The 144,179-nt window shown below is 36.5% G+C and overlaps 1 long non-coding RNA gene across 12 annotated transcripts; it reads left to right on the top strand.

The window, feature by feature from the left end:
* The first annotated feature begins 43,975 nt into the window (after positions 1 to 43,975).
* On the top strand, positions 43,976 to 142,408 carry LOC106498726 (uncharacterized). 12 transcript variants are annotated; one of them, XR_010884460.1, is made up of 10 exons: positions 43,976 to 44,205; positions 45,496 to 45,605; positions 50,970 to 51,094; positions 53,708 to 53,766; positions 57,451 to 57,519; positions 68,618 to 68,677; positions 68,861 to 69,109; positions 69,410 to 69,525; positions 137,760 to 137,814; positions 142,025 to 142,408. It is a non-coding gene; the product is annotated as an uncharacterized lncRNA (long non-coding RNA). The 12 variants fall into 12 exon arrangements; XR_010884461.1 differs by lacking the exons at positions 137,760 to 137,814; positions 142,025 to 142,408 and adding exons at positions 88,865 to 88,936; positions 91,156 to 91,334; XR_010884462.1 differs by lacking the exons at positions 137,760 to 137,814; positions 142,025 to 142,408 and adding an exon at positions 87,040 to 87,960.
* Positions 142,409 to 144,179: the final 1,771 nt, after the last annotated feature.

Below are 144,179 nucleotides of genomic sequence, written 5' to 3'. Positions count from 1 at the left end.
ACATTGTTTTATCCATTTCTGATCCCTTCACAACCTTCTCTTCAGACTTCTGCCACTTTTTTTTTTGCAACCATGACTTTTACATCAGTGCTAGAATTTGACTTTAAAGTTTGTCTTACTGTAGGTTAAGGTTGATCCTCCAGCAAGCTGACATATTTAAAAAAACCTTTATGCCACTTCCAACAGTAAGCTGACAAAGAAGAGAAAAGATCCATATCTATTTAAAATTTGTGTAAAAGGTCTTGATGGCAATGGCTTATTCCTTCAAATTTTCTGTAGCTTTTATATGTTCCCAGATAAAAGCAGGAGAGCTGGAGCATAAACAAGGATGAGTTCTATGCATAATTCTGAGCTACACAGTGATCAGACATGCCTTAGGATCTGGGCTGGTATGTTAACAAATATTTCTCCAGGGTGTTGTTTCATAGTCTATGGAAGCCTGAAATAATATGACTGTTATTAATTAGTTATTTTCCTAATAAAATGAGAATAAGATCTGATGAATTATTATAAAGATTTGCAAACATTGATATTTTCACTATCAATGGATGCATTTTTTTGTGCAGAAGACTTTTGTAACTGCTGAAATCTTTAGAGTATCTTTCAACTTCTGTAAATGATTTTCCAAATATAGTGTTTTGTTAAATCACATCATGTGAGAAAAGCTTTGACTGAATACTATAGAATAGTATAGAATACTATATGCTTGTAGTTTTGCCAAACATGCTATGGGACAGTTTTATTTTGAATACTAAATATTTGTTACATGTTAGAAGTGTAACTTTTTCCCTTCTTTCATCTACAGTTACAGCAATAAGTTAATATTGAAAATAAAATCATTTTAAACATTAGAGAAAAAAAACCTCTTCTGTTTGTAGTTATTCTAATACTTTTGCTTTTGATCTCTAATTTTGCAGTAGCATTTCAAAAACGTGGTTACTGATTTTATGAGCGTGGTATAGCTAGTTAGCTTTTGAAGGCCAGTAGATTCTTAATGATAAATCTTTTCTTCCGTAGACTTACTTGTTTTTATGTCTGTAAACTGCTGACATCTTTTTTGTTTCATTTTGCTGGTGTTGGTGAATTGACTATCACTGAAAAGCTAATGTGACATAAATGTAGTATATGCTAATATAATCCATTGGCTAATATTACTGTCTATGGACATTTTCCACGATTGTTGAATAATAAAGAAGCTCTTTGCAAGCAGGACAAGAGCTAAACAGCTGTGGTTGTATAAGTGATTCCAAAAATGATCACAGTGCATGGTGCACTGTTTTTTCATTTGTGTTTAAAGTTGTGTTAGACCTCTAATACTTGGTATGTCAAATTTGTCATGAAACAATTTGGAACTTAAAGGACTGTGTGTCTCAGGGTTAGGTGTTAGAGAAATGGGAATCTTATTAACATTGGAAAATAGCCACACTGGTTAAAGAAAGCTGTATTGTCTTTCTCAATTTGAAATGACATGAAATATTTTGCTAGAATTTCACTTCAAAGCGATCAGAATGTAGAATGTCAGACTGGCATGCAATCATTGCAAGTGTGAGCAGAAGCAGATAAGTTTATGTGTCTGGCTCCAAAGATTATAGTCTTGCTGTTATGAGTGCATTTTCTTGCTGCTCTGTCACTTGTGAAAAAGTTGGTTTTCTGTGAAAAAGCATCCAGCAAGTGACATTATGTGTAAGGAATTTTAGAGATAGAATGCACCATAGTGTAAAGTAGAGTAAATTCTTTTATTTTTCCAAATTCAAAATACTTTTCATATCTGGAATGAAAGGAGAAACAGAACCATGAATGAAATAACTTACTGCAGAAAGTGATACTTAAAATTGGCAACACAGTATATTTAACAATGTATATATTATTTATGGGCCCATTCCTACATTGCATATAGCAATTCAATGAATTTTGCTTAAGTGGGCAACTTAAATTATACCCTGGGGAAGGAATTCTTTAGAGTCAAGAGAAGATTGCAAAAGGACATTTTAAAGAGCACTTAGTGTTTGTCCAGTGCTTTATATGTGTAAAAGCTTATATAAATTATTATTAGCAATAATACTATTGTTATTGCAGGATCCACAGGATGCATCCCGAGGTGCTTTATTTTTCTGTGTGTGCAGAGAAGTTATTATGAGCTCCAGAACACTAAAAATTAATTTAACCAAATAAATCTTTTTTTTATTATAAAGATACAAAGATACATGCAGAATAGAAAGGTTTAATGAATGCTTACTGTAAATTGATATACATGAGGTAAGAAATACAGCCTCCTGACATGACATGTAATGGAAAGTCAAAACATACTTCCATTAGTGCAGATTTAAATGAGAAATTTGTGTAAATACAAGTGGGATTATTGATTTGGAAAAGCCTTTCTATTCAGCCTTTATGTATCTCTAAGCAACTGTTCAAATATTTTTCTGATTTACTACTATTGAGAGATTTTATTTAGGATACTTTTCTAGTTAGTTATTTGTGGATAGCTGTGTATACTCCTGGAGTACTAATTGCACAGCTGTCCAGACTGGGAAACCTGTTCAGCTGTGCTCTGGCTCCTTTCTGCCTTTCCTGCTCAGGTCTCACCCTGACATAGGGATGGGATGTGGCTGGGTGTGCATCTTGGCTGAGAGTTTGGGAACAAGCTTGGATGGTGTAGGACTGATATTGCCTAACATGCTACAGTTTTGACCACTGGGATTTTAAAATGTATTCTAAAGAGCAACTTGAAATTATGTTTTTATTCAAGCATTGCTCAGAATTGCTCCAGGCTAAAGTAGTTTAATCTTCCAATAAGATACAAGCAAATAATGTTAACACAATAATAAAAACTGTTTTTAAACCTAAAAGTCAGAACCTTCTCTTGAGCTTGGAACTTAATACCGCTCAAGTGCAGTTTGCTCTCATCCATAATGGCTAGTTAAACACTGTTATACTCATTTTATTCTGAAGATACCTCTTGTAAACATGTTTTAATATAAGAGTATTTGGCTTACAGTATCTGGTCAGAAAGCAACTACTGTTGGCAGTTATTTCATTTCTAATGTGCAATAACACAGTAGAAGCAATTCAGTGAATCACAGAAGTAGCTTCAGGGAGCCCACAGGCCATAGAACTAATTTCAGCCTGTGAGTAAATAAAAGATGTGAAAATACAGTTCCCACTTTCTCAGTGGAATCAGAATGACAAGGTCAATAGACATGGATTACTGAACTGTACACATTTATAATATTGGTACTTGTACCACACAGAGTATAAATATACAGATCTTTCCCACCCTGTCAGTCTAATGAGAATTATGTTGTTTACAAAATAGTGATACAATACTTCAGAGAAGAACAACATCATTCCCTTTTGTTTTAATATGCAAATAATTTTCATGATTCAGGTGAAGTAATTTTGGAATATGTCTTGGTAATGGCCATAGAGACTGCTTTTCATTTTCTAATTCAGTCTTGGAAAAATATGTGGATTTGTAGTAGAATTGCCAGTATGAAAATAAGAAATAAAAAATTCCACCCATTTTCCCATTTTTTTGCCTGTGTTTCAGTGCTAGTTTATTTATGAAAATATATCGTAGACAAAGTTAAGAACAAAGTTAATCAATGATTCAGTGAACAAACTCAGCTCTGTGAAGTTTTGGTGTCAGTTGCTGTTATGAAGTTAACTGGAATGTGTAGCAATATATGCTTTGGTGGCCATTTTCCAGGTATATGAGATTAGAATATCTTCCCTGTCTTTCTTACAGCCTAACAATTTGAATATTCTGAGCATGCATTTCATAACAGTGCATCCAATCCAATCCAACATAGCTGAAGCCACTGGATTTGAATTTGGTGTGAATTTTGTCCTGGGTTATCTGTTTGTTCTGTTCGTACACCAATGAGTCTTTTTTCTTTCATGAGAACACACTTTCATTTCCTCCCTATTCCCTATCACAAACAAATAAATTCATTAAAAAAGAGAAAAACTTGCTGCCCAGCAAGAAGAACAAACAAAAACCATTCAGACCAATTAATTCATATAATGACCCACATTTATTGGCAGTAATTTCTGTTTCTTGTCACATACATTTCTATTAATTTATCTAGGCAATTAATAGACACAACCCTTCTGTTTGCTCCCCTTCCTCAACTATCTTGCTATGTATTTAGGCAATGGAGCCCATACAAAGTCAGAAAATAAAATCAAAAGATTAGACTGTAATAAGTTACAACTTTCACACTTGCCCTCTTTTGCCTAAGTGCTTGATAACATCATTTAATTGCCTTTCTCTCATGAAATCTTGTGAAAGGACTTATACTTATTAGCATTGATTACCTTGGAAATCCATTTTTAGTACTTATGAGAAACCTTTCGATGGTTTTGAAATCTCTGCCATTACGGTATGTATTTCATAGAAAACCCCTCCAGCCGGGGGAGCTTTTACATATATCATATACTTTGTATCATCATTGTTAATTAACTTACTAATTCTTATTTTTCTTCTGCTTCACTGGATGAACATCCTCTGGAGCATACTGCAGCTCATGAAGTGAGAGGAGCTCTTGTCTATATACTGTCTGCCTTATTTACTGCAGATTGGGAAGACTTTGACTGAAGGAGTACTTTATTGAAATGGAAAGGAAGGCTTCACAGTTGAAGCAAATGAATATGCTTTCCTGAAAGCTAAATTCTACCTACGTCTCTGTGTTTTTGTGATGACAGGTGAGCCACTAACCACAAAGTTCTCACATATTAATTTTCATCCTCTTTTTCTAGAACCAGTAATTTTTAAATTGTGAAAGTGCTATCTTGTACTCTAAGCCATAGCTGAATCCAAGGCACTTGTAGTCTAAACATATGGTGCTATGTAATGTTCAATACTTAGCAAAAATCAAATATAAGCATTAGAATAGGCATGTGAAATAATGGGTACCTTGCCTTACATTTTCTCACTTCCCTACCTGTTAAATGGAGAGTATAATCCTCTTTTCTCACAGGATTTTGTGAAAATACATTAATTAAGATTTAGAAAGTACTCAGATTCTACAGTACTGAGACCCACTGAAAAGCTCCTGAGTAAAGTAAGAAACAGAAACATTATTAATGGAGCTGTTAAACCTAACAAGGCAGAATCAAACTGGAATGTGGTCAGTGTCAGACTATGAATTAAAAAAAAAAAAAGCTCCGAATTCATCTTAGCAGATCACAAATAACAAAGGAAATATATTCTCTTGGCGTCACTCTAATGAAGTTGTTAAGCAATTACTTAAGTTTAAGTATGCGAGTGGTCTGGAAGACTTCAGTAGAATTGTGTACGTGCTTAAAGTTAAACGTATGTATGGTGTTTTAGTGTTGTCTTGCAGATGGCATCCCCACAAACCTAAATGTTCAGATGAAGAATGATTTAAGCTAATTTGATGTTCTGCAAATTTGCGTGCGTTTCCTCATATGATCTTTATGGAAGAAAAGAACCTATAGTTGTGTTTCTAGAAGCTGCTCCACATAGGCAGACAAAAACAGTGCTCATGCAGAATTGATTTGCTCAGGCAATGCCATTGCTTATAATGCCATTGCAGTCCAAGGAGGAGTCATCTGAATTTCATACAAAAATAGAATTGCTATAACTTTGTGTGACAAGTGTCATTCTTTTAATCATTAGGTTTAATATGTGATCGACAAGTTATCAGGTGTACATTTTGAACTAACATCTATCTTCTGAGAATGCTGCATAGGTATTTTATCACGTTAAGTGCGTTATTTTTTAAATATACTGGACTTGATTCTAATGTCATTGACTTTGATATCAAAACTTCCAAAGATTATAAAGATTACAGAAACAGGTTCTTGAAACAGATTACTTGAAACAAGTTCTCTACAGCTTTGCACATACAGATAGGATAGCATTAAATTCAGTTCTGGTGTATATGGTTCAGCTGCATTTAGTTCAGTCATTGAATAGCTACTCTAGGTGAGTGGTAGGAACTTTGTTATTATTATTGATTATTTACAAATATTTGAAAGATGATAGAATATTGGGCTTGTAAGGAAAAGGTACAAGGTGACAATTCCCTAACAAGTCATTTAATTAATTCAGTAAGCGTAACCTCTACATTTAAATAAGTCACATTAGAAATCATGACTGGTAAGCCGAGCATGAGCCTTATATTGTTATTCACCTAGGGTGTACACCACTCAGAAAAAAGACACAGCATTGTTATCACACAGAGAGAAAATTAAGAGCAGTAGTAGTTCTTAAAGTCTAAGATAGAATTGTGGTGTCAATACAGTCACTGGACTTAAAGGATGAATTCTTAATACACCATACTTAAAAAAGAAAAAACAAATAAATCTATTGATGAAGATACATTCAAAGTTCTAAAAAGCTACCCCAAGTTAACAGAATCAAGGAAATGTCACAATTAGAACAGGTAGTCCTCTGCCCTTAAGCATAAACTGGGTGGAGATGTCAACTCACATTCTACCTTCTCTATGACTCTAGACATTGAACAACAGCGCTGTGGCTAGGCTTTCAACCTACGTTATTATAAAAGTGTCAAGTTTTGTTTCAAATGCACCAGTTCTGATTTTTGCTTTGCCATTCACCCATCATCGGTCAGTTTCAGAAAACCGTTTCAGTTGCCATTCAAAAGTCAGTTTCAGAAAAAGAGTTTTCAGACTTCAAGCCTTGGTGGTATGAACATCTGAGCTCCCTTGTGTGTTTCAGGGCAGTAGCTAACTAGTGAAGACGGGTGATCTGTAGTGTAGATAATACACAGTTGGGTACCCCAGACGTGTCTTTTCCTTTGTCAAAGATGTTAAGAAAAGGCAAGTATGCTGAGTAGTCAACTCATGACACAATATGTTGGTCAGATGAATAGGTTTATAGGAAAGAAATATTATTTTATACTCTTCTAATGTACTATTAAAATTAACAGATAAATAAAAATCATAGCTGACTGGCACCTGTCCAGTAAAATTTAATAAATTGTGGCTTTTTAATTGAAAATGGAAGGCCTGATCTTCCATTCACATTAAGTCATGTTTAGCTTTCTCTGGCAATGTCTGTGGACCTAAATTGGCCAAAGATATTTTTATGTTTTTATTGTAAGTGAGACTTAAGCCCTGAATTCTGGACATAAGTGGATTTACATGGGGTAAATGAAAAATGTTTTTTTTCCAAAGTATCTTTATTGACAGGTAACCCTTTAATGTGGGGACCATATCTCAGTTATAGCACAAGAAAAGGGTGAATATAATAATGCAATTGACTTGTAAACATTTGCAGCAGAAGTATATTATGTTAAAAATGATAAAGGTACAATTCCAAATTACTTCTGCTCAAGCTTTTCTCTGTTTCAAATTCTAAGAAGTGCTGTATAGTGAAATAATATATGACACAAAGGCAGTGTCTTCTCAGTTGTTACAGAGTAAAAGAGCAAAGGGAAATTCAGGAGTGATTGTAAATATACAACGGCTCTAAGAAGAGCAAAAGCCCATAAATACCCAGAACACTGGCAGCACCATGCATAGTCCAGAAGTAGTGGTGCTCAAAGAGCAATCCAAAAGATACAAAACTCATCCCTGTTCCAAATCCTGGTATTCAGAAGGGATATTTAGAAAATGTGTGTTCAAACTGAATTATTTTTGGTATTGTTTCCATCTCTTTATCATTTAGTCATAATTTGTTACTTTGCATTTCTAAAAAAACACACAAATCCAGGAACACCAGAAATGTCACTGAGTCAGATTAAAAACTGTTGAATAAAAGAGGTAGTTCCTTTCATAAGGTAAGAATCAGGAGTGAATTATGCACAGCTGAAGTGCCAGGAAGGCTCTATACTCTTAGCAATTAATCCACTAGGATTTTGCTTATTTCTAATATTTGGGATAGCCTTTTTCTTCTAGTTTTAAATAGAATAAAAAAGATTGTTTAACATAGCATATGAAGCAGTACTCTTTCGAAGTTCTTTTCCAATGTTGTATACTAATTGGAATCACTATGTGATGTGGGTGAATAGCTTGTTAGGCTCTCAGAGTGAGGGTAGAGGAAAGAAAACACTGTGTGTTATAAGAAACAATTTAGAAGGCTGATTGGCCTAGCTCTCTAGGTATGAATTATTTTCCTCTCAATGCACAGTTGAGACCCATATTGCACTAAATGTTTTTGAGTGATGAGTGTTAATACTAAGCATAGCAAGATTATCATTAAGGAAGGGACACCAGGAAGAAAAAGGCTGACAATTCCGTATCAAGTTTTAGTGTATCTATCACCACTGTTTCATTTATACTGTTTGTTTATGACTCAGGAAAAAGTACATTATACGAAGTGGAAAAGGAAAGACTTTATTACAAATGTTCCAAAAGCCAGACTCTGCAGTGCTTTGAAGTGCTAACTACATTTAGCTAAAACAACAGTAGACCACTTAGGAAAACATTTGTGATATTCACATATGCCACTATTAGATGAATGTGTTATCCCAAAATATAGCTATGGTAATGAATTCCTAGTGAGAGGTTGATTAAAATAAGATATTGCTCACATTAAAAATGGCTTGAGTCTGAAGAATTGTGCCATAAGTGTAAGATAAGGAAGCATTAGCAAATAAAGCATTCTCATTAGGTGAAGCTGATTGCCTTCTGTTATGCTATGGTACTCTGTGCTAACCTAGCTGCTATAATGTGTTATATCAGGAACTTACTATAAGATATTTCTAAGAAATGTAGCAAGTTTTTAAAGATGGCATTTGTGCTGGGTACTGGGTACTGGGTCTTCCTTGACTAATCTTTTCACTTTCAACTATACCTCTTCAAGGCTTTGTATTTGCTGCTGCTTGGGTACCTTCTAGTCCTAAGGTTTCCAGACAGCTTGGTAGAACTCATAAAAGAAACAAAGAGGTATTGTTTTCCCATCTAGGCTGCCCTCTGTGGTATCATTCATTACAGATGGTCACCTAAACATTCTGAAGACCATAGGAAAAGAAGAAAGATGAATTTCTTCTTGCTCCAATTAATACCAAAAGATTGAGGGGTTCTGAATGTTGACTCAGGAATCATGAACATTTCGTAGTGATGAACTTTCATATACACCACCAGGGTTTGCTATTCTTCCAAGCTACTCTGTTCAGGAAGTGTCATTAAAATTGGCCTCTGTGAAATTATGCTGAAAATTGTCTGGGCCACAAACCTTTTCAAGCTGTATTATTGTAATATTTTACTCCTAGCAAGCCAGATTTCATCTGAAACAACAATAATATGAAATACCAACAGGCAGTTCGCTTTTGGGGAACTTCTCTTATGCCAATACTGTCCAAATGCTGTCCCTTTAGTAGGAAGCAAATCTCTCGAACTGCTGTCTGGTTATGACTCTGCTGGATTTATTCTGTTCCTTGCTGTTCCTTGGACTCCAAATTTCTCTTGGCATAACATCTGATTGCAAAGCTGATTATCTAAAATAAACCTTCCAAAATTCATCTTCTGTGTGGCAGCATTGTGATATGAAGGATACTGTCAAAGTAGTCATGTCTCATCAGAGAATACAGTCCTCTTAACAGTGTTACGGATAGTGAAAATGTGTTGCAGATAGTAAAAAATGAAGATTATGGATTATTATAGACAATTTGACTTATGAATATATAAATAAGAAACATTTAGAATATTAAATTCCAAAATATCATATACTGCACTGACTCAGTATCAGTATACATATTTGAAGTGTTTGTATGGTAAACAGCTGCTGATTTCAATATCTCGTTTGGAGTGCTAAGTTTTGATTTTGAAAGGTGTAAGACTTACAAGGTTAAATTCATAACATATATTGCTTTTTTAAAGTATGTCAGTACATTGAAAAACAGAGGGGAAATAATTGTGGAGTTGCATTATTTTTAAACAGCACTATACAGAACAACTGATAGAAGTTCACAAGTGAAAAGATGGTGTTAACCTTCACTTGAAGGGTTAACAAGTTAGTTGGCAATGCTGAAGTGAACCAAAGAATCACTTTTCTTAAATACTAGTTAATTCAGAATGTTGCAGCATTGAAGGGAGGAGGGAGAAAAGAGAAATGAATGAGATACTGCAAAAGAAAAATTAAAAATGTCTTTTGAATTTCTTGGTCTAGGGAAAAGGTATTCTTAGTGAAAAGTACCACTGTGATTTCACATTAATAGCATTTAAAGTTGAGCACTTACAGATATATAATTTAAGAAAGTAAAAATCATGATAAAAATAAACACATTGGTCATAATGACATTTTTTCAAATATGTGATGAACAGAGGTGACCATGAATAAAAACAAATGTCTTCTACATGCCTGTGTATTTTGACTTTATGAAAAATATCAAAACCAAATTTTTATTTCATTTTTCTCTTTTGTTAGTTAGTAACTCTGAGCCATGATTCTGCTAGTTATGACACTATAGATTCAGAGCATTTCATCAGAAGCTTGTGAAATAGACAGTTAGATGGCTAGACTGTATATTTGTGTCACAGCTCCATGTATAAGATGCACAAATGCACATGTGATATGTGTACATCTGTGAAAAGGATGTGTGAGTATACGTTGTTTAAAACGGAGTAAAATGTAAATTTTAACGCTGTTTAATTTGTTCTCAGTTTCTGTAATTCCACTCTGTTCTCACTGATGTTGAAGATGATCCGGTGATCAGACCTGGGGTTGCTAGGCACACCTGCAGATTTAATTTCTAAAAGTAGCACTTTAATGTGAGAAGTCTACTGCAAGGGACTATAAGATTTTTACCTGTTTCCTGAATACTGCCAGTTTGGGTTGACATTAAAAACCTCTCATACCAGCACCTGGAGACTGACAATTGATAGGTCTAGGTCAATATTCAGGGAGGAGGGGACATCACTTGTCTTAGTTATTGTGCTATTTACTTCATGGCACCTTTCAAAATGGTCCTTCCCTATTACATTTTCTTGTCTTGTATTATAGGACATCAGAACGTTATAGAAGAATTACCATGTAATTTCATCTTTGATATAGTTTTACGTTTTTGACTTTATTCTCCAGCCATGCATTTAATTAATTCTTTTTGTGCTCTATTTGGCACTGGGTTTATTTACTTCACCTTTACCATCTAGATACCTGTCTGTTTCCTGCAAATGTTCACTAATATGAACTATAGCTTTCCTGATACTAACACTACCCTTGCATGAAGCAAAAAGGTTAATAAGATGCACCATCACCACCTTCTTTACTCAATTTTATCTTTATTTTGCTGTTCTAGATACCCACAATTTCTTTGCAAAAAAATAAGGGTACGGGGTGTTTCGAATTTTCTAGATCTCCTTTCAATAATGTGACTGCTTCATCAACAATTCAAAAGAGTTCCTAAACCAGACATTCTACAGTGGTTGCTTTTTTCTGTACTTTCTCTTTAGCTCTGTATCTGAGAAAAATCAATATTGCTTTTTTTGCTATGTCATTCTCTATAGATCTATAACATGTGTGAAGTATGGATTCTATCAATATCTTGGCTCTTCAGTGCATGTTCATGTCCGTTAATGAGTGATCATATAACTGTACATTGCTCACTGCTCAGAGTCCAAAATGTGCACACTGTAATAAAGTCTTCTAGCTTTGTGAAATACTGATCTTTTTTTTTTTTTTTTTCCTGCTGTCTGTACATATTAAAAGAATGGATCAACTTTAATTCCCAGGAAAATTCAGTAACTTTAGAAAAGTTAGCACCAGAGTGATTTGGCTTATACTATACATACTAAACATTCAAGAATTGCTTAAAGCATATTTCTTCAGTTTATCAAGTAGTTGTACAACATTCTGCTTTTCTGCATCAGATAATATAAGATGCTCATATGAGTCCTTCCAGTTAATAAATGTAAATGAGAAATTCTAACCTTAGGATAGTTCATCTGTAGTTCAGATTTATACTTCCCCCAATGATTTCCAATGTCCAGGTACCATTATTTTCCTTGTCTTTTCTGAGAAACTTCATTTTAAGTTTGAATTCTTCTCTTCAATTTCAAACTAGTGTCTATTGCTTTGAACACTGTCACATCTATGTATCTGTATCTCTATGCAGTGAACAAATTACATCTCAACCTTCTCTTTGCTCTGGTGACTTCATAAATGCCATTATGCTTGCCAAAAACACCATTGTTTTCTACTCATCATTCTGGTCTCTACTCCTCATTGATCTCTCACTGGTATTTTCCACAACCTTCTTCAAGTGTGGCCTGCAGAACTCAACATGAAGGTAGTTCCACTACTAAATTGTATCAGAGGTAAAACTGTCCCTACTTCTAGTTGATGTTCTTCAGGTTATGCGCTTCTGTGTTACGTTAGCTTTCTTTGCTGCAGGTTGCTCTAACAGCTATGCTGATACAATTATCTACAGTGACAAATATGTCCTCCTTTGAATCACTGCTTTCAATGACAGTTTTAACCACTATTGAGGTAAAACTTGCATTCTTGATTTCCAGATGGAGTACCTTGAATTTGGCTTCTTTAAAATTTCTTTAACCAAGTAATTCAGCTCATTATTTATGACCCACTGCACAGTCAAATTTCTGCCATATGTCCAGCCTTCCTTTGGCTTCATTTACTTTAGGCTTGAAAATGATGAACAATTTCACACATTTACATTAACCAGCATTTCATTTTTGACACAAAGTTTTAATAATTCTGTTCAGTAGCATAATTTGTTATCCTTTGGTCAAGGTAGAATAACAACAGGGCCATGTGCATTGTCCACTAGGTAACTTCCGCTCTGGGGCCTGAATACTGATAATCTTGTGTGATACTGTGATAATAATAGCTTTTCACTAGCTATGTTCTTGCACCAAATCCACAATTTGTGTATGAATAATTAACTGGAAAACACAGACATTGATTTTGGTGAAGTTTCACCAAGATAACAATCAAGAATAAATGTTAGCAATATGATTCTTGTAAAATTAGTAGATGGAAAGAATTCAATGTGTACAATATGTTTAATGTCTTATGTATATTATCGCTGGAGCAGCTACTCCAAATTGGCTTGGATAGGAATGCTGTCATATGAACAGGAAACAAAAAAATTCCAAGATTTGGCAACAGGACTGATTTTAATTATTCTCATTGCTCTGGAAAAGATTACTGAAAAAAAGAACTTTACACATGAATCAGACAGCAGCAGGAACAGAAGTAAGATCAGAAAAAAACAGAAGAATAGAAAAAAGTAGCAAAATGAGATTAAGATTGGAGAAATGAAATTCTGTAGAAGACAATCCAAAAAATGTGCAATAATCTCACTTAAGGATTTCCTATGTTTGTAATGTGAGAAATACACCGAGTCAGTATTATTATTTATTCCCTGCCCCATGATCCAGACTAAGTAGTCTGCATATGTTAACTTGGAGGAGAGATAGTGGCAGGAGCAAAACAGACTGACAGAGATTTATAAACTAGTTAGCATATCCAGACTTCCTTTGTACAGTATTCCTTTGTACAGAGAGTCACAAACCATGAGTATATACACAGTCAGGTACCTCATTTAGATGCTTAGGGAGTTCTCAGGGACGTGCCTAGTGACTTCTGATTTTTCCTCAGACTGGTGATTGCTGAAACAGACTTCCTGGGTCATTTTTTAGGCTTAGTTAAATAACATCCAGTTAAGTCTGGAATTCACACAAAGTTCCCGTATGTAAAGATACAAAGCAATTAGAGGCAGCAGATACTTTATGTCTAAGTTAGTTCTACTATCTTGTACATATTATTTCCTGTAAGAGAAGAGAAACTCCATCTTTTCTTGAGATTTGTCAGCTTATCTTTATCAGGTTTTGTGCTAAAAAGTGTTTCAGATGAAGCCTAGAATGATTGTTTACTATTCTAATGGACAAGGGGGTCATTGCTCTGCAGTTCTGCACGCATTTTTGAGAACTTTTCCCTTCCTTTCTCTTTTTCACCCAGCTACTTTTATCCTTTGTTAATTGTATCCTTTGCTAATTGTACAAGTCTCGTTATTCTCTTTAAACCCTCCTACCTTCTACAGTTCTCCTTTTGTTATGTTATATATAATGGGTCAAAATGATCTGTGGCACAAAGCTACAGAATTAAACCAGGAATTAATATAGACCAGTATTTGTAGACTGAAGAATACTTACAGTCATTTTAACACCAAAGATAATGGATAGAGGCATATTTCTAAAATCATTGCAAATGAAGGAGACAGGACTGCTGTTTAAGGGAATTTCAGCTCAGCAAGGAGACAGACTGAATGCAGTCAATCAAAAAAGATTTATTCAAAAATGTCATAGGCACTATCTTGGATTCCTTCCGTCTCCCTTTCTTATATTTCATCTCTTGTCCTGACGTTCAGTCTGAAGTATTTCCTCCATCCAGTACAAAAAGATTTTCCAAACTCAAGAGTCCAATTAGGAAAAATGTTCCCCTGCCTTTCAGCATTGCATTATCTGAACCAGTTCCCTCCAGAGCACCCTCTACAATGGAGGCATTTATCACTGAAAGTATCTCAGTAGGAAAGGGTACTCACTTATTGTATCAAAAATTGAAAACTACAGACTGAAAACAGGGACAGCTTGAGTGTTGCAGTATAACTGCTTTGTGTCTGTTTTATGACTGAGGCAGTATTCAACAACTGTGGGGAAAGAACAGGCTAAAGATGGTCTGAAAAGTTTGACAAAAAGTAAGGAAAGTGGTTCCAGTCCAGCTACTATGAGAAGGGTCCACAGTTACAAGTGCTCATTCCAAATTTCATTAAGGAATTACTTCAGCAGCTTTTCTTTTAAAGACTCCCTTTGCTTTTGAAAGTGCCTCCTTCACTGGCACTTCCAGTTCCTGCAACAGCTCCTGTTCTGCCAATTAGCTGGCATCTCCTGTTCTATAATGGAAAGATTTTAAAAATAACAAACTTTAGCCTCTTTTCCCCCATTGTCGAGGTTTTGTCAACAATCACAAGAGGTAGAAACATTCTCAATTGCTTGTTCATCATACTGTGGTGAATGGGTCTCAGCTGTGCTGACATAAATGTCTATGCAGCCACACTGTCGATATTCAGGGAACTGATTTGGCTTCAGAAACATTTCTCTCTCTTTTCCTCCCCCTTCCTTTCCCCCCAGTAAAGTGCCAGAGCAATTGCCCAGTTTTGTTCTCAGAACAGGCATAGAAATGGTTCTACTGGAAGAACTGAGTGAATATGGTACACAGACAGGAGTGGGTAACAGGGGAGAAGCCAATATTGCCTTCCAGAACCACAGCCTCAGACTCCAAGAATTGGTGCTCTATAAATGATGCCAAATATTTTGAGACCCAGGTTCAGATCAAAAGGTTGGAAACACAGACCCCATATACTACACCTTTAATTGCATGATGTATAGCTTATCTCTCTGACAGAGATTGTGAGTTTATACTGGAGAAATATCACTGTATGTTTGCTCTGTTTTCAGAGATAGGTTTCTAGGCTAGATAGACATACACCGTAGGCGTTGCAGGCTGTATTATATACCCTTCTTTAAATCTGGTGTTTCCATCCAATCATCAGTTAAAATAAACAGGCACAATCTGACTCTCTTATATCCTTCCACTTTATCTCTATGCTATTGGAATTCTCCACCATTCTCATCACTGTAAGTTCATTTGTTTTTCTTGTGACAGCCAATGTCAAGCTTATCTGTATTTATCATCTCATCTTCAATATTTGCTGGGATGTGCCACAATTAGAATAGCTGACATTTTGCTGTAGGCAGAACTAGAATTATATTGTGTGCATTCTCTGTGGGTTACTTGTCTTGCTACCCTTTACAAACACATAGTCATTTAAATTCATTACTAGGCAATTCTGTATTCTGTGTTGACATAGTACACCACTCATTTTGGGTCCTGGGTTTGGTTCCTGATCCTGTGCCTGGGACTGTGGTAAGGTAACAGTGATGGAAATTAAAAGGGACATGATAGAAATCTAAATCAGAAGCTGAGCAATGACTGAGACAATTTCTCATTGGTCAAATATGACTCTGAATAACTGAGAGGTCAGTGGATGGAGCAGTGCCTGAACAATGCATCTCTGATCCAGGCAGACCTTAGAGTAGCTGGGCAGAACACAAAACACAGTATCTGGCTGAGGTAATAGAGCTGAGGAGGAATATATCTGCAAAGTGGGGTTCAGGGAAGAAAACAAATGGCTTAGAAAGGATAGAGAGCAGGTGAGGGTAAAAATCCAGTTTCCTTTCACAGAAATTGGTTACAAATGACCACGCAGCTTCAGCAAGATCATAATTTGACTCTTTTGGAGACTAATTTAAAATAAATATTGCTGAAGCTTTGGATCTGGTGAAGGAACATGAAACTAAAATTGTGTTTTTATAGCTTTCAAGTAGTTTTGGATAAGCGTTTGAACTTAAAGTTCACCTAAACTTTCAATGTTCACCCCTCACTAGTGTAAACATGTCATCACTATGTTTGTCACATTGCTCTATCCTCTGTCTAGTCCTGTTGTGTCACATGGAGTTTTGTGGCATCAAATAGATAGAATGGGCTGTGATGTGGCACAGCCTGATGGAAGCTGACAGAATGAAGTATAATAACGTGAAGAAAAATGCTCAGCATGTTAGCATGTTCATGAACAAAGTGAAAAAAAGGATACAAATATCTACGTTTCTTAGATGAAATATTTTTCCTGAATGAAATATCTCTGGTCTTGGGGGCAGATGTCTCTTCATGTCTCATTTCTTTACAGTATATTTGGAAGCACCTCTGCTTTGTTCTAACTGCTACACAGATTATCTAATGATGATTTAATGAGGTGGTATTGGATCAATTGGCCTAGTGGCTGCTAACAAAATGGCTCTCGGCAAAGTCTCCTGCTCATCAGGTTAGTGGATGGAGTCCACAACCTCAACTATCAAAAACTAGTTAACATAATAAACAAATGGTCTCTCCAGGCTTCTGGGTGCAGTGCTACCTTAACCTCTGGACATCCTGTCCACCTTTGTAGTTGTTGCCTGTATTCACTCTGAGAGCTTGGCTAAGAATTTAGTCACAATTCCTTTCTCAGTTTCTCCAGAGCACCTGCAAGATCTCAACTTCCTTGAAAACATACAAGGACTCTATATGTTGCTTCAGGCTGCTTTCAGGAACAGTTGTGTTGCCTATATGAAATGCATCAGTTCAAGACCTTAATTTGTGTATACACTGTGCTGGGAAGGATAAGAGTTACACATGAAGATCAATTTATGTTCATGGGCAACACCTGTCAGAAAGCAGTTCAGCATCTTGAGCTCTAAGCTAGACATAAATATTTAATGTCCAAAATTATATTTCTAGCTTTGGTTTGCTTTGAAACAAGGAAATTTAGGTGTTGAACAAAACCACTGTAAGCTATGGCTAGCCGTAGCTGGGGAGTGGGGGACAGATAACAATGAGAATATGTAATGGTTATACATAACTGATCATTTGCATTTGCATCATATCTCCTAACACGTAAAACTCTATGCAAGTTTTGGAGGTTTTTTTTTTCCTTTTTTTTTTTAAGCAAGCAAAAGTTTATAGTGAGAAAAAAATGTTTTCTGTTGGAACAATTGGTAGAATTATGCACACAAGTACTTCATGTCTACCGCAGAAGCAGCAAATTTCAGGTTGAGTACAGGTTCAGAACAATTGCTCCAAATTTAACTTGATTATGATAATTTGCTGTTTTGTTTGTGTTTAGTGCTTAAGATGACATTTGAAAGCTTGTTTAGTGGCAAACAAACACAGGTGAACCTGAAGGTATATTGTTTTGTAGGGAAGCAGAACAAATTAAGAATAATGCATCCTTAAAGTACCTCACAAAAAAGTTAGATAAACTAGTGCAGCTGGGTTATTTCATTTAAATACATTCTCACTGCACACAGACTGAGTGGTAACCACAGCATCTTACTTTATTGACACTAGAAGGGCAGGCAGATTTCAGTGGGTTCAAGTTTTTAACAAATGTAACAGCAGAGTTTCAGACTCAAACCTACGATTTGGATACAGGTTTAACATTAAGGGTAAACATTATACATAAAGTCCTGCCATGATACTTAACCTCACCTAAGAATATGATTCTTAGCTTTCATTTCCTAGGTCACATTATTTATAGACTTCTAATGAATCAGCACACAGCTCCTTGAATCTTTCTGCCTGTCTTTTTGGATGGCTGTGCTAGTTGTCTTGTTCATTGTCTGCTTCAAAGATCAACAAAGATCAGGTTTGTTTGCTGACTACTTCAGACATATCGGTAGGCTGTCAGAAAATGAGAATTCCGTCCTGGACCTGAGTTTGAACCCAGAAAACAATCATTTTGTTGAAATAATTTTTTTCCAAGCAATATTTTGATTTAGGGGGTCAGCATTTTTAACAACAAAAATATCAGTACAGAGACTTGTGTCAAAGAAATTCAAGTGTAAATGTATGTGTTAATTTCTATAAGAGCAGATTAAATCAGACCTGTAAGGCTGCAATCTTTTCTCTTTAGGAAATGCTGAAGAGGAGTAGTGGGTCTCTGCCCAGGCACAGCTATGCATTTTCTTCTGTGGTATTTAATGAAGTTTCTTATCAGGCCTAGTCTTTGTGGGCACAAACTAATTAAGAGCTCAGATTAACACCCATTTATACAGTGAACAACTTCCAGCACTGGCAAAATAAATTTGTTGAGTTCATTAGATGAAGAATACAGGATATTTAAGATTAATAATGGTCATCTTTCAAAAGTGGTTTGGGTATTCTTATCTGGGAGCTCTGTGTTACTTTCCCACTGCTCTATCCAATAGCATGTGATAAACAGGAGCAATACTTTAAAAGGAGGAAGTCTAATAACTCATTCTATATGAGCTGATGGAGAAAAAAAGTTTCTGTATGTTCATTTTAAGTAATCATCTAGTTTCATTTAATTTTCGTTTAGCAGTCTTAGCTCATTCTGTAGCACGCTGCTTGTGCCATGCTTTGACTTGTGCCTCATAGACTTCACTACCCTTTAATTCGTTGCCTGGGCAGTTTAAGATGTTGGACAATAATACTTTAAATCTTTGGGCCATGTTTATCTTAGATTTCATTTTCCTTCTTACAGTCCAGACATGGGAAGGTCTGGGATATACTTAAGCTGACAGTAATTTAGAACTGCCTCCAGGGTAGACATTATGACGCGATACTCAAAAAATGCCATGCAATTCATCATGGTTGAGTATGCATATTACATGCAAAACTCTATTAAAATGAATTATCTTAGTTTCAAATAATATGAGTCAAAAATAGTGATAAAAGAGATGAACCACTCCCTATTTTTTTTTTCCCCCCCACTGATTGCATTGACCAGCTGACAGTTCCTGGATTAATTTTATTCAAGAAATCTGCTAAAACGGTGAAAGGCTAATATCAGACATCCACTCTTCATTCCAGCTTAAACAGGTTACATGTTCAATGCTGATACAGTACTTTAACAATGAAAAGTGACACTAGTTAGGTTTAATACGACTGCATGCACACATTTTTTGTCATACATCTTCCCACCTTTGTCATTCTGTAGTGAGATGTGGCATACAGGATAGAAGAGATGATTTGAAGAGGGCTGCTGAGACTCTGAAAGCACCATAAAGACTCTGTTAAAGGTTTGGTTTTAGAGTTCCAATACACATCTGTGTTGCCATTTGTATTGTAATCTTAGGTCTATTGGCATATTTAGATACCCAAAGTACTGGGAATTTAGATGAGGAAAGGAACAAGAAATGTATTAACCTCAGAGTAGCCTGATGCTTCAAAGGAACCAGAGAAGTCTGTCATGATAACTTTGGAAGGAGACTTTCTTTTCTTTTTGAGAAGGCTTGAGATGTATGGCATATTGGTGGTACATCCTAGCACAAGAGAGGTGTGAGGTAAGTATTCCGAGAAGATGTACACTTCTATCCTGAGCAGAAGAATTAAATGTTTCTTTTCATTGGCACATAAATTACTGTGTCTGACAGCATTTTTTTAGAGTTTGGCAAATATCTAGGTAACAATAAGACTAGGTAGCAAGGAGGCTAAGGGTGATCTAAGAGCTTACAACTACCTGAAAGGCTACAAAGATGACAGAGCCAAAATCTCAGTAGTGCTAGATGATATAATAATGGAAAGTAGCCACTGATTGCATCTTGGGACATTTAGGTCAGGCATTAGGAAAAGGTTTTTAACTAGGAAGGTAGTGTAGCACTCAAACAAGTTGCCCAGAGAAGTGAAATGTCAATCCTTGAGTGTTTTCCAGGCTCAGTTACCCGAAGCCATTGCAGACTTGATCTAGTGTTGTTGTTGGCCTTGCTCTGAGCAAGAGGACCTCTGCAGGTCTCTTCTATTCAATATTTATATGCTTCTAGGAAAAGAAATGCAATATAGCAAATTAATTATTCTTGTTCTTTTTTTATGTTATCAGATATTAAATGTATTAAATGGCTGAGCTTTAACCTACTAATGACAAGTTTCCTGTCTTTCCAGTATTTGTTTTTAATAACATAGTAATCTCATGACATAAAACCAAAACTTTTCGATGGTTTTCAAATACAGCTCTACAACTGGGAAGAAGAAAATAATTTAGATTCAGAGATTCAAAGACTGTGAAACTGCAAAGGAGAACTGTCATCATCTAATCTGACCTCCCGACTGCAGGGCTATTTCAAATTATTACCTGTGTGAACTAGACATATCATTTAGCAAACCTTCCAAATTTGATATGGCATTTCCAATGAACTTATAAGACTGATAATTGCTCTGTAACAGTGACCACTTCTCTTGGCTCTTTGCATTTCCCCAGTCTTTAAATTTTGCAGACATTAGTAGCAGTCATGTTATGTTTACTTTTATTGTTCATTGATAAAAATACCAATTAACATAAGACTGAGAAGCTATTCCATAAATTCCTCATTAGAAGCATAATACTTTGATAATGATTCCCTGTTCACAGTTGTATACAAATCTATCTATTAACCTTTTCAAATAATGTTTTTTTTTTTTTTTTAACCTAGTTAAGTGCTTCATTTTCAAGTTTAATCTTATTTTAAAAAATTGTCAGGTAAGTTTGACAGCATCTATTTTCCATAAATGCACATGACTGATACCAAGGATATCTCACTCCTTTAACTGTTTATCAGTTAAGTCCTATATTAATTTTACATTATTTTACTTCAGATCCAGGTTCGGATAACAGTTGGATAATTGAAATAATTAAACACCTACACTTTTAAAATACTCATATATAAATACTACCTGACTTCTAATCCTCTGAAACCTCTTCAGTGCTCTAGAAATGCAGGTACACACACACATACACACACACACATACGCACTGGCAAAACTAAATATTTCTTGTTTGAACTACCAAGCTTTGTGCCTGTACAAAATGAGACCTCACATCTTCCCACTATTATTTTTTCCATTCCTTTTTTTCCCCTTTTCTTTTTTTCTGATGAGGTTTCCCACAAACTTTACCTGTAGTGATTTCATTTTGATCTGCTCAAAAAAGTGGGGATATTAATTCATGGCCATTAGCTCATTCTCCCCTCTCTTCCCAAGCTGATGAACATAGTTAAATCTGAAATCCTTTGAACACCCATAAAGTTTCATACTGATTTCGTCTGAAGGTTTTGTCAAGATGTCTTGCTTTATCTGAATTACTGCATTCACATTCTTTTTTTACAAATAAAAAATACATAAAAAAATGGAATATAACTTTGAAAGCTATCCAGAAGATTGAAAGGAACATAAGGAAATAAAGGCACATTTTAGTTGCATCAATCAAATGAAGGTACATTTAGCTATGGACAAAATTAATGAAGAACTAGCTTAACAAACTAGTTTTGGATAATTGTGCAAATTGGATTCTTCTGCCTTCTTTTAATTAATATTTGATTTTCTCCCAAATCACTGCTGCTAATTTCAGTTTGCCATTTGTAATCTGAGTCTCCTATTCTCTTTTCTCACCTGTAGTGAAAGTTCCAATTATCTGTTGCTTCATCTTCTGAAGTATGACCAAATGATGGGTTATGAATTTTCAAAAAATGGCACTGATGTCTGGACTACATTGTCTTTAAGTTGTGGAGCTTCTGCTTAAAGACATTGCAGGATATTTGCTGGTAGCAATTTTGGTTGAGATTTTTAATATGGACTTTGTTTCTATAGGAAATAATTTTTACGGGAATGTTTTCACTTTTTCTTAATTATATTTGCACACTGTTCCAATCTATTTCTGCTAGAAATAAGAAGGAAAAAGTCCAAATAGTGGTTGCAACAGTACTGTGTAAAGCACATAAATTAATGCAATACGTAGAATCTTATGAACGGAATAAGCGGAGTAAGTGCATTTATATTGTTCAGCTAAGAACAGGGGTTACAGTTCTTACTGGCTAGTAACTCTTCAAATGGTGCCCAACTGTTTATTTTACGTTATCTTTTTCTTGAAGTTGGAAGTCTCCAATGCAGTAATTTGGAAAAGACTGTACTAGAGAAGCCTCATGTGCTTATTCTTTATTGCCGAATTGTATAATACCAGGCCAGTAATCATCAGTAGAAAAAGTAAAGGTCCCAATTTAGTGCCCTGGGGAGACATCTCCATTAATCGCTTGCCAGTTGGAGGGGACACAATTGACTTTAACCTGCTGGCAATGGTCCATAGGAAAAGCTCTGACCCATTTAATCAGCCTGGAATGTGTTCCATAACCTTTCAAGTTGGATCGTTGAATGTCAAGTTCTGTTGAAGGCTTTATTTAGTCAGCCATGACTGGTAACCTCCTTATCTTCTGCTTTTTGTGTCAGAGGTACAATAGTTTTATCAACACATGTGTGGTTGTATATATATATATTTTTAAGCTGCCAAACTGTGTTTTTTCCAAATGGTTTTGAAAGATTTACCATAACTGTGCTGGTATCATATTTTATATACACTGTGAATGAAAGAGAAATTTGCAGCTGCTTTGTTTTCTGTCATTTAGTCTGCGCTGTGAATAGTAAGCACATCTAGTGTGCTTCAATCCATAGTAACTTCCTCAGAGACTTGGGAAATATTAAAGGCCCCCAGTTTCTGGTACCTGGTGTATGCTTTTCTTTAGTGATCATGATGCAGGTTAGCATAGTACCATTATAACTGCACTTTATGTCATTGTTAACAAGCATAAATTAATTCAGAACTTCTCATAACAATGAATGACACAATGAATCAAGATGGTACAGTTGTTAGGTGAGTTTATTTCTGTTATATATTTGCACTTGCTTCATGAGCTCAATGAGAAGATTACCTAAACCATTTTGTGATGGAATATAAAAAATATTCAGTAATATCTGCAGTTCTAGAAGTATAAATTGGAGTCCATTCTGAGACTGTGAAATACTGACTTTGTGTATTCGCTTATTCAGAAGAAGCAAACCAAATGCAACTGCAGAAAAACAGCAGTCCCAACAATAAAACCTCTGTGATTATTCTGCCTGATGAAACAGCTGTCTGACATCTACAGCTTCACCTTATGAAATGGGACCAGATTGATGAGCTTAAGTTATTGAGTGATACTTGGTTCTGAGAGCATTTCATTACTTACAGCAGTGTAAGCAGTTTTCTTTCTTTTTCTGTTTCACTGTTCTCCATTTCTGGTGAGAAGGAATGCTTTGTTTTCAACCTTTTCATTTTATAAATTGGTTTTTAAAATGCCGTGCTGTCTGGATGATAACAACAGTGAAATAATTTCTGTCCAACTGCAGGTGCATTCATGAGTGAGACATAGTCAGTGCAGGGAGCAAACTGTACATTTAATTAGAGACATTTCATCTGATTTTCTAAAATTAAGATCAGCATCAACCTGTCATTAGGTCCAAAAGGATGTATTTAAGAAATAGTATTGCATTTCCTTAAAAATATCCCACTAGATTTGAATAATAACAGCCTACAAACATATTAATGATAACAAGTATGCAAAATGCTCTGTATAAAAAAAGATCTGACAAGCATGAATGGTGACAGATGATGACCAGAATTTTCAAAATTTATGATCATTACAATGTGAAAAAGTAATTATGAATAATAAAAATCTGTTATAATAATTAGCTGTAATGAATGCTCATAGCAAGGTAAATGAACTGGAACAATTTAAGGCAATAACACACAATTTGCATTTTATACTATGTCAGAACATTTTATCATTAGACAAGTCTGCAATATACTCTTGTATTACCACAATTCTCAACTTTTTAACTATGCAAGTCACGTTCAAGTCTGTTCCTTAGCTGTTATTTGTACATAAAGGGAAAGTGATAAAAAGAATTAATTACTTTAATAAGGCAAGCTTCATTACATTTAAAATAAATATTTTCATGCGAATGCTGGTTTTATACATATGCTAATAAATCTGTTCATAATATAGGACTGCTCTATATAGTAAACCATTTACAGTGTGGAAAAGTGTCTGTCTAAGGTGTTAGTGTGTATTTTGTCCAAACTAGAACACCCTTGTGATGGTCTTGTGGAATTTTCTATATATATTCATTCATACAGTACATTCCAAAACCAGGACCTGTTTAAAATGGTCAGGTTCCATTTCTCTGAACCTGTGTTCTGGCATGTGAGAATATGCAAGTGCTCAGGGAACTCAGCAGCCAGGGCATAGCTTTGGAACTGCTCTAAAGTTTTCAGCTCTGTTTCTTCCAAATTCTTTCCAGCAGCGACCCATGAATTTCAAGATAAGGTTGCAACAGACTGGCTCTCACTGTTGGATCAGAGTAGTCACTCCTGGGTGGACTGTCATCACTAGCATTCAAGGTCACTCTTTTCATTACAGTGGATCTTTCCAAAGGGCAGTAATTCATCATTCCTTAGACATGTGATGTATCAGAACCAGGGGCATCTCTATGATTTACTTCAGTCCTAAGTCGTCTTCGTTTGTACCATCATTCTGGCAAAACACAAGATAGGAGACCCTGTTGAAGCTCACAAGGCAAGTGGGCTCTCCTTTTTCTGTTCTGCTGTTTTAAGAAAACAACTCTGAGATCTCTGAACTGGTAATATTTCTTAACCTTGGCCAGCTGTTCTTTTACTAGGAATGTTGTTTGCTCTTGGATAGGCAAACAACTTTTTGAAAGTTTAATGCTATTTCCCTGCTGTGAATCTGGCCACCATTGTTTTTACTCTTAGGTCATTATATTTCACTACACCTTGCTGTACTACTCATGTTCTTTCATTCCTAAAGAACTTTATGGCAGAATAGGTGTTCAGAAAGTGACATTTCCAAATAAAGTTGTGACCTAAAATTCTCTAAAGGTGAGTGGAGAAATTCAGAGCTTGCATTTTGTAAGGTGTCCCTGGAAAGTTTGAATAATCAAAAGCTTAAGAGTAATTTAAAATCAGACTTTTTTTTGCTTTTGAATACAAATAGAAACTCTTACTATTATTCTGATATCAATTAAATAATATTAAATAATATTAAGGATTTTGGTAGGTGATGATACCATCATTACATTGGATGCAGCCTCTTTCTACTCAGAGTCAAGCATTAATGGCTATATTTTAATATGGAAGTATAAGCTGATTCTGCCCTTATACTAGTTTTCCCCTCCATTAAACATCAGCTGAAGGCCTCCAGGTATATTGTCACCTAATAAGCTTGTGTCATATGAATGAACCCATAGTTAGACCTGAAGAAACCCATTCAAGACATCTGGGAGCTGGAGTCAGAAATGTGTGGATAGACATATGGGACCAATGGGACACATTTTAATTACTTGTTAGTGTTTCTTTTTAATCTACTTCAATCAGAGAGTGCGGTGTAATACTGAGCATATCATAGTTCTTGTTCTGTGTGTGTGCTTTTTTTCCTCCCTGTTAACTCTGAACAATTTGTTATTTCTGGGTCAAACGAATTTCTAGATAGACCAAATACTTTCATGTGTGACAAGGACAGTAGGACATCAAAACATATATACCCCAGGGAATGGCTTTAAACTTCTCCTTTTGATAACACTCTTCCTGACATGTTCAATGCATCCATCACATCAAAGCATTATACTGTATTTTTTTTTAAGAAACAGCTTAAGTCTGTTTTTCTTAGAGAATACATGGAGGTTGTTTAAATAAAAAAGTGAATTATATACTTTCAGAACAGTAATTGCAATATGCTTGAGCAGAGACATCTGCTATTTTTATTTTCAGTTTCCCAGAAATAGAAATACCTTGTAGAAGATGGTAATTTAATGCAAAAGTCTACAGAATACTGAAGTTTGAAACCAGTGAGTGTAGATATAATAAAAACATTAAGTTGGTCTGAGCCTGTAGCTCCATTCTGGATTAGAGCATGCAAGAATCTGGAACAAGTTGACTCAGAACTAAGCTTTGAACTGGCTGGACCACCTGGGCCTCACGTCTAGTCTACACGTTACACTAAACATACTTCTACCTTCTCACTGCTATCTTCTGAACTAGGAAGAAATCCTTGTTTGTAATTGAAAAGAGGTTACATATCCACTGCTCAAAGAGGGACTTTTTTACAGAGAAGGTAGTCATTATTTGGTAAAGAACCCTATAACTTTTTCCTGACTGCCACTTTTCACATTCAGCCTGAATTGCCACATACCTGTTTTTCCAAGCTTGGGGATAATCAAAGAAATCCCTGCTGAGGGCTACTGTGAAGGTGCAGTAACTAATGTGTTTAAGCATTGGTAAAAGAAAATAGCTATGGAAACTTGTTACATGTAATAATGAGCATTTTTTCTGGTTTTGAATATGTAAGAACTAAATATTCTCATCTTCTTGGTTTATTTTGATAATGAATAACCTACATTGCTTCTTATTTTGTTCTCTTAGACCTCTGTTGCATTATACTGCTACTGCATGTTATTGTTAAGAGAGAACAACAAAGAAAGATTTTAGTGAGGTTTATGAAGTTCTAGTGGGGAAATGCAACTCCCATGGTGAGAGTTGGCCCTGCCTACAGGAAATTAATTCAAGAGCCATTTGTTCTGCTGAGTCCTGCAGGCATTTCAAATAGAGCAAACTGGCACTGGCCCCAGTGCCTATCCCAGCAAGACACCAGTACTCAGCTGTTCAGTGCTGCTGCCCGCTGGGAGGAGTCGCAGGACCCACATCACAGCTCCTGGTGAGCTCCAGCCTCAGCAGGAGGGCAGAAACCTATCCATTCAGGGATACGAGACTTCCTTTCTGTGAATATAGGGATCTCTTAGATTCTGCTGCATTGAAAACCCAGTGGGAGCAAAGAAGTAGGTTGCTTTGCCTCTCACCGGAGGGATCGCATGACTTTTGTGAGAAGCAGCTGCTGCTGCTGGATCCCTGTTCCTGCCAAGTTTAGCAGTCGTGCCTGAACTCAGAGCTGAGAATCGTACTCCCACACTTTCCCATGCTCCCATGCTGAACACGGTCTAGAGCACATGGCTCAGTAGAAAGGAGGCAAAGCAATGCTGCAAGTAGTAGTCTTCTATGCAGGTTTTTCATAGTACTGTTTACAAGTGATCACTGACTGTAACAAAATTAGGGAAACTAAGTTGCTCAGTGTTACACATAAATTCTCCAGTAATTTGTGTTGAGACTTCTTGTTACAGGAACACTAATAAAATTCTCCATAGAATACGTGGTGCTGTATTTCCAGATGCTATTTCAATAATTGGTGACAATAAGATTTTAATAGTTTTGTCCTGATTCAGAAATGCAAACTATTTTGTCCACTTCAGCCTGACATATTTAAGTTGCTGTCTACAGAACAGTGGGGTTTTGACCAGTTCTTTTTACACCATGGCCTTATCTTCTGTTGCTCATATTGTGTCATGTTTTGTGCAGTTGGAAGATTTATTATTGCATAAAGCCAATGATATTTAAAATAATAGATATACTTACAGATTTCTTATTCTTTAGGGCAGAAAAGCAGTTTTAATAGACAAGAGTTCTGCTACATTTCTCTTTGTGTTATTTGCACATAATCATGTCTTTTTTTCTTTATTGCAGCTTTGTGCCTGGGCTGAAGAAAAGACATACAAACTTCATGAGATACTTTAAATACAAAACACTGATTTAGAAATAGTCCTAACTGCAGGTGATAACTCTGTGGTTTCTGTGATCATTTGTGCTTCTGTCACCTCTTCTCTTCAGTAACCTTTTATGGAATATATTGTGAGGGCATCTGGTGTTACACATTATACAACTGCTTTACAAGCATTAACAAATTAAGACTCAAACTCTTAATTAAATCTTATCTAGTTGATAGATATGATATTATTGACCTTATTTATATTTCCTAACCTAGATGCCTATTGTTTAAAACCTTGATTAAACATTTAAGTGAAGTAGCCTGGGATGGCAGGAAGGAGAGAAGGAGAACTGACTCAGCACCAGCAGTCCAGTCAGGACAGTAAAAGAAGCTTCTTCCTGACACTCTTTAAAATGAACAGCATTCTGATTCCTGTGAGGTTTATGGGATTCCTGGTCTCCTGCAGAGGAAGGGAGAATCATCTGCTTCTTGCAAGGTGGTGATTCCTGCCGAATGTTTGTAGCTTTGATGGGGATAACTGAAAGGCAATACTTTGCCTCTCTGTAAGGCAGGAATATCCAGCTTCCTCTTTTTGGCCTCCACTTCAAGCAGTGTTCATCACTTTTATAAATCAGGACACTTTGGATGCCTTACCATTATTCCTAGAGGCCATTTACATGACTCAAATATCTTTTCTTGATGAAGATAAGCTCATAGCTCACAGATGTTATAATATCTATTTTGTTCCCCTGGCTGGGCCAAATCACGGGATGCAGTGAGAAAGAAGAACATCAATGTTTTGGCCACTATCTAATGCCTCTTAGCACTGCCAGAGATAAGCAAATTTGTAGAAAAATAGTGTGAATTTTTTTTTTGGTGAATGAAATTCATCTAAATGTAAAGCAGCAGAAGTCTTGCTTCCATAGATTAGCACATTTCACCATGTGCCTTTTACAAGATATATGATTGAGGAAAACAGTCTGGGCATAAGTAAATTCTGCAAGACTTTTAGGTGTTGACTTAGCTCTTCAAAATGTCTAACAGGCCTTTCTCTATGTCTACCTTCAACAGATATAGACATGTAAGAAATGGGTATAACTGCACTTTTCCAAGCACAACAGATGCAAATACCTGAGGGGGGGAAGGGAGATGCATACTCTTAATATTGTACTTCATGAAGCACTGATGATATATGTGGCACACAGCCTTACTCCAATAAGCTTGCAAGCTAAATCCCTATTCCTGGAGTCCATGAGCTCTATGAGAGCCCATGGGTCTGACCGCATGCAATAGCTTTGCAAGGGACTTTCTGTTCCCTTTATGCTATTCACTGCTAAGTCTGTGGAAAGCCAAAGAGATCCAGAATCCCATTGGCACAGAAGTACTGTATTTGCTAGTTTAACCTGTGCATTTAATCCACATAACTCCTCGTTGCTCAGGCTTTATGGGTGTAATCCAGAGCCCATTGATCTCAATGGAAAATTGCCCGCTGATTCCACTGGGCTTTGGATCATGGCCCATATGTGTGGTGTTAATTTCACCTTTTAATCTTGCGCAAACCTACGAGGTTTGTGACCGGCCTCATTTTTCACAGTTACGCATAACTATGTTCTAAGGGAAAAACTTGCTTCCCCTTGTGTACCTGACATAAATTCTTGCCAAGTGTGACACGAAGGAGGAAGAAGAGCAGGAATTTTTGGATGAAATTTCTGTAGAATCTTTCCCCTACCCCTCCCCAGTTTTGAGTCTGGAGGAGCCCTGTGCCATCGAAGTTCGCACATTTGGCTTCAGCACCTGGCCATGCTGTCCAGCTCCAAACTTGGCCTGGCCTCAGAAGTGCTTTTTTTCCCTCAGAACCATGGGTGCCTCCCACAGAGAGCTGAAGGGGATGGAAAGTGTAAACAGCCCCACAGGGAACTTAAATCCTAAATCAGGAGTACCAAAAATTGATTCTTTGCAGCTGTGGAACAATTTTTTATTTCCTGAATTGAGGGAAGAAAAGCTCAAGGAGCTCCAATATATTTCTAGGAGCCAAATTTTTATTGTACTTGGAAATTTTTGTTTGATCAGCGGCCTTGAGATTTGAAGAGGATTATTCACCTCCCTTCCTTGTTTCGAGAACTAGCATAAATAATCTATTTAGTGATAATGCTGTGCCTCCCAGTGTGCTTGTGTATCATTAGAGTTCTCTAGCTTTCAGTGGACTAGTGCACTCTGATTCCTTGCTGAATTTATGATGCAAATGTCAGGCAGGAACTCTGTCCTTTTGTTTTCAAGCCAAGGCTCTTTATTTTTACATTGGATTTGAATTATATATTCATGGAACCATTGAGAAATATGTGAAAATATTAAAATTCTCTTCACATTTAAAACTAGGTAGGAGGCTGATGAGAAATAGAAAGTTAACTATAGGTCCATAGGAACGACCTGTGATTCATGCATTGTTACTTTCACTAACCTTTCTCTAAGGGACAGCATGTGGTTTTCTGCATGTATATTAAACACATGGCCACCTTTTCCTCAGTCTATAATGTTTTTATACTTTTTTTATCTGTATACTGAATTTTTTCTAGGAGAATTTGAGAATTTTTATGGGTTCTTTGTAGGTAACAAGGCCCTGTTACAGGAATATTGCTGTATTTTCTAGTTCATAATTACAGTGGAAGTTTGAATATCCCTGGGAAAGGCTATTCATATGATATTTCAAGCCTGAGAGAAAGTAGGAGGCTGCAAAACTTCTCAAAAAAGATGGAATGAATAATATTTCCTATCAAATTATGCAAATTTTATCAGTTTGGAAAAGGTTTAGGTATGTGTCCGAAGTCAAATTGCTATAATCATGTGCACCTAAATCCATGCCCAGTTGCCACAATGAAATCTGTAATCAAAATTATATAAGCAAATGACCACACAGAATCCTAATGAGTCCTTTCTGTGAGTAATAACAAAAATGTTCCCAAATAGTTCTGAAAATGAAAAACTGCAGTCTTCATTTTATTTCAGTCCTTATCTTCCAACCTTTTGATTTTTAAGCATCATCAAAAAAGAAAAGATAGAATATGTACGTGACATTAAATGCATGCTTAGACAGGCAGTGTTAAGAATAGGTACAATCTTTGTAAGTAAGACCTGGGGACAGATAATCAGTAGTTATATCGGTTTTACTGTTGCAGATTTTTAGTCACTGACATTAGTCAGAGCTTTATAAGGAAATAAACACTGCTGTATCAACAGATTTTGCAGATTTTTACAGAAAAGTTTAATTTCAGAATAGAGTGTTAGACTGTGTTGTGCTGCTATGTTTCTTGTGTGAAATCATTACATATGTTGGTTATTTTAGCACTGAGACAAATGACAAATGCCCTTTTAAGCACAGGATCACACTTCTGTTTTTCTTCCAAGTACCGACTGAAAGTTTGTGAACAGCTTGGATAAAGGTTTTGTCTCTATAGAGCTCCATTTATTATTCTGATATTGAAGATCCAAATTCTGTGGCATTTATAGCACCCCCACTGAGGTGCTGAGAGCTCTTGGCCATGGACATACATATAGCTACAGTTAGTGCTTACTTCCTTGAAAAAGACACTGGGAATGGCTCTCGGAAGCGCTTCTCCAGTGACCTCATCTGAGCTGTATTGGAGCCTGTGAAGAACGTTTGGGTTGTTCTGTCCTGTGTGGCTCTCCATGGCTGAGAGCAGTCTGAATAAAGTCAGTAGCTGCTTTCTGGAATGAGATTTGAACTTGTGTCTCCTTTGTGGGGAGTTCACTGCTGGAGAACAATACAGTGCTATAAAAATTTATTAGTTATTAGGTGACACTACAGCCATACTTTTGAGTACAGGAAACTGCATTCATTCCACATAGGGGATAGGACTCAAACTGAAAAGGTGAAGAGCTATGAAATGTCCTTGTCCTGAAACAGATTAGCAGTTTCATCAACAAACTTCCTTTCCTTCCAGGCTCCTGTTCCACTTGTCTGTGTTGGACCCTTAAGACAGACAGAGGAGGTGAGTCTAGGATCTCTCGGAGCTGGCTGCTCTCTCCTTTTGTGTGCTGAGCTGAGCTTCACTGAACAGTGCGTACTTGAAAAGCCTTGTTAAGAAAAGGCCTCTTCTCAAGTAACCTCTCCTGGATGGATTGCATTCCTATGAACAATTTAAACAAAACTAACCCACCTTAATGCCCCTGGCAGTCAACAAGAATTTGAGGCGACTGCCTAAAAGCTTTTTTACTGACAGCTTGTGTTTACTCTTTTTTTTGGTTGTTTGGTAGGGTTTTTTTTTTTCATTGACATTTTTTACCCCAGATTTGCAGATGTTTATTTTTGATGGCTATACTTCTGGGACTTTGTAATCCAGTCTTTACATCTTTTTTTTTTTCTTGATGAGGCAGATGAGTTTGCATTGAAGTTGAAAATATTTGACCTTCCTCAAAATCCATAGCACTTACAGCATTATTACTCCATCTCAATTAATTTTACTGAAGTACTAAAAGATGTCTGGTTTTGGAGGACAAGTTTCAGTCCTTCCTCAATACAAGCTGTATTTCAGACACAGCTTGTATGCAAATTTAAATCCATGTACAGTCAATGCTTGTCAATGCAAAATAAGAAGGCACAGGTACCAAGTTAAAGACATTGGAATGGCATTGTCTCTTTTTGTATCATGTCAGTCAAAAAGACAGTGAAACCTGAAACCAGTAAACATGAAAAATGTTTTTAAGTCTGAAATCAATTTTCTAAAATTTTGTTTTCAAAGATACAAAATTAATTATAATTATATGAAGCTGAAATGCTGAACTAAAGATGAATGACCATACAACTGGCCTCTCCAATATATTGTTTGTTGGGAAAGGCAAGAGGTTCCACAGCTGCAGTAGTTTGTCACTTCTGTTGACAGATGAAGAGCAATAAATTCTGATCTGATCTGAGACACTTTCAGCTTCACATCATCCAGCAAATGTCTGTAATGCTTCTTCTACATGGCCTTTTCAGTGACCTGAAATATAGATTGTTGCATGATCACTACCTCTTCACTAGAAGTCTTCATGCTGTTGATCTTGTTTAGCGTGGAGATGCAAATAGATATTGGGGAGGCAGTAAGGAAATGGTTGGAAGTATTAACTTCCAAAACTGTTATTAAAATGGTGTTGAAATGCTATGATAGAGATCGTGGGAGAAATGCTTGCCTTTGATTAAGGCAGAATATTGGAAGACTAGAGGACTTAAGGCATAAGTATTGTGGATGTTTAATTTTTTTTCCATCCTAATCTAACTCTTCTTCATTGATCTAAGATTTAAAGTATGTTGTAGTGTCATATATCTCATCTAGATGTAGGGAATTTGTGAGCTTTTTGTACTTTTATGTGGACCAGCATTCCAATTCTGCAGTAACATGAACGGATGAGGTAGGGTATATTGTGAAGGAATATTTTGACTTACTGCAAAATTTTTGTCATATCACACAAACTGACATACCTTTCAGGCCCCAAAAGAGATAGTGGGTGAGCTGAAGTATTGCAGGTGAGCGATAATATCAAGTAATACAATGCTAAGTGAAAGTACTTAGAAGAAAATTTAATGTGTGGAGGACATATATTTGTTATAATTTCCAAAATTTGTCTGTTTCTTCATAGCTTTCTGCCAGTGTTATTAGTTTACTCTCTGTATACCTAAGCTTCAAATTCCCAAGAAAGTAAAGGACACAGGGAAATAGATTTTATGACCAACAAATGCATATTTTTATACATTTATCAGAATATATGCTGAAGAGAGACATATGGTCAGTGATATAAACATGGCTGTAAAAGTGACAAGGAAATGCATGTATTTACTGTGGAAGAGAACTTTCTGAACATATTCATTTTTACCACATCCGTCAGTGCATCAGTTTAAATTAGGAGTTCGAGTGATGTCTATTTTTGACGTGCAGTTTGATCCATAGCACAGAATTTCTTAGCCAATGACATTTGCAGAGATAATTTCTGAACAGATGAATATTTTCAGTGAGAATAGCATGCAGACAGAAAAGCAGTGAAATGGGTAATCTCCTAATTCAGTTGAAGAATTCTTCTGTTTCAAGTAGGGGTCCCAAAGTAGTGGGAGCTGAAGAACACTAGCCAGAAAGAAAAGACAGCATGATTGCATAGTACTGCATAGCTTTCCTTTCCAGAGGGAGACAAAATAAGAGTTGTAGTGATAAGGTGGGGGGAAGAAAGTTGCACACTGCAATTCTGTGTAGGCTGAGATTAAACAAACAGGTCATAAATTAAAAAAATCAAGATTAGCCATGGGAAATACCCCTTTACAACTCATATTAAACACATGGCCAGATTGTCAAGTGTTATTTGCATATCTTGTAACTGCCTTGCAGGAAAGGATGGACTGTGTGGATTAAGAAATCTTTTATTACTTCTGTGAAAATAAAAAATTAAAAGGGAAATATATGCTTTCTCCAGAAACATCCAAGATCTCCACATTAGAAAAATTTCTTATGCAGAATGCCAGTCATGGGCAGTGTTAGCACAGTCATGAATAAAAATTTATTTCACTGACAACTGGGGTTGATTTCTACTTTCCCCTGCAGCGTTTATCACGGTAGCCTCCAGCTGTTTTCCCTGGGATACAGCTCTATTGCTCTGGAGCGTCCAACCTCTGGGGTACAAAGAGTTGTAATTTTTAATTTCAATCTCCAACACCTGCATGAGGGAGGGAGCTCTGGTTATTGATACCATTTAGTCACTGACTTCCCTGAAAATAGGATTGAGCCATAATATGTCCCTGGACAGCCGGGAGTCATTAGGGGCTAATAAGTCTTATGATATATGCACACTATTGATTTACCATTCTAGCTTTTTTAATCTGAATACCAATGGCATTTACCCAAGGATTCATATTAAGCAGGTCCATATGGAAATATTTTCCATGCATCAAAACCATGTACTTAGAGTTTTTGCACTGCGTAGTTTGTCATAATCACTCAGATTGTTCTCAGATACAGATATATAAATGAATAGAGATGAAGATATATTGGACTAAAAAGCTTTAAATGAAAGCCAAGTGTTCATCACTCTTCTCCTTTGTTAAATTCTCAAAGTGAAATTTCACTATGTCCTTGAAATATAGGTTTAGCAAATAAGGGAACTGAAGCCCTGATTTAGTGACAAGACAAATGCCCCCTTGTGCTGCACTTGAAAAGACTGGCCTCTAACCATGCAGAAATTTAACCTTGTGAGGAACGATTTGTAGGAACATGAAATCTAGAACTTTCTGTTGAGTTTGCATGCATTATGCTATCCCAATAGAGCTGTTTTATCAACTGTTACAGCCAAGGCATGCAGCTTACTAGTTCCTAATGTGGATTTTAATTTCCGTTGAAAAGACTTGCACTTTAGGATTTGGCTCTGCTGTCATATCCTTTTGACTGTACACATTTTACTCATTTAAAAGCTTTGCTTTAATTTCCAAACCTGTTTTACAACAGTGGAAAACTACATTAAGGTCCTATCCTTGGGAACATTAAAGTCAGGAAGGCATCAGTAGAAAGTCTGAAGATAATACCTTTCAGAGAGAAAGCTCTCCAACTCCTGGGCACAGTTCCAGCTAAATAAAGGACACCCTCCATTGCATGTCAGTTTGCTCTTACTGGTATTAAGGACTTTTCTTGAACTATAAAAGATATATCCTAGCAGAGAATGCATAGCTAACTGTCTGACTTTAGAAGAGAGAGTGTTTTGTATGATGAGATTAGTTAAACAGATATTCTGCAAGGCAAAGAACTCTTAAAATATGTATTTTTTATGACTGACAATCAGAAGAATGAATGTTTCATATAAAATCTATTTTCCTTTTGGGACACAATTTGCTCCTGATATTTCTCCCTAGCAGATCATTTTGCAAGGAGAGTAAAAATAAATAGGCTCCTTTAAAAACAAAATGGTGACTGAATTAGTATGCTCCTGTGAAACAGCAATTATTTCTGACAGATGAAAAGGCCATTAGACATGAATTGATTTTCAGAGGTACTGTGAACTCTTAGTGTACTCGACAGGAGCTGTGTGTGCTCAGCACCTCCGAAAATCAGGGTCAGGCTTGCAAGGTGCTGAATGACCTCAACCCACAGAAAGTTTTCCACACGTTTCAGGAACTGGCCTTTAGAAATGAGACAAGAAATCTGTAAGCCCAGACATGTTCTGTGAAAATTCTGAAGTACAGTCCCTGAGCTGTCATGTTGTCTGGTTTAAAAGGCAATGAATTTGGCACCATGAGGTCCTGTGCAAGTCACTTTACTCCCTGTACCGTTTCCACTTTTAATCTCTGTGTGTCTTGTCCTTCTAACTTTTAACGGGAGGTGGACTGTCTTCTCCTCATGAATACAGTGCCTAACACTATTGGGCTCTAATATCAGCTGGAGCACTTATTACTATGATATACCTGTTCAGAAATATTAAAATGATGAAATATATAACTGTTCAGAGAAGGAGTTGTGACTTTGCTAAAGCAATGCAGTAGTTCAGTAGAAAGCTATGAATAAGAATGCAGGATTTTTGGAAACTTAGCCCTTTCCATATTCTTCTAGACTAAAAATAAATTCTGAAATTATGGTCTACTCAAAACATATTCATGTTTATGTACCAAAAAGTCAAGACAAAGCAAGAAAAGAGCAATCTGAATGAGTGAAAACAATTAAGTACTAACGTGGGTGACATGTCAGGAGTTATGCACAGGAGACTGTAGAAATAATGTTTTTTTCTGGTATCTTGTTTTTCTTTTATTCTTCTGATGAATCAGGTTAGATCTGCCTCTCAAAGATTTGCAAACACTTGAATCCAAACACATCTGAATTTTGGGGAAGCCCAAACTCAGATGTGACTCCAGAACTCTGTGATGTGAGCTGCTCTCATCATGTTATGATTACTGTTTTTTTCATCCTTTCTGTATATCATGAAGTAGGTCATATGTGCTGTGGCCAGTTAATTTTCTTGTAGCAAAAAAAGTGTGCAAACAATATCAATATAAACATGCTGGCCATATTTATGGGTCAAGTTTTTTACCTAATAAAAACTTTGAAAACTCATTCTGTTCTGATTGCTGCCAAAAATTCTCTAATCAAGTCCTTCATTTGTGCTACAGTTTCTGACCATATAAAAGAACATTTACAGCATTTGCTTTTCCAAAAGGATATGTTGGGGACTAAGTTAATGTTTGTGGACAACTTTGGTATTCTCAGGCAGCAGGTGGTTTAAACAGTGACATGTACTATTTATATATCTGTCTACATCTTAAGGAATTTTGCTGATTTTTATGTGCAGTTGTCCAGTGTTGTTCATTGACCTTTTTAGTATTCTGGTACCATAAGTGTAGCTGGAAAACAGCAATGCTTAGGATTATGATTGTAACAGCATAGACATGGTTTGGTACAGAGTATTAGAATATACTCCTTTTTCCATCAGGTGGGTAAATGGAGTATGTATGTTTCTGGTTAAGGAATGAATAAAACAGTGACCAGAACTGTATGGCTAAAGTGATGAAATTTTCCTAGATTTATGTTTCCTTGATTGTAAGGGAAAAAGTTGGTGCTATGCTTTTGTCTTGGCTTTTACTACATTCCTCTGTAGTCTAGACGAGAAATATGTCTTCTTCCAAGTACCAATATTTGGAAATTGGCCTAAAATGAAACTCCTTTATCAAATCCTTTGCACCACAACTCCCAGACAGGAAATACCAACATGGAAAACCTTGATCTGAAAACTTTGAAAGGCTTGACTAAATTCATACTTTGACTCTTTGGAAAGGACCCTTGAGGGCTGAAATGTATGTTCTGAGCATTTAAGACCAATAGCTCACAAAATGAAATTTGATTCCAGACAGGCTTCATTAATTGAGAGGAGTTATGATGATAAGCATTGGTTTACTTTTCTTTTTCCTAAGAATAAATTTTGCTAAAATTACAGTGTGCTCTATCTTAACTCTCTCAGTAAAGAGACTTCACATGACTGAAATTTTGGCTGTGTATAGTGATAATGAAACTGTAGTAAATAATTTCTCTGAATGCATGGAGCATTCTCATGACCTTCACACATCAGTCAGATCACATGAAAAAGGCAAGGCCCCAGATCAGAACAACTACTTGTATGCCTTCACTCAAGTTCCTGTGCAGCTTTGCAAGGTAGGCTTTTTTCAGCGAAATAAGACCTCCATTCATGGAAGCAAAGACCGCAGAGGAGGTTTTATTATTGTCGTCTACTATGCTCATGTTTCATCCACAGGCTTTCTTTGTAGGGAATTGCATTTTGAAATAAGTAAACCTTATACTTTACAGATTCAGAACAAAAATACTTTATGGTAATGATGTGCATTATTTCTCATATTTATTATTATTTTAGTTCATTATTCTGTATATTATTTGCATTTTGCATTACTACATTTTGCATTAAAGCATGACTATATTTTTGAAAAGCAGAAAAGAGCTTCTAATTTTTTTAAAAAATCTGTTTATTGTGAGCCAATTTTTTCTTCTGTAATTTGTCTCATCTGGTTTTCTGTTTCCATTTTCTTAGACTCTGCAATATCAAATTCTGAGAAACTGGTTATTTTTTTAATCAATTGCTCAAGGGATTATATATATGTTTGATGGATGTGACTTGTAGGAACCCAGAGGCGTCAACACTATTTGCAAGCAAGGATTAAAGAGAGAAACCAATTCAGATACATAGCTCTATCCTTTGGTATAAGACACTAGACAAATATTTCTATATTACCATTTGCTTCCTTAAACTTTTTTGTCATTCTGCTTGTGGATGGTTTTCATCAGTGATCGAAAACAGGCAATTAACTAAGTTTATACAGGTAAACCCAATACATTTCTACATTTCATGTCTATAATAAAGAATAACAGAATTTAACAAGTCTTTTGCCAGTCAATAAGTGAATTAGATTCTCTGCAGCACTGCAGGCGTGCTTGGTTCCAGACCTGAAGATACCTCGGTCTTTGTCCCACCATGTAAGAGCAGATTAGAAGCTACTATATTGTTCTCCTTCTCCCTACCACTGGGGAGCTGGGTCTAATTTAGAAGCTACCTCCACTATCTTGATGCTGTCAGGGAGCTTCCCTATGATGGGGAATTTTTGCTAGCCTGTCCTGAATAGATTCTTATTGTCTTGGAATCACCTGAATGACTTTTATTTGAATCTGTTCTGACTCCTGCCTTGACCAGGTCTTTCTGATTATGAATTAGCAAGGCAATAGATATGAAAGGGTGCAAAAAAGCTCATATTAAATGAAACATAAGCAGGCCTTTGACCTATCACTAACCTTAATTTGATTATTAATAAAGTAGTCATCATAAATTGCAAGAACTTTATTTTTTTTAAATGAAGTTTTGTGTTTTGGGATTAATGTTCCCAGTATAGTAGTCAGGAGTGTATTTGCAGAAATCTCACCCTAATAAGTTATTATCTCAATCAATACATTTGATTTAACTTTAGATATTGCAAAAAGCATCTTATATCTGGATAGTACAATTAGGTTGTTAGTCTAATTTATGTGGTTGCATTTTGCTTTCATCTATAACCACTGAAATGAGGACTAGAAATAAGGCAGTGACTTTTATAATATTTAAGCAATTTTTTAAGCAAGCAAAAAATTATTAGATACACTCTGTCCTTCATAATGCAGTTACTTTTTACCTGGTCTGATTTTGCAAAACTGATGCTTCTGTGTGAATTGTGATTTCCTTACGATTGATTGATGGATGGGTCAAAAGGTACAACTGTGACCAAAGCCAGAACCTAAGTTTCAAAGAAGGACTTTTCCTTGCACTCAGCTCAGGAAGTAGCAGCATACACTTCCCAGTGACCAAAGAGCAAAGGCCCTTTCTTTGTAGGAAACAGATTGTATGTTATATCAGAACTCTAAGGAAGTTTAGTGTATAAACCTAGGACCTTCACCTATTTAGAAATAAGATACTCATCCTATGCAGAAAAAACTTAACCATCACAGAAAATCACAGTAGAAACTGAGCTAAATATCTGTGTTAGGTATTACAGTATTTTTTCCAAGTGTTCTTCTTTCACCTCCCCAGGAAATGAGTCATGGAATACATACAAATTTTTACAGCTAGTAAAGTCAAACCCATTTCTTTTTTTTTTTTAAATAGGAAAACTTTAGAACTGTGTGGGTGTGAATCTTGATTATTTGTACTAATTTGGTGCTGTACTGGGAATAGAAGGAGCCTTTATAAAATGAGAAAGATACCCATTGGATGCTCACTGCACAAAGGTACTTCCTGGCTGAATGGGAGGATAGACTTGACAAATGTTTTTTATTTGGAAAATTTTTGCTCCCCAGAGTGACCAGAGAAAATGGGAACATGTTGTAGATGTGGTGGGGTGGGGTATATTGTATTCTGATTATTTCCTACTGTGCAGGACCCATAAAAGGCTCCAGGACCTAAATTGTAAGTACAAGTAACTGTGAGGCCCCTGATCTGAACATGAGTATGGAAAAGATGCTTAAATATGTAACAGTTTCTTCTTCCCAGCCCTAGGTCAAACATAGGAATAAATTGCAAGTTAAACTTCTTATATTTCAGCTTAGGTTTTCTGAAGTTCAGTCTTCACTAAAATGGAAAAGGAGGTATTCTGTAAGAACTTTTGTTCTACGTATTCATCTTTCTATATGTATCATGGACCTTTATAAAACTTTAGAGGTAGAGGCACACAGGAAGAGAAATGTTTCTTTTCAGGTAAATCAGGCAAGGGGAGATAGAAAGACATGATTCTTAAACCAGGATTCATTTGAAATTAGATTAAAAATATAGAAGAAAGTATAAGCAAGGAAAATTACAAAGTGTATAAATGAGGTGAAGATGTAGATATGAATTTGAAAAAGCACAATTCTATACTTCTGCAGCAGGGAAATAAAGCAAAGATCTACTCGAGCCTAGTTGACTAATCAAGAGAAGGTAGTTAGGGCATCCTAAAATGATCACAAGTTGACTAGTAATCGCAATGTGACTAGTATCATGTGTGGCTCCTCTTAACTGGCCACTCAAAGTGACCAGGTACCCTCTTACATCTGGATGGGTAGTTTGCGAGCGCTCTCGGCGGGTTGATGGAACAATGCTCAGTCTCATCGGTCTCTATGTCCACAGTGAACCCTCTTAAATGCCATACTGTTGTTTCCCCTTTTCCGTCAAGAAGTTAGCCTGTTTCATACTAACAAATGGTAGGAAAAGAGAATAATGTATTTCTTGTGACTATAGTGTTCTATAAGTACCTGTTGCTGGATTTACTGTACATTCCTCCAAGTCCCCTGACACAAACCAGCACCAGAGACAGAATACAGATCTAGACAAAGCAATGGTCCACAGGAAAAGCTGTTGTTTTCCTTGTTTCTGAGAATAGAAAATATAAAAGTACTGCCACTGCCCCTCTGGTTGTCACTGCATCTAAGACAACTTCAGTGGTTGTTACTGCTGCCATAGCAAACTTTAATTAGTATAAATTTACCAGAATTCTGATTAAATTCACTCACTCTTAGCCTTTCTTCTCATCTGTTCTAGTGACAGGTATAGCCTCTCTTGAGTATGGTCCAAAATCCACTTACATCAGAGGAAACAGTATCTAGGATTTCAGTGGATGTAGAATCAAGCACTTACACTGTCAAGCTGTGTTTTTCGTATATGCTTTGGTACATATGAAATTTTTTGTATTCTTTGTTGCTTCCCTGGCAAGACTTATCTATTTGGTTGTTGTCATTAGGTGGCTTTATGTAAGTGGCAAATACCTCTTAGGCACAGAAGCATCAGAAGAAAGTGCTCATGCAGCATGCTTTATCCTACTCTAAGTTTGGGTGAAATACGTAAGTCATAACACTTAGCAAAAATAATTGATAGTGAGATACAATTCCAAGGGTATTACACATCTAGCTGTTACTATAAATGGATGGACTATTGCAGGATGATTTATTGTGAATTAGGAGGGCAAGTTCTTGTATTGCTACCAGAAGCCAGACAACTAATTTCTAACATACTGCTCTGAACATTTACCACATAAAATATACTATCTTAGTTTTTCAAGGACAAATTTTAGCTTTCAGCTGGTACTGTAGAATAAGGGAGTAAAATATTTATAATTTATAGCAGGATTTTATATTTTTATGTAATGGTAATTTAATTCTAGATTAAACTCAATAAATATACAATACTTTTCTGTTGCATTCTGTTGCACTGAGATATTAACAATTAATTTTGAGATAATGTCCTACACAAAAGGAGAGATTGATTAAAGTGTTTTTATTAGTTCATGCAACAAGAGTGAATCTGTCTCTCTTTTTCTTTCTAGTATTTTTGACCTATTTCAAGAAATAATACATCAGAAAAATAGAGGAAGACATAATTCATGTAAAAGTTATTTAGATAAGACTGATGTCTGTTCATATAATAATAAAGTAATACCTTGCCTAATCTACTTATCAACACAGTGTTATCTGACACTTCAATAATAGATCTTATTTACCATGACCTTAGAGGTTAGCAATGACATTGCTTCTCTGAACATGACAGTCCTTACCATGCCTTTCTGAGTCTGTTTGAAATGTTTTCATTTACATAATAATGTAGGTGCAGTGGTTGCAGTATGTCAAAATGAAGCTTACTAGTCCTTAGGAGTCTGAAATCCTACCTGCCATCTAAAACAGAATGTGCCTGCTCTGCTCACCATGAAGAGCGTACCTACAGTACTCCAATTTTAGCCTTTTATGGCTGAGAAATGTTAGCTGTACCAAACATGGACACTGCAAAAAAAAGAACACTCTAGCTGTCTCAAAATCCATTGTTAATACAAACTTAAGAAATGCTTATTTAAATAAGTAAACATATTCGTTATTCTTTCTTGAAATAAAATTTTATATGATGAAAGACTCAGAAAAATCAAACAGCAAACCTGCATTTCAACATAAATGTCTATGGTCTTTTTGTCCCCCACAGATATGTGCCTAGAGCTTACTCTAAGAGCATATTTTTTCAAAGGCAGGTAAATCATAATCTAAAAGGACTGCGGAGACAGATTTTTAATAGTTGTATGGACACTGAATGATCAAAATACACATCTTTAGATATTTTCAAAGAGACATAAATCTGTTAAAATTGATAGACTTTGGTTGTCTAACCTGACTAAATGCTTTTGACATTCCTGCTAGATAATCACAGAATCACAGAATCGCTGAGGTTGGAAGGGACCCCTGGAGATCATCTAGTCCAACCCCCCTCCTCAAGCAGGGTCACCTAGAACACTTTGCACAGGATCGCATCCAGGCAGATTTTGAATATCTCCAGAGAAGGAGACTCCACAGCCTCTCTGGGCAACCTGTTCCAGTGCTCTGTTACCCTCACAGTGAAGAAGTTTTTCCTCATGTTCAGATGGAACTACCTGTGTTTCAGTTTGTGCCCGTTGCCTCGCGTCCTGTCGCTCGGCACCACTGAAAAGAGTCTGGCTCCATCCTCTCCACACCCTCCCTTCAGATACTTGTACACATTGATAAGATCTCCTCTCAGCCTTCTCTTTTCCAGGCTGAACAGGCCCAGCTCTCTCAGTCTTTCCTCATAAGAGAGATACTCCAGTCCCCTAATCGTCTTTGCAGCCCTTCGCTGGACTTGCTCCAGTAGTGCCACATCCCTCTTGTACTGGGGAGCCCAGAACTGGACGCAGTACTCCAGATGTGGCCTCACCAGGGCTGAGTAGAGGGGGAGAATCACCTCCCTCGACCTGCTGGCAACACTCTTCCTGATGCACCCCAGGATACCATTGGCCTTCTTGGCCACAAGGGCACACTGCTGCCTCATGCTTAACTTGGTGTCCACCAGCACTCCCAGGTCCTTCTCCGCAGAGCTGCTTTCCAGCAAGTCAACCCCCAGCCTGTACTGGTGCATGGGGTTATTCCTCCCTAGGTGCAGGACCCTGCACTTGCCTTTGTTGAACTTCATGAGGTTCCTCTCCGCCCACCTCTCCAGCCTGTCCAGATCTCTCTGAATGGCAGCACAGCCCTCTGGTTTATCGGCCACTCCTCCCAGTTCTGTATCGTCGGCAAACTTGCTGAGGGTGCACTCTGTAGCTATCCACATCTTTCAGCAGCTAAAATCACATTTGGAAATGTGACTTTTAGGCATGTGAGAGTATTGAAAACAGAACTTGGAATCCTAAATGATTTAGATTACACATATTTATTGATCATAAAGCATCTGGTAAGTCATGAGGTTTGTATATTTTAAGCTAATGCTTGAAAATTCTTAAGTTTTTTATTTAAGAAAAATACATTTTTTCCTGAAACATAGGCTTATTTATTTTTATTTTTACAAACTATTGAATTTCTAAAACATTTCAGAATTGTAAGCATATTTGGGGGAACGCTTTTAACAACAAACTATTTAGAACTCTTATCTACATTTTAAATTTCCTTTTTATCACTTTCATTTTCATTGTTTGTATAAACAATGCTGAGTTTCTCTCTTTGCATCTTGCTAAATACTCTCTTTAGTTCAGTTTATTAATCCTCTCTCTAAACTAGCCTCTCATACTAAGAAGGAGGATAATATCACTGCAATCTTCTGACAAAATAGTTGGTTCCTTGTGAAACAATTTTGAATATAATTCAACATTCCTCTACAAGTTTACAAAGCTTGGAATTCATTAATTTATCTTAACAAATGTTTTTGGTTATATTATTCATTTTCTTTTTTGGATAGCTGCTCAGTTTCCTTTAGTTTAGTACTTCTTTTTCTTAAAATCTCTCTTTTAACCACATATGTTTAAAACTCTCTTTTTTATACCTAGTGACTGAGTTACAGCTTTAAATTTTAGCTAAAATTGTTCTGTTCCTTTGATTTGGGATTTAGTTCTGAGTTAACCCTGTTATTTTTCATCCTATAATTATACCTTCTTATTCTCCTCTTATTGTAACACCTCTATGTTCAGAGAATTTAAAGCATTCATGATGTGAACACTTATCTTAAATAGAAGAGGTATGAGAAGCAAACAGGCTCATAAATGGGCTGTTCCCAATGACAAACACTTTATTCAGAACATGTGTTCTGGGGTTGAGAGAGTTGAAGCGTGTCATACTTTGCACCCATGTAGTATGTTGCTGTTTTCTAGAGGGTGAATTAGTGAGATGTAGCATAGGGCAGCTTCTGCTAGGGTAAAACCTTTTTCACTAGGAAAGTGTGGTTTAGGAGAAAAAAGTTACCATTCTAATCCACCATGGGGAAGATGTTTGCTTACCTGCAAAATCAGCTGCAAGATCTGATCCCCGCTCAGACAGTTTCTCAGGTGTCTAGTATGAGCCAACTTCATCTTCGCAATGAACAAATTTGCATTGCATCAGATCTGACATTACACACTTCTAGTTTTCATTCTTATTGAGGACTGCCTGGCAGGGACAGCTGTGTTCGTGGGGGTAAAGAAGGTATGGTGTATCTGGCTGATCCAACTATCTCCTGTCAAGTCCGGTGAATCAGTGTCTTGTTACTCTGTAGGGGAATCTCAGTGTCACCTACTACAGATGCTTGAGCAACGGTCCTAGGCTCTCTGTATCTGAAAGATGAATCAAGACAACTAAGACATCATGAACACTTTTCCCACCAAGGTACTCTTCTATCTCAAATGCTGTCCTTCATGCATAGATGTGAGTAGAAATGACGGTGGTGGAAACATCTGGAAATCAGGATGAATGAAGGAACTAGTGAATATTTGCAGCTACTTGTTTCTATATCTTCTTCTTGTATACATGATAGACAAAAGTTTAAAAATATAACAGAAGACATTAAATCAATCAGAAATACCTGGGTTTGTTTCCCTTTTCATCTCTAATACCTTAGTTTATCCCCACTTCATTTTCTTTTCCTGTAGACTGTCCAATTTTTTTTTTGTATTGAAAGACTATACCTCAGTGATGCATAGCTCTGAGGAGCAATATATGACCAAAAAGTCAACTGGTGGTATCCAGCTTTGATAGAGCTACATAAGCATTGGTTTGAAGGTACAGTGGCCTGAATTTCTTACAAAGCAATTACATTTATACTAAAGTGTAATTGGTTTCAGAGAATATATGCTCTTAGGGGGAAACAAATGCATTTTATTATGTTTCAAGGGGTTTATTGCAAAGTAAACTGGTTATAAATGGTATGAGCTAGGCTGTCCATGTAAATCAAAATAGTTGTATTGAATCAGTGGACCCATATCATTTGATACTTGTCAAGGAACTGGTTCTACAGTTCCACTTGTTAAAAGAAGCATTGGTCTGACTGATTATAATAGTTTTATACCATACGAAGTTACAGTTCTTGTTCACAGACAGCAAGACTGATTCCACAGGTTCAGCCCTGAAAAAGCTGCAGAATGTAGCTAGTTTTCAGACACAGCTGTCTTCCCTACTGCTTTATCTCGGCTGGAAGCAGAAACAGAGTTGTTGAAAAGTATTCAAAAGAAAATATTGTTTTTTTTGTCAAAAACAAAACATCTTATATATAACAAGTGTTGACTGTAATTCTGTGATGTGAGAAGGTCAAAACATCAGATTTCTTGATTCATTTTGAGTATGTTTTGCTCTGATAGTGTCATGTGTTGAATACTTTTGTCAAACAATCTTAGATTTATTTTTTTGATTTTTAGGCCGAGTCATATCAGCAAGTTTAATTGTACATCTTTCCTATTTTTTTCAGATTACCAAAATACTATAAAGTATTTTTACTCCAAGTAAAGATAAATGAGATTTTTTTATGAATTTTGCAAAAAATTTCCTCAAAATTTTTATGGTCTGAGGTAAGAGAATACGGAAATAACTGGCCTAGATGTATATATGTAATACACACACACACACACACTCAGACACACACACTTTGTATATATATTTTTCCCTCTTTTTCCCAGAAGCTGCTAGGATATTAGTTCAGTTGCAAGTGCATGGAGCTTTTCAAAGTTTTAAAGGCTTATAAGCACTTTAACAAAGCTTTGTCTTACATTTCCATCTTCATATTTCTAATGAAAGAGTTTTATTGTTTAAGTTTATCCTTTGCTATTTATGGAGGCAGTTAAGTAGAAACCTGTGCTTAATTCATTACAGGGATTGACTATAAGGAGGAAACAAAACTACTGTTGCTATATAAACCTGAAGGTTATGTGGGGATCCATACCAAAGAGTTGATGGTGAATTAAGTTAGTATCTGCCTATATTCATCTTAAAATTAATAAATTATTGTCATACTGAATTGCAGCCCATCTTGTCTCCTATCTCCTCCAAAACTCACATACATATAGCTTGAGAAAGCATTCTGTGTAGGTAAGCAGTTGCATGAAACTATCTTTTCATGATCCCTTGGTGATAAAAAAAGAGACAATTTAGAATAATACTATTTCACTGAAGTAGATAGAGCAGGTAAATTGACAGAAGCCCATAATGCTGAAGTATCAACACATGCTTTCATCTGTTGATGTTAAGAGAGAGGAGAAAGCTACCTTAAAATAACAGGGAAGCATTAAGCCTTCCAATCATCCCAAAACCACCTTGCCACAGTCTTTCCAGAATATATTGTGATTAGTGGGCAAAATAATGTGCTTGATTTTGAATACTAAATTTGCTATTTTCTCTGCTGAGCCTATTGATGAAAAACTGTGACTGGAGAAAAGTGAAACCAATTAGTTCCTACCAAAAGTAGAAAGATTACCAGCAGAACCTTTTTTAAACAGTAACTGAGAAGAAATCTCCATAAAAATGTGGTATTCAGTATTGATCTTAAAACTGGTGGACATTTTTGGAACAGGAACGGAATCAGTCTTATTTAGACAGGGATCCTAACCTGAGTTTTTTTCATCAGTTTTATATTACATTACTTCTAGAGATCCGAAGCCTCTGACTGAGTGGCTGAGTCAGTAGAATATTTTTCAGCTTATCTGTAACACTTTGGCACTTAGAACTTCATGCAGGCATCCCCAATTAAATAATGATTCTATGCACTAAGTGCAATAAGCTTAAACTCTTCATAAATGTCTTCAGATGGAGAATGATTAGGAAAATTTCAACCTACAGGAAGATTCTTTAGGAAAACTAAGAGTTATGTACTGAAAACAGAAGACTGAAGTGGAAGCACTGGTTTTAAAGTGAACCTAAATAGACATGAGGAGAGTAACTTGTCTGCTCCTTCCCTTGAGGATCATCAGAGCCCTGATCCACTTAGAGGATGAAAATCGCTTCTTCATTGTGGCTGACCCTTTTCATGAGTAGGTCAGTCAGCCATGGAGCTGAGCTCAGTAACTTTCCATGGATCATTAAGAATGGATAGAGTTGATAATGATTAGTTAAATTATTTCTGCTCTAAGTCTAATGATCTGTGAGGTGAAAAGTGTTCATGCTAAGAGGAGGAAAACTATATGGGGTGACTGGACTTCACAAAGAAAAAGACGTTGCTCTCTAGCAATTACATTGCTGAGGATCTTTAGATATATGACTAAGATAAACAGTCTCAGACAAAAATTCAAAGGAAAAAGTGTTATGTGAATTGACTGTTAGAAGCACAAGAAAATTGGAGTTTCTTTATGGTAGCATAGCCTTGATCCTAAAATTACTGAGAGAGCTCAGCAGTTAAAGAAATTGTAAAGATCAGCAAATTCTAGTTCCCTTGAAGATTGCTGTCTACAGGGAAACACTTAATCTTAGTATTAAATATCCGCTAGAGTACTGTTGCAAATCTGCTATGGACTGTCAGGGTTTGGATCTAGTTAGTAACAATGTTATTGAAGAGATTCAATGTCTCTCATATAGTGTCACTTGTAATATTCCTAAAGTTCCTGGATATGGGTTGGTGAAAAATGGTGGGAATGATGATAGTTCCTAGTTATTCCTAGGGGCAATTGCTGACACATTCATCATTAAAGAGCTGGCAAACTAGCAAACATTGATGATTTATATAAATTCTGAGGAAAATTATAGAATTATTTGTAAATAGCCATCTCCCCCACCAGATTTGGACTGAACAATCCAAAGTTGTTTCAGCTGAAATCAAACGGAAAGTCAAAAGTAGGCCTTAAATGGTGCTTCACAGTTTCTTAGGAATAAATTTGATACAGTAAGAAAATCAGTGAAGTCAGTTCATCTGAGGCATTGGGGCAAAAATTGAGTGAAAGACTTGGCGATTTTTATAATGTGAAGGTGTAAAAGCTTTCTCAAATCTGGATTCCAAAGAAAGGGAAAAAAAAAGAAAGTATGAGATGCAAACCTACTTGCATGAATAATACTCTTAGAAATGATGTTGATAATAAGCTGAAAGGCTGCAAAGAATGTGAAAGAAAAGGCTGATCAACAAAGAAATGTATGTTTTAGAGGTTTGGGGGTAAAGCGAAAAAATGCAAGAGTTCAATCTGAGCCCTTGCAAAGGTCTAACTTAAATTAAAACTATTATTAAGTGGTTCTTTGGCCATATGTATAAGAAAAGAACAAAGAAAGAAGAAAGGGCATATGAAATAGAAAGGAAAGGACAGATTTTACCAGAAAAAAAAAACTTTCTGGGATAAGAAAAGTGATGTTCTAGACAAAAGAAATGTAATAGAACTAAGCTATCTGGACTTTCATGGAACATTTGATATGGTGCTACACCAGAGATTCATAGTTAACTGAATAGTGTACTAGAGATTTAAAGCAAGTAAAAATCATTTTTGGGACTAATACTAATAATTAGTTTCAGTAATTACCTAGGCAGAAAGAGCATGATAATTCTGCTAAAATATGTTGTGACACTTTGTTGGGAATCACTACAGAACAGAATCTGTGTATCATACAAGATAAGCTGTATGTTTTTGAAGACTGGAACAACTGAAATAAATAAAACACAATATGAAATACAAATTAACTATTAATTTAGGCTTTGAGCTGACCTCTGATATTCCGCTTACTTCTGAAGGGTGTCTGGTTTCTGAACTCAAACTCTTAAACAAGACACTTAATTTTTTTGGGAATACTGCTGTTAGAAACTAAAGTGGAGAATGGGCTAGGAAATCATTAGTGGGATGTGATACAAGAGAAGAACCTTTGTACATTTGTAGGATTGGTAAGAATTGCCAACATGATATAAACCTGAGGAAGGCTAATATGGCTTGCACATACATCCCTTATGGATTAAATGATAATGTCATTGTACAGGGGCCCTACAGATAGAGAAAGATCTACTTTTAATATTTGCTCAGACATTATGTGAAGGTGAACATAGAAAGATTCTAGCAGTAGATTTTGTTGGGTATTCTTGAATTCTGTGAAAAGTGATCTTTGCGTTTGTTGCAATGACTTGGAAAGTAATTGTCTCACTACAGCTGAGACAGGTAAAATAATTTAATCTTGCATTCTTGCATTCTTATAACTAAACTCTTGCAATCTTTCATTCTTATAAGTAAAACTCAGTTATTCACCTCATTGTTTGTAAATATGTGGCTGTACTTTAATTGTACAATCATACACATTGTGTATATAGATATATATGTATCATTGTGTAGTCATGCACACAAAGTACTGAGAATGATAGAGGAGAACCTCTTCTTCAAAGACCAGACACCCGAGCTGAAATAGGTTATATTTATTCACAGTGTGGGTGCCAGACTCTCTGTCGTGCCACCTGAACCCTGACCTAGAATGACCAAACACTAGTCATGCAAGAAAGTCTTTTATCATTGCAGCTTCTTCAGTCCTTTGAACAAATGTTGCCAATTATGTCATTTAAATATGTTGGACATGGTGAATAATTGCCTGCTAAGTCTGGTCTTTAAGGTGAGAAATAGTCGTCTCTGAACTCAGAAGACAGAAAATGAGACTCCCAGTCCCAATCTCCTTTAATTTATAATGTTCTTTATTTTCCTCCTCCTGCCTCCAGAAGGGCTTTCAGCTACATTATCAGGACGTGCACACTTCTAGTAGTGAAAGGTCACTGATTAATTCACTCTACAACACAGTGCTTTGTGAACTTTTCAGATGTAAATTCTGTTGTTACGCTTGTTGGAGAACATGTAACTGGAAAACATAAGCCTGTTCCAACCTAAACCATCAATACAAAAGGACAAAAAAGAGGGATTCTTTCAAGAAGCATCACTAATTAGGTGAGTGAAATTAACCAGCAAAGGGCCTGATCTGGAAAGCTGCTTTGCTTGTAACATGTTGAAGAGCTTCTACTCACTGGTGCTTGGTGAATCATGTTTTTCTAAGTACAAGAAATGTAACTTGTGCTCTCAATCAGGATTATTTTGATTTTATGTAAGGAAAACAAAAAAAGAAAAAAGAAAAAAAAGAAAAAAATGTCCATGAGTGAAAAATAGCAAGTGCAAATGTACTCATTTCATAGGGGTTGACTTTAATTGGCTCATCTCTTTTTTTTTTGGCAGATTGGTACACCAGTGCTTTACATTTAAGGGGGCAATATATTGAAAACATATTTATTATGGTACTTGTTAAACTGTCATTTCTGGACAGATGCATGCCAGGCTTTTGTGTGGGTCATACCCCATTAGATCCAAGAGCTTTTAAGCTTTCCTAGGCCTATGTACTTTCTCTTTTCTGACCTCTTCATCATATTTTTGGGTACAGACTCTCACCTTAAAGCCAGGGCAGGGACATTTTAATTTCCAGTAAATCTATCAAAAGGTCTGTGCTAGATGCAGCATGTAATATTCATATTTCAAAAATGGCAACTAAATTGTTTTTTTTCCTTACATAGCACAGGAAATAAACAGAATCTAAATAAAATAATAAAACACCACTATGTAATTTCCTTCCTCAGTTTCCTCATTTCTCAAAGGGTTCTTCAGCATTTGGATCAATGTCATTTCACAGTTCCAAATCTGATTTCCTGAATCACAGCTTCCCTATCACTCTGCTTCTCTCTGTTTCCTTTCTGAATGGGCTTTGTATTTGCGAGTCCTACTGTATCTTTAAATGTTAGCACTGACTCCTCATTTCTTTGATATGGCTTCCTCCAAACCAAGTCTTCTACAAAGAAAGTGGCCAGACTTTTAACAGTATTTAGATTACAAATGAGATAAGAAAATAGAAAGCTATATATTTTTTTAAATTTGACTTTCAGTCCTTTGTTCTCCTCAGTTGAGGTTTAGACACGTGATGATTGTCTTATATATCTATTTGTCTATAACAAATAAATAGACATACAAACACTGTTCTCATCTAACTTAAGTTAAGGACACTAAGTGGGACTAAGAATACAGAGAGATAATCATAACTGTACCAGCAATCCCCTGGAATTGGAATTCATTCTTTGAATTGTACAGTTTTACCAATCTGACACACAGCAACTCTTCTGCTTTTCTGTGCTATGTAGGACAAGACTTAAACTCATGTGGGAAGTTTTCTCCTAGATTCCTATGAAAAGTGCTTATAAGAACACTTTCTAATGATCAGACTCTGTCCTGTCATGCATTTGTGGCAAGCATGGTTCCACTTAGAATAGATGAAATTATAAAGGGTAAATTTGTCTTATCATACGTATGAGTAGCCAGAAGAAAGGGGCTTGGATCCTTGGAACTTTCTTGTATAATGCAACATGCAAATACATTCTAATTCTGTCAAGTAGAGTTTTGAAAATTAGCTAGATTAATCAGAAGTTAGGTTTAAGGCAGCTAGTTCAATGTTTTAACTCATCATGATAACATAATTTATAACTTTGTTTATGAACTATTTTCTCTGTTAAAATTCGTGAATTTTAGAGGGGAAGAGAGATGTGATATAGGATGAAAGCAAGAATTTCAGAACAGCACAGCACCAGAAGACATTAGATGTTATTGAACCAAAGTGGTGGGACCTGATAAGGAAAGATGGGCGTCAAAGGCAGCTGCAACACTAGTAACTTTGGTGCGATGTTCCAAACAAATCAGCACAACTTAACCACACTTATGCCATGGGACATTGAGGTTTGGGTGAACTTTTGACTTCTAGGAATAGACAAAGATTGGGAAAAGAAGGTGGTGCTTATTTTTAGAATAGGATATTATTCCGTATGTTAAATTATTACATCTAAAATCTCTGAAATTAGAAGTACTTTCCAGTTTATAAAACATGTAACTAAGTAATCTGCATGTGAGTATGCGGGAATCCCACACCTCTGTTTTCATTCTCTTAACCAGCTTCCTCAGTTCTCTCTTCCAGGAACCTATACTTCAGATATTACACTATTATGTTCTGTTGACTTCAAAATATGTTTTTAAAAACCACAATGTAATATCCAGCACCTGCAAAATATTGTGAAGTATTAGGAACAGTTGTAATGAAAACTGACTGCAAGCATCATAACAACAGGTGACATTATTCATAACCTAGAGTTATAACAAGGTTATGATGTAAACTCAGTGATCATAGATGAAATAAGCAAGCTACAAATGTGAAAATATCCTCAACTTTAGAAGTAATACAACCAAATATAATAAATCTTGCCTGCAAATGTAATAAGGCTCTTAACTGAAATGTAATAAAATCTATCAACAGCTGCAATGTATATGGAACATATTATATAGCTTTACTATGAATTATACCTCCTGCTGTTTATGGACTTCACAATGTCATGCTTTTTCTTCTTCCAGAAAATCAAGTGCTTTGGGACTAAGTGTTTTCCAATTTATATTAAGTATGACAGTGCATTAATACAAAAATGTTGAGGGTGAAAATGAAATTTTGAATCCAGATGTGCTTCTTTGTCATCCCACTAGCATAAGAGAAAGGATGTGGTCTACCACATGTGGCTCAAACACTTCCTCAGCTAGACAAGGTAGGAACCAAAGTGGATGTTCAGGGTAACTAATCTGTTCCTCTGCTGCTTGCAGTATAAATCCTTACACAAAGAAAGAAGGAATTTTGACGAGTGACACGGCAGGGGGAATGTTCGATTGGCCTGATTTTTATATGTCTCTCTTTCTTGGCTTCTGAAATTTCATCTGAGGATAATATATATCATTTGCTAGCAAGTGCCAGTTGTTGCTTCTTTACTGAAGCACTATCACAACAAATGAACATGAAGGACTGATATGATGCGACTGATTTGTTGCCATCTGTTTGTGATAATGTTATAAACCTCTACAGTTTTTGAAAAGACAAACATGCAATGCTGTAACTTAGGAGGATCCTAGAGGGTTCTGTGTTAAAATATCCAAAGGAAGGTTTGGGTGGTTTCTCTGTGTGTGAAGGTCACCTGATCTCCAATAGTGTTAAATCCTTTGCTCTCAAGGACTTACTTCTGGAAGTCATGACAATTTTATACTGGCCTGTTCTAGACACAAACACATCCATTTAGAATGCAATGCACACAGATAAAGCTATATTCAAGAGGTGTTTATATGGTGCATGCCCAGCCATGTCACTCACTCTGATTTCTTGCGCTGTCCTTTCATTTTAGAGAATATAAATGTGGTGTCATATCAGAGCTAAACGTTAAGTGTAGTCTTCTGACTCTTAAGCAGCGTACAGCTCAATATGAATATCACAATAAATAAACCTAATGATGTTATCTCTTAAAAACAAGTTATTAGAGATCATTTTTGGGTAAACTTAATGGTGGATTAAAGTATCTCAAATATCCCACAAAGGCATTAATACTTGCAATATTAATCCTTTAAGGTTGTTGTGAAGAACATCACTACAGCTTTTTAGGTACAGAGGGAAATGAAGTTGTTTGGTAAAATTTGAAATATCAACTTCTATAAGATATTTTCACCTTTAGAAAAAATAACTGCAGACCTACATCAGATTAGGCACTTCTGTACATATATTAATGTGCTTATGTAAGTCACATAGGATCTGGATATGTAGAATTTGAAATTAGGAAAATAAAATAAAATTCTGTTAAGTTACTATAATGAAGAAACAGTCAAAATGTTTATTAAGAAATTTAAAAAACAGAAAATGAAATAAAAAGATATAGCTAATTTTCTTTATACCTTTTAAGTTAAAGTAAACATAACGGTTACTTGCAACAAAAGGAAGTAAAACATTTTCAGTAGGTTCTTAAGTTGACAGTGCCCTTTAAAGGCTGTCATTAACATAGGTCTTGCTTTCATTTGAAAATCCATCTGGATTTAATAACCATTTTACATTTTATTGTATTTTGATTTCCAATTTGGAGCTGTGGAAGACAAATGACTGCTTTACTAAATTAAGCCCATGTCTATTTATTTCGCAAATGGTATTCCAAAATAACTCTAAATCACTTGTGAGCAAGTCAGATACAATACACCAGTTATTTGGATAGTATTTCAATGAAAAATTGCTCAATCATTTCAGTATAGGTCTTAAGTTTAAACATATTTTTAACTCAAACATTTAGGTTGCATGAGGTAAGGCTGAGAAGATAGGTGTTTTTTTAATAACTAAAGCAGACGGAATTATCTCTGCACAAAGAGTGGTGGAGACATGAGCTCAGTGAAATCATCTGTCTAAAGTTCAAATCCAAAGGTCATACCTATCACTACGGTTCTAGGCCTCTTCTAACTTTATTGCTTGACACAGATGTATCCTATGCAAGTTGTCGTGGTCATAGTCACATTTTACATTTCTGGTTAATACTTGACTAACAAAGGTTTCAGTGCTCTGAAAGAACAGTGATTTGAGCATCACAGCCCTTTCTGGGAGATAATCCAGGTACTATTAAACTGATTTTGTAGATACATTGATTAATGCCCAGAGATTAAAGACCTTGGTCCAAAATGCATTGAAACCTTTAGATTAGCCACTAATGATTTCCTAAAGTCACCTATCAGCACATTGACAAGACTAAATATGGCAGCCAGGAATGCTGATTTCAGTATTCCATATTATAACAGTAAAACTGTTTGGACTAGCTTCACAATTACAATCCACTATACTCAAGAGCAATGGTATGCCTTAAGGAGCATGGGTGGGAAATAGGATGGGAAAAGCAACTGCCTCTGGTTCTGGGTTGATGCAAAATATTCCCTCCTGGAACAGAACAGGAGCTCCAAAGCACTGTAATTCCAAGGGAGATATTTATTTCCTTCCAGTCCAAAAAAAAAAAAAAAAAAGGAAAAAGCACAGCTGCACCACAGTATGATGCGGTCCAGAAGTTCAGAGGGGTCCTCATGAGATGTCGTTCTTTCCTAGAGCTCTCGGGGGAAGCTTAGCTACTCACGACTCCTGACTTCAAGCTGACATGAAACATAGTGAAACATGTTCATTTTGCTGAATGAAATGAACAGCGCTAACATTTCAAGCCTTCATGCCAGAAAATGAAACACCTGCACTGACAATAGGAAGTGGATGATCAGATTCAAGCAAATTTATCAATTTTTAAGCATGAGATTTTCTTTAAGATTTTATAAATGAAATTCTCTTAGCCATAGATGAAAGACTATGGCAATGGGAACCCCCCAAAACCCTAATACATGCAACTTCTTAGTTACACTCTTTAGAGTCACTTGTTTTTTAATGAATGTGTTTATTTTAAATGAGGTGAAAATATGAAAGAATTTGAAAACTCTTGCCACTTAAAGCTTCTCCTAAAGATAAATGATACTCAGCTACATCCAAAAGAGAGGGATTATGAAAATTACCTTATGCCAGAGTTTCTATATCTACTGTCAATTGTAATTGCTGAATTGTTGCAGTTCAACATTTAAGTTTAATACAGAAATCCCCAAACACTTATAACAATAAAGAATATGCTGAAAATGAAACTTGATTATTATCCTTGTCAAAGAGTAACACCTAAAACGTAAATTTTACCTGGCAAGTGAGGGAAAGGGATGATAATGGCAATCTAATAATGAATTACTGTAGTAAGTGTGGAGTTTTATTAACTTAACTGTCATTCACTGGAGACCAATTTCAGTACAACATACCATTTCATTAGATTCTTCTTTGTTTCTTATCCTTAAGGTTAGAAAATCTAGATGTCTGTAGCATGGCGATAATATAAACTTCTTCAATATAGTAAACGATTTTTGATTTTCTGTTTTGCAATTATAAAAATAATGGAAACTCTGTTTCATTTCAAACCGGGAAACTGTTATTCTTACTAGGTTAGGCAGATACCTCCTGCGAAGTGAAGCAGTTCTAAAATATTTTTAATTTATGTTGTTCTTAAGGTTTTATATTTGTCAAATGCAGTTGGAACCTGAGAGGGAATTAATTTTACACTTTGTTCCTTGGGATCATATTAGTGACCTCCTTTGTTCTTGACAGGTGGCACTACATTATAGATAGGGGCTGTGATGTAGAAAGGCAAAGATCTTTCTAAATAAATACTTTGTGATACAACTCAATTAAATAACTCCTAATGACTATAAACAAGCACACAATGACATGATTTCTGTAACTGTTTCTTAAGAAATTTGTTGTACTAGGGAGAAAAAGGAGGAGTCCAGCTGTTGCATTAGAAATATGGACAGATTTGTTTTCTTAGCACAGTGTTGTTAGTGTATGATCGTATTCTCTCTTTCAGATGGACAGTGCTAGTACTGTCATATTTGAGTGAGTGGGACACTTACATATATACACTGAGACCATGACGGTGGGTGATTTCTTTATTTCCTTGCTCTGGTAGTCACTCTCACAATTTACCAAACTACTCTTCTCTGCTATTCATAAATCCTATATTTTTTTACATATGTTATATATGCATTTATGTATTTAAGTATATACAGTTACACTTACACACCATTGCATGTATATCCAAGTACATTTGTGTGTTGCTGCTATGGCAGAATCCTGCCAACATCTGAGAAATAAACAAAACAAAGCCACCAGAGGGCTCACAGACGATGTCAAAAATGTCTAAACCAATGAACACTGAGAATTACATCTCTCCTGGGATTCAGTATCCAATGTTTTTAATCTTTCTATCAAGGTGTCCAGGTATTAATGAGGGTACATTATTCCTTCTTCTGACATCAAAATTTCATTTCAACATTACTACCATTCCTCTGCTGAGTAGCGTACACTTAGAGCCCAGACAGTTTACTTCTCTGTGGAAAAGCAATTACAGCCTTGAGTCTAGATATGCTTCAAGTGTAACATACTCTACCTATGTTTATAGTCTATATATGATGTGTGCATGCATATAAGCTGGTGCACACATACACAGAAAATATTCCTTTAGTCTGTTTAGATATAGATATGGATATAGGTATATGAGTTGCCTAATTTTAAACAACTTTTTTAAAAGAAGTACTAAAATGACACACAGTCTTTTTAAGGAGAACTTTTATGAATTGCATATGCATATCATTGACCAGGTCAGACCCCTTTGCTCTAAGAAATAATTATCACAGACCACTTCCATGGCAGAGCACTTGCTGCTCCTGTAAATCCCTCTCAAGGATCCACATATAGAAGTAGGGTGTCATAGCAAAAATGCAAACAATGCAATGTACCTTACTGACCCTACGCTAAAAGTTAGGAACAATGAAGGATGTATGCAAGAGAATGAGTCTGTTATAGCAATAAATGTCTTAGAAGGTAGATTAGAAAAAAAAGAAGGAAAAAAAACCCCAGATCAGACAGACTGACAGAACTGACTACATATATGTACAGATCAACAGTGATCATAAAACCATTTCTGTTGGGCATAACGCGGGAAAGTCTGAGAGATTCATCTTCAGGGGTTGAAACCTAGTCCCAAATTATCTCCAGTCTATTTCCTCTCCCGAACCACCAGTATCCCTCCCTTAGTAGTTCTTATTCACACTTCCTTCTTGGTTTTATTCTTTCCTTGTGATCTCTACCGAAGCTGGCTTTGCTCTTAAACCTCCCTTTGATTTCTCTGCTTCTCTAATTCCTTTCCTTCCCCCTTTGTTTTCATTCCCTTTACTTGATGCCAGAGCCTGTATTTTCAATTCTTCCCACCCTTGTGCTCTCAGCTCCTCACTCCCCTCTCAGAGCTCTCCACCTGACTAATCCCCAGTACTGGCTCCTTACCAAAAACACTACTTCCACTTCTGTTCTCATGCTGTCAAACACATCTGGAATAAACTCACTTCCTCTGCTTAAAGATAATTCTCTTATCTGAGATTTTATAAAGATTTTTACTTCTCCTCCCGAATGAACTTTAGGTTGCAAATTGCCTATCATTACTCTCTACCTTATAGTTCATTTTCAAATCTTCTGCTCTCTGCATCTCTATCTCCCCCACAATATCCCCCCCCCCTCACTCAGCTGTTCTGCTATTCTTATCTATGCTCCATTTGATCAAATTTGATCTGCAACTCAGGACCCACTATCCACAGAGTGCAGGATCAGTGTAATACCTGACACATTTGTTCACTTCTATGAAAATTGCACAGCATCCTCCAGAATAAAGGATAGCACCACAGCCCCAGTTCCCATTGCAAACTCTAGTGGCCCGAAGAAGAGCTCCCTTGTATAGCATGCAGAAGGCATAGGTATTTCCATGACACCACCTCCTTGTGCAAACCCTCTGCAAGATTTGAGTTTGTACCATCCTTCAACACCACTGGTGAATTCTGTTCTTAGTGACTGAAATCCAGTGATCAGACCTTAAGAAACTCTAAGAAAAAGGAGGTATGAATATGAACCCAAGAAATACAATATACAGATATTCCTATTCAATTATCTTTGAACATTCAGTTTCCATCTGCTTTTCTTTTACAGTAGACATAACAAGAGGGCTCTTAAAACTTGTTTTTCCTAAGAGTATGTAATTGAAACCACTTCAAAGCAAGAGTTAGGAAAGTTTAAGCTAGATGATGAACACTGACTATAATTTCATTTGAGCTGAAAAATGTAGTTGTTAGACATGTTATAATGGACAGTACTCAACAGTACCCAACAGATTTTCTTTTTTTAATGTGGTTATGTTTATCTCAGTTTCCTTGGTTTCCAGCATACTTGTCTGTATTTTACAAGGTAATCAGTTTTATAAGAACAAGATATATTAAAGTTTTCTAAATGTCTATGAGATTTTCAGGCATAAAACATTGGCACCATGGGTTGTTGCTACTTAACTCTCTTATACCTTGCAAGCAGAATAAAAACATCGATCCAAGTAAGAAAAATATTTGATTGGGAGCAAAAATATTGGATGCATTTAGAACAGAATGACAATATGAGACATGAAATCTGTATATATTTTCTTTCCTCTAGAAGTGGCTATATCACTAGTCTAAATTTTCACAATGTTTATGACACTTATATTTTCCATGAGGATTCCATCTAGCTTCTATTTATATTTTGTCAGTTAATTTTTTAAAGTGATTCTGGCTGAAGTGGTGGTCTTCATTTACATTGCTTTGGTGATATTTCTTAAAAATATCACTTATGAACAGAAAAGATGAAAGTGTTGGATCTTAAGGAGAAAAAGATTTTTCTCTAAATTCAGAGTTAGTTCAATTTTAGCTGCTACCCATGTCAAAATTAAAATTTATAAGATGTGAGAAAAAAAAATACTGATTGATAGGCACATGGAAGCCTTCTCTACCAAGACTTCTTTGCTGCAAACATCATCCATCAGTCAGTCAGCCATTATTGTTTTAATCATGTTCTGGCACATGAGTGCTTTCACTAACCAAGTGGTACACCAGAAATCCACTTGGTGTATGCAAGGATGGATGCATAACCTAGTGAAGGAACCTGTGCAAAAAAGGAGAAAGTGGAGAAAGTGGCATAAAGGTTGTAACACATGTTCTGTATTGAGCTAACAATAAAGTGTGATAGTAATTAGCTGGTCTGAGCCCTTAGCTTAACTTCTTAAACCTTCACCTTTGTTTCAGATAGAGTTTGCGGACTCAAGAGCTAAGTCTATTAAAATTATTCCGGTCTGATATAGCCAGTTGTTTAAGATAATGCCTAATATAAGCACATAGTCATGAAGAATCAGTTCAAAGCTTTAGTTCCTTTACTTATACCATATTGTGGCTGAGGCGGTTAGCCCATCGAACTTCCAGTGTGATCTATGATACTGGCCCTTTGCTTCTAAGGTCCATCAAAAATGCCTAGGCACAGGTTCACTACATTCACTACACTGATATGCCCTATTGCATTAACTCCCACTGACCTGAGAAATTCCAAGGGTAAACATCAGTACACCCACATAAGAATGGAAATCAGAGAAGAAAATAAAATTGGATAGAAGGGAGTAACTTGCATGGGACATGACAACAGTCAGCGACAGATTAACCAGAGGGCTTCCTTTTTCTTTCCCTTGCATTACTGCTGCTTGATGTGGTATGTGCTCTGTGTGCCTTGGCTGGGAGGCATCCATATCCCTAGACAGCCGCTTGTCACTCTAAGTGTCTGTATCCAGGTCAATAGTCATCATGTGATAAGCAGCACTGCTTTTTAAGCCTAACTAACTTCCAGAGCGCACTTCTATAAAATATTTCTTCTCTGTATATATCACTTATATTAGTATGTGTAAAAGGTATCATTAGGAATTGGATTTTGTTTGCTTATAGGTGCGTTAGAAACCATTTTATTAGTGCATTAATAACAAAAATATGACTGAAGCAATAATAATGATCCAATCCATTCAGAGCTATAGATATTTTCAGTGTCTTCTGCACATTTTTGGAAGATGATGACACTAAATATTTTCCACAACCTTTTACAGTATTCATGTTATTAACCTTTGTATCATCAGGCTTGTGATTTTCTTTATATGGAAGAAATCACACGTTAATTAGTGTGACACACTAATTTTCAACAGAAGTCTGCAACCAGGGTGTCCTTCAAACAACGTAATGAAGTAGAGTGACGTGACACTGTCTATTCCGAAAGTATAGCTGAATTCAGACTTGACATTGAATTAAACATTTTTGTCACTTCCTTTGTAAATTAAACTATGCAATGATTGCCTCATGACTGCTTCTTTCAAATATCTTACGTGGTTTCTGCATCTTGGGAGTCATGCCACTACCTTTGGGAAAACTGATTCCAAGTCTTTAATTTAAGAGGCAAAGCTCAATTAAATTGGAAATCTTCAATTAAATCTGAACTTTTGAGTTTTGACACCTGACACTAGCTTAACATTTTTATCAATCCTATTGTCATCACAAAAGCTTGGAATGATTTTGTCCAGAGGGTGAAATTTGAAGACAGATAAGAAAAGAGGACCTTGAGAATGAGATAATGATGAGCAGGTTTTAGGTCAGACTTATTTTTATTTCTCAGACTCTGAGATAAAATTAGTTTTATACTGCATTGTATTCTTGAATGGAAAAGTATTAGTGATCTGTTATTCAGCTTTTGAATCTGGAGTTAGTAAATGGGAAATGCAAAGTTATTTATTCATGTCAGCTAAGCTCTTAAAAAACAACAGGAAGTATCTACGAATATAATTCTCCAAGGATATTGTTGATTTATGCAATTTAATTCAAAATATCATAGTTTTCAAAACAGCTTACCTAAGCAATCCCAGTTTTATTCCTCTTACTTAACAGTCAGGTCACCTCTTCCAACTAATTTAATTTTTGATGGTGAATTTGGATCACCATTTGTGATTTGTGCAATTTGTCAAAAATATTTTTGCCATCCCCACTTTTCTTCTTCACAGGGCTGCCAGCAATTCCAGTTCATCTCCAGACACTCCAAAGTTTTAATATTTCCTCTGAATAGTTTGGATTATGGCCAGTGTTCCAGGATTTAGATTGTAAACTCCTTGGTTTACAGGACTTGTCTGAATTTTGCACTTGTGTAGTATGTAACTCCAGTAGGCCCTATTTGGCTTTTTAGGCATGAAAACAAGGGCAATATTAAGTACTAGTTGCTGCCCATAGGCATAACCTAAGGGTATAAGGACATAAGAAATGCCCTACTGGCAGTGATCTGTTCAGCTCAGTACTGTGTGCCCAACCATAGCAGTAGGAGACTCTGTCTGGGGAGAGCATATGAGTCTGGCGGATCTCTGTGGTGCACTCTTCCCTTCCTCCCCCGGCACCCATAACTGGTGGATTAGGGACTGTAAAGGACACTTTCTGTTATTTTCTTTAGTGTCTCTCTATTTGTTGTTGGGGAGTCTGTCTGATCTGGTTTGATCCTGCTGATATGAACTCCTTCCACAGCCTGCAGTGGAAAAAATTCCAGAAGTTCACCACTGGCAGAACGAGAAGGTACCTTCTTTCATCTGTTTTAGGCCAAACTGCTAGTTTAACTGAGGGCTGTTCAGTTCCAGCACTGTGGAATTTGATGAGTAAGTTTCGCATTCACCTTATTCACCACTCATTTAATGACTGATGACGTTATGGTGGTGATGACTGTGTAAACCTCAAGGTGGGAAAATACACTGCGGCACTCACACAGCCCAATAATGTCTCTTCCCCTAATCCAGGAGCTCAGCATCCCTCATTCTTTTGCATATGTCTAACTCTTTATTCAGGATGAATATTTCTATGCTAAACATTAGTGGTTAGTTCATATAAGAGTGGGTAACTTTGGCATTCTTAATCTTGGGCTTAATGGAGTTATAGCTAGATGTTCATACCAGATGAGGATCGGGAGCCTTTGCCACAAACATTATTGGTTCAGATGACACAGATCATTAGCTCTGCCTTTGGGAAGGGATAATTTCTCCTTGCCTACAGCAAATAGTACTTTTTTCTTCCAGAAGTGTATGCCAGGTCACAGAATCACAGAGCAGCTGAGGTTGGAAGGGACCTCTGGAGATCACCCAGTCCAACCCCCTTGCTCAAACAGGGTCACCTGGAGCAGGCTACCCAGGACTCTGTACAGCGATGACTTCTGAATATCTCCAAGGATGGAGACTCCACAACCTTTCTGGGCAACCTGTTCCAGTGCTCAGTCACCCTCACAGTAAAAAATTTTTTCCTTATGTTCAGACGGAGCTTCCTGTGTTTCAGTTTGTTCCTCTGCCTCTCATCCTCTCACTGGGCACCACTGGAAAGAGTCTGGCCCTGTAAGGCTTGGTTTCATACTGAATTAGACTGAAATATAATAGAATATGACCATAACTTCGCTTCCTTCCTCTTGTATTTATGCCATGGAAGAAGAAAAGTGCTTTAGCAGATGGCAATTGACAGGAAATGGTTAAAAGAACAGGATAAAGTTGAAAATCCTTGCATATGCCTCACTCTATGCTATTTAAAAATAATCTGGGATCAAAGTGCATAAGGATAAAACTGAATGACAAGAAATGCTTTTCTCTATTGCTTTCACCACCCATACTGTCCATCTTATTTTGGGTTCTGGCTCTGAACCCTCTTTGCTCAGGCAAGGAGGGATAGAGGGGAAAGTAAGAACCTTTTCGTCTTTGTAAATCTGGGCAAGGGCAGCACACAATAGCGAATCCTGGGCTCCTTTCAGTGTGGGGAGCTTGGGAACTGTTCGCCTCTGCATCCATTGATGAACAAAGTTCCCAGAAAAGCCGAGTTCTCAGCCCTGACTACCCCACTTCACCTAGGGGAGCCAGAGCTGCGAAGCGCAGAAAGCCCGCAGTGCCATCGGAGTGGTGAGTGCAAACGCACAGTGTCCTACGCACAGGGGACCAATGCAGGCAGGAAGATCTGGCCTGCCCAAGGCACAGGCTCTCCAGCGCTTCTCCTGGGGCAGCGTATCCTCACTACCCGCTAGCCAGAACTTAAAGATAAATGACACAATCTAGCCTTCCTTTCATCTTTAGGCCTCTAACAGCATTATGCAAATCCTAGCTATGCCCCTAGCAACCCAGTCCAAAAGCAATTTTATATGCCTTTTTTTTTTGGCTTGTGACAGATTTCATCCCCAAAGAGATGAGTCCAGTAGAGGACAGAAGTGAAGGCTGCTAGAGTACAGTGTGTGTCTGGTTTTGAATGCAATGAGTCGACGGCTGCAGCCTAAGGCACTGGTGTGATTTTGTTTAAACAAACATAAGCCAATTAATAATACAAAGAGATTCAAGGAAAAGATGCTCTTAGCTGAAAGCCTCATGGGAGAATAATTTAAAGAACAGATCAATAGCAGTGAGAGAGATTTGTTCCCATAAGACCAAAAGCCAGCATGTAACAAATCTCAGTAAAGGCATTTATAGGATTGTATTTTGTGAGTGACTGTGGCATAAAAGAATGGTGCTTTAGCATAATTATAGTTAAATATTTACACAGTCGTAGCTGTTTCAGGGAAAGCAAATATCCTTGCAAAGATGGTTTTCTCCTATTCAATATATCACTGAAAATACTTGCCGTGCATATCTTTATTACAAACAATAATTATATAAATGTGCCTTCAAGGAAAAGGAAAGTGGAGAATGTTAACTTAAAAAATATATATGTAAAACAAGAACAATTTATACTATTATCTTCAGGTTAATATATTCTTCCTCTCCTTTTCCAAGTCATGGATTTTGACTTCTAACCTTTCTCATTCAATTATGAGTCCAAGCTGGGCAAGAAGAAAAAAAAAAAATTAATAGTACTTAAAAAAAACCCCTGAAATTGTTTTCCTAAATACCAACTTTTTATATCTCCCGAATGTAATGTGCAATATTCTGGGATCTTCCAGATGCAGAAACAATATGGGGTATTCCAGCTGCATTGCTCTTTAGATATCTAACTTAAGTGTCTTAGTTAAGAGAGTATTTCCCCTTGTTTCCAAACATTATAAAAAGGAAAATCACAGGGTGAAAAAAAATGTTTGTTTGCTTGTGTGTCCTCCAGAGGATGCTTCAGAACAGCAATTCAGTTCAGGAACTACAATTTGCCCTCTGGAGAAGTCTACTCTAATACCTGTGTAGGGACAATAGAGAGATGGGCATCTGATATTGGATCCATACAGTTCATGGTGTAAATTTCCCTGTAAATTTGGACCTTTGAGAAAGCTGCAGCTGAAAAATCTATTTTTCCAAAGGACAAAGGTTTTCTCCCAGGTATGGGAAATCTTGAGGGACTAGATTTAAGATATTTAAGCATTTTTCACAGCAGAACAGAATAACTTAGAAGAAAATTCTACAATTCTTTCCCGAGAGTGGAATGGGGAGACCATTTCTACGGAAAAAATGATCTAAAAAAATGTGGATACACCAGATTCTTGGTGTATTTCTGTTTAGTTTCCCTGCTTTGCTCTGTGTTCATTAAATCAATGGTGAGCATCAGTTTACATCTGTCAAAGAAATGACCCATTGTTTTAAACTGCTCAGAGGGTAAAGTGGGAAAAAGATTAGTAATGCAGTGCAGATGTTATAGGAAAATCCCAATAACTTCATAGTGTTGTCGCATTTACCAGAACCATGTGGGTTCCAGGTGTGCTTCTACTGTTCACATGGTTAAGACCCTCACATGTATTTTAAACATCTTAGCGTCACAGTTTGAGTCCCAGCTCACTTATCCCACTCCTGGAGGCTCCCAAATTAACTAGGTAATGGTGAATTCCCTTTAACTGTTTTTCAATCCAATGGCTACTAAGACCATACCGTAGCAGTAACGGCAAACTGTTCGATCCTAACTGTATCTTGCTCCATCTAGTAGGCTTGGACCTGAGGATGCCACTTGTTGTCAGGAGATGAATAATATTATAATGCTACTGCCAGATGCTAGTAAAACCCCTAGAGTTTTTGGTGACTACTGTGCTTTAATATATCATGGGTATGATATCCACGAGTATAACATAACACGTGCATAAATGTGTTTCTTAAATACAACATGTATTGCAAAACATCGAGAAAACCTTTTTTCATTCTCTCTGAAACATTCGCTGGAAGGTCTAAACATAAGTATCTAATGAAAACTAAGAATATGGCTTTAGTTCAGGTGTTTTCTGCTTGTCTTTCAGATTATTGATGTTTGTGGTCAGGATTTCTCTAATGGCTCATGACACAGGTGCAAATGTCATTAGGAAAAGCTTCTATTTGAGAATGGGAGCATGAAAAGCTATATTTAAACACTTATGGAGAGAAAGAGAGAGGGAAATTGGAGAAAAGAAGTAAAGCCATATAAAATACATTATTCCATTTTCTTAAAATAGTTAGTGGAACCAGGAAAAATAAGAATAATGAAATAAAAATATTTCTCAGCTTTATAAAGTGTGCACAATGTTAAAATATAAGAAAACAAAGGTAAATGGAATGACAGAAATTTAACCAAGACATAAGATGTTTTGTGAGGGTTTCTTTAATACAGCACAGTTACAAAAAGCATTTGCCTTTCCAGGAGCTTCCTTCTAAGCTTAAAGGAAGTCAACTGAAGTCTTCACTGTCTTTTGATCAGACCCCAGATTAGGCCACACAGTTATGCCACTGGGCTGTATTTAAATTTCCATTTATAATAGGACAGAGAAAACATCTTTTAGAAAAAACATACCTGATAATTTCACAACTGATAAGTCAAACAAACACTTCAATAGTATTCACTAGAAGACCCCAAAATATAGAAATTTGGAACAAAATATAGGATTTGTAGTACACTTTAAGTTTTATCCATACAATTAATATAAATATTTTACCCATATAATTTAAAAACTCTAAAAACAGTGAAGCAGTAATAAAATTGTTTAGTTTAGAGTGTTAGCACCTTGAAATAATTCTGATACTAAAATACTAATTAACACATTACTGCATTTAGAAACTGTGTCTTTAGAGCCAAAACCCCCTTTTACTTAAAGAAAGGCAATCTAAATTGTTTTAAAGCATTAACGTTATCCACGATGTAGTATTTTTTAATCTTTTACTAAGGGAAAATGCTTATGACAGAGGTGTGTTTTATAGATGCCTTTTATATATAACGAATAATTTAAATATATGCTGTAAACAAGGAGCTTGTATCCATATTTGCATATTTGTGTTTATATGATAATAGAAACTGTTACTTAATTATTGCATTAAAAAAGACACCAATGTTTAACTGCCACATGAATGACTGGAAATCATTTCTTAGTTTTCCCATTGCCTTTAGTCTTAGTCTTTAGTGCTTCTGTCAGTAATTGTTAATAAAGGGATAAAGTAATTGTATGAGTAACTGTGTAATGTGATCTTCAGAGAAAGATTGGGGTTTTGCTGTTGTTGTTTAGAGAGAAGATTAGGCAACAGAAGGCTTCAGTTTCTTTCCTGAGTCCTTGAAATTTCTTTCTTGATCTTTCTGAGCCTCAGTTTCTCAGTCTGGGAAATAATGACAATGATTGTTAATAGCCTTACATGTATATGCCTTTGGATAAATGACAAAACCCCCCTGCATTTTAAATGACTAAAATTGCCTGAGTGCGAGAAAAAATAATTTGAACAACCAACAAAGAAAATAAATAAATTCCACCTTCGAATATCCTTCATACATAGCACAGAAGAGGTAAAGGTACATTTACTTTTCATTTGAAGTCTGCTTTTCAGTTATACTGAGCAGGACTGTGGGGAAAGTGTGCAAGTAAGCAACTCTTAAGTATTTCCTCCTCGAGTGCCAATCTGAAATCAGCCCCCCACAGCACCTCTGCTATTGTGGTGCTTGCAGAGTTGATGCCCTCCACAATCCTCTCCCCAGGGACTGTCCTGTTTCTTAATTTGGATATTAATATACTGTGAATTTAGTTCCATACATTTTCTCACATTTTTGTCTCACTGCATATTAAAGGCATGCCCAGATTTGGCCTTTTGGAGAACGTTATGACTTCACTATTATATTCATGTGGACTCTTAAATTAAAAATTAATTGGGCTGCTTCTGTTCTTTGTTTTCGTCTAAGGAATGACAACTTAAGAGGAGGCTACCTGAAGAGCGGACACCTGGGAAGTAAAACAACAAAGTATGCTGTTTGTATGATAGGTTTCACTATCTCAGCATTATAGAGACATAACTGCTAAAATGAAGTCTATCATTGTTTTTCTCATGGCTGAATGAGTGGCAGACCCTGGGGAGAATGTATTAGAGTTCTCATCTTGTAACTTAACTTCTCCTTTTGTCGTTCTGCATAATTGCTGTCACCCAGGTAAAGCTGGATTGTTTCTTCCATGGTAAATTCTCTCCCACACAACCCTTTGACCTTCAGGCAGCGAGAGCAGCAGGGTTTCTCATCTCATGGTTTAACTGAAGAAAATAACTACTTGAAGAGGAAGTGCTTTGAAATAAACAATGTCTCTGAATTAGAAAACTAAACAACTGTTTTTCTAGCACAAACTGGGACTCCTGGGAACGCTTGCATGGAATTAACAAAAGATGCAACATTTGGAGAACTAAGGTGCTTAATCATGTGAAGAATTTAAGCATAAATTTGAGTAAGACTAGGATAATTGTTTAATTATGAGCAGAATTCTGATAAATGTAAAAACAGCTTGTGTTTTGTCAACAGAGATTAGAGTGAATTACGAGCTCATATTAATTCTCCAATTCCTCAACATTAAAAAGTCAAGGATATTTTTAAAATGCTGAAAGCACTGAAGTAATTGCCCTTAACAATGCATGGATGGAGAAAATGTGTTGATTTGGTTGTTAGGTATCTCATAAAAGATTGTTTTATAAAAGATTGTTTTTCTTACAGCTATTACCTCAGCCAAGATGTTGAGCTCATTTTCTGGCAAAAATCCTACAAATCACCCCCACCAATCTTTTTTTCAGTTCCTGGGGGAAAAAAGAGATCCGATAGCCACTGAGGAGGTAAGTTCTCCTTAAAACCTCCCCAAAAAAGCCCAACACATAAAAATTCATTGTTGTGTCAGTCTTTTAATTTGATCTGATTACTTGTTGTATTAATTTGGTGATTTAATTATTGAATCTATTGGTATATTGATTCAATTTTAATTGAGACCTTAATTTAGCTATTGCATTATTCCAATTTTAATTAGCAGAATAAGACTGTAGTGTATTAGCTCAGTAATTGTAGCATATTTGCTCATCTTTGCTAAAGTGTCTATCAATATTTAAAAAAAACCCAAAGAACTTTTTTCATATTTCGAATGGCAGTATTGGCTACAAATTATGAAGGGACTTGTAACAGGCAAATTTTCAAGCCTCTTTAGTTCTAGTTGCATGTCAAGATCTGAGGAAAGTCTTTCCTCCAGGAGACACATGGAAAATATTTTTCAGACAGAAGCACATGTAACTATAGAGAAAAAGATCAAATATAGCCTGTTCTGTGGAAAGCTTCAAAAGTAATGAACTATTTTGGTGCCCTGCATAAAACTCATGTTATCCTAGAGCACCAGCTTTTGCAGTCAAGGATTTCTCCATTTTCCTTTGTGTTTCGCTCAAATTATAGATTAGGAATGGAATATGCCTTTGAGTCATGTAGTTTAAGGACAATAATGATGCTGACTGCTGCTTATCCACAACTGAAGACTCTAATATTTTAGGTGCCTGTAGTCATTTGTTGTGATTGTTCAGAAAGAGCTTGATTACTTCAAGTAGCTAGTTAGGAAGCAAAGAAGGTGTTGATGCATTAGTTTACATGATGACCATGGGTATGTTGCCTTCTGTTCCACTATCCCAGCTCTTTTGTGCAGAGCCATAAGATTATCAGCTGTTTTTAAGCTGATGACAATAGAAACGCACCTCACAGAAAAGGCTAGAAATGTAAATACCAGCTCTTTTACTGAGATATGCCCATTAAAACTCATATTAGGGACACTGTATTTAAAATAAAATGGGATGACCCTACACTTTTGAGATCACTCCCATCCTCTTCCTCCCTCAGCTGAATTCTTCCTTGTTTCTCTGTGACCACAGTTTGATCAACCCTGTACATGTAAGATGTGCTGATGGCAGTATGTAGTCAAGGCCCTGTCATGCCCAGCAGAAGTCACTCTGGGGCTGGGACTGTCAGTTCAATGAAGAAAACTGTGTAATAAAGTCTCCCTGACATTCTGTATGCAATTTTGCTGCAGTGTAGGCCAAAACTGTGAGGTAAATAAATAAATGTGTCCTGAAATCCAAGGGAGTAAGGAAGCTGTGATACAACTTGCTGTTCCTTTGCAAGTTATCAGACAGCCCCGTGCTTTCATATTTGAAAGTATTTTAAACATACTTTCTTGAGATGTTCAGAAATAAATAAATAATAGTCTATCATCATGGTATTAATTCTTTTTCCTGGCATTTTTTCCCCCTGCACTTTGCACAAAGTATTAACAATCTATTTCGCAAAACAGCTTAAGTAAATAAAACCTCAGTCCTGATTTCCAGAAAGACCAAAATCCCTTATGATGTGAACAGAAACACTGAGAACAAGGTACACATATATTAGAAGCCCCAGGAGAATGAAGACTAGGGCTTTTTATATTGTTTTTGTCTGAATATCATAACTGTTGACTCCTTTTAGGTCATAGATCAGAAGCCACATTTGTAGAAGCTGACATTTAGTCTGTGAGTTTTGAGACAATCAGAAGAAACGTTTCCTCTTCTTTCCCTTTCCTTTTCCCTTTCCTTTTCCTCTTCTTCTTTTCCCTTTTCAAGTGTACTGAATAATAAATGGCCCTAATAAAACTCACAAAACCCGAGCCCTGCATTGACTAGACTCATTACCAAGGACAGTCTGCCTTGAGGGTAGAGTGTTTGCTAAAGTCCTAGATACATCCTTTGAAGGCTGAGTTATTGCAAGTGGTGGTGTTGTGGAAAAAGGACAATTAACTCAGATGATCAGTTGGTGGTCATTACTGCCATTGCTGCATAGTTTGGATTTACAAGCAGTAAGGGTCAAACACTTCACACCCTTCACCACAGAAATGAGCCGTGTAGAGGACTCAGTGGTCTAAAACACTGTACAAGCCTACATTTTTCTATCTGTCAAAAGATTTCAGAAGTAATTCATTGTTACAGCTCCCTGGAGTGAGAGTCTGCTTGTCCATCTGATTTTCCTGACTGAGTGCTTTAAATATTCTCTGAGGAAAAAAACTGTTGTAGTCTTGTTTCCAAAGCATAACAGTAAAGACGGGCAGCGTGAAAGCATTTGGAGTCCTTCTTCCCTGCTGTCATATTTTATCACTGCTCCGGTGTTATGTTCATGAGCAGCTCTTGATTGAAGGCCTCAGCGTTAATATTATTTCTAGATGCTGTCTAGTGCCCCTCTGAATGATCTCTGGATTTCAGAAATCAAATACAGAAGAATCTGCTTATCACCTATTTTAAAGAAGGTGAATAAAAAAGTTCTCCAAAAATGTAATCTTGGTACCAGACTGCACTGCAGAGTGGGACCAGGATTATTCTGCAGAGAGTTTTATGACACTGACAGTATTGCTCGATCTCATTTACACTCATATAGCTGAAATAAAAATCTCATTTTAAGGTGTGACGCTCTCTGTGGAGACCAAAGGCATCTGCTGATTCCTGCTGTATAGATCTGGTTGTTGCAAATGGATTGGTGCCTCGCATGATGAGTCTGATCATGTTCTTATTAAACAGCAACAATAACATTCACCTTGATTGTAATATGAGAAGTCCACAGCTGTTTACATTTTTTGTCAGCTCGAAAACTGCAGTGATCATTAGAAATTTGTATAAACCATAGTATTTAGGAAATTGAGTTAGAGTCAGTGGCCATTTCCATTCTGTGCTCTTCTTTAAGAGTAGGCATGAAAAATGTATTTCACGTAAAACTGTCTGAGAAATGGGTGGAGGGAGGACACTGTTTTAAATTCTGTCTATAAATATTTTCAGTGTTTTGAGTGGAGCAGGATTTTTTTTTTTTTTTGAATGGGGAGAGAATGTGAAAATAGATTTTTCATGTGCAAAGATGTTTGCTTCGTACCTGACTACAGGCAAATTTTAAAATTTAGGTAAGGTATCCTTACCAGCTGAGGAAGCTTACTTTTATACATTAAAGGGAGAAGCCAGCTTGCTCATCTGGCAGATTTTTGTAAGTTCTCCCTACTCTGCTTAAAATGACCTTCATATCTGTTTTCTTTTTGTACAGATTATATTGGATAGTGTCTTGAAACACAGCCTATGGGAAATTAGTTTGCCCAGTGCAAAATGCAGTCAAATTGATTATTACAAAAAAAATTACATATAAGATACCCGGTGCTGTGATTCAGAGGAGCTTATAATTATATTCCTCTATGCCATTATCACAGACTTCTTCTTGACTGATGTGCATTTTGATGAATCACCAGTGCTGTGTATTAAGTAGTGTACCAACACATACCATTAAAGTGTATCTTTCAGGAACAGTGGGCCACCGGAGCTGTATAAAACAATGCAATGGGTATTAGCTGAATAAAGCCAGATGGCATCAATTCATTCCATGTCAAGTTTTCTGGATGAATAAACTTCCTACTTGTACCTCTGGCTTTTGAGCGGCGTATCATGGAAATGAGAATCTAAAAAAAATCAGAAACAGACTTTTTTGATATATTGTAGGTTTTAGTTTGTTTATTGTTTCCATCAGGCCAAGAAACCATGTGAGCCTGCAGGTAGACACAGTTCTCCTTCCTACAGTTACCCCAGATCAGCCCCCCTCCCCCCTTTTTTTTTAAATTGAGAATGGGGGAAATGGGCAGAGCGGTAATGGGGGAAAGAGAGGTGAGACACACCAGAAAACTCCAGCTGAGAAAAACATCCCTGCCTATAGATAAAGGTGACATTCTTGTCAATAAATCACCCACTTAATCCTTAGCAACAGGCCTGCTTTAATCAGTTCTAGAGGATTTCCACTAGGGCACAACAAACATGTTGATTCAAGGCTTGTTAATAAAATTACTTGTTAATTCAACATTAATTAAATTGTAACGTGAGTAATAATATCGCTTGTGTAAATATTTCATTTTTTGATGTAAATGAAAAAGTGGAACAGCTGAGGATAAAGGCTGACACTCTAATGAATCTTAAGAAAGAGCGAGTAGCTTTATGGTAGTCCTAGCTGCAGGGAGAGTAACAAAGTGCAACATTATGCTTTGTACCCTTGTTAAGCAGAAAGTTGTGAAGGATGGTTCTTTTTTAGGAGGCTGTACTTTACAATCAAAGAGAAGTATGCTAAACACACGAAACTGAAGATCTGTAAATAATTGTAAATAAAATATCAACATTCCATTTTCATATTGTGCCAGTAAGAGGCAGTTTACATATTCCAATATTGTCAGGTTCAATCTGTGAAAAAATAAATGAATAAAGACAAACTCTCTTTTTAACAATGGTCTAATTAGCAGTGCATAAATTTAGTGGAGGTGGATAGGAAGTGGTTTTTTGATCGTCTGCAAATTTATTAGATTTCAAAAAAGGTAATGTCCTGTTGTACTCCACAATGAAAACAAGATTTTTAGCATGTCTTCAACAAAACCAGATTTGAGAGTATGATTCTTCTATTACCATATCTCTATTTGGCCAGGTCAGCCACCTGGAATGAAGGAAGCCATGTTCACGTCCTTTTTTTCCTGAGACTTGGTCTTACTTATCTCACATGAGTATCTTAATTGACTGGTAAGGTTTCATTGTTACCAGTTGAATATTTGGAGGCCATTTTCCTTTTGACCATAAATTCCATTCTGGACTTAAAATTTTTCCTGGATAAGGTTTTGTTCAAATTTGTAATTCCATACAGAGCATCAGAGTATCTGAACCACTATTTACCAATGCAGTACTATTTTGTCAAAATCCTGTACCTGTCTAAAATTTAGGATCTCATGGAATGCTCAGTCCATTGGGAGATTATTCATTGATGACTTTGTGAGATTAACTAAAAATCAAGATCAGATAATTTTTTTATGTAATAGTTGAAAACATACCTACTGTCACAGTAAATCATTTGCACTTTACTTTGCTAAAAAATTCAGATTTGCTAAAAGGGAAATGTCCATATCTTTTTCTTTGTATTTAGATCTCTCTCTCTCTTTTTTATGAACTCTCCAATTTATTTATTTCCTCTCTGAAAACAATCATCAGTAACTTGCTATATGTATATCTTGTGTCATGTTTAGGTGCATTAGCAACCCATTAACAGTATAGTGTGAGGGAAGGCATCTGTCTCTAAATTGTTCTTTCAGGTTTTATATTTGACAGATTTTCTTTATTATAAAGGAGGGTATAATTTTTTTAATTATCTCTGAACTCCTGAATGTTCCACGCAGCTTGTCTTATAGCTTCCCTATGGACTGTAATACTAGTCTGCCTTGAAGAATTTATATTTAAGCCATTTTCATTATAGATCTCAAATAACTTTACCATGAAATTGCTGTGCATTATTTCCTTTTCTAAAACATGGAAATTAAAGGGGGGGATAAAAAAAGGAGTGAGACAGTGATTCAGTAGAAGTCTGAAGTTTCGAACCCAGATACCAGAATTCTTTGGTCTAAGAACAAACCTTGGATCATGCTACCTTTTATCTAAAACAGGAGAGGTGAACTTTATTTCATGACAGACCATCCATGCTGGTTAAAGGACATGGGAAGAAAAGAAAAAACACTTAAGAATAGCAATGCCATGACTGACTACAGAAAAGGAAGGGAAAGATTTTTTTTTTTTTTTTCTCCCAGCTGCAAGCTGCTTGCTGGCTGTGACTTTCAATAACACTTACCCATGACCCTGTCAGCTTTTAACTTTCACTTTTTATTTTAAAAAGAACGGATAAGTAACAGACATTACTCAGCCCTTGATTTGGCTTTTTCAATAAGAAGTGAGAGTTAAACTCTGCTGCTGCTGCTGTAAGTGCTATTGAGAACCATCAGCTTCAGTAATGAAACAAATCAGGTGGGAGCAGAAGAGCATGAAAAAAGGCCTGGAAACCTTATTTTTTATTAACCTTTTGTTGACATTAATACTCTGCAGTAGGAGTGTATGCATAGAAACACATGTTTAAGAACAAGGCACTTGCTTACACAAGAAAAGGTTAGAACTTACTGAAGAACTAAAGGTTTCTCCCAGGATTTGTCCTCAAATAAATGCTGCAGCAAACCCTATATGAGTTTGCTTGACAAAAACTATGACAAAAATCTGAAAAAGGATGCAGGCAACCTTTAGGTGCTTCAGACCAAGCTTGCCTTTCTGAAAGTCTCTGCTCAGCTGTCACCTAATGCTGGAATTGCCCAAGCTCTCTAGATCCTATTGGCTCTTACTTAATATTGCCCAAGATTCAACCACAAGGTTTCCTGCATACACATGTGCATAAACACCTCTGTTTTGACAGTGCACAGGGGACAAAACTAGAGCCCTTTTCTCAAGATAAAGCCTTCATCTAGGGAAAGAGGAATCTGGGTGCCATCTCTGTTTTCAGGAATATTCATATCTTTTATGCAATGACTGTTTAATGTAAAACATAGGATTTTTTCTAAGTATAGTTTCCAAAGCCCAGTTTCAGGTGGTTCTGTAAATATCAAGCTGTAGTTATCGTCTACCTGTAAGCTAATGACTTTTGGACATTATTCTGCACAGTACCAGCAGAGGTGTCAAATACTGCTTAAGTACAATATACCATAGGATATCAGGCTCTATTCAGCAGGCAGGGAGAAGGAATAGGGGAGATGCTGGTCTTCTCAGGCAGCAAAAGAAACTGAATTGAGCTCCCTTGTTTTTGGATATGAAAGGGCTTGTCTTCCCCTCCTCCCTGCTTCCTTTGTAATGGTGTATTTTGAAAGAAAAAGATGAGTCCTTTCATTAATGGTGAGATCCAGCCACTGAAAGAGTTCCTGTATGTTCCCCTGTACTCTATACAGTACTAATTTACAGACCTCAGTTCAGCAGAGGCGATGGGATTGTGAGCACTGTGGAAACATTTGTCATGACTCTGAGTTAGGAAAAGACTTGTGCCTACCTTGCCTGTGTCCTGGGACCTGGTCCAGGGAAAGGAGCTGAGGCACATCATCCAGAAATGAGGAGAACATATCCCTGCAGGTTGCATATTAGGTGTTTTAAATACTTTGCTGGATATGGCATGTAGCAGACAATGATTCCGTTAACACATTCCTTGGGAAAAAAAGATCAGTATAGGTGTAGAGAGGTAAAGGCAGGGCTAGAACTGGAGAATGGAAAACTCTCTCAGTTTATTTGGTCTGTTTTGTTTATATTGAGATACAACTGACACATTTTAGATTGGATATGCATGTTGGAGCAATTGTGAGCCTCAAGTAATATGCAGAAGCCCAGGGGAAAACAACAACTTTTATATTTGCATACACTAAGAGAAGCAACTGCTTTTGGCTGCTTTATGTTTTTTAGATAGCTGGCTTGGAATGGATGCTAGCACAACATTTTTCTAAAATTCAGGGGTGCTTACGCTTGTTGATTCATTTTGTTAGTATGGCTTAGAGCATATGTATTTAATTTTAATAGCACATACATATTACAGTAGCTGCTGAATTTACAGCTGAAAGGTTCTAGCTCCAGCAGGGTAAGGTGGGTTAAATTACTTCAGCATCGCTGTTTGGTTACACCATACTTATGTTCCAAATTATAGCATTTTCTTGATGAAGGGTTATCTTGCATGTTTCACATTTTTTTCCCAAAGAAATTTATATAGTGAGGTGAACTCAGGTAGGCTTACACTACAGCAAGATAGAAAAAAAAAAAAGTAATTATAAGAAAGACAAACACAGTTATTTTTATTCTTCTGTGCTCTCTTTTGTTATTACCAAAGAGATGATAGCTGTTTAAGTAAGTATTCTCCTCACAGTTTAGCTGCTGCTTTGCTTGTTACAAGACTGTCATGTGTTAATCCTCAGCAGATGAGATGCGTTTCATGTTTGTAACTGTGGTATTAACTGCAGAGCAAGGAGAGTTGAAGAAGGATGGGATGATCTAATTCTAGATGAACTATTAGCTATCCAAACCTCTACCAGTGTCTTAGTACAACTAATTTAATAGACCTAATTTTACATATTGAAAGTTAATTTATGCATGTGAAGCATCTCAATCTAGAGCCAGAGAGCTCTGTCTGTGTAGGTATGACAATACTGGTACTGAATTTTTCTAATTGCCTGCTGCAGGAGAAAAATGATGTGGTAGCTGTGAATGATGTGGTAGCTGACTGGTGTCCCAGGCAAACTGACAGGGTGTAGCTGACTGCAGTTGCATTGTTGCTATTGCAGAGTGCTGCCTGCACTCTGAGCAGCCTGGGTCTGTACATTCACTTCTTAAAAAGTGCAGAAAAACAATCCAAATTTTTCTCCTGACAATCTTTTAATTTTAGGATATCCCTAGTTCCATTTTCTACCCCATCCCACTCAAACATCCTCTTCCTGAGAAAAAATAACTTTTATGTTGGCCTACTAATTGGGAATAAACATTCCTCGCAGGTTCTGTATCACACCTAGATTGGAAGTCTCTTGAACAGCATTCAGGCTTGATTTGCCACAACTGTCTTGAAAAACGCACAGGCTCAAATTAGGACACACAATATTCAGACTGCCCTTTGCATGTTGGTGGGTGTTTTTCTTTGTTATTGCCTCTTCAAAGTAAGATAAAACCTTTCACCCATCCGACACTGTTCAGCAAGTCGAACAGAATAAGCTGATGGGTTACAAAGGAGCAAGCCTGTACCTAAGTCCTGACAGGCTGAAGATCTGTACATATGGCAAGAACGATTGGGGAAATCCTGTGGCAGCTACCTAGGAAATATCAGCCCAGAGAATGAAAGCTCTTTCTTAGGAATAATTTTCCTCTTATTTTTCTCTACTTTTGTGGAATTGAGCCAGATTGTAATTATGATTATTAGTTGCATACCTCTATCCAATAATTTATGATAAGTTATTTTCCAACAATGTATGTTATTTCTTTGACTGCACATCACTGCACATTACAGACAACATGAATCAATAACATTACTTTATTTGAAATGAATTAAGAAGCAATTTATTATTAAGTCACACTTACTAAAAGTACATTAAAGCCAAAAACTATTTTCAGACAAACTATGTGATAGTTTTTGCTCATTCTCTTTCAATATTGCTGTAAATACTGTTATTAATTTATGCAATAGCTCTTTTCCATTATAACTTCATAAACTTATTCTGAAGAACCAAAGATAGCTAATATGTGTTATTTAACCTTCATGGAATTTATACATTTCTTCTGTACTTTGCTCTTTTATCTTCTTGATGCCATGAAACAGTCATGGGATGCACATGTACCAATGCAATGGGAAACTGGCCAAGGGAGCAGTGCTCCTGGTCAGGCCAGGGTTCAGATTTAGACTCCCAGGTGTTAGCTGGAATCTTGTAAACATTTCCCACTGTTTCTTGGCCATAAATGGTGGGAAATCTCTTGAGATTAGTGTTTCTTGCAAGGTGGCTGCCAGATTGGTCCGAAATCCTGTTAGAGCGATTCTTCTCACACGATTGCTGTCATGTTCAAAGCAGGGAAGAGAAGTTCAGATCCCTTCCAGTTATAGCTGTGGGGTTGCATCAGCTCAACAGCCCCTTGCCGAAATTTGAAACAGCTGCGTGGGAGGTTCGATTTGTCCCATCTCCAATTTAGCCTATGAAAGAAATTGAAAATATACTTGATCTCTAGAAACAGGAAAGTTACTGTACTATACTCAGTGATAATAACACACTGTTTTGCTTCTTCCTCGTTGTGTGTGGAAAAAGGAATAGAAGCATAACTCTAAGGATAGGTACCAGAAGGTAAAGGCAACATTGTACTTGCTACTGTTTCAGTGTATGTTCTTAAAATTAGTCAGCATTCTTCTTTCTGAGTAAATGGTGGCTGCCTAAGTGCAAAATATGATTGCCATACTGGAGACTGCACAACTGGGAACAGAAAGGGCAGAGAGATTAATGAGATTTAGAGCTTGTTTATACTACCTGACTACTCTAACTCACATTCCATAATAAAAAGAAAAGGGTGTTGAAAGACCAAAGCTAGTTCTTACTGCCTGGAGTGTCCTGAGGTTGGTATAGCACTTCAGTTGAGAACAAAAAACAAACTTTTTTTAAACAAAATTAGAGACTATTTCTGTGACAAAGACTGTATTTTTCCATTCAATATATATTTTACCGAGGTTCCAGTTTTTTTCTTTCCTTATAAATTTTCAATTCTCATTTAGTGCAAGTAAATTAGAGAGATGATTCCTCTTTTACAGTCCATGACAGTATAAAAACTGTTCCAGTTTTATAGCTCCACGTCCCTGAGGAGCCTTGAAACAGAGCATTTGTATTGCTTAACAGCAGGGTTTGGATAACATGAGACAATGCACTATCTCTTGGATCACACTGACTTTCCCTTAAGGAAATGCAACAAAAGTCTTTGTTGATGTACTTATAGTTACTTTACTATATTTATTTTTAATGAGATAATTAACTTATGGTTTAAACCTGAATGGTTTAAATTTATTTACAATATTGTTTTATGTTTGTGTATAATACAAATATATTATATATAATAGTATGTATCTGTAAATATACAAATCCTTTTAAAACAAAAAATATTCCATTCTCTACCAGAAATGCACTTAAGAGGTATTTTATAACACACACATTGAAAATCTCCATTTCTGTTCCTTTAAGAAGCTCTTCTGTTGAGAGCAAGTGTAAGGAAATCTTGACTCCTGATTAAATATTTATGTATGTGTAGCTGGTAGGTCATGTTCTATAACAGCTTTTATAACTTGGTTATTAAATTGCAGTTCAGGAATCAAACATTTTTGCAGCACACCCATTGGTATTTATGGCAGCAAATCATAAACTGTTAATAAATTAGACCTTTTGTATAAGTTTATGACACTGTCAAGAGGACTAAGAGGGGCTTAGTGGAGAGAGCCTTGGCCTTTAACGTATTTATATTTCAAGTCCAAACTGAAATGCTAAGTGAAGCAAACATTGTAGCCTCTACACAGATCCTTCATAGTGGATAATGACTCCATCAAAGCATACAAATCTTTGCATGAGAGTTAGAAACATGAAAGATTCCCGACTGAAGCCAGCATAATTTTTTACAACTCTTTTTAGCAATATATTTTTAGTTTAGGATTGGAGAAACACATCAACATTTTTCCCCCAGTGAATTCATGTTGTGATCTGTTTGAAATAATCACAGTGTCTATTCTTCTCCTCAGAGGTAATCATATGGCATCAGTTCCAAGTTAAAAGCATTTATCTTTAAATCCATAAAATGTCCAGAAACAATACATTTAACGCACTCATTAGCTCTTAAGCTGCAACATCAGTGAGTAGGTGCTTGCCTTCTGAGGACTTAGTGCATTTAATTCCCAACTGAGGGAACACAAATTGCAGAAAATAGGCACTCCAGAGCTGTTTCCCCAGCACCTTGCAGGATCAGCCCCCTAAAGAAGTATTTTCGTGCACAGGACTGTGTATGGCACTGGTAGAAATTCTTGCACATTCCTGGCATTCACTCTTTTGGTGCCATGGCAAGCTGATTAGCAGCACACTGCTTTAAAGTGAGCCATCAATCACTGTGACTGTTTCTCAGTCTGACTCTCAGTTTATTAGTGAGCTAAGGAGGTATGTGGTGTAATGACAGATGTACTATCCTGTATATTTTTCTTCTGTAAGATCAGTTAATATGTTTGACAGGCAAGGCCTTTTGGAAACCAGCAAACCAGGAGTTCTCAGAAGAGGTACTTTGTTGAACTTTATATGCATGCAGATGTATGCAGAAAAAGCATCTTTTTCCTTCTAAAAATACACAAGTGTACTGCCTAGGTACATTCCAAGACATATTTAGCTGGTGAAAATATCAGTTTTTAGTATTTCTTGTCTGTGACTCCAAGCTCAGACTGGAAGATTCTGTCCTTGCTTATGTATGAGCAGAAGTAATATCTCAGTTTGAAGCATGTAGCCAGGAGGCAGAGTCCAAGATAATCTGGTTCTTGTGTGTATAGCTGAAAGCAGAATAAGAGAGAGGAAACAGCTTGGCCTTTATAATCATACAGAATTTGTTTGAGCAGATAAACTAAGAATATATGGAAATCTTTATGAAAGCAAAAGCATGACACTACAGAAAGCTATTTTTGTAGTGATTTTTTAGACTAATAACTCGTTATAAAAATTAAATCACTATGGTTGTATATTTTATAATTTGTCCTTAATTTTATCAAGATACTGTTGGAAAATGGTAGACCTTTGTATAAGACAGATCTCTATGTTTTTACAGGTGTTATGGATCTTCTCTATCATGTTTATCACTGGAATTAAAAATTTACCATTGATTTCAGTGGAACATATCTGGAAGGGAATAAAACCATTCCTTTTCAGAATAAAAGTGCCATTCCTTAATTTTTTCCTGTAGTGATTAGTATTGTTTAAATAGCTGATGAAGCACAGACTAGATTAAAATGCATAACCCATAACCAGGAATGTATGCTGCATATTTTAGAATAGTAAATTCATGCATAATGGTGACTTAGAGCTAATTCCTAATAGTTGGTCATTGGAACTTATAAAATGGGCTTTGACAATAGGCAAGGCTAAGTCAGTCCAGTGCTCCATTGAGCGATCTAGATGCCTGTGTTACCTGCATTTTAGTGTTTCAGTAAGTGACTTTCTGAGAGAGACCTTCCAAGAAATCTTCCTTAAATCTATTAAGCAGGAGAAACAGCCTAAAACATTCCCCTGTCCTCCAATACCGAATGTTAATCTGTTATTCAGCTTCTGTAAGACAATGTTGATATTATTGAGGAATGAAAACTTATTCTCATATCTGTTTGCTCTTTCTTTACTTTTTAAATTCATCAGATGTATGGTAGAAAGCCAAAACAAAATACAGCAACTTTTGGGAAACAAAAGTATGTGATTTATTTTCCTGTTTTCCTTTGTCCCCTCCCGACTTGGTTACTTCCTCATTGCTTCATGTTGGAGCACAAGGAAACTCAGGCCGGAAGGGCCCTCAGCTGGTTTCCAGTCCAACCTCTTGCTCACAGCAGGGTTGGCTGAGATCAGGCCAGGCTGCTCAGGGCTTTATCCAGACAAGTCCTGAAAACTTCCATGGATGGAGATGGCACAACCTCTCTGGACAACCTGCCCCACTACTTGACTGTGCTCACGGGGAGAAAGTTTTTTTGGGATATCCAGGTAGAACCTCTCTTGTTTCAGCTTATTGTTGTCTCCTCCTGCCATGCACCACTATAAAGGGCCTGGCTCTGTCTTCTCTATAAACTCCTCATAGCTATTGGAAGGCTGTTATTAAGTCCCCACTGAACTTTCCCAGAAAAAAAAGAGTGCAGGGGAAAATGTGAACTTCACAGTCTATTGATTTGTTGCTCAGTCCATGATTAAAATAATACTGATAGATAAAATTCATGGAAAGAAACAAAGCCCTTTAGCTATGTTATTAATGATTTATTTCTGTATTCCCATGATGGGAGATAAAATTCTGAACACATCTCACATTCTTACTTTGTCTAAGAACATTTAGGAAGCACTATAACAATCATTTAGGAGTATTGAAGAGCATAAGAATCAAAGATGAAAAAGAATTGTTTAGGGTAGTCTGTTGGGACATAACTGAGGATGATGTGATATAAAGAAAATTTTTGGGTTGACAATTAGCTCTGTTTCTTGAATAATTTAAATCTAGTCTAGATACATCACTCAAGAGCATCCTGTAGGCCTGCAGTAAAATAAGCATGACTGAATAAAGTTTTTTTGCATCTCTTTCTTATGATTTTATCACCATCCTGAGGAGAATAGCAATATTCAGATATAGTGAAGGTATGAAAAAATGTGCAAGTTTTAAAAAAAATGTCAGAACAGAAGAAATATCCAAATATCCTACATGTCTTTTGAACCATGGAGGCCTTAACAACTGTTGAAAAATTGATCTAGAGGTTTCTGAAGTCTTGTGTAGACTAGTTGCTTGTACAGACATTCTTGCAATCTTTTTTTCTTTGCCTCTGGCAACAAAGTCTTATCATGAAGGTAAGTTAGTATAGTGTTTCATCAAATGTATGCTCTCAGTGAGCAGAATGGAATAAAAAAAATCTTAAAAGCTGAGAAGCAAGACAAATATTCTTTTTAGACAAAAAAAGCTATTTTTTTTGTTAAAAGATACCTCAGATGAAAAACAAACCATTGGAGTTAAAGTACAACAGTATGTTATTGACTACAAACTTGCTGTTTACAGAGTGTTCTTTTTTCTTTCACTTTCTGAGTTCATTGCCAAATGCAGGTGATCACATGTATTTTATTTACTGTTGTATATCTGTGTTCACTAGAGCTTGACTGAATCTTATTAAGTCGGTGATAAGAATTCTGTTGACTTAAATAGCTTTTAGGCCAAGCCCTAGGAAATCTAGGAAACAAAGATTGATATTGCAGGGTTTCTTTACAAAATAAGCACTACAAATTTTTTTCCTCTGTGGAGTACCTGAGAAGGGTTATCATTCAGCTAGTCATGTTTTACTGACAATGGGAAATGGCCTAGATAATTATGTATTGCTGGAATTTCTTGTTTGTTTTTAACATAAACAGCAAGAAAGTGAACAATGTCAACTTTCAGGAGTCCTGAAATTTTAACAAGTTAGACTCACACAGTGTTGGGAAAAAAAATGCATCTGTTGTAAGCACAGGACAACATATTCTTTCGTTAATTGGTTTTAAAATCCTATCTGCTTTCATACTGAAAATATGAGAAATATATTTTATAAACTAATATATACGCTAGTAGTGCTAACTCATGAGGTCTTCTCCACTCCTTACTTCGATACACAAAATTATCTCCTTATTGAAACAGCTTTATTTTCTAGAATGATCAAGAAAATGTACATGCCTAGGTCCATATAGGCCTTTCTACATCAAAAACCTTCTATACTGGGTGTTAAGTATAGAACAACTGAGAAGAGAGGCATCTCGAGCCACTTTCAGTTTGGAATGGGACAATGACGCTCCCTTGCAAATTTGGGCTGACTTGGAGGGAAGAAGGGGCCTGTGTCTGGAGAGCTAGAGAAAAGCCTGAAGCTGCTTGACCCAATAGCACTTTGCAGTCCATCACTATCCTGCTAGCAAAATCTCTCTTAACATTTAGCTGTCTCACTCAGTGGCTAAATAGAAAGCACAGTGCAGGATCTCCCAGCAGAGGAGTGTATATCATGTGCTAGGCAGGAACCTTTTGTTCCAACCTGCCCCTGCTGCTGCCCCAGCTCCTTCTGTATCTGAACTCCTTCCCTGGAAATTCTACAGGTCCATGGACAGGATGGGTTCGGATGGGATCAGATACTGCAGTCCTGGGAGGGGGCTGCAGCTCCTCGCTTCTTTTGCTTACTTCGAAGACTGGCACAAATTCAAAGGCAAATTCTGAAGGAGACATATTCATAGAAAGGGCGAAAAAACACACAAGCAGGGCAGGTCTGTTGTCTTACAGACGAATAAGGCACTTGGAAAAAAATAGAAGGGAAGTTTTATGAACAAAACTGAGAATGGGGAAAAATGAGATGAGTACGGGGCTTTTGGGAGGGAAGAGTCAAGTGAAAATAAGAATTTTAAGAGAAAATATGGTAAGATTGGGTAAAGGACCAAAGAGATTGGAAGAGGAGTGGTAGGGAGGCTAGAAAAGGAAAGAGTCTTTCCTTAACTTCTTACCTCTTCAATAAAATACTTTGAGACTCATCACTGTTGCCAAAACTTTTCTTTGGTGAATAATTACTTTCTCAGGTTTGTAAACTCATGTCCATGTCTCCCAGCAGATGGTGGCCACCTCTTTCATCTACTACTAAGGTAATCTCTGAAGAAACCAGAAAGTGAAGTTTGTTTGAGAAAAAATCATGTTTTATGGGAAATGGAAGGTTCTGGGGTACTAATACAGAGAAAAAGAAGATATGATATTTAACATGCTGTCTGCAGCATAAGAGAAGGACTACTTAACTACAGTATCATCTGCAAAGAAATGGATAAGATATTGCTTTGTGCAGATATGAAGAAAGGAAGTCATTCTGGACTCTTTAGGGATACTAGGAAGAGGTTATGTTTTATTACTTCAGCAAAGCCTCTTTCTCTCACCAGCTTCCCAACTTTCCAGCCAAAAGTTACTCTATAGCTTCCGAAATGTCTCATTTAACAAAAAAAACAACAAAAAAGAAAGCCTGAAGTGCTCTCACATACTTAAAATTCTTTCAGTGCTTCTTCAACATGAACTGAGAAATCAATCTACTGTATTCCAAAAACAATAGACATTACTAATAAAAAGCTTCTTTTAGAGAGTCTATTAATTAAGTTCTTCACTTAGCAGACTTATTTAATGCTGTGTTTGTTTTTTTGTTGGTGGTTTGACTTGCTTTTCTCACTGTAGGAATGATCGATGAATAAAAAGAATTAAAATGCTCTGAATATCAGAGCACAAGTGTGTTTATGATGAACCACAGAACTTGGAAATTAAACCAGTTTTGGATATCATTTCATTTCTCATATATAGAGGAATAATAGCATAGATTTAGGAAGGCCAGATTTCTGTAATATTTTGTCTGGTTCTGGTGTCCAGACTTCAAAAGAACATTGCGGAACTGGAAAGTTTCAGAAAACAGTCAGAAGAAATATTTTCATCTGTAAAACTGCCTAACATTAAAACTAGAGAACTCACAGAACTAGCCCTTTCTCTAAAGCAGTTTCTGGGAAACACTGATATGAAGATTCCTCTGGGCTACTTTAGTTCAGTTCCCATCTGCAGACTTATTCTGATATGGTTTGAATTGGACAGTTACATGTTATTTTCTTTCCCTCAAAATTGCCTGATTCAGTGCACAGGCTATTTAGTACCTACTTCAGAAGCACTTGAACATTTTGCTTTTTCCATATTGTGGCATTGCAGTCTAATTATTGCATACTATTCAAACCCTATACTCAAAGTGGAATTGATGTTCTGATAGGCACTTCTGTGTAACTCAACACAGCAGTGCATGAGCACTTAACAAAGTTTATTTATTTTCACAACAGCCCTGTAAAATTGGAAGTGTATGGTACTATACCCATTTAAAGACATGAATGAAGCTTCAAAGGTATATAGTGCTTCAAGTTGTCCAGTGTCCTGGACATCCTGTTCTTAGGATGTTGGTGTTTACATACAACATTATATGTTCAAATTACACCTCCCATTGTCTTGGGTTGCATTTGGAAGTGTTGAGCATTTCTGCATTTGGACCCCATAGCTTCAGAAAATGAGGACAATACATTTAGCAGCACATATGAAAACAATTAAGTGACATTCCGGAACAGGAAGGGAGAGAATCTGATTTTCTAAGATATTAATGACTCATCTCAACAATGAACCTCTCTCTTCTGTTCCTCAAACTCTCTTCTCCTCCAGTGATAACCTCCTACACTGTGAAGCAAGAAGCCAGACCTTTCATACAATGAAACATCACTCATTCTTTTAGGCTCTTTTTCAGAAAAGCCTGAACTTTCCCTAAACTTTTGAGCCTTAATCAGACATGCTATGGAAAATGGGTAACTTTTGGAAGAGAGAAGTAAGGAAAACAGGGTCTTTTGAGTGAAAAATACCAGGTTGTCAGCACTGCCTGTCTAGAATGTCTAAAGGCATCGACATGAGGAGAAGATTTCTTTCCTTAGTGAACCTTTAATGGAGAAAAAGCATAATAAACGGCAGGAACCAGAAACTCGAAGAAAAAAAATGCAAGCTGGAGATAAGGTGCATATTTTAATAAATGTAACCTCTTAAAGATTTGCTTGCATGACCTGATGTTTTCTAATCAAGTTTTGATGTTTAAATACATAAACTTTGTGTTGACCAGAAGTTGTGGCCTTAATACAGGCTTCATGAAGTGATATTCTATGACCTGTGCTATGCAGGTCAAATTAAAATATTATCATGGTCTTGTCTGCCTTAAATTCTGAGTTTATGAAAATCTCTCTCCAGGGAATTTACAAGTCATGACTTTAAGCCTGCAATTAATACTGCTTTAAGGAAAACTGTTACATTAGGTTTGATTTCATTAAGACACATGAGAGGTCAAACAATGACAGCAGTACTACTCCTAAGAATAAGTCTCAGCCATTGCCTCAGGTTCTTGGACAATCTCCAAATACCACTCATATTAAATCAGATGGCCCTCCCCATTGCTTAGGTTGTCTCAGCTTTCTGAACTTCCACTCAGTTTATACTAAGTATATGTTTTGTCCTGTTATAGATAATTCAGGATGATGACTTAAATATCAGTATGGTAAGATAACATTACTCAACAATGTAATTTTTCCCCTCCTGAATATCTGTAAATCCTTAAAAAATAAAAAAAGGAATAAAAGAAAAAGACAGTTTCAGGTGGCAGAGGCTAGGATTTTCTGTTGTGTCAATATGGATGCTGTTTGTTAGCGTAACAGTTGCTACTTAGAAGCGGTGATTTGTCTTCCTTTGATTTTCTCTTCTGCTGTGATATGGCCCACCACCCAGTGATTCAGTAACCCAGTTATGAGTTTTCTCTTACTCTATCTTCACTACTTCTGCAGAATATTTCTTTTGAATAAAATTTTCTTCATGCTTGATTCCTTATTAGGAGAGAACAAAGATAAGCTTATGAAGGTTAATCAATCAAAGAAACTCTTTTTATCCCAATGAGGAGCATAACCTCAGCACAAGAGAGGCACAGTTTGGCCTGTGGTGTACATGCAATCTGCTGCACCCCAGTCCCAGCAAGTGCACTGCACATACTTCAACAAGAGCAGGTTTTGCTTTATTAGCTGCATTTAGTGTTACCTGGAATGATCCATAGGTTGTCTTGGTGGTAAGGACATCCTGATCAATCACCATGACAGATGGACATATCACACACGAGCTACTGCCTAAGGATGAAATCCTTTATATCCATTAGCCCTCTCAGGTGAGTTATAACTATCCCATAATTTTAAACATGGATTATATTATTAAAAGACTTAATAAGCATGTTAAAAATAAGAGACTTGATACTATTATTAAGGGATAGAAGGAGAGAATGAAAATTCCCACCAGCAGTTCCACATACCATCTATGCTTGGTTTGGGTTAAAGAGAAACTGACTTTCATTGCAATATTTGGGGCACTACCATTATTTTCACTATGTTCCAAATTCCTTTCCACTATTAGCAGATTAAGATAAATCTTATCCAAATCAGTTTCATTTTTCTCCCTTGGATCGCAGATGTGCTGATGAGTCTTTTTTCAAGTCCTGTCCAGTGTCTGAAGGTCTGAATCCTGGTTCCAGTGATTTATGGTAAAGTGTGATCTTTGCAGACAGCCATGTAATATAAAAAGTACAAAACGTAAGGGGAAAGTAGCATACTCCTGGGTGAAGAACAGCAGGAGCTAACCGTAAGAGTTAGCCTTTCCTAAATGTGAAAGAATTACCACCTCATTTTTATTTTGTTAATGTAGTCTGTTTATATACATATATACATATATGTATGTATACAGATATATCTATATATCTCTATATTTATATCCACATATATTACTAAACTTTAAGTAGTAAACACTTCTCTTAAGCATATTTTGGGACTATATTTCCAAGCACTGTTGATTCAAGTTAACTCACGTGACTCACAAATATTTAAGTAAACCCTTTTTCACCTCCCCCAGATTTTGCTTCACCTTTGCCACCCTCCTCATCTCTCTCAAATCTCTCTTCCTTACTGGTGACATTATGCTTTGCTATATAACAGTTATAAAGCAAAAAAAGGGTCTCAGTAAGTTCCTTGAGGGAAAACTATATATATTCTTCTGTTTTAGAAACAGTGAAGCCTGAAACTGCAGTCTCCAGACACAGAAGGATAAGTGCAGAATAAATCAAAGAAAAAAGATACATTTTTTAATACTGAAGAGAACAGCTGCTAAATATACTTTCAGCCGTCACACTTTTCTTTGTCACGTATTTCTGCAAGGGGCTAAGGGACTAACCACTCACAAGCTTAAAATAATTTTAACCTTGACATCACTTGTACAATTTTAAGATCCTACCTTATATCCCAGAGCACTTAATTACGGTATCCTCTATTGTCTCTCATGACAGTCCTGCAGTACATCTGCATTCACATTTAGTGCCACATCTTAGAGATACCCTCACATAGTATGAGCCAATGAGCAACTCTTTCCCAGCTATATTTTACCTTTATAGACCTCATTACCGAAAGGTTTGTTGTGTTTCTCAAGCAGCAGTTCCCATCAAGGAATCAGTTTTGTCTTTCCTTTCCTTTCAAGAACTTCAAAACAAGCCATCTTTTTCTTACATGTATCCACAGGTCTTATGGTCCATGGTACACTAGTCCATAGTACACTAGATGGATCACAGCCTTTATGGTCTGATAAACAAATAATAAAGAAATATAAGCACAGCTAGCTGTGCAGGAAGTAGGATTCTGTCGGACACCCTGGGAAAGTAGGGCCCTGTAGGTCTCTGAAGACCAAGGTGGACTAAGATGGTCTTGGCTGCCTGCTTCCCTAGCTGGTTTCCTGATCATTTAATGAAATTGCTGCATTCCCGCAGAACATTGATTCTGATCATTTGACAATGTAAAGGGGGTAAGCCTTTTTTAAAAACTTCACCCAATCAGCAGTATGTGGACACTAAACCTTCTGGGCGATTTTATCTCTAAATCTTTTTCATGAGTGAATAATTTGATTTTAAAGATAGAATTGAACAGAGATTAGAGCATAGACCTTTTGCTCTAAAGCTAAATAAAGTTTTAAAAATTAATCTAACACCCTTCTCTTCAGCATCCCCTGAATCTAACCATTAATTAAACTACTAATAAAATAAGACAATTATATAATTTAATATAAATTTTTGCTGATCACTGAATGCAGCAAAGAGGAATTGACATCAGTCAATTCAGATAGGATTTCTGTGCTACCTTATGTGATATAACTCTCTCTCTTTATTCTGAACATATTTGTCTTCTTCTCTTTAAATTTCTTAAACATTGCTTTTAAAGCTCTTTTAATTACTTGCCACTACTCATCACTGGAATTTCCTCATTGTCTTCTTTATTATCTGACCTGTTATTACACTGAAATTTCTGATTTCTTTATCAACTGTTAGTTTCTAAGTTCTTTTCTTTCACTCTGTCTTTTTTCTCTCATTATTTTGTATGGTGTTTAATTTTTTTAATACAGTTACTAATTTTTTCATTTGAGCTCATATAGTTGCGGGGGAGTCCTCTCTTCTGTGTCTTTGGTTGCATTTTACACAAATTGTAAATTACATCTACATTGACTGTGTTTTACTCCATCTTCATTACTTGATAGCCTATTAACTCCTGGGAATACATTAGCTAATATGACAACTATTTCCTTCTGACATTAAGCATCCTGATTTTTTTTCCCCTTTTAATCCCAATTTATTTCTAATTATAAACCTTAACTAGATCATGATTCCTTTTGCTTAGGTACTTTCTCATTTGCTACATCTCTAATTACTTTCTGTTTTACTTAAAGGGAGTGAAAATTTTCCTCTTCTGGCTCCTTTGGAAAATCATACCTCAAAATTTTCATGATACTCTCAGAAGACCTGCTAATAAATCATTACGTCATGCTGATGATGTATTGGGTTTTAGTCTCAAAGTGTCTGACATTAAAAAGCATGTATCACAACAAAAACCCCATGATAGCTCTTCATCCAACTGCTTTGTCACTTCCAAAGAGGAATGAGGTTTTAGCAGATTGTTTCTGCCATATGAATCAGACATGAATTGTGGTTGTTAATAAATAAGAAATGGGGAATGCAGGAAAAATAACTTGAACATTTTTCTGTGATTGTTCCATATCTGATAGATGGTGCTTATTATTTCTTAACAATTGTCAGTGCCCAAAGTCAATTCATATTTATAGTCATATTCATTCAGTGACACCTTGACAAGCTGGAGAAGTGGGCAGAGAGAAACCTCATGAAGTTCAACAGAGGGAATTGCAAAGTCCTACCTCTGAGGAAGAATAACCCCATGCACTAGTACAGGCTGGGGTTCAACCAGCTGGAAAGCAGCTCTGCAGAGAAGGACCTGGGGGTCCTGGTGGACAAATTGAACATGGGCCAGCAACGTGCCCTTCTGTGCCCTGAATGTTAACGGGAGCTGGGTATCCCTTTGTGGTCCACCACAATAGAAGAAGTACAAAGAGTTAATTAGGATGTTCAGCCTCTTTCAAGAAAAAAGCCTTGTTTTCTAGTTGTTCCCAAGGTCTATAGGATCTGAGATCTGAATCCACATGCACATTATCTGCATAATAAAGTCCTGCCTAGGACAGAATGACTTGTGGAAAGAACATTGGCCACAGTGATTCCAACAATTAAAACAGTCTTGCATTAAATACTTCTGTAAAGCAGATCAAAAGAATGGATTTTTGATCCTCTCTATCTAGTAGTCTTTTAATGCAAGATATACAGGCTTTTGTTCCAACGGTTTTTCATTCATACTTCACTGTTTGCTCTTACAGGTTTGGTTAGAAAAATGACATATATGTGAAGCTTGGATTCCTTTACTGTTCAGATGCTTAGGACTAGTTCATCTAGGAAAAGGGGGACACACATTCCATATTAAATGAATATGAAATCTGCCCACATATCTTCAGGGACATCTTCAGAGAACAGGAAAACCTGAATAGGCATCCTGAATGGCTCCTCAGGACAGGATGGGAGGGATGAATCACTGTTCTTGGCACATGTTTTCAGAATGCAAACAACCGGCACGGGTGTTATCGGATTGTGCACTTGCTTCAGGAACCCGTTTATACTAGGAACTAATGATTGAATTAGAATGAAACAGGTTAAGATAAAACAGTCTGTAGTAACTGGTGTCATCAAAAATAATTGGCTTTCTTTGGCTTACTTTGTAAACCAGTCTTTACTGCTCACCCAGAGTTATGAATGTATGTAGAGTTATGAAACGAGATTCTCCTGGTAACTGAGTTGAGATCGGTGGAATCATGGCTAGTTGCCACTAGTCTAAATGGGAGGAAGGAGGCTACTGTAGTCACCTGGGTCCCAGGTTAGAGTCTAACCTGTGTGTGATGACAGTTTTAAACTGGAGAAACATTTTATACTCTTTACACAGTCTATGAACTTCCCTTTTAAAAACAATACTGTTACTTTGCACTCACAGCATATTTTACTTGAGAATACATGAAAGATAGGTAAATACATCTAACATCATTTACTGTTGGAGAGCTGATCTCTACCAGCCTCAGGCACCAATGATGCAATACTTACAGACAGTCCTTATTTGAATCACTTCAGTAGTTCTCCTGAGTCAGCTGGACTGTTCATGTACAAGTCCAAGTTTACACAGCAATTCAATGACAAAATTTAAATTTGTAGTCCATCTCCTACATTCTAGCATCTTGTCCTTTCCTCCAGTTACATTTCCTCCCCATCTTCCCCCCAAATATATGCCTACCAAACAAAACTGTCCTGTTCCATTTCATGCAGCTTTTCTTTTAATTTATACTAGCATGAGCAATGCACCTGCAAAGCTGTTAAAAAAGCAGGTTTTTTGTTAGGGGAAATCTTACTTCTGGATGAAACATCACTGAATGATGGTAGTTTTGTATTCTTATGGCAAAAAAAGAAAATTTTCTAAAACCTGCAGTTGTTTTAAGTTTGGCTTTAAAATCCTCTCTCTTGAGTGTGCGTACATTTGAAAGCTGACTGCTGTACTTAAGAATTAACTCAATCCCAATGCTTTCATGTCGTAATATTTTAGTGGTTTAGTGGTTCAATTGACATGATATGATAGATTTGTAGATTCTATTAGGTACTTAATATATACTTTCAAATTGCCTCAGTACTGCTACTGCTATAATGACTCCTCCCACCTAAAATCCCTCAAAGGGAATTAAATGACTGTGATGATATTGAAGTAATAGCTAGGATAAGAGTTACTGTAGAGTCAAAAAACCCTCAAAACTTTTAGAATTAAAACTGAAGTGCTATACTACTTGTGAGAGGTAGACTATTTTTTGGCTTTTATAGTAGAAACCATAGAACTGAAAATAGTTAAGTGGCAAATGTTCAGCCTATAATCAAAATAGTCTCTATTTTGTGGGACAAGTGGAATCACTTCTTTTTTACTTTATTTTATATCTGGTTTCCTTTCTTCATTCCTGCAGATAAAGCAGCCTTTTACAAGCAAACATGGCTTCATTTAAGTCCCCTTCAAATCATCCTAGCAATGCTTAAGTAGCCCCTGCGATGGTGGTAAATTAGCCCGAGTTAGCAGAGACAATGTAAACGAGAATCAGTTCTAGGATGGAACCAGTTCTGCTCTTATGGCATCTCTGTAATTTAATTCTATATATGCAAAGGAATGTCTTGACACAGCAATCAGTGCAGTCCTATTGTCTTAAGTTCAATGGTGCTACTCATGTTTATAACATTTATCACATTCAGTTATATTTACATTGTAAAGATTTTAAAGCATATGCTGATTTGTTTAAAAATTCTCCTATTAAATCATGTTTCCAGAAAACATACTAGTTTTGGATCATTTTTGAGCAGATACTGAACCTATTCTGTAATAATATTTTTAAAATTAAAGATATGCTTTAGCCTCAAAGTTCAAATCCCCACCTTCTGGGATAACGGAATATTGCCAATTTTGAATAATATTATACTGAAGAGTTGTATTTTGGATCTATGAGTGTATAATCTGCATACCTGTGCAAACTGTATAATCTTTCTGTAACTTGGATACTTCAGACAGGTTTTGACCTCTGCCAGAAGTCCATATGGTTCCACTACTGAAGTTCGGATATTTGTACCAGCTGAGAATATGGAACTTTAATTATTGTTATCAAAAGTGTGGTCTTCAGGAAATATATAATCATTTTGGCACTGAGAATATGGTTTTAGTAGCTTCCCTGTGCCCTTTTTTCTTGCTAGCAAGTCACTGATCCTTGAGGGTGCAAATGTGTTTAATAGTTACATTGTGCATTTCATGTGTATTTCCATGTGTGCAGATACATCCATGTGAAACATTAAAAACTGATTTTGTCAGCAGGTAATTTGGTCACTTATACTATTAAGCAGTTACTCAAGTAGTAGGAGTTTTAGCCAAAGCAGTATTGAGGCTTTTTTTCTTCCCCACTGTGTAAAACTCCGCTGTATTGGATATCATTGAAATTATTAGAAATTAAACTTCCAGGTAGATTAATTGTGCTTGCATTAGAAGGGTTTGGTGGTTACATATGTTTTGACACTCCGTGGAATGTGAACCTGAGGTAGCTGTTGTGGGGTGCCTGCAAGCTACAACAGTCATTACGAGTTAAAATGAAATTCATGAGGCTTTCAAGGACTAGACAGCATTTTACAAAAGACAAATAAAGGCAAACTGCATTCTTATTCTTTCATCAGTTAGATTCCTCAAGAAAAATGTTTTGTTGAGTAATCTTATCAGAAATACTGAGAAATTTCATACCCACTCAACAGCTATAGTTTTATCTCTGAAAAGAAAATACTTATGTGGTTTACATGGATGTATTTGAGTCATATTAGCGAAATTGTTCATTTTGTGGAAGCGCATCAAAAAATTATAATAGCAAATAACAAATGTTCCCTGCTTTTCTTTATTCGGTATCTTTTCGGGTCTTCAGCTTACAAGAAAGCTGAAAGGGAAGGCTTGAGCTATTTGTACTGCCAGCTGAATTGCAACATCCTTTAGCTCATGTGGGGAGCACAGTTTCTTCCCCTGTAATTCAGGGTCACCAAAAAATGCGTTTTTTGAATCCCTTAGATTGCCTTTCCATATAGACAGGCAAATGCAAGTCTGATTTGTTGCTCCCTTACACCAGTATTATACCTCTGCAAGTCCATTGACTTAAAAACTATTGTTAGGGAAATTAGGGAAGAGTAATAGACTTAATTTACCACATTGTAAGAGAAGAATCAGCCAGCATCATGCCCATATTAGAACTGTACTCATATAAGACATGCCTTTTTGTAAACTCTTTTTCTAATGGATCGTTTCTCATATTTTCTGTCTTTTGTAACTTTGGCACTTCAATACCCATTACTTATACAATAGCTTTCTCTACAGACCTCTGCCATAAATAACAAAACCCAACCTGTGATGATACCTTTGAAAAGCATTTCTGAATGAGAACAAAGAACCTTTCCTTGGATGAATCATTATTTCTAACTTCTACAGTGGTACCATTCAAGAGTGTCCAGCAGGGATCAAGAAACTGTACAAACAAATAACACAATGATAGCCCCTCTACTAAAAGCTCATAATCTGAATTGAATATTGTTGCCATCATGCAGATAAATGCTGGATGTCTTTTATATCCATTCTGCCTGCAATCTCTAGTCAGGATGGCTCTCGCATCATCAGAAACACATAAATGTGTCAGTCACTGATTGAGATAACAGCTCTGTAGACAGATGGGGAAGGAACTGTTCAAGACTTTTGTTTTTGTTTCTTTCATATATTTTACTGAGAAGCAAAAGACCATGTGTCTTTTAATACAAACTCAATAATTGAGTACAGTGCAGAGGAAGATGTATTAAATTTGGTCAATAGTTGTTCTATCATAAAATGCAAAATGCAAAATGCAAAAAAAAAAAAAAGGAAAATCACCCATTTCTGCTTATTTGTGAAAACTTCTGAGCATAATAGCAGATATAGGAGATTTTCTAACACATGCAAAAGCCAGGAGCTTTCCTATGGAAGTCCCCAGTGACATGAGCCAAATTTCTTTTTTTCATGAATTCACGTCACAAATAAATAAAGCTTCCCTCAGCAGATTAATTTGGAGACATTGGCAGCTGAGACAAAATAAAATAGAGGGAAGCATGATTATTTTCTATTTCATATTAATTTTTCTCCTTTCTTCTTGTCTAATTTCACTTACGGCCATAGTGATTTTCTTCTTACTTCTGGTAACAGGATCTCAAATGATACTTTCATGTTAGATAGCACAGAGCTATTGAATTCCCCCAATATACTAAGCTTAACAAGGAAGAAATTGTACTTGGGTTCCACTTCTCGTCTACCTGAGACTTTTTTGTGCAGAAAGCATTTTATTCACACCACTCTTATGGAAAGTGACAAATTTATTAAAAACAAACTGGGTTTGCAGCTTTGAGCAAATAATATTAAAATAAAAAGTTATTAAATTTTAAATATATAATTATATAAGTATATAATACATGTATATTTAAATAAATATAAAAAAATATTTGTAGGGAAAATGATGTCTTTGAGAGGCACTGCTGAGAAATTGTAGCAATGGCTGGAAACAAATTAACAAATTAACTTTCAAAATCAAGACAAGAAACTTTATAAGAAAAACGTAGTGAAGAAATAGTTCCTATATTGTTTATCAAAGGTAAATTAAGCGTATTTCAGCCATCAGAGAGGTTTTTAGAAGCTACTGTTGCTGATAGCACTGCAGTTATCATTTTTTACTACAGAAGACCTTGATCCACTCTGCAGTCCAATAAGCTTATTTCATAGACTGAAACTTAATAGTATTCTTTCCATGTGAATACATCTATTGGCAAAATGACCTCCATATCCTCAAACTTGACTGGGCAGCATGATTTCTTTCTACCTTTTCTCCTTGTAAACAGCAGCATGGACATAAAAATGTGAACATTTCTGCATTACTGATTTCATCTGTGCTTTGGCTCTCAAATCCGATTGGCATGACAGTTAAAATTAGCAGGACAAGGTCAAACTGTCAAGGATGAGGCTGGCTGTAAGCAGAGGGGCTTCTGTGGCTTTGTTTGCTTGTCATTTCGGCTGCTATGTCAGCTTAAATACCATCAGCAAAAAAACACAGAGCATAGCTTAAGGAGTAAAGGGTGGGGGGCACACTGGAGCAATGATCAAACAAGAATAAAATCCAGAGAGGCCACAGTCTCAGGACATGAACACACGAGTGTCTTTCACAAAACGTCAGTGCAGGCTGATTAAACAAATGCTGCTGCCAAGGCGAAGTTGATCAACCTGGAGTTTATAGGAAAAGTTCACATGGACTTGTACTACCATTCTGAAATACTTTAGGTAAGTGAAAAATATCACAGTGTTGTGACAAAATAGAATATTGTACAAAGACTGAACATTTTCTGTACCTACTATACCAGTGTTTCACGTTTGCTTGATTTGCATTCTGTTGACATGATTTAAAAGCCTTTCAAAATGGCTCTTTGCCCAGACACAGCTTGAAAGTCCAAGCTCTCCTACAAAAGCAGGTGAAATTAGTTTTGCCACACATACAGTTCCATTCATAAATCTTTGCTCCATATAGTTCAGTCAATTTTTGCCATTAATAATTACCTTTACCTCAAAGTTAGATGACACTCATTTACCAAAGTTTTTTTCTCCAGTTCTAATTCATTTTTTTCTTTTTCTGTCTCTAATCTATATTCATACTCATATATTCCTAAAAAAGAATCTTTTTCTAGAAATGAATTATTCTTTTCCTGCAAACAGAAGATATATAGTACAGTATAAAATCACTGTAAAGGAAAATGAAGAGGGATACATATATAACTTTTAAAACATTAAACTAATTAGACAATTACTCTTTATTCCCTGATACTAGGTTTTGGAAGTTATCAGGGTGTGGAGAAGGGTAAGACCAAGTGGCATAGTAAAAATACATATTTTTTAAAATCAGAAAACAGTTCCATTATTTGGAAGAATAATGCAGCCTTCTTTCTGGATACAGGAAAGCTTCATAGGTGCTGTCAGATACTATAGATCCTAACTTCACACTCTTTAATCAAGTGACTGTCCTGTAAGTCATTGATTAAGGGCTGCAGAAATTGGCTCAAGTCCCTTGATCTCAGCTATGACAAGACAACAAAAGCCCACTTGTATCTGAGGAAAAAGGAGAGACAAGGAGTGTAACCAGGCACAAGAGATTTTGGGAGTGAGGAGGGGAGGGAACAGCCCTTCGAATAGGTGCAGCAGTCAGGAGAGAAGTAAAGAAAGCTAAACACCAGGGAGAGGAGAGAAGAGTTAATGATTTGGTTAAGCCAGTTAAAGAGCAGACTGAAAGTGGTGGGTACTATCATGAAGCAGAGCAGCTACATATAGGGAAGACATAGCACAGAGCTAAGCGCAGTAACTATAAGCAGTCACTAAGACTGCTATAACAAATTCTAAGCAGTCACTAAGAAAAGCAGAACATCCCACTAGCAAAAGCCACAAATGGACATAGAAGGCAATTGAAAAAGAAACACAATAAAATACAGAAATACCCCTTAGAGCAGTCTCTCTCTCCTGTGTGAATGACACAACGACAGGGATAGGGAGTTGTCTTCCCCCTCTGGACCAATGAATTTTAGAAGAGCCTCAGTAGGACATGTAAAAATTGCTGCTGCCAGCCCCTGTTTCTGGAAGGGAGTAAACCTGCTTTTCATCCTTTCTTCTCCTAAGGAGTCAAAAGAGAGGGTGATCAGAATGAAGCTTTTCAGCTGAATGAAAGCTCAAAAAAAGTTTAAAAATTTCAATTGGAGGTGAGACCTACGTCACATAACCAAAAAGGGATCTGAATCCACCACTGTTGGAAGAAGAGAGCCAAGAGGGACTGTAGCAATTGCTTTAGTAAATTGTCCTATACTTCATCTGCATGTCCAGGGCAGTCCATGCCTGTGACAGAGACATGTCAAGGGCTGCTGATATGGCCCGTCTGGTGCCACTTGCAGGGATGTCCTCCAGACCCAGTGCTGAGGCACACGCAGTGTGTGTTTTGGGGGTCCTGGGCTAGGAAGTTCAGGCAGCCCAGCCTGGATTTAAATTGTGGTTATAAACCCCTTCAGGCTTAAGACATTTCAATGCAAATTTCTGCATTCAAGGGGAATACATTAGCCACAGAATGATTATATGAAACAAAATGGCAGCAAAGCCACAGCTGTGTTTTTGAACAAAGGCAATTGTGATGGTGGCTGTTTTGTCCTGAACTTAATTAAATTAGCTGGTTTTAGATGTGCTGCTGTGCCTGTGCCTAGTCTCAAAAGCATCATACTAGTCTGGCAAGGTAAGAGAAAGGAAAACAGAGATACCTTTTTTCATATTCTCAGGGAAGTATGAGGGAAAGCGTAATGTCTTTAGGAGTCTTTCTCAGCTGTTGGGTCTTCTGGAAAGCAGTCTACATTTTTTAAAGATAGAAAAAAAAAGAGGAGGAAGTCTGCTTCACTTAGGCACAGAACTGTGCATTGGTGGCATGCAGTAATTAATTAATTGCTATTCATTCTATTAGTGATAATTCTGATCATTTTACTGCATTCTCTCATTTCAAAAGAAAAAAAGAAATACTGTCTAGTGTCCCTTCTGAATTTGTAGTTCACAATATGCCTTTCCCATGTGGTAGGTCAACAGGACTGCATTGCCTTGTTTCACGTGTCAGGCTCCCATTAACCTAATGTAATAGTTGGCACAGATTTCTGAGCAAGTTTTGTCTATGAAGTCAGAAGGAGAATCTGAGTGGAATATAATACTCTGCTAAAACAATAATACTCTCCTAATCTAACCCTCATTAACTTGTCAAGCCTAGTGACAGTCTTTAATAGCATTCATTCTTTTTATGTTTTATTTTAAGTGATTTCTTTGTAGCTATTTGAATAACCCAAAATAAGATTGTTGCTGTATCTGCATGTAATAGGAAGATATTCTTGCTCCTTTTTTTTTTTTTTTTTAACTCAGATCCACTTATTATGTTTATTTTCTGGGCAACTTGCCACAGACCTCTTTAAAAAATGGATGGAAATAAGTATATATAATTTATTTTTATTTTCTGTCTTTAACAAATGCTAAAATGCTGCAAGTGCAGTTACAAGAATCCTGTTAGAAATTTACTGTTGTTGCCTCCTGTTTTTGTCACCAAAATGGAGATTGGGAATCCAGAAAGAGAGCTGGATTTCCAAGGTATGGCTTGTGCCATCTGACAGTGTCACTAACAAAACACATTAGAGAGCAGACGAACGTGGATTTACTCAGATGGGTGGAGGAGGCGTGGACTGGCTTTATTTGCTTCTCGTCCCCTTCCATTAGCAGCAATGAGCATATTCCTGCAGAGTCTGCTCGCTTGGGTGGTTCACAGCCAGGCAGCCCCTCTTCTCAAATGAGGGTTGCATGCAACCCTGGCAGGTATCAGAAGGTGCAATGCAGCTCCCGTGGCACAGGGAGTTCCTGTCACTCACCACGACTTGGGTGCGGGTTGGGGAGTTTGGCACCTGGCGAGACTGAGCTTTGAATCTCTCCCGGCACCCTCTCCCATCGATTCACTGAGTGCTGGTGTCAAGAGCAGTGGTTCCCCTGGAGTTTAATTCACCTACTGACTGCTTCATTCCACACCAGACACTATGTCTGTACCTTTAAAATCTGAAGTGATGTGAAGACCTTTGTTATTAACAAAAGAAAACAAAAAATGGTTATACCTTCACTTTGAAAGAAATTAGAAGCATCAAATATTCTATATCCAGCTTAGTTGCTGTTTCAATTCAGAAGAGAGTGTGAAAAGATGGTATTTTTGTTCCTTAAACTTGATTCTTTCATATGTTTAGTTACATACTTCAAAAAAATAAATACCCCTTCAAACCAATATTACATTAGTTTCTTATTCATTAGGTCTCAGTAACCACTTTCTGCCCATTTGTTTCCCCCACAACATACCAATGAAAAAATAATATACAATTCTTAATGATTTTCTGAAATACTGCACAGGTGCAGGCTGCAGCTGTTATGGGTAAACTACATTTTGCTAAACTAATTCCAATCCCATGGGGGAAATAGAAGAATCACTGCATTCCCATAAAAAGAAAAATGTTTTTATTGTAGGATACTGTAGTTTCCATGTACATTATACCTAGCCAAAAGGTCTTTTACAAACAAAATTAAATGTTATGTTGTAAATACCCATGAATATATGTAATCCCTTAGTTTCTCGCTTTTTTAAAAGTAACATGGTATTAGTTTTTCTCTTTAAAGAGCCTCACCAACATTTTCAAATTTGATGAGTGCAAAGAGTATATTCCAGGTACTCTAATAGTTCTGAAATGAAAAGGAAGAGATGTCCTCCAGACTCATATTTAATATATACAGCTTTCCATAAGAAAAGGTATATTACAGTGAAAGTTGCATTGCCAGATCAATTGGCTTTTCACTACACATTTATAACTGTGTGTTTACATGTTTTCATATGCTATATGCATTTGTTTTTGTTGCCAAGCTTTAAAAAAAGGAGAGTGCTCTGAGGGACTTTTGGTTTATTTTTATTTTGAAACCAGTATGGGTGTACACTGTGTGAGAGAAGTTTCATGTAGGGAGCCTGTCTTCATCTCCAGATCAACAGTGGCGAGTGGTGGCAGAGTGGAAGGTGCGGGTGTCTCATCCTCTCCTCTCAGCACCCCTTCAAGGGCTCAGGGAACACTAATGAAGGTGAGGCATGGCAACCTTAACTAAGGTATCCGTAATGGAGACAGGAGGTCTTTCTCTATGCTGATGGGCACAATGTAGATTAAAAAGTGGTTCTTAAGTTGAATCTTCTTTGTAGAGAAGGGAGAGAGGCTGGATGAGCTTCTGTATTAACCTGTAAAACAGAAATCTTGGAAAAACACTGACTTTTTCACTAGAAAAGGAGACATTTTGTGGCCAAACTTTCCTTTTCTTCTCCAAGTACATGGCTATGTAGCCTGGACAGTTGAGGATTCCTGAGGCACACTCTTGCTGTAGGGACTGCAGTTGGAGATCACCACCGGCACTGGGGCAACTGCAGCAGGACTCCATTAACATGTCACTCCATTAACACTTGCAGAACTATTGTGATTTATATCAGCTGAGGAGCTGGCCTTTGCATTAGAAACTTAACTGTGCTGAACATGAACCTGCTGGCGGATTCCTGGTTTAGAGACTGATATCTTGGTGTCCCTGAATGTTTCCATATACCTCTGTCTTAGGGGAGGGGATATTTGGGAAATACTCGTGGGTGGCATTAGGGAGAGCCCATTCAAAGCACAACGAATCACTGTAAGTGTAGTCATTTCACTAATTTACAGTTTATTAAAGACTTTTTTATGCACTCAGTAGGGAATTCTTCAGCTTACTATTTTGTAAATATTATTTATTTTAAAAAGGAGAATCATCTCAGACTTTGGATTTGCACTATGAAGAAACCCAAGGTAAATATTTTAGCTTCCTGTTGATATTAGCAGGAATGAATTCCCTTCTTGTTTTTTGCTAATGTCCAAGTTCAGAAGTGCAGAACATATACCTATTTGAATTAGTCTTGGGACTATGTTTTATACTCTTTTTGTTTGTTTTTAAATGAACTAACTTTATTTAAAACCAAAATTTCCACAGTTAGTTAGGAGTTTAGAAATGCCTAAATTTTGTAAGAATATCAATAAATGACTAGGAATATTTGGAACTGTGAAGTAGACTACCAAGTCACAAAGGAACATTTAATTATTTTGTCTTTGGGATCTTTCCATCTCCAAATCTGTTTAGGTCACCATAACACCTTAAATCACCTTAAAACGAACTCTAGAAGAAAATGATAAATTTATTTTTTATTATTTAATACCTGCAATAATTTGTAAATTTATTTTTTGGCATAACACACATTACATAGATAATGGGTCTGAAATGGGGTTTAGACCCTTCTTGCTTTCTTGGATCATTCCTGGGAAGATTCTTTCCATCCTGATAGACTAAACCACTCCACTTTTCCTAATAAACAGAGCTGTCAGTTATTGCTCTCATTCTGGGCAATCCTTTCACCTCTGATTGCCTTAGGAATCGAGATCTAAGGCAACAGCAGAAAAAGCTAAGGTCAGAGCTGATGTGTTTGTTGCAGCTCAGGTATTCAGTTTTCATGCTGAATAGCTGCCATTCCTTGAATTCCCAGGCACACATTGTTGCACATTTCCAGACTCATTCCCATGTACATTTTATCACATACGTTCTAGTCAAAAAAAGATGAATTCAAGAATTGAAGCCACATCTGTCTGAAAGGGAAGAGTCTGCTAGCCATTCAGAGATTGGAAAGCATTATTAACCAATACTGGTGCGTGAAAGGCAAATACAAAAGAAAATTCTATTAGTAGTAATACTTTCTTTATGCACAACTATTAAATTACATATGTCTCAATGCGCAAGCTATAAATAGAATTCATAATGGATTCCAGTATCTTCAGTGAGTTTATTCACATAGCGTAAAGCTAAACATCTTCATAAATATCTGCAAGAATGAGGGTGTAATATACAAATTTGGCATCTTGCAGAAGTGCTTTAGCAGATCTTTAGGAATTTGCCTTTGTGAATTACATTGTTTCTATGTGATTTTAGGGATCAGAAAAACAGATTAAGCATATCAAAGGAAAATACAGGCCCCCTATCATAGAACATTTTAATTTTTGAACACCTTGCAGAGTGTATAACTATTAAAGCATCTCCATATTTATTTTGATGTAATTGTGCCACGTAGAATGTGCTTCTTTTCACCCAGCGTTGCAACACAAGGAAGCCTCCGTTCTACTGGGGAGCATCAGCTCCTGAATGCTAGTGACGAATTGGTTCCGGCACTTTTTGAGTTGTTAGTCTTGGGTAGGAAAAATTTAGGATATCCATAGCAGAAAAAAATTTATTCAAATAATGTATACAAGGATTGATTTAGACTAGAGAATTATAATTGCCCAGACTGACAGATGATACTGCTTTCCTTCACATTTCTGTGACTTTCCTTTATACATTTTATCAACCTCTTCACTTCTAAATTTATATAAATGGTGTGTTACTCCCTTTTAGAGAAGTTAACCTGTTAGTTTATACTGCCCTACTAGTGCCTAACTAGAACAGAAATCAACAAAACTGTCAGTAAGAATTATGAGAGCCTAATAACAAGACAGAAGACAATATGAATAAAATTTATAATGCCTCAGAGAGAGTTTATTAGACAACAAATTATGATTCTGAAAACAAGAAAGGGGACAATTTGGCTACATGCCAAATATTTGTGTGGTGGTGAAATTAAAACAGAAGTCAAAATGTAAACACAATATATAAAAAATGTTAAATTAAAAGCATGTTTCAACCAATAAAAATAGATGTTAGTGAATTTAGATTATTTATAGTGAAATTAAATATGATGGGCTAAGTTTTATATAATAAGAACATTTATTAAGTTCATTAGAACAAAACAAGTCTTAGGAAAGATAGAGGTGTTTCACTAAATGGAGAGGATTAAGATGTTTTAAGATATGAAAAATGCAAAGTGTTCAGAAATGCTCCTACATGTGGAAAGAATTAAGATGTCCATTGTCTAGATAGATATTGTCTATTAATAGCGAAAAAGATGTTAAATAACATCTGGTATGGATAAACATTTGAAATCATCAAGCTGGGAAAATCTGCATACAAAAGTCCTGAAAGAGCTGGCTGATGACATCTCTGGCTTGATAGTGTTGATTTGTAATGAATCTCAGAGATAGTAGAGAAAATCCAGAAGACTGGAAGACAGCTTATGTCATGCAAATATTCAGAAATGACAAGTATGAGGAGCAAGATATTTATAAACCTAGAACATTTATCCTAAATGATGAAAAAGTGGATAAGTTTTCACTGTCATAAAGGGGTACAATTCATGCCAATGAACATGAATTTATGGGAAACAGAAATTGTCCAACAAACTTAATTTTATTTTTGGACGAATTTAAAGACTATGACAGTCATTGTCATAATTACTGTAGTGCATAGAAACACTAGGCATGTGAACTGAATCCCATGTTGTTGACAATAAACAGAGACTAAATACCAAACAGAGAAAAAATACTCCACCCCATACCCCTCAGGGACCCGGGCATCTCAATGCCCCCAGAGTAAATCCCTCCTCAAAAACACACTGTCTGGCCAAGGACAACCAGTGGAGAGAAACAAACAGGAGAATAACGAAAACAAGCTCATCGATATACTGAATTGGGGTAACGCCTCCCCACCTGACTACTGCCAAGCTTTGGTGGGAATCCTAACAGAGGACAATTCTGAAAGAGGATTTTCAATAAATACCGTTAAGATAAGAATAACTTCCTGGCAGTCCTTGTCCACAGGAATTTATAAGGCTGGAGAAAAAATGGCATGCAGAACCCCTTTCCCCACCTTCTACAGGAAAGTCTCCACATCATATAATAAAGGAGAAAATTTGCCCATGCTATTCCCTCCCCTTATTCCCCATTTCCTTACAGTGATCCCAGAAATATCATAAATCCTATAATTTGCACACACGTAATACTCGAGGGAGATTTTCACAGATAAAGGGACAGGAAACGCTCGAACAAAGCTGTTTCAGCTCATGGTTTGCCTCTGCCTTTCGTTGATTTCAGCTTCTCGTCAGGCTCAGCTCTTATCTTTGGCATTACTAAACTCTGCAGTGTTCAACTTTGTAAATGACAATAAAACTCTTCTATTCATCGTTTCAGTGCCATATGCGTAAGAATTACTCCAACTGCACAGTAAATGCCAGACCAAATTGTTTGGTGTGCTTTTTGTCTATTTAAATATGATTGAGGGAACATTGAAGGAAGTTAAAGATATTGCTGAGAAGTTCAATAAAACATGCTGCTTTTTCTTACAGTAAAGCTTGCTGCAAAACTCTCTTGGACTGAGACTCATTTCTTTCCCTTTTTTATAGGATCCAGGTCAGTTTAAGAAGTTTGTTTTTTAACAATTTTCCTTTTGGAGTAGAGGGTCTCTTCCAGGTCTAGAAAGTGCAATTCGTGATACCTAGCAAAATTCCTCAATTAGAGTCCTTTGAACATGTTAGTAAGCAATAATGAAAAGGGAGCAAGACTTTAGTCAGAAGTCCCCCACAAGAGGCAACAGGAAAAAAGCTAAATGTTAAATGGTCAAGTTTTGTCACATCATGCTAGCAGTACAATGTTTCAAGGGTCTGTGCAAAGTCCAGTGTAAATATATCTGTAAATATTAAGAGTGAATATTAGGGATGCAACTTTTCTTGAATATCAATAATTATTTCATAAGTCAAATCCAGAGAAAGCTACAAGAAAATATGTGAGGTTTAAGTGGATAGTAACTTGATAACTTATTGTCAGACAAAAATCAGAACTAAAAAATCCTCATTATTCCGCATTAGAGGGGGTTGGTTGGTTGAGTTACCTGTGCACATTACAGATGCATTGGATCAACTCAGGAGGGGGTCCTGGGAGTCTCTATCGACAGCTCAGCGAGGGGTCTTTGTTCAAAGTAGAGACATGGCTTCAAAACCCCCCAAATTTTGGAATGTCTGAACAGGAAGGAGAAAAAGATTTGGCTTAGGAAAATGATGACAACTGCCAACTGGTGTTGGACTCTATCTCAGACAGCATGTAAGGTTAGAGACATGATAGGTACAATCCGGAGTGGCAATTCCCAGGTTTCTGTATAACATTCTTTCTACAGGAAAAAAATCTCAAGGAATCGGTCTGGTCATTTTGGATCCTAAGGATATATTTGTTTTTAGGGATGTATAAATATCTTCCATTATTTTTAGTAGTTTTCAAAAACTAAAATTTCATGTTCTTCTAAAAAAAAAAGTGTACCTGGCATTAGGGCCATAAAACAGCAAAAATCACATTTTGTCTGTCAATTCATTTAAGTGGGTTTGGAAAGTGCTATTAATCCTGTAACTACAAAATAGCAGACATGTACTCACTCTTTAAACAATAGTGTGCAAATGAAAAAGATTTAACCCTTGCTGAGCCAAGCGAAGATTGGAAGGAGTGTTACATAAGTTGTGCTTATGGCTGCTGGAGGTTAACGACCTTTGCTGAAACAAAATTGTAACCAAAACTGGTTTTGGTTGCAGTCATCCCCTGAAATAGATATTACTGAAATCTCAATGATTTTTTTTTCCAGGGAAGTTTGTCATGGCACATATTGCTACTGCTATACCAGGATGCAGTGCTCCAGAAAAATGCAGAGTTCTACTTTTCTGCCTGCTTGTGATGCAGAGCATGTACAATGCCAGGTGCAGAAGCACTCTCACAGTTGCCAAACCCTTTGGATCTTGTTATGACTTTTTTCATATGAGCACACTCAGGAATTAACAACATAATTGAGACTGGTCAATCTTTTGAAAGTTTTTGTCCTTGAAATATGTGCCATAATTTGCTCACAGCTCCTCCCTCAAATGAGAGAAATAGGGTTAGTTTCCTCACAAATTGGATTTGTGCACTCAGAATGAGAAAACATTCTAATTAAAGTACAACCTGCCCCATTTAACTGAAAATAAATTTATAAATATGTTTATTTTAAATCAAATGATACTGTTGATTTGGGTGCAGAAGAGACTGATTTTGCATAGCCATCTGATTAATCTATCTTTAGCTGATTGGAGAGGACTCAAGAGTTCATTCCATCAACATACTTGCAAACATTAGACTTATTACTAACACTGAAACTTATATGATAATACGAATGCCTGGTTAGGTTTTGATCAGATGAAAACTCTTCAAATAATCTCTGTTAAACTTTTGAAGTTGTAAAAACATCACCAGTATTTTCTCTCTCAAGCACAAGAAAGGCCTGGGTAAAAGAGAGTGATTCAAGCATCTCTTTGGGCCACTTTAGAGCTGCTGCAATGTAGTATTCTGCTGCAATGTATTTCCATGAAGAAGTCCTTAATTAGTTCTTCATTAATTTGGGGTAATTCAGAGGAAGGACATTACAGGATGTACCTACATTACTGTTTTAGTTTGGATCAGAAGTGCATTTCTGATGTGAATCCCTTAACTATCTTCACTCACTCTGCTTCAGTTCACACTAAGGAGCCACAATCTTCTTTTGCAAACTTCATGCAGACTTTTGTTCCTACAACAGTGAACTGGTGAATACATTTCTGCTACCCTGTGCCAGAAGTTTGATCCAAGCTGTCTGTGCCACAGTGGTTTCCTCTATTTTCTTTTTTCTTTTTCTTTTTTTCCATTTTGGAACTGTAAAATGTTAATGTGAAAATAATCTTGCAAGTCTTCTGTATATTTGTGAAATTTGTTGGAGGATACTTTGAAATTTTTTTTTAACAAGTGAAGCATGCTGTTTTCAAGGAAAGGAGAAAAGAATGATGCCAACAATTCTTGCTCAAGGTCAGATATTTTATAGCTTAGTCATGTGCCACTGATGTTATAAATTTTATTTTACAGGAAATTATTTATTTATTCATTTAAGTTAAAGTTTGAGATAAAAGAATACAAGAACAGTGGTACTGAATCCTGTGGAAGGTTAAAACTTTGATTCAGTGCCCAGTAGTGGGTTCATAAATGTGGGTATAAGAAGAGGGGAAACACATAGAAATATTTCCACAGAACACTTCATCAGCCTCCAGCAATAAGTTTCCACTTTGCATAGCATCTATTTAAAAAACAAAACAAAACAAAAAAACTCCCACTTAGTTGTCTATAAAATTTTGACTGAGGAGTTGGAAACAATAAGTTTCAATGACAGTTTAGTTCTTAACTTCAGTTCAGTGTTGAGGCTCAGTTGAATGCTCCTTCAGTAACCTGGAAGACAGCTCAAGCAAAACAATTTATAAAGACTTGCTTTAAATCTTCCATTGAAATCAGTGAAGTTTTGGGGTAAAAGTAGAGAAGAACTGAACAAATACTCTGCTTTATAGAGTGTCTTAGAAATGCACCTGCGTGTGGAGGGGCTAAAATAAGACCTGTCCACAAGTTAAATCCTGTTCAGTCAGTACGTTAAAGTTTAATTAGGATTTAATTGATTCACACGCTTTTGTTGGTCCTCTGCAGGCATGTAAGTTCCAGCCATAATTCAGCATTCTTTTGGATATATTCAGATTGCTTTGTGAACAATGCAAGGGCAGCAAAATGGCAAACAGTCATTGAATTAATTTTCTCAGATGAATAATTTAATCAGATCCAGTATTTTTCAGCAGAGAAGTTCAATCTGCTGTTTTCCCTGTACTCTGGAAGTTCTCCTTTGTTTTAGTCACTACTTGCTTTTTTTCCTACAAAACAGTGAAATTCTCCTTGTCTATAGATTTTTTTTCTGAGCACTTCCCAAAAACTCAAGGTTTATGATTATTACTTATTACTGAGATTAATGAAAACAAACTGAATCTCATTTAGTGTAGAAATTCACATTTCTTTGTGTTCCCTTTTCTCAAAGAGACCCTAACAGTATTTAAATATGTTTTACTGAATTTTTAACTTACAAGGGTGACTTAAAGGAAAGAAGAAAGGAAGAGTGTTGTTGTATGTTTACCTGGAATCTAACTATTCACTTTCCTGACACTGGGGAAAATGAATACAACAAACACATCATGAAAAGACAAAGTAGCAGATTTTGCTCTTGCCACTGGGAATATGAATTAACTTCCCTGGCTCCAGGAGATTTGTGTGTAAAATTGTACTGGTGTAACTGAGATCAGAGCCTGTTCCAAAGATCTTGAATAATTCCTATAAGGCAAATGCCTTCAGCTGTCAATCTACCAGGCTGACCTGTCAGTGTCACATAATAATTAAACAGCAGCTGGCATTAGGGCAAATTTATAATTGCTATAATCCTTATTACTGACATGTCAATATTTAACTTGCATTAACCTTTCCTTTGAGGCTTACAAATAGTGCATCTCTGACTTGTTCAGTCTAATTTTTCATGTCATTGCCTTGCAAGGTACAAAGATTTATAATGTCATTATGTGATGGATACAGACCACTCCTTTGCTTTGCCTTGTAAGATGCACTAACTCTGGAATAATACCAGTTTATTTATTTATTTTTCTGCCTTGACTGCAAACCACTTTTAACCACTCATACGATTTTTAACTTGAAGGCCAGGTCTCAGATGTTGAACATAAGGATGCCACTCTTCTGAATTTCAGCCAGCTTCCTCAGAGGATGACACACACTAAGCCTTTATCACATACAACAAATTCCCAGTTTCTAGAGCTGTGTTGTTTGAAATGCACTTAAAACAAATCAATACCATTAAGACTGCAGAAAAAGACATTGGGAACTTTGGAATAAGTATGAGAAGTCAAAATCAGGCCATTATTTTACTAGCTCATCTTCAGAAGACAAATTGGAAAATTTGGGCCAGAGGGGTTTTTAATCAGAAGTACCTGGACATTCATGAACAGTCTGGTTGGCAAACAAAAAAGATCAAACCAACTTCTGTACTTTCACACTCTGAAATTTTCCTTACCTCTTATATTGTGTTTGAAAATTGTTAACTGCATGTAATCTTTTGATCAGATTAAATAAACACAATTTTGTATTATTCTCTGTATGAACAGAATACTTTACAGCCACTGACCATACAGATGTTTGTAAAAATAATTATCATTAAATGCAGTTTTTCGCATGGGCTTGAGATATTTACCATGATCACAAAGAGAACTGTGAAAGGACCCTAAACCTCTTGAGGCTGATCTTCTCATCCCTCCATACTAAAGTATGTTCCACCGATATTTTCATTTCCAAAGGTCTCGTGGTTATCCTGCCTTCCACCCTATAAGGTTCTGAGTGTTGGTTAACAAGAACCTCTGTACTTGTCCTTGTATTCCTTATATGTCCTTATATGCCTTACAACAATTCTGCTTACCTGGAATAGTCTAACAGCTGATATATTCTAAATGTTGTCATTCACAAATTGTCACTGCAGCGTAAAAATGTAAGATTTTTAAAATGTGAGTATTCCCTCTTCAGCAGTATCATCCGATCTTTCCATTATCTGCTCAATAAAGGCAAATTACAGGTCAGGGTTATACTACTGATATATTCTTTGGAAGGGTGAATTAAAATTCCACCCAGTGTAGATATAGTTGGATGATTTATTGAGATTACAACTACCTTGTACTCTTGTTTAAAATTAAACAATCTAATTTATCACTGACTGTTGTACTTCTGAGGGGTCTTGACTCTTGGCTTCCCCAGGGAATTACCACTTATACCTTCCAGATCAAGTTTTAAAGCAGTACATAAGTACCTAGTGAATTGATCAATGCCAGGAGCCATGCGTAGTGTGCATAGTGGAATGTACTTAAATCAGATTGATGAGCAGCAAATGAGAAATACAAGAATGAAATAAATGCGTAAGGCTGGGCTATATAAGCATTACTACTTCATTAGCATCTGAACTTTCTAAAAAAACTTTGAATTTCCTTTAAAAATGAATTGGTTTAAAAAAGAAAATGTTGCACTTTTAGAACAAATGTTTGAGCAGTCTGGAGAATCCATGTGTCCTACAAATTCCAAGAATGAATTCAATGATTGCTATGGTTACATCAACACATACTGTAATATGATATAATCAGCTGTGATGTGCTATGGCAAAGAAATTGCAAAGATATGTTTGATTAAAAAAATAGTCATTGCCAATATGGTCTTGTTTTACAAACATACCAGTTATTTTGAAGTTCCAGAAAGGTTTAAGATGCAGGCTGTCAGCTTTATTTAGTTATTGTGATGACTTCTCAAAAGATTTCAAATTGATCCTGTAATATTTCTCTAAAGAAATGTTACCTGAATTTAAGAATTAAAGATCTTTTAAGACACAAACAGAAACTATTTTTTTGTTTGTAAATCTCATCCAGTAATACTTTTCTTGTAGTGAAGTGTCCTGAATGCATAACAACTAAATTGTTATACCCCCTTTTTGTAATATACTATCCATCTTACTGCCTCTATGGTATACATATATTATATTTGACTCCTTATTCACTCTTACCATTACTACATTTTTCAGTATTTCTTTTCTCTTGTATATCAGTATTTCAGCTTAGATTTGTTTCTTGTATTCTTTTTAATATGAAATCAGTTTTGTTGATTTCTTTAAAAAAATCTCTTTTGACATTGATATTCCGATTTTGATATTTCAATATATTGATTTATATATTCTTACTTCTTTTTCATATTTCTCTACCTGATGCTATCTGCAACTCAAGGCAGATGGCAGAGGATATTGGAGAAGGAATTAAAGACGGCTCACACTTGTAGATAATGTGTCAAAAGATGGCTACTCTGTGCAACACACAACATATTATCAGAAAAAGAAGCACTAAAATCCCTTTCTAGCCAAGTTTATCATTTCCAAATTATTTTCCATTACAAATTAGGCAATATGCCAAAAATATACAGATTTGACGTGAAACAAAAAGTTGAAAGTGCTTTTTACGAACAATTGTTGAAATGAAAAATACATGGATTTTACGGTAGAAGCGCTCATTTAATTCTGAGAGAGTTTTGGGCTTACATTTTGCTTGGTTATGCATTTTGCATTAAAATATCACTGGGTAGTGTCTCTCATGAAGTAACAGAATTGAGACCTTGCTTCAAAGGTTCTGTCTTTTAGAGACAGATGCAGAGTCAGGCCACCCTGTGCTTTTTCTTTCTGCGCAGCTGACCAGCTTTCACAGTCTGTGAGGATCTTAGTCTTGATACAGGCTATTTTTGATAGTCTAATGGGTCAGATATGCTCTGGAGAAGCAGAAACAATGGGTCCACATTTCCAGGAGAAAAAGGCTGCCTAGAAGCAAGCTTTGAATTTCCAAAATGTGAAGAAGCCCTGATTTGGGTGGCAAGTTCAGAGTAGCTCCTATGTAAATTATTTTTCTATTTGGTGGGTGTAGGGAATTACCTTTCTAGTTTGCAGTATTTAACCAACTTGCTGAATCACCTCCTAGGTGACTAATTTTTAGATGTTAAAATACAGAATCTTATTACAGAGTCTTCTTATTTTATGAGATTTTTAATGTTTAAGGTTACCAGTACTAAACAGATGGAATAGAATTATAGTGTTTCAAGCTTTCTTATATCATTTCAAGCTGTATGAAGAGTTGCTTATACAAAAACCACTCTCTTGTGGTTCCTGTCTCTTCAGGATGAAAGCTCACAGCTGCAGTTTTTTTCATAGATTTCTGAAGTCTTTAGACCATAAAGGAAGGACAATTCCAATTAGCTAGCATATCCCTGAGTGCAAAATGGACATCTGCTTCAAGAATAGACATTTTCATTTTCAATACCAAAAATTTCACCAGCCAAAGCCAACCAAGCTTGGAGAGGTGGATTACTGGTTGAAATCAACTATCAATAGATTTCATTCCGCTGTAGGTAAAAAAAAATATTCATCAATGCTCCAAGATACTAGATTATGAAAAAAATCTTTCTGCAAAAGCGATGGAGAACTCACAACTACAGGCATGTAAAAGTCTGTCTGTATAAAGCTAACAAAAATATGGTTTAATTCTACTTTTCAGGAGGGTGAGCTAAGTAAAAAAATAAGCCTTTTTTCCAAGTCTAATGTCCTGTGACTATGTACTTTATACTGTCTAGTACTATTTATTTGATCTATAACAGTCAAACTCTTTGGTGTTCCATATACAAAGTTATAATAGAATAAGAGATGCTTGCAATTTAAAATACTATCGTCCCTTCTAGCTCTTCCTTCTAAGTTGGGTGGGTCTTATAACAAGGCTATGGAAAGAAGTGCTAGTTGTTCAACTTCAGCAGGGATGTAATCAAAGAATACACTTGTAGGCAAAAAAAATAACTTAAATTGTGAATGTTAACAAGTGGCAGATAATTGGGTGTATATGTGTGGGGAGTGAGTGTCCAATTTTGAACTTTTGAATTCTCAGTCAGAAACCTGCTACTTTCTAGTTGCAAGTGATATGGGCTGGTTGTAAAATTTAATAGCACATGGACTAAGCAAAAGCATCATGTCCTGAGTCCTCCAGTTATTAAAGAGACCTGAGACAGAAGCCCTGGTTAGCAGGCTGATCACGCATTGTGATTCTGCACATAGACTGTTTAGACTGGAAAAAATGGGGACTTGCGGTCCTGGAAAGTAGAGGTGGTACCGAGAAGAGGGGCTCCTGAAAGGTCTGAGTGGTCTCGGAAAGAAGAGGGCCTGGAAGGAAGATGGTGAAGATCCCAGCTGGAGGAAAGATCTGGGAAGTGCGTGAGGATCCTGGAGATCAGCAAGATGCCTGCAGACAAACACCAGGAGATGCCCAGGGGCTGTGGCTGGTTACACCAAGACTGGCAACTGTGAGCAGCAGCACAGCGTGAAACAATGTGTGAGATAACCAAGTAGGGTAAAAAATCAAATCTCATCCGATCTTTATTAAACTCCAATATCCAGATTCACTACAGGTTGTCTTTTACTCTGTCTCACTTGTGACAGTACTGAATGTTATTTGTTTTTTAAACAGATTTGATTTTTAAACAGATTTTAAACAGATTTGACTTTGTCCTTGATTTGTTCTAATTGAAGTTTTAGGCTGTTACCAATGCTTAATTTTAGAGTCACACTGTACTTTAAGAATTTTAAGAATTGCCTCAGTGTCATGACTGAAAAAGCATTTATTTTTCAGTAATATTAAAAAAATTCTTTGATAGCTTCTTGTTTATTCTCATATGATCACATATTATTGAGATTTTCAGTACATTTCAGTAATACTTCTTGTGTTCAAGAATGTGCTCATCCATCTATTACATGCTATTGGGTCTATGTTTATATCTTACATATATTAATGTTTTATACTTATAGCTATACTTTTATATTTATATGTTTATATACAGACTATTTTATAGCCAATTTAATTCAGAGAGAAAAGGCCAGCACTAAATTAAAAAAATTTAATTAATTTTTTTGCAGAAAATCCTTGTTTCAGAATCAAGAGGACAAGACAAAATTGTATCTGAGATACCCTGTTGCATTCCTATTTCTTATCTTCCTTGCCATGGAAAGGATTAAGGCCTGTATATATATGTATATATGAACAGGAAAGATCTCACTATTTTTTCATATTTTGTCTCATGTAATTATGTCCCTCTTCTGGAGAACTTTTGATCTAAGTTACCATGCATAAATCATATCTGAGTTCACAGAGCAATCTGACCTTGGGAAAATCAGGCTCTTTCAGGTACAAACTCTCTTTCAGAAAATCTATAAGGGCTTGCAGAGCTCTAGTTGCAGAAAATGTTGGAAATAAGCAGAGACTGTTTCTCTTGCAAAGTTTCATATTGAATTATTTCTGCAGTCTAAGTATACCTAATTTTGTGCAAGTACAATGAGCGATTAAGAAAACCTTTCAACTGGCACACACAAGCAGTACTAAAACTTACTCATCTCTGAGTCTGAGAAAATCAGAGGTAAATTCCTGACCTACACAAAGTCAGTGGGGAATTTTATGACCAAATGCAGGGAAATCGGGATTCTTTATTTCCAAAGCAAATAAAATCAGGAACATTAGGGACATGCTGTTTTACTTTGCCATTCACTTTAATTCCTTTTAAAATTCCTTTTTAGCTGTTTCTGAGATCATATTATTCCCTCTCAGCCACAAAAGCAAAGCACAAGAATGGGAACAGGGGAGCAGATCTGACTTCCTATAAAAACTTTGATCCTTGATGACAGATATCGTAAGATTAGCAAAGGTCTGCGGAGGAAGCTAAGTCATAAGAAGCTTTTGATTTTGTTCACACGTATTCACCTTTAACTGGTTTAGCTTGAGTCCTGTGATCAACGGCCATTGTATGGCTGAACCTGACATTTTATCATATGTTAAATCAGTCCAGATGCTGTCCGATGCAAAAGATGAGTCAGAGTTTATGGGATTTCTAAAATGTACATACAGTGCAAGTTTCCCTGGACATGTGATTTACAAAGTATTGTAACAGTCTCAAAAATTATGCAAATTGGAAGAAAACCACGCAAGGCTGGAGGAATGTATTGATTCAGAAACGTAACAGGAATGTACACATGGCTGTGCATCCACCTGTTACCAGCTCACATTCTATCCTAAAACTACTGAATTATGTTTTGGCTAAGGAAGTCTCACAAAAGTCCTAGTCTAAGGACATAATTCATAAAGAGCTCTGTCAATTTAGTTTCTGCAACAAAGTGGTGCCTCAAAGAAAGCTACAAATAAGGATAAGAACTAGGAATATATTTTCTGAGCAAGTATCTTGTTTTCATGTTTCTCTTTTGTGAATGTGATTCCAGTTTTTCAATCAGTAACATAATCATTTGCTTTGAAAAATGAAATTTGTCATTTTTATTTTGAGCTTGTCTGTGTAAATAAGAATCTCAAATAAGTGATAAACCCAAAGGACATTTTTTTCTCTGAAAGCACTTAATACAAATAGCAGACTCTTGCCATCTGACTCCTTGGATACCTACAGGCGAAGAAAAGGTTAGGACTTCTAGGAGTTGTGTATTTTCCACTGAACCGTAAGGGTCAATTTGGGGGTTAGTGACATGAGGTGTCATGGAAATTCAGAGTACTTTAAATACTGCCTGTAGAACTCAAGGACCATGGAAATGAGTTAATGAAAGTGACCTTGGTGGGTCATATGGTCCACCTCTCTGAACTGAACGTGACATGTGCATGGCAGCTGTATTCGGTCAAATGAAGTTTTGATCCTGTCCAGTATTCTATCTCTGATAATGACCCATAACAGATGTTTAGGGAAAGTGTGACAGTAGTACTTTTTCCGTACTTACAAGCAGTAAATGTACCCTCTCAGCTCCAGCAATTTAGGCATTTCCTGATTAATTTTTCTTCCATACATGTATCTAATTACTTTTTGTACACACTTATAGTTTTGGTGTCATATCTTTTCTGGGAGAAGTTCCACAGTTTCCTCATATGCTGAGTGAATTTCCTTTTTCTTGTTTCCTGTTTCTGACTTGCCACTTTATCATTTCCTTGGGTGCTCCTTCATTTTGGGCTTTTTCCAGTTTCACTTTTTTGTGTCTTCATGATTTTATAGACTTCTGTCATAGTCCCCTCTCAGGTCACTCTTCCAGTCTCTTCTTGTATCAGAACTGTGCTATGTCCCTCATCATCCTTGTGTCACTTCTCATACTTTTTTTAGATTCACTAAATTCTTTTTTAATGGGGGATAAAAATTTCATTCAGTGTTTGAAATGTGGATATCCTGTGAATTTGTTCACTGTTCACTGAGATAATAATGATTTTGACTCCTTTCCTCAGCAAAGAGAAGTTGGGATTAGTAATAACAATCTACCTACTTACAATAGTTTCCTATTTTACAATATTTACTGTTCTTTTTCTCCATATGCCTTTTGGCACAAAAATTTAGTCTTAGTTAAACTTAAACTGCCATTTGTAAGACTACAGCATATATATTTAGACCATATCTCACCTGTAAAAATCTTCAGTGGAAAAGGTTCCCCACTCATCTGAAGTAGCTGATTTGTGCTGCTTTCTTATGATGTCTTCTACTGCATCTCTGCCAGGGAAATTATTTCTTATTTTCAGATTTAGGCCCTTGGGTTAGAGAAGCCAGACTAGAGTTGTTCAGCAGTTATAAATCTACCTGGATTCATAAGTGATACTTATCCATCAAATGTGCATTGGTGCTGTTAAAGTGTTATTCTAGTTGTCTCAATAGTTCCTGCAGCATTAAATTTACTATAAAAATGAGCTACTAGTTCTGAATAGGGAATGAAAGTATACATGCAGATAGCAACAGATTTAGGCTTGAATCCAATTTATAGTGTCATTTTACACCCTTCCAGATAAATTATCTTAATGTAGATGACAATTAACCCTTGATTTAAGTATATACAATCATCATTACTAATAAATGTATATTAACATGCCATATTTTATGCACAAAATTGCCAGACAATAGTAGACTCTCATGACTGAGAAATACAGGCAAGGGCTGGTGATCTTTGAATGTTTTTCAGTGTGACCTTGGAGGAAATCTTGATTCTGGGGATCTGCTGAGTCACCCACTATGTGACTTCAGCTCTGTCCTTGTCACTGCATTTTGCACCCATCCAGGCTTCCCCCACCTTGTTTCCCTTCCCTCTCCCCATCTCCTGGTGATCACACATCCCATCAATGTGCTGTGCTGCCTTGACACATGGCTTCTCTTGGAAGCATCCCTGTTCTGCTTATGTGAAATAGTACTGAAGTGGCCAGACTACAACTGTGAACAGAGTGGATTTTTTTCTTCCTCCAGGTTGCCATACTTCATATATTTCTTTGCCTCCAGAATGTTTCTTTCTGGTATCTTTCATGAATACATTGGACAAATCCTAGGCAACCTGAGAAACCTAAGAAACATAGTCTCTGCTTTGAGGATCCTTCAGCCCTCTTTAGACATGTTAGATCACTGTTAATTCATTAAATTGCTCCCTCTGGGATGGAGTAGGAGGGATAGATGGGTTTGGAATTGACTCCCTGGTGGTTTTTTTTTAATTTGGGTGGGTTTTTTTTGTTTTTGTAAGATCTTTGCCTCAGACAATGGGAAGAGCTGTTGTCCCTTTTTCATGAAAAAATGTTACAAACTGCCAAGAAACCCCTTCCTTTTTCCTGTGCCTTGTGAATGTCTATTTCTTGATGGCACTGGTCACTGAAGGATGTTTCTTCTCTACTGATTTCTGTGCAAGCTGGTCAGCATAGCTTATGGGAGGAATATACTATTAGCATTTGTGTCTTATTTAGCATCACACAAGAATTTGTGTGGTAAGCACAGCTAGTTTCAGTTTATTATTATCCACTGTCTTCCTCTAATGCCCTGCATTCATGCCACATCTTCAGATTTGTGCAGTGTAGAATGCAGATATCTGGCAGGGCACCAATGCCTCCACAAGATCATTGCAATAGTTTTTCATAACAAGTGTTTCCTATGAAGCGAATGGGTCAAGGTTTCTGTACAAATAGAGGTTCATCACTTTTTATTCAAAAATCAAGATATACAGGTTGACTGCAGATGACGGTGAGATATTTTTATGTTGCAGCTGTAGAAAATTTAATCTTATCATGTATCTGTGAAAGGGTTTCAGTAAATATTAGAAAGAACTAAAGCCATGGGCCAGACATTAGGGGGGGGTCTTCATTTAAAGAACTGTGTAAAGTTCTGGTCACCTTCATTCCATAAAGGTCAACTCAAAGGGTATTAAAAGACAGGCTATAATGATCAAGGGGAGGAAACTCTATCACATGAAAGGAGAAGGAAAGAGGAGGCATGTAAGGATTGTTAACTACCTCAGAGGGCTCTGGGATCCAGTAGGAATTCTTCCAGTACAAATATTGGGAGCACAGAACCTTGCAGCATCTTCAACTCACTGTTTTTTAAAAATAATGTAGATGTAAGTAGGCACTAAAGGAAAAATGAATACCACCTAATTTCAGGTATCTTACCTTGGATTCTCTGAGTCACCACACACCATAATCCACTGACTATATAAGAAATTAGATTCCTAGCTGTTGGTGCTTTGTATCTCAACCAAACTGAACACCCTAGGTATTGAGAATATTTATCTTCTACAGAACAAGATTAACAAGGATATTTTGGTATTTGACTCCTGTTCAGGAATCTGTATTCCCATTAGTTTCCGTGGCCTAAATAGGAGTTAGGCAGCCAAATACCTTTAGGGGTCTGGGGCTTTATAACCAAAAGAACTTAAGAGTAGAAAATGTTCATGTAAGATACTAGCTCAGTATATTTTTCTCTTTAGATACGTGCACAGAAATACGATTGACATACAATTAGAAAAAAAAAATAGTGTGGAAGAGAAACCAGCCTTTAATTTTAACCAAAGCTGATTATATAAATTAGTTGTTTATATAAATAATCTTAAGAGAATTATCTTTCTGGAGGTCATAGATGCAGAACTAACACAGAACAGAGGATGGTAGAAAAGGAAAGAATTTGTTGACTACACTGGAATACTTGGGATACTTGGATACTTCGGGCATGCAAAATATGTGTGGTTAAAAGATTAGAAGATTATGAATACATTGAGATCAAATTCTGAACACAGGACAAATAAAAACACCACAATAATAAATCAAACTCTTAAAGAGTTCAAGAAAAAGCAGTCTTATAAAAATGATGAAAAAGTATTTTATAAACAGTTCTAGGATTTTCTGTTAGATATGAGCACAAAGCTATTTGCTGGCATGATTGTCATGCCAAGGTAGCTTTGTCTCTGCCAAAAGAGAGATTTTCCATTTCCTACATTCCATGACCTTTTAAAATTGCAGAAGCTCAATGGCAACCAATTCGGGACATCCATCATTCTCCTCACAGCTGCTCTAATATCCCTGAGTACATGGGTGCTGAAATGGGAAAGAAGTTAACAGTTCATTTGTGAAATGTGTACTTTCTTTCCTGAGTGCTTGATGAGACTTCTCCCTCTGTGTGATGCTGCAGATAAATCAGCCTTCATACTTTACTTCAGTACACAAACACTAAATAAAATGGCAAAAGCATACTCTGAAATACCTGGAAACAATCAAAAGAAATACATAAAATATCAGATCTTTATTTTGAGTTCCTGGAACAAAGGAAAAAGGAACAATGGATGCTCTATAACCAATATATATATTTCAATGAGTAGACAGGTTAATAAATGAGATATCCTGGAATATATTTTTGTGTGTATATACTGTCCAATTCAGACTGCATGTTTGATTCATTATCATTAAAAGTGATGATCATCATATATTTTCACATTCATTCCATTTTAATTTATGCAATACGAAGAAAAAGGCATCCATCTTGAAATACTGGTCCCCTGCTGTTATTTAAAGATACATACATGGAGCATTCAGCTCCATCCCTAGACCAAAACCCCTTTCCATCAGTTCAGTCTGTCTGGGTGTTTACCTGCCCCAAAAGACTCTCAGAAGAAATAAGGCTAGAAAAATCACAGAATCACAGAATGGTTGAGGTTGGAAGGGACCTCTGGAGATCATCTAGTCCAACCCCCCTGCTCAAGCAGGGTCACCTAGAGCACGTTGCACAGGATCGCGTCCAGGCAGGTTTTGAATATCTCCAGAGAAGGAGACTCCACAACCTCTCTGGGCAACCTGTTCCAGTGCTCTGTCACCCTCACAGTGAAGAAGTTTTTCCTCATGTTCAGATGGAACTGCCTGTGTTTCAGTTTGTGCCCGTTGCCTCGCGTCCTGTTGCTGGGCACCACTGAAAAGAGTCTGGTCCCATCCTCTCGACACCCTCCCTTCAGATACTTGTACACGTTGATAAGATCTCCTCTCAGCCTTCTCTTCTCCAAGCTAAGCAGGCCAAGCTCTCTCAGTCTTTCCTCATAAGAGAGATGCTCCAGTCCCCTAATCATCTTTGTAGCCCTTCGCTGGACTTGCTCCAGTAGTGCCACATCCCTCTTGTACTGGGGAGCCCAGAACTGGACGCAGTACTCCAGATGTGGCCTCAGCAGGGCTGAGTAGAGGGGGAGGATCACCTCCCTCGACCTGCTGGCAACACTCTTCCTGATGCAGCCCAGGATACCATTGGCCTTCTTGGCCACAAGGGCACATTGCTGCCTCATGCTTAACTTGGTGTCCACCAGCACTCCCAGGTCCTTCTCCGCAGAGCTGCTTTCCAGCAGGTCAACCCCCAACCTGTACTGGTGCCGGGGGTTATTCCTCCCTAGGTGCAGGACCCTGCACTTGCCTTTGTTGAACTTCATGAGGTTCCTCTCTGCCCACCTCTCCAGCCTGTCCAGGTCTCTCTGAATGGCAGCACTGCCTTCAGGTGTATCCACCACTCCTCCCAGTTTTGTACCATCAGCAGACTTGCTGAGGGTGCACTCTGTGATGCCTGCAAGTTCAGCAGATCCAAGGTATTCTGAACAAAGCATCTGAATTATACTTTCACAAATAATTAGCAGTTGCTCAAGTGCCTCTGGATTGTGTCTGTGGATGTCTAGTGCAGAGAGTCTGTAAAATGGGGAGATGAAAGCTTCCCAGGTCTGACTGCTTCTGGAGATTACCCCAGTGAAGGCACTCCAGGCTCCAGTGCCCCATTTGTGTATATGCAGCACATCACAGAGGGCATTATCAAGACGACAGGTCACCTACCAAATGCTGGGGCATGCCTGGCCTGATCTTGGTACTGACTCTGGCTTGACTTGTCCGCATTATATCCACCCTGTGATGTAGCGCGCAGCTCAACATAAGGAGCTCTACCCATCACTGCCAGTTGGTATCTCCAGTCACCCTCATGTGGCAGCACATTATGACAAGCTGGAAAGGAGGAGAGAAGGAGGTCATTCCAGAGAGCTGTAAGAGGAAGGTGGCAGCCCAGGGAAGAGTTCAGTGACAGATCCAGACTGATCCAGCACTACAGGGTCCTGAACATCACTAGTGCTGAATGCTATCAGAATGGCAACCTTTTTGAACGTCTTGCCCTCAGTGGACCAGATGCTCGGAAACCAACCTCCAGTGTATCCAAACAGTAATGAGTCCAGAAGAATATCTGGCCTCACAAGACACATATTTCCAGTTGTGCTGGAAAGGCCAAAGTAGATACAGCAAAACGCTAAAACTGTGGACAACATCCCTGTTTCACTGAAGCCAATAGGAAAATGTGCCTTTATTTTAGTGCATTGCATCCCCCTATATTTTGAATTGTGAGAAATCTGCAGATACACGCCAAAACAACTTTCACAAAGAAAAGTCTTAATTCAGAAATGGGATATCAATCATCTTCTGATATATTATATACAACTCAGTTTTTCCAGGTATTTTGGGGGAATCAGTGGCCATGTTTTCTCAAGGCTTCTAAATGTGACAGTCCTGAAAAACAACCTTATTCAGTTGTAGCAAGGTAACATACCATTTCAAGAGCTGTATATATTGCTATGTGGAAACAGTAGGTTGTAAGTCATAGCGAAGTTTATGATTCTAGTGAAGTTTTAGGTATTTTACCTTTCTTTCCAGTGTATGACAGCCTCAGCAAATCTTTTCTATAATTACTTCCTGTTTAACAATTGACATTTCAGCTGCAAGTATTTTATATTCATGTTTTATAAAATTATTTATATAAGAATTTTTGTATATGAAGCTTCTAATCAGGGCAGACTTTTGGTCAAATTGCTTGCTAAACTACTGGTTTGCTATAAAACTCAGGGTGGGGTGAGCAGGGGAAAACTTGCACAATCTCTTCTCTGTCTCCATAAGGATTGAGTATGACCCAAAATAGCTTGAGACTATTAATATTGCAGATCTTTATACTAGAGATTTCCAAGTGGATGTACTTTACCGTTAAGCAAGCAATTAAAAACTAATCAGAAAGTAAGTCTTATAAACCTCTATTTTGTGGAATTCCCTACTGTTGCCAGCATTAAAAATTGTTTTCCCTTTCCTGCAAATCTCTGAGCAGCAAAAAAGCATGAACAAAAAAGATAGTAATAAATGTGATAGCATTTTGGTTACCCATGTCAATCAAAATAGTAAATATGTCAATATTATCAAGTTTCCCAGTAAAACACACTTCTGATTACTATACTAATATTAATCACCCTGAAAATACACTTGCTAACAACTTTTATGATTGTTCATTGTGCAACATGCTGAGTATACATCTTGGCAACATCAAATAGCAGAAGTGATTTTATCTTCATGGATTAGGACACTACAAAGAGTTTCTACTTTTTTTTTTTTCCCCTCATTTTCTAGAGTCATAAGGGAGCAATACGAGAAGCATTTCTGCCACTACCAACAAACTCAGGATTTAGGAACAAGCACTGTCTCTATGCCTCTTGATAGCACATATGAAACTTTTTTAGTATAGTGCTTTCTGCATTTGTTTGAATATTCAACCCCAGCACCTCAGGGAGCTTCACAAATTGAGCAGGGTTTTATTTTCTATTTTACAAGACTGTGGATGCTTTTTTTATTCCCAAACTCACACTACAGCTATCACATAACTGATTCACACCTTCCAGTTATTATCAAAACAAACCAATATTTATTATGCAACACCCCCCCCCCCAACTCGAATCTATTATTGTGCCAAGTGTCTGAAGGAGGAAAATAAAGGTGATGTATGTTCAAAAAGGGACTAACCTTTACACTCACCCCTACCTGAGCTCAAACATCCTTTGCAGTGCTGTGAAGTAGCCACACGCTGAAATTAGATGACAGAAAACTCTGGCTGTGCTTTGGGCTCTGCCCTTTTCTGTATACACCACAAACCAGAACTGCTTAAGGATTTCTCTCAGAGGCATATTCTGTCCAGAGAGACATGCATCTGAAGACAGAATTTGTTTGGCTGTGTTTGAAAAATATCTTGTTTTCCTAGAGTTAGCACAGATATGGAAAAGCAAGCTGGGATATCTCACTTTGAAAAAAACCCTTTAACTTCTGTACTATGTAATATAATCTTATTTAAGCAGAGAAGCTCTAGTTATGCCACTCAATGATTTCTTCATTTAGTCAAGTGGTTAAGTAGGTGGCTCACCATGACTTTCAGAGCAAATCCTATCACTGGTGTTCAAAAGCACATGTATGTTTCTGTCAGATGATATAAAACAGATTCACTGGAGGAAGAAAAAGAAAAAGAAAGAAATGGGGGGGATCCATTTTATTTTTTAACTGAACATTATAAGTATCTTCATGCTAATGACTAATTTATATAGTATTTATTTTCAGTGACCATGGAGATGGCATGGTCAGAAAGCTGTGCAGATAACGGCACTTAAGCAACCTGCTATAGTGTGACCAGTTGTGTCACTTCCTTGCTTGTTTGCAGCTGTTGAACAATCCTTGAACGTGCATCCTGGTTGACAGAAATCAGTGTCTCTTTATTGACTTCAATAGATCATAATAGACCTCTTTTGGTCTAATTTTTTTGATCTCATAGAATGATGAAATGCTCTTTATCCATGGAATAAAAAATGAACCTTAATGAAGTTATCTTATGGTTTTTAAAGACTCTTCCTTTGGGTTTTACTCTCATTAATTTATTTGAATCCAAAACATAAACCACTCTGAGCATTTACCTAAATAGAATGATTCGTTGGTACAAATCAGATGCTTTCAAATTCTTTTAGTCTTCTGCTCCCTCTGACTTCATACATTTGCTTATTAGAAAAGAATGAGAAAATAGAAAATAACCATAATATGTGTTTAAAGAGCTTTGCTATTAATAATAATTGATATTAGAAAAGATTGTGTCATGTAGAAAAGCATGTGTCTATATATAATCAAAACAGACTAGGCACATACAAACACAGCAAAAAGTCTCAGCAGTCTAAGCATTCCAAGCTGTCAGATTAGCTCACAGATACTGAGAGGGTGTGCAAAGAAACAAAGGGAAACAATTAGTTAGCAAAAACAGTACTGGTATTAGCACAGGAGTAAACTAATTGTGGTCATTTTTTTTTTTTTTGATCATGGCTTTCACAAGAGATGTTTGTTCAAGTGTTTATTAATTCTGCTATTGAGGATCCCTTAGCAAGAATGCCCTGATAGTAAAACATCCTTGCTGAAACCTGATAAAAAATTATAGTTCTTCAGTTGCTGGAAAATACATTTATCATCACAAAAAAACCCTAATATGATTGGTCATATTTGCTTCATGCTCCTTTTTTGAAAAGACTTGTGGCCTCCTAAGGCCAAGAAATACTGAAGAAATTGTGCATTAGTATCCTGATACCTGTGAGATGCCTTGTTATTTTATAAACTTCAGTTCAAATGAATTTTTACTCTTGGAAATGCAAGTACTTTCCTGTTTCTATTAAACTATGTTTTATGGTTTTCATAGTATTCCACTATAATGAAAATATGCTGATCATATGCTTTTGCACAATTAACTCCAAATTGAGAGTAAGCTTTAACTCCAACCTTGATATATAAATTAATTTATATGATCATAATCATGGCTAAGACATATTTCAGTCTGTTGTATTCTTGCTGAAAAAATCCTGATTCTTCCCCTTCCTTTGGGAAATGGTATATTTCAGAGTCAGAAACCAGTTCTCTTGTGAATGAGGGTTTTTTTTTGAAAAAAGGACATATGAAATGGGTAGGGTTAGTGACCTTTCTACTACTTTATGCACAGCAGCCATTTTCTAACAGTGAAAGCCTATAGCATAAAGAAGTGTGATTTCCTCAGCAAAAAAAAAAAAAAAGGCAAGAAATAGTATAAATTCTATTATGATAGTATATGAAAATGCAATGATTATGATGATACGGAAACCATGTCTTCTTTGCTTGTTATTGTCATATTTCATCTTAATATGAAGTCAGACTTATTCTAGAAACGAATACAAATGCAAAATCTCTGAAACATCTGGTTCAGAGTCCATTTCACCAATGACCAGCTGCAATAGTCAAAAAATTGATCAAAACACAAACATGCTTTGTGCAACAACAAACAGTTATCATGCTTTCTTTTTTCCTTAGTGTACAGATATATTAATGGCAGTAACAAGCAGCTGTTGCATTCAAGCATCAGGACATTAATACTAGAATTGGAAAACAAATTTCATCCTTCTGCTTGACTTAATGTTTCAGTAACTTTGGGAATTATTCACATTGACCAAATTAAGGGTGTGGATAGCTGCTAGTTATTCAATTTTATTTTGAGATTTAAAATTTATGTTTCAGAACCCTGCTTGATGAAATCACTGGATACTGAAAATGAGATTTCTGCTTTTCTGCATCCAACTGCATTCAGCTATATACTATACAGGAGAAGGGAGACCCGGCAGAGATTTTACATTGGGTTTTATTTGTGGTTATTGCTCAGATAACAGTCTGAGGGGATGAGAGAAAGAAGCTGGTTGAGATAACTCACTCTGAAGGTTAGATCGTTAAGTTAGAGTTGGTTTCAGGCCAGGGATGAGGACAGTGGAAAGTTGATGGGGGAACAGCATGGGTTTAACTGAGGTTAGGGACAATCTGGGTAATTAAAAAGGGACAAAAATGTCAATCCATGGTGACCAAAGAGCCATTACTGAACATAAAGGATCTGGTGAAATCTAAGCATATATGCTAACAGTCACCAATGAATACAATGCCAGTGTATGATGGTACACGTGTCTATGCATGGGCTACTTATCTCAATGAGTTTTCTAGACTACTTTGATTCAAGTTTTAGGTAAGCAGCTAAAGTTTGAGATGCTCATCTTTAATAAACTTCAAAATTCTATTTCTGTTGAGTCTTAAATTTTTGATATTTTGAATTTTTGTGAAGAGACAAACAAAAGAAAGCTGCTGCATTGTTGTAGGTATCATTTAGCAAGACTTTTCCACTTGATAAAGATACGAGAACTTAGCAACCTTACAAAGAATAACAAGAATTTACACATAGGAAAGAACCTAATATTTAATCTACTGAATCTTCCTGCCAAAGCAGTATTCTTCTCTTCAATCCACAACTGAATCTAGCTTTGAAAGCTTCAAAAGAATTTGAAATACTTTGTGCTCTCAGATTTTCCCACTCTTATTCCTCTGTGTTTTTTTTTCTTTCCATTTTCCTCCTTTTGATACTACTCAGAATTTGAATGACTTTCTTCTCATCTTTCATCACTTTGCTGCAGTTGCTGCGGAACAATATTTATTTATAAAGTGCTGTATGGGTGCTTTCAAGATAGTATTGGCAGAGATGTGGATTATCTGTCTGAAATAAGAAGGCTTCAGCACCGTTCATTCATACAGATGAAGTTTTTTTCCTTTTCGTACCTAATGATACATACATCTTTGTCAAACCCTATTTACTATAAATTAGCTCAGGCATATTCTTCAGTGAATCAAGTTCTTCTTTATTACTCCTCATTACTTGATGTTCCACCCAATTTAATCACATCAGCATACTGGGAAATTGTCCTTAGACTCATTATCCTAGTTGTTTGTATTATGATATGCTTGATAAAGCTGAATTTGTAGCTAGTCCTCTCTATTATATAAGGAAGTTTATCACTGTATATGTAAACTATGTTCTCGATGCCAGATCGAACACCATATCTTTGACATCATTACCATTTTATTTGAAATTTATGACAGCTAAATGTTCAAAGCAGCATTTGCAGTGGAATGCCAATAAAAGCTGCCAGCAATGCAAAAGTTGTAGTTAAGTTTTGGTCTATTTTCCCAATGGCTCTTTTAGCTATTCCAAGTCAGGGGATTTTTGTAAAATAAATTTTTTTAACACCAATCTCTAGACATCATTCCTGAAATGAAAAGTCCTTTGACTAATGGGAGTGTGGTCTGGTGGCTATAATTAGTGACAACAGCTAGTTTATATTCCTGACACTCACAGATTTACAGTGGGATCTGGAGTCATTATTTACATCAGTTTACTCATAGGTAAAATGTGCATAGCAATGCAGTACTATGGTGTTTTGTAAAAAAAATCCTCTACTTCCTCATGTTGAAAGGCTTTTGTTTTTATAAGAGGAGCCAAAACTTAAAGGCTTATACCTGATTATTCCATATCTTTTAGAAAGTTCGTGTCTAAATCTAACTTTGTGTCTGAAAACTGTTACTAAAATTGGCAGCGCATGTTTGTCACAAGAATAGTTTCTCTTCATTATCATGCAACATCATGAACTTCTTGTGAAGCTGTCAAAGTTGTCGCTCATTTGTTATCTGTGCAGTAATAAACCTTTGTTACTGAAAATTATTCTGATGCAGTGTATAAAACAAAGGTTTGCATTAAAACAAAAATAGAGCTATATAAATAAGTCGCCAAACAAAAGGCAAATCTAAGTTGAAACTGATGAACTTTCCCTCAGTTTTCAGTAAAGCAGTTTATTTACTGGGTGTTTGACAAGGTCTGGTTATCCACTCAGATTTGCATAAAACAGTCTTAGGTTCATTCCTGTTTTATGTTTTTTAGTGACTTCTATGTGGGTTCATGTTTTAGAATTTTGCTAAATAGCAGAGGTGATAAAAATGCTTTCAATGCAAAGCAAAGCTCTTTACTCATTAAAATTTGTGGGAATATAAAAAGAACAAAACCAAGACATTTTCTGAGACACAAGAACCAATAATAACCATTTTTCAGATTTTACATTTTCTGTCAACTTTTTTTTTTATATTTTAGCCTTTTTAGTTCCAGAAGCATGAATAACAAGATGTTATAGACAAGGCAGTTACTGTAGGATTTTTACCTGAAGCTGAAATAAAGAAGCAATTCAATTCTCAGATTTTTATGCCAAAAAGTTTCATTAACATTCTTACTAATGAATATTTTTCTTGAAATGGAAAATTCTGAGGTTTGGTCACCACTCATTGTTTCTTGGTAGGAAGTAAAGGCAAGCCAGCAACTGAAAGCAGCTGAAGGAAGATTAGGATGTGGATTTTGTGTTTATCTTTCAGTCCTGTATTTTTTAATAACAAATAACTAATGGCATGCTGTCATCACTACTCAAAAGATAGCAGTAAACTGTAGAATCATTAAATGGATTTTTTCATATAAACCTTGAAGATATGTGATAATGCAACATCTATTCAGATCCTGTGGTGAAGTGGCAACATAAAAATCAGTGATAGGACATTATCTTAACATGTAATGAGGACACCTGAACAACAACCAAAAAAAGTATGGGCAGAGCAGAAGAAAATTAGGCCATGTCTGTGTACATTCATGTAGCTGTACTAAGAACATCACTGGTCTTATTCCTGTCTCTGAAATTTGACCAATTGAAGAACACATGTTTTTGAAATATTAAAATGAGAGACCCTCCTCTATATTCAAAACAGTTTATTGGATTTTTAAATATATCAGGATAGTGTTGGTAAGTACTCACTATTTAGTTTAATAAAATATATTCTAATCCACAGCAACCACAGTTCATGTGTATTTTCTACAATAATAGTTCCAAAACTCTCAACCCAATGTACTTAGTGATATGTAAACCATTCTGTATCCAGTGTTCACTGGATATAACTGAAATCCATCCATTGTAATACTTACTGATTCTCTGCCCAGAAACATATGACACTCATTCTTTGCTTATGAAAATGTGGAGATAAATTAAAACATCACTGCCCCCTGAGAACTTAACTCCCTTTTAAGATTTCATTTACTTTGTATGGTGTATTTTCACCATTGATAATTTGGCAGCAAGTCAAAAAATTCCAACAATGTTTATCTTAATATCTGAGCTCCATATAGAAAATGGTTGATGACATACAATATTTTGAACTTGTGACTTTTTCAGTGGATTTCTAATCACTATGGCAGTACCATAAATTAGTGGGTTGAGTTCAGTGACCTTCAGCCACTATAGTATAATCTTGGAGACACAGCAATTCATTTTCTTCACAGGTATGTAAAATGTCTATCTTCCCTTTCTTACAGTTGCAATATATGAAGGCAAACATTTAACACTAGACGATATGTAGGAAACTCCTTAACTAATATTATGAACACTTTAGACATGTTTTGAAAATGGTTTCTGCTCAGTACAACCTTGCCTATGCTTATGTCTTTCATCAAAACCTGAAAGAAATTGAAAGACAGGCTAATTAAAGAGAAACATTCAGAGACTTGAGAGTATAGATTGAAAGACTAATTATGACTTTTCAGTGTTCTGCTTTGTTTCTGTTTTCCATTTGTATTTTCTCTTTAGTTGCAAAAATGTCCATTTCTACTAGAATTAGCTAACAATGTACAGTTCCTCATCCTACATTTTAAATTATTTTTACACCTTTGACCTCTTTTGGGCTTCTATATCCTGTCTTCCTTAAGAAAAAACAAAGTGAGGGAAATATGATCATGTAAATTAGATGGAAAAGTCATGTTACAATGCTCAGTTTTATAAATTATGCACAAATATTGACTTAGGTATGCTGTAAGACCTCCCAGAATAGGGCCCCAGCATATGCATCTGTTGAAAGAGTCTGCCAAAAAAAGTGTGTTTCAGCCTCCAACGTGTAAAATATGCATATTCAATTACAAAAAATCCTGACATCATTTCAAAAGGGTTTCAGTAACTTGCTGCAGTCCCTGGGAAGCAATAACTTGCATGCCAACAACTCATGTAAATTTTATGTGTCTATTTAACTTGCTTAAACAACAACACCAAAAATAAATTAACAACATTACTACATGGCATTTCTTATAACACACAATACACTGGACTTTCCATCAAAGAACATTCTTACATAAAACAGCATATATACAAGCATCTTTCTACTTCATGCATCATTTTGAGAGTAAGGCAGTCAACCAAAAGCTGATATGTTCAATGTACTTGTTTTTGCCAGATGTTTTTCTTTTGGATACATTTTTTGCTTCAATGTACATGACAGTAATTTTCTCCAACTTGTTAAAAAGAGCCAAAACAATAACCCTGAATAATTATGAAAAGAAATCCACACTTTGAAATATCACCTTTGGCATTTTATTTCTGTGCCAACATTTAAGTTATGTTTTGGGAGTGTAGCAAATGTTTAATGTATACACATTCCTTTAAATAAGAATATGAACTTTCCTTCTATGGGCAAAAAAATGTCTTGTGCCCACATTTGCTTTTTTGTCAGTTCCTCTGTACCATTCCTAAGTGTGCTACAGTCTCCACCAAATGACTAGCAATAGCATACGAACCCTAACTCATACCTAAAACAAATATAGATAGACTGACCTAACCACAGGCATACTTTTAATGAACACAGTTCTGAGTGTTTTATACAGCTGTAATCTAAGATTAGGAACATATGGTTCTGGTGGTAAATTAGCACTATGAAGATATATAGCAGTGAAAATTTCATGACATTTTCGGAATGCATAAAGTACCCTGGTTTTAGATAAATTCAGATCTAACTCATTTTGAAACATGAAGGCTGTAGCCTTGTCAAAACAAGTCTGAATAATGATAATACTATAATGATTTAGTGGAGTTCTTATGAAGAACAATAAGGAGAGTTTTAAATTATCATCTGTGTTAGTGTTTCATCTGCATGGGACTCATATAGAACTATGTTTGAGAATAAGGCCTCATCAGAAAGGCCAAATGATCATTGGGCTAGAAAGATGAAATCCTGTGATATAATTTCATTTCACTTCATTAGATTTTGGGTTTTCAGAATATTTATTAGGGGGACAAAAATGATGGACCTGGAAGTTAACAGTTTTTGGAGATTCACCTGCATGAACACAATTCTGCATACATGGGATGCAGAGACTTCTACCAGAATATAAAGTATTTTGTTGTTAAAGATTTCATGCTAATTAGATGTAAAAGTACATTTCATGAACATCTTGCTTCAGAGAGTCTTTTTTTATCTCATTTCACTTTTCTGGACAGAGCTTAATTGCTAAAAATAGAGAGAAGAAATAATCCAAAACCAGTGTGACTCCCCACCTTTTCATAGAGCGAATACATACTGGGAAGCAAAGTTTAACAACTAACTGTAAATTGATGCTGATATGTATTTGAATGATAACATCCATTTTGCCTTAATTTTGTTGTTGTTCTTCTTCTGCCTACACGCCAATGAGTGGTAATGAAAAATAGGGACTCTGGGAGCATCTAAGACAGCCTTTGGTTCAAAGGTTTTACAATTTAATTTAGATGGGAAAAAGAAAGGGTAAAGGGAAAAGGATCATGAACATATGGTAAGTCTGCCACCAATAAGTGAATGCCTACATTAGTAGAAAGTAGACTGCTGTATTCAGTGGTCTCAGAGGGAAAATGGGGTTCCATTGGCCAGACTGGGCTTTGATCAAGTAATGAAATGTTCTGCAGGAGCTATGTAATACCAGGCAGTTGGATTGTGGCTGCCTTTCAAACATTAAAAGCTTCATTTGTTACTTGATGGTAATAGTTACTTTGGAAATAGTTAAACAAGGCTTTTCCTTCCCTCTTGATAGGACTGAAAACAAATAAAGAATGGGATCATACCAAAGAGAGATGGAAAGACCTATCATGTATAATCAAATACAGATATTTTGCCTGTGTTTTGTTCATCCCAATTTAATTGAAGTTTTTTAAGGCTTCAGAAATGACTGAAGGAATTTGTGTCTTGGATATGTAATTCTCAGCCTATCATCAATGGAAATAAAGATAATATTTGAACTCTTTCCTACCTGTCAGCTGAATTAAGTTTAATGAGAATAAAGTGTAGGGGGAAGCTGAGAGGAAAAAGAATAGATGCATGGAAAATATTTCCTTCACCAAAAGATTAACAGTTTGTGGTTTCTTTTTTTAAATGAAAGTGACCATCTAAAACAAATGAACCCAAGTCAATATTTGTTGTTTTACCTGTCCCTGAAGAGCGTTCACAGTGTAGGTTCCTCAGAAGTAGGTTGTAAATCCATTTTTATCTTAAATTTTAAGAACTATAAAATATGAAGATAATAAATGTAAATGGACAGTTATCACCAAATGGACAAGAATTTCCTGAAGGTTCTGCTTTTCCAGATCCACACTTGACTGAAGTCCATAAAACATCTTGCAATTAAACACCAGTCAAATTTGTAAGAAAATTATAAGGGGACACATAAGTAAAACAAACAGATTTACCATTCTGGAAATAAAGACATCAAAGTTGGTGCTGCCACAATAATATCTATCAGGACTTCCCCACCATCATGAATGATAGTGAATTGTAAAGTACAGTGTTAGAGAAGGAAAGAGGGAGAGGAGGAAAAAGGGAGTGGGAGGGAGAGGGAAAGAAAGACAGTCACTGTGTATATACCAAAACAATAGCTTGGAAGATCATAGCATATACTGTATGTCTTTTTTTCCCCATTGTGATCAGATCTGAAGAATATTATAGACTACATAGGAACTGAGCAGCCCATCTGGATGTAGTAGCAAAAATATGATGACTAAAAAATATGATGGAAGTGTGATGCAAGCTGTAGGTACTGTAGCAATAAAAAAAAATTGTAGACAGATGGCAAAAACAAATTTCTAGTGAAATGAGCTATAAATTCCTTTGGTAGTAGGACTCCAACCAAGACATAACAAGTCTGGATTCTTCTTTAGATTAACCTACAGAATCCTTGGACTAATAATTAATGTTTTATTTCTGTCTCTCAAAGGCAAATAACATATAGGAGCTTTAAAGACCCTGATCCTATTAATCCATATGTCAGTAGCTTTTTTAATATTATAGAAAATAAATATCAGTTTTTGAATAATTAATTTAGAACTGGAAAGAGACATGGGTTAAGAAAATAATTGGTTCAAATTAAAAAAAAATCATTGCCTTTGGGAAAAAGTATTACTAGGAAGTGTCATCACTACATAAACTTTAAGAGGACTATAAGCAAGTGGTTTACTCTTAGTTTGATTCTTTGGGATCCCATTGGTCAATGTTACTTTGAAAATAAAAAGCCATCCTCTAGTGGTACAGATGGCAGGCAATTTCAAAAAATTTCAAAAATTTCAAAAAAGCTTTCATAACCAGAAATAAAACCAGAAAAGGCTGAGTCTTTTCAGGAACTGACTGAAAGAAAGGATGAGTGAAGAGCTGGGTAACACCAGCACCATTTAGCCCTGTGTTGTCATGATGTATTTTTTCCTCCTTACTTTTTTAAAGAAGTAACAATTTAACTTTTATCCATATAAGAGATCTATATTTACTCTGAGAATTTCAAAAGTTCATAGATTTGCAAAGCCAGACAGAAACCTCTTTCAAAGAATACCAGCACAGGAAGGCCTCTTTGGGAAAGTTATCCCAGAATTCCACATATTTATATCAAAATTTTCAAGTTTCTATGAAGTCATATTTGTATTGTCTCCTTTATTCTGATTATTTTAAAGGCATCATATTTTACCAGAAATCTTCACAAGGTGTAATAAGAATGGTCTCATTTTCTTGGAGAGGACTCAAGACTTCAAGATCTGATGATCTTGGACTAATTTGCATCAGGGCTACTTGAACCAGTGATCTCCAGTGAGCAGTACTCATGCTATTGAGTAATCAATACTCTAAGAACAAAAGAATAAGGCTACTTCTCCTGACTATGTAGGGCCTTAGCAGTGAAACTGAATTGAATTGAATCTGTTCAGATATTGCATCCTTCCACACCTTTAAAAGGAAAAAAAAAAATCATGAAGGTAGGTGTTATACAGCTAGGGAATAAGGGTATATTTTTAACATCTTTTCTGTTCTTCTTTTGCTATTATCAGGGTCACTCTCTACAAGGTAATTCAGATTAAAATCATGCATTAATGCAATCTCTGCTAAGCATATCTAACTTTATAGCCAGTGGAATTTAATTAGCAACATCAAAACAGTAACTAAGACATTTGGATCTGTGATTGCACAGGGAGATGGTGTACAGTGAAGAATAATTACACGATTAACTGGTATATATGGTCTGAATTCAAGAATGTTGAATCTGTTAAAAGGCATGCACTTTTCTTGTTTAAATGCTTATTTGCATGCAGCAAGATCTATATGACATATATATGGCTTCTATAATGGGGATATAAAGAGATTAGCCAAGGCCACACAGAATTTTTCTTTAGTTATTATGAATATTATCTAATAAAAACAGTATGGACAAATAAATAAATACTGTTTGTTTTTCTTTGAGTTAGATATTTTATGGAATATATTTAACAATGACTTGTTTTTGTATTTATGAACAGCTGCAAGTTATAGTTTAAAAGCATGTTACCATGGAATCAGTCTTTATAAACTCAAGAGGCTGAGCAGAAGTAGCAGAATGGTATAACCCAAAGTGTTTACCAATTATGGAAAGGAACCCAGCCCAAAATTCTAGATTTATATTACTGTTTTTAGAAAACCAAAACACTTAATCTGCAATTGCATTCCCAGTTTTTTACAAATGCCAGCAGAGGAAACAGTTTAGAAAGCGTACAAACTCCAGGTCAGGACTTTTACAAGAGAGTCAGTGTTGCGTAAACTTGGAACTCATACCCCGTGAGGTGGATGAACTCTGTTTTTTTTTAACAGTGTAATTTTCAAAAAGACTTATGTCATTTAATGGAAGAAAAAAGACCTCTTGAATGTACAATAGTTTGTATTTCTAAAACTTTTGAGTGCCTTTGTAAATTCTATTGTAGGAGAACTTTATAAAGAAGCCGAGCTTACAATCATGCCTTTGTCTTCCAAGTAACGTCATTTCAAGTCACACACCTGGGAGACTGTTCAGCTTTTTGAAAACTTTTGTCTATATCTTTTGTAGAGAAAGGCTAATTTGACATCCCATGATACATATTTCTTTATGGATTTCTTATGTACTAAACTACAAAAATAATCTCATCCTAAAAAAATTACTTTATTCTACTTGTGGGACCAGACTGTCACTAACTTCTATCCTGTTGTTGAGGAAGCACAAAACGTCAACAGCAAAGGTGGTTCTTTGATAAGCCACTCCAACGCTAACTCACATTTCCTTTCCTAGAACTACCTCAGTCTAAGGCGAAAAATAAGCTACCAGCATGCAATTCATTTTTCCTTCTCAGGGAACCCTGCTCTGAGGCCAAGACTCTTTAAGTCTGCCTTGATATGTCATGTATACCATATTCACTTGAAAGTACAGATTTTCAATTAGTCAGACAATAATATTTCCCTTTTACCAAGGGCAAATGCAAAGATAATTACCTGCAAGGATAAGTGACAACCTTGCCTGCAGTTTGGAAACAGACATTAATAAGCACTTCTCTAGAGACTTTAAAATGAATCTGTAAAGAAACACAGAGGAAAACTTGGGTATATTTGACTATAAGATCACCAGTATCTGAGCACTGCTTCAACCCCCTACTATTTAATGGGGAAATATCCCCAGGTGAACACAGAAATATATAGTGGAAAATGGTGGCAGGCAAGACAGTTTTCAACAGTTGCGCTTTGTTTTCTTGACCTATTCTCTGGCAGAACAATACACTGCTGCCCCACTGGGTGGCCCCTATGCTATACTTTTAATATTTTTTATATCTTCAAATATAATTTCTTTTTAAGCACTATTTTCTTTAATTTATATGATTAGCCAAACCAGGAGTTGGAAAGATAATATTTTTTAACTTCCTTTCTGATGAATAATAAATGTCACATAGGAATTAGAAAGTAGGATATAGTTGCATGTGCCATCTGCTGCATATGGGAACAGAAGAAAGATATTAGACTTTAAATTAGGGGTTTCTTCATAGAAATTCAAAGATGAAAGGAAACCACACCGATCACTAGGAAAGTAATAGCAGTCTCTATCAATCTTTAGAAATCTCTATCAGTGCTTAGAAAATCTCACAATATGACAAGGTACTCTTGAGAGACATCTATGGAGTAACTACAAAGTGTATTTAAACAGAAATTAATGTCATTAAACACACACAGTCTTCTGATTATTCACTTTAATTTCTTTTTAGTTCCTTACAGGTGCCTCAGGCCTATGATAGCAGGATATGTGGAGACATTTCTGAGGTAAATTATCAAACCCTGTATGCTGCATTCCCATAGCAACTAATTTTGCAACAGTGGAACTACATATTTACATAAAAATTCACTTTAAAAAATAATTAGCTGCATTCTTACCTCAGAAGGGGAAGCTGTAGGTGTGCACATCACCCCATGTAAAAAAATCTTTATACCTTTCCCCCGCGCTGAATCCTGATGGCTCACGTTAACGGAAGCTGCTTCTATTTGTTCTGGTTGCCCATTCTGTCTCAGATAGATCTACAGGTCTCAGGACAGCTCTGTCGGGCTTGAGCCACCATGGGGATCAGTGCCATCTCCAGGGTGGTGTCTTCATGTGACAGGACAGGAAAGGAGGTGGCTGGCAAAGACCGGGTGCTGCGGGGTGTGCGAGAGTGGGAGTCTGGATGTGGCACAAGCGCCCTGCGGACCCGTCAGCCCTCGGTGGTGCCGTTTACCTCCCTGCTTCAAATGCCCCCCTCCGGACTCTGCAACCCTGGCGAGCTCTTCTGCCTGGTATGAAACAGCCCAGATACTTCAGGATATGTCACTGGCTTCAGTTTTGGTGTTTCCTACAGTGGAAGAAATACTGAATTACAGTTTGTTATCTTCTGTCGTATCATCTATGGCTTGAATGCTATACACAGATCTTTAGTTTAAATAATTGTCAGAAACCCTTTTTCTTAATACGTGATGCCAATGTTTACAATACCTTTAAGCAGAATAGGAGTGGAATAAATAGAAAAATAAAGAGGAGGAGAACACTAATTGTTTTAAAAAATAGAAAAAAACAGCTTCAGAACAACTTGTTATACACATTAAACAACTTTCTTGAAAAAATCTTATAAGACAGTATTTTATTATTGGCTGTAATTCTATAGTGCCATAGAAGTCCCAACCTGGGATCAAGATGTCTTTGTCACAGAGCCCTACAACAACTGTGGCCACTTTCCTGACAGAATGAGGGGGTACACAGTTAGGTTTCACTAAGGTTTTTATATATCTTAACTTTAATTGAATGTTTCTTACAACAAATGTGAGGATGGCAAAAGGAGAACATTGATGACAAACAGTAGCTTAAATTGGTCAAAACTATCTAACGAAATTAGCACTCAGTTATACACAATATCTCTATAGTGAGCTGGCAGAGAGAGTGAAAACACCATTCTGCAACCTACAGATAATACTAGATGGGAAGACTCGTGAACAGCAGAAAAGATGTAGAACAAGTACACTGTCCTTGAAGAAACTGCAAATGCTATAAATTTGAACTTTTAACTTTCCTCTGTTTTCTATGCCCCTTCCTATATTTTTTTCTTTTCTTATCTCAGTTTTCCTTGTGACTCAAAATATCTGACAAATACAGAATAGGAATATTATGACTTTTAAATTTCTTTCTGATTGTTTCCTCTCCTTTTTTCTTCAAAAAAGAAATATCTCCACACACAAAAATATGCAGGCATACATTTATGTGCCTGTAAGGGTAAACATATGCATGGTAAATTATAATTGCAGCTGATAGAGGTGTATCCAGCAAATTTTACATTGCCTGGCATGGATATTGATAACAGTGTAGCCTCAGAAGCCTCAAATTCAGGATAGGATGCCAAACTTGCTGGCATCCCCTTGGCTAATTATACAGTTGACTAGTCAAATATTATTCAGTCCAAATAAAATAGACCTTTTCCAATGGGAATACTTGTGCAGACAAAAAAAAGTATTCATTCTTTCTAGCACCTAAAATTTACCAGATATTTGTATGGGTGTAACAAATTAGTTTTTGGAAGTGAGTGAATTTTCTTTTTTAGTGTAAACATAGTGCCATGATACACATTTTCTTACGCTAGCTTAACAGAGAGATACAAGAATAAGTTATGAAAAATAAATCCAATCATATTTTAAATCAGCCCCCAAATAGCTATTTTTGAGGTGGAAAAAAAGCACCAAGACTTCTGTTTCTTTGCCTTTACAGGGTCAGTATTGTCAAAGTGCATATTTAGCTCTTGTGTGAACTAGGTCTAAAATATGGCTCAATATTCCAGTAATATTCAGATGACATGGGACAATTTTACTTTCTCAGATAACTCCATGACCTCATCTTCTTACTTTCCATACTGTTCATATTCCTTTCTGAGATGAAACCTGGGTATGGTTCAGGTGATAACGTGCTTCAGAGACCCCTCCCTGAATACAGGACAAAGGGAAGAGTGGAACTGTACCTGGTTAGTCTCATTCTGACCTGCAGACACAGCAATACCGTTTCCATGGCTTTCCTCAAGCAGACATCTCAACAATCCCTTAAATGGCACTGCTGGATGTATAACACAATCTTAGTGTCACACTCTAATGTTACCAAGCTTGAATTGAAGAACCCTTCTAATAAAACAAACAAACAAACAACAACAAATTAGATTTAAGGGCTGCAAGGGTGTCATGCACACTCCAGAGGAGAATTGGACCAAGAGCTATGCTGTGTGGCAGTAGCCTTGTTCACTTTAGAAAGCCTAGCCCTGAAAAGCATGGGCATGTGGCTCTTTGTTCACTTGGCTATGGAGCAAGGGGCTGCTCTTTGGGAAAAAGCTTTTATCAGTGTAGCTGTAATATGTCTTCTAATATTTCCTCTTAGCTAGCCATCTACTACCATGAACTGGATCCAAACAGATTACGCTATGAATGAATCAACTATGGTTGAAGGCAAGTTTCACCTGTGAGCAGTGCTTCCTTGTGCCAATTAGAAGACTCCAAAATATTATAAGAACATCAGACCTGTCCTCTGTTCCCTGCTCTGTTTGCAGTAAATAGTGACTTGCAATCTGTTGATATTTATTTTCATTGTATTTACTCGCCCAAGCCCAGGCAAGTCAAAAAATTGCCTACAACTTCAGGAGGAAGACTCTGGTTGAGAAGTCACTCCCCACTACTCCATTACTGGGAAGTGTGTCCTTGCAGGAAACAGGAGTGTGAGGATCATCTCAAATTCCCGCTGGAGGCTCTTACAGAAAATAAGAACTGTCTCAAACATCACCACCCTAACCCTGCGTTCTCCACCATAACCACAGAAAGCAAAATAAACCCAACAAACCTGAAATATCTAATGCATCTTCTCCTGCAAGGAGGACAAGAGCACCCACCACGCAGGGTGCTCACTGCACAGCTGGGAAGCAGTGAGACCCTACATATGTGGGCTGGAAAAGGTGGGAACACTGCTTAGAGTTCTGCTCTAGGCAGCAGACAGCAAGGCCGATGCTCCTCGCTAGTGCTGAGAATAGGTAGGATGAGACAAATGGGATATGAAAGAGATGGCTTTACAAGGAGTTGCTGGACATTACATATGATAAAGTCTACTCCCAGAGCTTAAGAGAAACAAAGATGATTGGAAAGATGGAAGTCTGACAGAATTATACGCATGTATCCTTTGCAGAATTTAAGAAAGTCTGAAAATTCACACATAGTTAATTAAATATTGCTTGCAGTTTCCAAAGCCGTAGCAGTCTTAAGAGTCTTAGTTACATTTTTTTCATGTTATCATTTTTGTTAGCTAGGAAGCCAGCCTCCAGTGTTTTGTTTACTCTATGTTATTGTCTCAAAAATAGCATCTGAAAAGAGGAGAATTGCACTCCTCAGTTTTTGGTAAACTCTTTTCCCCAGAAATCAGTGATACGAAAGAGAAACAGGGCAACAGAGAGTGCCTTTCAAAAACCCATCTGGACAGCGCTGTGTGTGTTAATTTTGTGGGGGACAAGACAAAACAAAGCACATTCTACTGGGAAAAAAAAGGAGTTTTATAACTCAGCATATTGTCCTCATGTTCTGGTTGCTGTTGACTGCACACACATTCCTCACGGAGCTCCCTGTGTTCATCAGACAAGAAGAAAAAATAAAGTGCATTGAAATACGTTGTGTACAGCAGGCTTCACACGTACTGTTTTCACAGGAGTCTCCAGCTTCTGCTGACATGGCTCTGATTTTGACAAGACAGGTCAGTCCAGTTCAAAAGCTGGAACCCATAATGGCAACACTTTACAGTAAATATGTGGGAAAAATGAACTATAATGGAATACAAATATTTTTGAGCAACTGCTAACTGCTGGGGTTGGGCCAAATGGACATTTGGCCTGGGGCACCAGATTTTTCATAGGCACATGTATTGTTTACTGAGCACTTAGTCCGTCTATCTGTTACCTTCAATCACTCATGGGTGCCTTCCTTCTGCTTCCAGGATGGCTGAGTCAAGACGTCTCGCCACAGCCTGGCAGCAGGAAGCCTTGATGTAGCCTCGAAGATGAGGGAAGGCAGCTGCAGATGAGTGAATGAATGAAACCAGAGTGTGATGCAGACAGAAGCTTAGTCTGCATGTTACCATCTTGCGGATTTCTTTTGTTTTGACTTCGTTAAATTGGAGTCTGCCCTCTGCATTTGGGAGGCTGAGGTCCCAAATAGCAGTTTTGGATATAAAAAGGCAAAACAGTTGAAGGGTTTATTCACAGTATATATTGGCAACTCTGAGCTTGTCTGTCTTTCTTCTTTCCTTCTGTTCATCTTCTTCCAGACCTTGTTTGATTTCATGTGTTCTGACTTCCCTCAAGCTGACTTTCTCTCTAAATTTTTCCTCTATTTAATTTTTTTTAAATTTTTAATTTACTTTTATTAACACTTTACATTTAAATGATATGTAATTTGTACAGGTCTCAGATAACTTCTCAAGATGTATTCACTGATGCATTCAGTCCTCTGATGACTAACAATGTCCTTCAGAGAAACTTAAAAACAGAATAAGAACTACAGCTCTAGGCTTTGCCTAGGCAGGACAGTCTCTTGTGCATTTTTGATATCGTGTCTCTTTACACCAATAACCTACATTGAAAAGACTGGAAAGCATTAAAACAAGGTCTAAATAACCAAAAAAACCCAACCAACTTAGAAACACTCACTATCGTACAAGTGACCCATTCTGACCTTGTGGAACTTTTCTTTCAGTTGAAAACAATCCCCATAGTCTAAGCGTGCAGTATGGGTGCCTCCATGAAGGCATTAGACATTCCTCAAGAAGAAAAATCCATGAAAAAACAGCACATGTTTTCCTATGTTTTGACTGCCTAATACTCTCTCATTATTTGGTCAAACTTTAAACAGAGAATCGTGTGCAGAGAATCTGCAATAAGCAAGTTTAGAAGTTGAGTGTTTGATGGGATCCGTATAAGTCACTGTATAGCTAAACACCTGACTTGACAACTGAGATCCAAAGAAAATATTTGCACACTCTGTGTCATACAAGAAATAATCTTTTGGCTCCTCTCATCAAAGAGGAAAACAGGATTATTTTGTACTGCACAGTTTTGAGCAAATAATCTGCAAGTAGTTATTACCACATTTTTGATCTGTCTTATATGAAGTTTCCTTTCTGTCTTTGTTATTTGAAACAATCAAATCAATAAATAAACACTATTGATCAATTAAAAACATTGATCACTTTGAGTATTTGCAGACTTCTGCTTGTGGTCTAATAAGTAACATGTGTTTTCAATTATTTGATTAGAGTATTGTAAAAGTGCATTTCTCATAAAAGCAAAGGAGTGAAGGCAACATCAAATTTCGGACATAAGCAGCTCAGATGGGTTCTCTAGCCCTGTTGAAGGCTAGATTCATTATGAAGTGATGTCTGAAGTCTGGGCTGCACGTATGGCTTGTGTGATTCATTTGCAACATACCTTAGAATGCTGGAAATGACCTATGGATGTGAACCTCTATGACTATTGTGTAAGATTTAGTAATCTCATATATCTGTCTTTAAAGGAATAAATAGTAAGATACACAACAAAATCTTAGAAAAGCAATGGCTGTGATGCAACAAATATAAGATTCTCTTCCCTTCCTCCCTAAAGCTCTCCAACTTCCTCATTTTCTCTCTGGGCATTTTTTTTAACACACAAAAACTCCACAAAAAGTCTATTCCATAAAAAAATTCTTCATGCAGTAAAAAAAGTAAAATTAGACTCTAATAACATAAATTGACTGTTCAAGGGAAAAGACCCTGTGGAACACTGTTGGAATATTATTATGAAAAATTGTTTTTGGTTATGCTCTATCAAATATTTGCCCTGGTTTTGCTATTGTAAAAGCTGAATCTTCTGCGCCAAAAGTACTAACACAGTGGAAGTCTTAAATGTCATTCTTCCATCTCCTCAACAGGATTCACTACTTTAGATTTTATTTTGTTTCATCTATGGTATCAGTATTTGTTATCCACATCAGCTATATTCATCATATCCATTTTTCACAAAGCACCCTTTTACATCTCTCCTGCTTTCTGCCTTATTTATTAAATTAAATCATGCAGCACAGGAAAGGTGTGAACATCAAGTTGTTTTCATTTA

Source organism: Apteryx mantelli, chromosome 5 (genome assembly GCF_036417845.1).
Source record: "Apteryx mantelli isolate bAptMan1 chromosome 5, bAptMan1.hap1, whole genome shotgun sequence".
Lineage (NCBI taxonomy): Eukaryota > Metazoa > Chordata > Aves > Apterygiformes > Apterygidae > Apteryx > Apteryx mantelli.
Note: the sequence above shows the minus strand (reverse complement) of the source record. Positions and strands in the feature narration are given on the sequence as shown.